The sequence below is a fragment of the Sceloporus occidentalis genome, unplaced genomic scaffold (genome assembly GCF_023333645.1).
Source record: "Sceloporus occidentalis isolate IW3139 unplaced genomic scaffold, rSceOcc1.0.p SCAF_5, whole genome shotgun sequence".
Taxonomy (NCBI): domain Eukaryota; kingdom Metazoa; phylum Chordata; class Lepidosauria; order Squamata; family Phrynosomatidae; genus Sceloporus; species Sceloporus occidentalis.
In genome coordinates this window covers 80,233,573-80,377,751 of record NW_028316985.1, presented here as the reverse complement: position 1 = coordinate 80,377,751, position 144,179 = coordinate 80,233,573, and the positions used below count along the sequence as shown (strand labels likewise).

The 144,179-nt window shown below is 40.9% G+C and overlaps 4 protein-coding genes across 13 annotated transcripts; 3 read left to right on the top strand and 1 right to left on the bottom strand.

Moving 5' to 3' along the window:
- Positions 1-66,646: 66,646 nt before the first annotated feature.
- LOC149312367 (dol-P-Glc:Glc(2)Man(9)GlcNAc(2)-PP-Dol alpha-1,2-glucosyltransferase A-like) lies at positions 66,647-74,640 on the bottom strand. Its single transcript, XM_089524476.1, has 3 exons — positions 74,404-74,640; positions 70,878-71,072; positions 66,647-68,937 (listed from the first exon to the last, which is right to left on the bottom strand). Exons 1-3 carry the CDS (start codon positions 74,566-74,568, stop codon positions 67,882-67,884), a joined length of 1,416 nt encoding a protein of 471 aa, XP_089380602.1. The 5' UTR covers positions 74,569-74,640; the 3' UTR covers positions 66,647-67,881.
- Positions 74,250-83,163, top strand: TPRKB (TP53RK binding protein). Of its 8 annotated transcripts, none has more exons than XM_089524483.1 (5): positions 74,250-74,346; positions 77,750-77,933; positions 79,826-79,948; positions 82,047-82,223; positions 82,827-83,163. In XM_089524483.1, exons 2-5 carry the CDS (start codon positions 77,790-77,792, stop codon positions 82,911-82,913), a joined length of 531 nt encoding a protein of 176 aa, XP_089380609.1. In that variant the 5' UTR covers positions 74,250-74,346; positions 77,750-77,789; the 3' UTR covers positions 82,914-83,163. The 8 variants fall into 8 exon arrangements, with proteins under 8 accessions (XP_089380609.1, XP_089380606.1, XP_089380608.1 ...); XM_089524480.1 differs by lacking the exon at positions 74,250-74,346 and adding an exon at positions 74,357-74,463; XM_089524482.1 differs by lacking the exon at positions 74,250-74,346 and adding an exon at positions 74,464-74,547.
- A 15,948-nt stretch (positions 83,164-99,111) lies between these two features.
- LOC149312365 (G2 and S phase-expressed protein 1-like) lies at positions 99,112-116,886 on the top strand. Its single transcript, XM_089524475.1, has 12 exons — positions 99,112-99,331; positions 103,228-103,310; positions 104,580-104,637; positions 104,717-105,335; positions 105,862-106,026; positions 106,772-106,913; positions 109,339-109,686; positions 109,821-109,893; positions 110,894-111,148; positions 111,425-111,596; positions 114,861-115,004; positions 116,521-116,886. The coding sequence occupies exons 2-12, from the start codon at positions 103,235-103,237 to the stop codon at positions 116,602-116,604; spliced, it is 2,136 nt and encodes a 711-aa protein (XP_089380601.1). The 5' UTR covers positions 99,112-99,331; positions 103,228-103,234; the 3' UTR covers positions 116,605-116,886.
- Positions 116,887-119,498: 2,612 nt separating this feature from the next.
- Positions 119,499-141,857, top strand: LOC149312364 (mitochondrial tRNA-specific 2-thiouridylase 1-like). Of its 3 annotated transcripts, none has more exons than XM_089524471.1 (12): positions 119,499-119,796; positions 122,748-122,913; positions 124,997-125,103; positions 126,333-126,455; positions 126,958-127,130; positions 129,312-129,365; positions 129,516-129,582; positions 133,219-133,319; positions 134,794-134,938; positions 135,135-135,217; positions 137,533-137,644; positions 141,212-141,857. In XM_089524471.1, the coding sequence occupies exons 1-12, from the start codon at positions 119,709-119,711 to the stop codon at positions 141,349-141,351; spliced, it is 1,359 nt and encodes a 452-aa protein (XP_089380597.1). In that variant the 5' UTR covers positions 119,499-119,708; the 3' UTR covers positions 141,352-141,857. The 3 variants fall into 3 exon arrangements, with proteins under 3 accessions (XP_089380597.1, XP_089380598.1, XP_089380599.1); XM_089524472.1 differs by lacking the exon at positions 141,212-141,857 and adding an exon at positions 138,559-140,769 and having other exon boundaries at positions 119,500-119,796; XM_089524473.1 differs by lacking the exon at positions 141,212-141,857 and having other exon boundaries at positions 119,502-119,796; positions 137,533-140,769.
- Positions 141,858-144,179: the final 2,322 nt, after the last annotated feature.

The window sequence follows — 144,179 nt, the reverse complement described above, 5'->3', positions numbered from 1 at the left end:
AGGCAATAATGCTTGGCAGTAGTAAAAGAGGAAGACCACATCACAGATGGAGAGACTCAGTCGAGGAAGCCACTGCCCTGAATATGCATCAAGAGTTGTTGATGATGGGGTGACTTGGAAGTCTCTCATTCATTTGTTTGCCATAAGTTGAAGTGTGTGTAGGATTACAATAAGCCAACTACAGAACATAAGCTGGTATTAGACCTCCTCAACATGATCAATGATCATGCTGGTGGTGGGTGATAGGAATTATAGTCTCACATATCTGGAATGCATCCAGTTAATGCATGAAATTCATCCACTTTGAGAAGATGATGTATGTCATGTTTTGCACAAAATTTGGAGAAGCCCCTCTTCTGGACTACATCTCCCACAACCTCCAGCCACCATGGCCACTGACCATGCCAGATGATGAATTCTATAAGTCTACAAGATCTTTCTTCCAAGCTTGGGTTCAACACACATACTACATACTGAAATATCTGGAACAGAACAAGAGGACAAATAGCAACTCTTTCTAGCTTCCTTTGCAAGGAAAAGACAAGATTTGGAAAGGGGAAAGCCCTTCCTCTCTTATCCCCAGCTTGGGGCCCTTTCACATTGCACTATTACCTTGCTATGGTTCCAGTTTAACTGTCGTGGTTCCATAGCATGAAATCCCATGAAATCCTGGGGTTTGTGGATTCATGAGGTATGCAGAATTCTGAGCCAAAGAGCTCTAGTGCCATCCGAAACTGTAAGTCCCATAGACTCAGCCGTGGCAGTTAAAAGTGGAATTGTGTAATATGAAAGGGATCTTGGTGAACAGGAGTTTTTCCTCAGGGGGTGACATGATGGGGACAGTAGAAGCTCCATGAGTCGGGGAAGGATGGAGTACATAGCAATCAAACTGTAAGCTGGGCCTATAGTAGATGCTACTCCATCTATTCCATTTTTATAATAAATAATATAGATTCCCATGGCCCTATGGGTTGAATTATGCTGCAGCTTTGGAATCCATTTTCCCAAAGGTCATTTAACATGCTGCTGCTGAAATAAATATCTGTAGCAAACTTCAAAGTGCATGAATTTCATGCATTAACAATTGTGCAAATATGAATTAGAGCGTTCGTCAGAGGGAATAGCTATTGAGAAATGATTTGTGCATTTGAAAAGGAGAGTTTATTTCTGCTCTGACTTAATGAAACTCATGGCCCAGTGATACAGAAAATCAGCACTTTCCACACTCACAAATATGGAAATGCACTTAACCAGTCTGATCAGAATGAAGCTGTTTTCAATCTCACTGCTTTCTATGGGCGAGTTAAAGATTAGTTCAGCTCTTCTCCATAATATGTGTGTGTGTGTGTGTGTGTGTGTGTGTGTGTTTGGCTTTTTATTATATTACTGAGATGTTTCACTGTCCAGTTTGTATAGTGCCTAAATAGAATGTCTTCTATACAATGGGTAATAAATTAAGTTGACCAGTTAATGAATTAAAAATGTGAAACTAGAAATACTTAAAGCTGGCTAGACCATGCCCAGATCTTTCTTTGCTTTCATTTTTTTTTCTTGTGTGAGTTTCTTATCATTTATTATTAGGTTAATAGATATTTATCCTTATGAGTACCTGAACAGATTGGTTATAACTAGGGTTTCATTGGCCTAATACCACTGGTCTATTCATGGGCTGGTTGGTTTTGTCATTTAACTGCAGTGGGTTTCTGTTTCTCGTTTTAACCACACACATACACACACCCAGACCTACCTTTCCCACAGGGCAAATCTATTTGGGTCTGACCTTTTTTGAAGAGATCAAAAATCAACAAGAATGAAAATACCATCCGCTTCTTTGTGTCATGAATCGCAGACACCGTCACAGAAATGACATCTGTGCTGTACAGAATTCCAAGCTACTGCCCTGACACATCATTAAAATTCAGATGCTTGCATTGTGTCGTCTTCTAGAAATCGGGGCTGAAAATATCCAATCTTTAAGGCTACATTTGGTGCAAAGTGTTCTGTAATGACTTCATGCTTTTCAAAAAAACCATTTCCCTACTATGTGAAAAGAGGATGGAGAATGTTGTTGTTTGAGCCACAGCTGCTCTGATATTTTGAGAAAAATGAAAAGTACCATTATGATTAAAATGCTGTGTTGTCAGCAATCTCACCCACCACCCCACTCCCACAGCCCTATTGTATGCTTTGTTTCTTATAAGGCCTGTTCTGTTTTCTTGGCAAGCAATTGTATAGGATTTCCAGGGGACTGTGATCTTAATGGGTTTTCCTTTTACCTTTTTCACGGTTGTACTCTTCGTTTTATTTTAAAGTTACAGCTAGAAACCTACAAAACAATAAGAAAGAAAGCATTTTCTGAAAAGGAAAGTTCCTGATTTTGTCTCCATTACATTAATTCTGCCCCCTGCCCAAAGTAGTTGGTTTCAGACAATGTGATATGGAAAGTAAGAAAAGGAAAGTGTAACATTGAAAAAGAGGTTAGGGATGGTTCCATTCACTGTATGCAAAATGAATGCTATTTTGCTGGGTCTGTCACCATCAGAGTTTTAAAAAAGCATCTGTCTCTTCATCATCATCATCATCATCATCATCATCATCATCTTTGAAAAAGCTGCAATCCCATGCAGTTCTATAGATTTTTTTTCTTTTCTTTTTTAATACCAATATTCTTTATTTTAGACAGGGAAGAGGCCATTTTGTAGTCCAGGCCTTTTGCTTGCTGGATAACTGAAGAATCTATTGTCGCATGTAAAATAATAGTGACAGACTATGAAGAATGGTTGAAGGAGTCATGTATATTTAGCCCAGAGAAGGGAAGACTGGGACTGAATCTACATTGCAGAATTAATGCAGTTTGACACTGCTTAAACTGACATGGCTCATTCCTATGAAATTCTGAGATTTGTCATTTTGTGAGCTATTTAGCCTTATCTGTCAGAGAGCTCTGGTGCCACAACAAACTACAAATCCCACAATTCCATACAATGGAGCCATGAGAGTTAAATTCTAATGCATTAATTCTACATTAAAAGGGTGGGTGGCCATTTCTTAGGCACCAAATCACTTTGATTTCTATATGGGCAGAGAATTGGGTTGGGTTGGATGACCCTTGGAAACAGTGGCATCATTAGGGTGGTGTAGGGAAAGGGGCCCAAAACAGGTGACACTCTAAGAGACGATACAACTGCTCAAATATCTGTCTTTTGGCAGAAATAGGTTATGGCATTCACCTGTGTCCCATTAAGATGCTGAAGAGATGGTGTGAGTGGGATGAGGCTCAATGGGAAGAGAAAGGAGAGACCCACTTTTTTTAAATTAACATTTCAAAATTCAAAAAAAAATTTTAACTATTAAAAAAATTAAAATTTTATTTTTAAAAAATTCTTTTAAAACATCACATTTTACCAAATTTTCACTTTAAGCACATAAAACTATGTACAGTGTGCCCATGTCATATATGGGCATGCCATACACGGCTTCCAGCATATGCTGGGTGCACGACGCAGAAACAAGCCCCATTATTCCTAACGGGGCTTGAGTTTACGCATTTTTCCCTTATGTGGCAGGGTCCGGAACTGCTGGGAGGAAATTTGTTCATACTAGGCCTCATTCCCCCTTACAGATAAATCGGTGTGTGATCCGAATCAATGGATCAATTTGGCATCAGATTGTGGTTTACACTACACTTGCCCCGATCGCATTTTCTGTAATTTTTCTGGCACCTAAATAACCCACTTGTGGTTCCCATTCACAGATAAATCAATTCAAAATGAATTGGTTCCAGCTGGCCGAAGGGGAAATTTGAATTGATTCCAATCTGCTTGTGGTTCATACTTGCGCTGAATCGATTTATCGAAGAAGCAGCAGAAAAAATCAGCACCATAAAGACGCAGGTTAAATGGGTCTAGAGCATGGCCCCTCTCTCGGGATCGCTTCAGCATTTCAGATTAAGTGGGAACCAGGGTTGTTTGATGTGGATCAAACTGATTCATGATCTGATTTAAAAGACAGTGGGAACGAGGCCTTAGAAACAGGGGTTATCTGCAGTAGCTTCTGTGTCACAGCATGTTGCTATGCCATATGCATAAGAAAGGTTTTTCTTCTGCCAGGATGCTAAGTGTGTGAGACAGAGTGCAGTGGGGGAAGCCAGTCTGCTCCAGTGCTAAGGGGGGAAAAGGCAGATTGTTTTCTTTTCATCATGAAGGCATCGCCTCAATTATTAAGGTCAAAAGCAGAATCCCAAAGACAACTGCACAATAGCTGTTTCAGCCTCTCAGTACAGCAATGAATTGCTTCAAATTAATTACCCTCAAAGCAAGCCATTTGTTCAAAAAAGCCAACGTGTTTCATGTAGGCAGCATGCCTTGGAGCAGAATAAAAACACGTCATGATTTTTCTCTTTTGTGTTGTCTAATTTTGAAATGCCTGACAAGAGAAACATGTGTGCAGTGACAAGGAGCAGTTTTGCTATTCTACACAGAAGTGTTCCCAAAAGGTGCACATGATGGGTACCTGTGAGAAAGGCAAATGCCTATCATGAATGTCAAGTGGGATCTGCTACAAAATGATGGCAGTGTGAAATGCTTCTGCTCAGGATCCAGTCACTCCATTTACAGTCCCATTTCCCTTCCCAGGCAACAGACAGAAAGCCTTGGTTCCCATCAGAACAGCACCGTTGTTGTCGTAGCAGTGGCAAAAATAGTGATAATGCAAACACTGGCAGCTGGTGGGTTACATGTTAGTGGGCAATGAATCTGTTCTAAGTTTGTGTCTGAAGTCTGAAGGAGACATCCAAGAGGATGGATCTATTTCACAGAAAATGAAGTGACAAAATGCAATTTTGCTTGCATTGATGATGCAGGGAACATACTCAAAGGGGGAGGGAGAAAAAGAGACTGAGGCTGCATCCACACTGTGGAAATAATCCATTTTGACACCACTTTAACTGCCATACCTCAATGCTATAGAATTCTGGGAAGTGTATTTTTGTGAGGCATTTAGCCTTCTCTGTCAGAGTGCTCTGCTGCCACAACAAACTACAGTTCCCAGAATTTCATAGTGTTGAGCCATGGCAGTTAAAGTGGTGTCAAACTGGATATTTCTCTAGTACAGATACAGCCTGAGAAAGACCTCCTCAAGTTCCCTAGAGTGTCTGTAACACGTCCTGGTCTATGCTGACCTTCTTCCCAGTCCTAAACTCATTCTTCTGGGGCCTGCTGATGATGTCAATTCCTTCTCCTCCTTGAGTTGGAAGCTTCCCTCTTTAGAGAATAATGGAGTCACTGAGGGGGTATGGGGAGGTGCAGTCCACACCAGGTGACACCCCAGAAGAAGGGTGACACCCGGTCTGACTCTCCTCCCTCTGCACCTTTCCACCTTTGCTGTGGTGACGGAGGCCTCCTCATAAGGAAACCTTTGCCGGCATGACAGAGAGGGCAAAGCACTTACTTTTGGGTGCTGCTGCCCCCCTCCCACCCACAGTCCCCCCGCACACATACTGGATGACACCAGGGGTGGGATGCTACTGTTAGATATTTATATATATATATATATATATATATATATATATATATATATATATAATTGATGAAGCTGGCGGCAAATAAGTTCCCAACAGAACTGGTGATTTTTATCCTATTTCCTATCACAACAAAATAAATGGTTGATTTCTTATTTTGCAAAGTCCTCTTCCAGATTTATCTAAAGACGTGTGTGTTCTCAAAATATAGATGCTTGGGTTTTGCTGAATTTTGTCAGTTGTTGCTTTTGCAGCCACCCCTTCCATTCTTTCTGGGGGCTGCTTGTAACAGTTTCTTGGATCTGTGTTAGGGCTCTTTAAGGTTTGTTTGTTTGTTGTTGTTGTTTTTAAACTGGAACATGGTTTGGTGAAGTGGTCCTATGGTATGAAGGGCAATTTTTCCCCCCTATAACACTATAAATAAAAAATGAAAATGAAAAAAGAAAGGAGGATTAAAAAATTGTCTCAGATTTAAAAAGAAACTCATTTGAGGGCAGGAACAAAATGTTGCAGTTCATTCAGGGAATCACCAGAAAACAGTCTGGAACAACAGAAATGTCATCTGGATTTAAAAAAAACAAACAAACAAGAACTGCACTTGGTGAAATGTATCTTTCATTTAGCATGCTTTGTTTTATGATTGGTCATTGGAAATAAGTAAATGTAAGCTTAATGTACAAGTCTGATTACTGAGGTGATTATCACACAAGGCTTCTATGGTGCAGCAACTGAGGTTTTGGAGCACATACAAACATACCGGTATAAAAGCATCCTTTGTTGCACCTCTGCTTCAATACCAGTAAGGTGCTGCAGTGTGTGGTGCATGGTTATCTGCACTGCACTGCTTCCTACCCATTATTGCAGATGGCAGGGGCAGCTAGATCAGGAGGTGGGGAGATATGGGGAAGACAGATCAGACAGTGGGGTAGCAAGATCAGGAAACAGAGGCAGGGGGCAAGAGAAGTGAGATCAGGTGGAAGCAGCAGGGGGCACAGGGAAGCAAGATCAGGGATGGGAATGGCATGGGCTTGGGGAAGCAAGATCAGGTGGCAGGAGGCGAGATCAGGTGCGGGCAGCAGTGTGGGGGAAGGCAGATCAGGTTGTGACAGGGTGGGGGGGAAGAAAGAAAAGTGGGAATAAGTGGTCCCTGCTGCCAACCTCTTCCAAACAACAAACAGCAGCAGATTTAGGGAAGATGTTGGCAGACACAATTGCTACAAGGGGGAAGGAGAAGAGGAGCAGAATCACCAACCATTCTCCCCACGTGGCTGCCTGGGCAACAAAACTGCCCCAGAAGGGACCTGCTGCACCAAGACAGTCACAAAGTAGAAGGACAACTGAGGGCCTATTGACAGATTTTTGCCCATCAATGAAAAGATGCACAACAGTAACTAATTGAATGCAAGGCAGCAGCCGGATGGACATGATACTGCATGATAAGTAACGGCAAAAACTTTTTTATCTTGTTAAAATTCTGCTTTTTACCTTCATGTCATAATCAGTATCTCTGAGAAACTCCTCCTCCAAGGAAGAATATGGGTTAATCAAAATGAAAATGCTTTCATGTCATACTTGTTTTGACTTTGAAGAGAGTATCAGATAGGAGCAAAGCAGAAACTCCCATTAATACCAAATGACAGAGTCATTACCCTTTATAGACTGGGGAAGAATGGAATCAGGGCAGGGGTGTGTGATATTCTTCCCCCTGATGGTGCAAATACCACAGGTTAAGGATGGGAGCAATCCACTTTGCTCCTCTGTGTGATAATCCCCTGAGTCTAATCTCTCTGTTTTATTAATCATTCACACTATGGAACTGCTTCTATGCACATCTCTGCATGTTCTGTTGATCATACATGCCAGCACCTGGATAAAGATGGAATCGATGGTGAGAATGTATTCAAAACATGTTCAAGGCATGCAGAGTTTTCTCTTAGTTTATCTCAGGTCTATTTGCATTGATTATTCACACATTTGAGAATGTGAATAATTTATAAAAACTCGGGGGGGGGGGGACTGAAATAAATTATTCCGGGTTAAGTGAGATAATCTTAATTATCTTAATTAAGATAATTTTACTTAACCAAGCTTAATCATATGCTGTTGAAATGCATGTGGACAATAAAAGAGCTTATTCCATTAACAAATAAGCCGTTTTACCTCTCTCCCTTGAATTCAGGATCTGGGATGTCCCCAGATATTATCATACCTAAATCTCCACCTATCTAGGTTCAGAGAACTTCCGACTTCAAAAAGTGGCCAGCTGAGTGAGACTTCAACCTGGGATGGATCCGGGTGGCGGCATCCCGGCTAGATAGGTGGTGATTTAGGTATGATAACATCCAGGGGCATCCCGGATCCTGAATTCAAGCTGGAAGAGGTAATTTGTTACCAGCTTATTTGTTAATGGGATAAGATCCATTGATTCAACCCAGATTCTACCTGGATTGTTTTCACTGTCTGAATAGCCCCAAATCACCCTGTTCTGTATTGCAGCTCCCCCACAGTACAAAACACAGGAGATGTTACACCTGGAGAGGAATTTTATTGTGCATTTTAGGTTTTACCATCATACTCTGCTTCTCTCTTTTGTTTCCCTTACCTCTATCCCTCTTCTGTTTTGACTCTCCTCCATATTTCTGTTTCCTCTGGTCCTTGTTTCTTTTTATCTCATCTCTCTGTGTGTATTTTGGCTCTCTGTGTGTCTTCTCTCCCTTTGTGTCTTAAATCCCAGTATTAGAAAAGAAGTATCACAGATATTTCTGCACCAGCTGCATGAATGTGTGACAAGGGAGACTGGATGAATTTTGTAGCCCCTGAAACACCAGATCTGGGACCACAACACTGGAACCCAAATGTGCCATTGTGCTTAAATATTTTATGCTGTGCCACTGTATATCATGAACAACTAGCTGCTTCCTATTTCTGTTTAATACCATTGTCCTGGCAAGTCAATTTTGACAGTTTTCTTCAGCTTGGAGGAAATATATAGCTCTCGTAGATATTTTTGGAAAGCACCAATTATAGATTGACAAAAGCAGGCAGCTTTCTTTCACCACAGACTGACCACAGAGGTGAAAGGTTCAGAAGCCCAAAGAATATTGAACACTTTAAATTGGTTTCAAAATCTAAGCCTGTGAAATGGCTTTGTGCTGACATGCTGAGGTCAAAAGGTGCTGTAATCCCTCAATAACCCCCTTCAAAGTCTTCTATCTTAGCTCACAGGAACACAATAAATCAGTCAGATAAAAAATAATAATAAACAGAAACAATAACAAGGAGAGCACGGAATCAGCAAACCATCACTTTTGTGAAGAAGAAAATGGAAATACTTTCCTGTTCCTCCTCTTTTGTACATTTAAAGGTGTTTTTTTTTTTTAAAAGAAGAAGTTATGATTAAGCATTTTCACAGTACGCCAACTTTTCTAGCACTGCACAAATATGGAACTATATTCCACTAACTTCTATGGCAACATCCTATGGATTTCTGGGGCATGTAGTTTGGTGAGAGTTCTGTGGCTAAGAATAGCAGTCCTAGGATTCCATGGGATGTTGCGATGGTAGTTAAAATGGAACACAGTGCTATACCTGGGCCTTCTCCTTTCTCCTCCCATTGAGGCTCACCCCACTCACACCATCTCTTTAATGTGTTAAAGGGACACAGGCAAACGCTACAGCTCATTTCTGCCCAAAGGCAGATGTTTGGGGAGAAGTGGTGTCATCCCCTTTTAGAGTTTCACCTGGTGTGGTCCACACACGCTGCACAATAGTAATGTCCCTGCCCTAAACTGCAACTCTTGGGATTCCATTGGATGTACCCATAGCTACTGAAGTGGAATCATAGTGCTGTAATTGAGCAGTGTGAAAGGATCCACAGTCAAACTGTCATGCACTCATCATATTATTCTAACAGTGCCTCCCATACTCACTCTTTCCACCAATCATCATCCTATTGCCTCCAGGCTACCATTTCCTTCTTGACCTCTTGTTGCCATCACAAACCACCATCTGCCAACTTACCAACCCTTTTACTGGTTAGTCAGTACCACCTGTTGTCATTTCCAACCTGCAAGAAAGTCTTGCCTTCCCACCTGTGTGGACCCACTGAAGCAGCTGACTTTCCTTTCAAATTGCTACTTTAGTGACAGGAAACCATAGTGATGGTAATGGATGATGATGGCAACCATTGGAATTTGGCTTGGCCACACTTCAGTTCAAGCCAGAAAAAGACAATGGATTCACGTTCAGACAAACAGGTTCTGCTTACCCCATCTATTTGCATTGCTCTTCATCCTGAAGCTACACATGGAAGTGTAATAATACAGAGTCCTTCGACTTGGTTACCGAAGCCCCAGGCCTGAAAGTTGGCTTCACTATGTTTCAAGTATGCTTACAGAGATCCCTTGTTAGTCTAGCTGGAAAAAGAAGCAAGTAAATATTTGCAATGCAGTCTATATGGAGAGCTAAAAAAAACAACACCAAGAAGTAAAACTTCTGTTAATGCTTTAATTTATAATAGGGGAAGAAGGAATAAGGTTGAATGAATGGCAGACTCCTAGCCCTACTGTAGTGTTTCGACAGTGCAACGCATTTCCTCAGAGTGTAGCTGGATGGCCATCTGTCAAGGATGCTTTGATTGAGAGTTCCTGTATGGCAGAATGGGGTTGGACTGGATGGCCCTTGTGGTCTCTTCCAGCTCTACGATTCTGTGATTCTGGTGTTCACATTAAAATCTTTGCTAGTCTAAAAGACTGTTCTGGACCCAGTACATTCAGGGAAAGAAGGACAGTCTGAGAGAATGAGAGTGCTCCCTAGAGGATGATGTTTGTAAACATTATTTTGATGGTGGCAGAGATGGTTTGCTTATGCAGGTGCTCAGCGTGCCAGCTACCATCCAGCTAGGATGCCTGCCAGCATAAGAGAACAAAGAGCAACATCCCTATGTGTGTTTGAAACTGCAGCCTTCCATGCCTTACAGAAGCCTGAACGAAGGAAGATGTGGGTTAAATAGTGTAGTTGTTGTTCTTGTTGTGTGCCTTCAAGTCGTTTCTGACCTATGGAGACCCTAAGCGAACATGTTTTGGGGTTTTCCTGGCAAGATTTCTTCAGATGAGATTCATCTTTGCCTTTGCCTTCTTCTGAGCCTGAGTGTCTTGCCCAAGGTCTCCCAGTGAGCTTCCATGGCTCTGTGGGGATTTGAAACTTGGGCTTTAGTGTCATAGTCCAACACACAAATCAAAACACCATGTAAGATTCTGCACATTTACTGTCCAGTTCAATATGTGGTTGGGCAGTAAGTAGTAAACCCTACTTGCAGGTAAGAATGTATAGGACTGCAGACAAGGTAATCGAGTATCCAGTAAAATTCCATAACGGAGTAATTGATCGCACAATAAAAAGCCTAAGGATGCTAAGAAGTTTTATAGCAGTGCCATATTAGTTGGAGAATATATTTTGGAGTGTCCTGTGTATAGCATTGGGCACCAGTGAACTATTCATAGAGTAATATGTGCCACTACCTGTATAGTTTATGTCTGTATAAGTGTTTACTATTGTAGCCAAAAATCTATGTAGGGCAATTTTACTTTAGCTCAGAGCGGGTTAGGCTACAAATAACCTTTGAGACCATTTCCCTTTTGTATACGGAGAGAAAGGTGAACCAAAGAAATTGTGCAGAGGCAAACTTCTTATGAATTAAATGTTTCTTTTATTGGAGGAAAATCACACAGCAAGTCACTAACACTCACATTTTCATTCAGAGGCTCAGGGGAAAAAAAGGAGGAAGTTTTAATAGATGGAGGCAGAACTAACGGTGATACTTACACAAGCTGAGACTTGCTTCTGGGTCCAATTGGTTGAGTTCATTCTGTGAGCACTGAGTGAACAACCGGGCCAGATCTAATTCAGAGAGCATAGTGACAAAGTGTCCCCATGAACTCCAAACTAGCACACTAAGCAAGGGTTTCAGGGATCTTATATAGTCCAAATCTAACCTTTGGGCTAATGTGATTCTACATCTATGGGTGAAGTCACAGTCTGGCAGTATTCAAAGTGGGAATGGGTGCTTGATTACGCCCATTAGGCTCATCAGGGAGACATCCTTCTGATAACGGAGGTGATTAATGTCCCATTTAGCAACTCCCAAAATGTCTTAAGGAATAAACCCTGTTCACAAGAGGTGGATCTACACTTACAAGAATATTCTGGCCTCAAATTCCGCATGCCTATTCTCTTTCCTGTGAGTGTTCAGCTCTTGCAGCAAAAAATATGGGTGGCTGCCTTCTTAGGCAGTCCCCATTTGTTGCTGTCTGGGAAAGCTGCCAAGACTGCTGATAACGCCTAGCGGAGGTTTGTAGCCAAAACAAAAGGTCTTTGCAAATACAAGGAACAAAGTATAGTGTCAAAGTACCAATTCAGTGTCCAGTAGAGAAGAGTCAAGCAAGCCAAGAGTCCAGGGTTCCAGAAAGACAAATCAGCTCAATGGTTCCAGATCAATCCGTTGTCCAGGAGGCAAGGTTTCAAGCAACAATGTCCAAGGGAGTCAGAGAAACGTGCTTTTGCCAGAAAACTCAGATAAGTTCTGACAAAGGAACTCAGCGTCCTACACCTGTTTATAATACCCAGTTCCTAACCACAATTGTTTCCTGACTGCTGAGAGTTTCTCATAAAGCCTCCTGGACCAACGGAGGCACGCCTTTTCAGACCTTTGCTGGCTAAAGGTAGGTATCTCATTGTCCTGCTTGTCCATATCTTCTGTGCCTGGAATCTTTGCTGGTGGGAGGCTGGGCTACTGAGTTTCCTAACACAGAACAGGCTCTGCTTGGGCTGGCAGAGCAGAGCTAGGACCTGGCTCAGCTTCAGGTTCCCTCTCCACCTCCCACTTGGATTCAAACCCAGCCTCCTCCTCATCCTCCTCATCCTCAGTCTGGCTGGGCATGACAGTTGTCTTGTGCCACTGCTGAGGTCAGAATGAGGCACCCAGCCATGCTAGTGATGCTAATGTACCCACAGCAGCAGCGCCAGGCAGTCCTTAGGGACTGCGAATGAACAGGCAGCCTCTGTCATCACTGCAAAGACAGCCAAAGACAAACAACAAAAGGTGAATTATTTAAATGTGGGTTAGGGGAAGGAAGCCCTGAATCGGGTATGAGCATTAGGAAGTCAGTCCAGACCCGATTTGAGGTTTTGGCCCTGCATCATGTAAACAGGATGCAGTGAGCTAGGTGGGAATTTGGGATAAATCACCCATGTACAAACCTCAAATGGGGTACATCTATGCAGAAACATTCGGAAGTCAGGTGGGGCATGCAAGAACTATAATGAAAACAGAATGATCCTCTATGCATTATCTTGGTGAGACACAGGCTCAAAACTGTTCATTTCCTTAGTTATGAGGCTCATAAGAATTATGAATTATTAGTGGCTCCTTTGTAGCATAGATTTTTATTGTCAATTACAGCTGGAAAGGAAGCCTATAAACAAAACCATCTGGCCTGTATGAAAATGTGCATTAAATTAAAATGGTGCTGGAAATTGATAGGTTTCCGCTTCTGTGTTCTGACAGCTAATCAGAGCTTCAAACTTGAAAATTGTAATATGTTCATATTACTTTAAGAGGAAGTAATTTGTAACTGTTAAATGTGAAGTTGAAGGCTTTCATGGCTGGCATCCATAGTTTGTGTGTGTGTGGTTTTTTTCGGCCTATGAGTCCATATTCTAGAAGAGTTTATTCCTGACGTTTCTTCAGCATCGGTGGTTGGCATCTTCAGAGAATGCTAGATTCCATTCCGGCATTCTCTGAAGATGCCAGCCACAGCTGCTGGCAAAACATCAGGAATAAACTCTTCTAGAGCACAGGCACATAGCCCAAAAAACCCACAAAAACTATGCTACATGTTACTTCCTTCTTGCAAAGTTAGATATTATATTAGGAATGTGTTACAAACATGTAACTTTTTGTTTTTTCAAAAAATAAATTTTCCCAAAATATTTTTAAAAAGATTTTAAAAAGTTATATGTGGTAGTAAAAAAACAACATCTACTTGTCATTCATATTAATTCAACATTTTAGGGGGTCATTTTTCAAAAGAAAAAAATGAATGGCAAATAAAGACATATGCCAAATCCTATATCACTTATCACTTCATGTAACTTTATGTACACTTAACAAAGTAGCAGAATGATTCTCATGGGACAATGTCCTAAGAGGCCTCATTAACTGCCCAGGAGACATAAATGGCCCGAGGGTAATGAAAAACATGGTAAAAATGATCCTTGCTCCTGCTAGAGAGAATTTTGGGCCAAAAATTGAAAAACATTTATATATGACTTTTTTACCCAAGAGGTCCTTGGAGTCATAAAAATCACTGTGGGCCACAGGACACATTTTGCTTATAGCTGCTCTCAGGATCCCAAGTGATCCCTTGAACCAAGGTTATATGGCAAGACTGGCTTGAAATATTGCTAGTCCCTTTGACTATGTTGGTGTAAAGCATCTGCTTGCTTGAACTTTTCTATATACAATTCTATATACTGCATACTTTATAGGACATACCAGGACCCATCTAATCCATTTCCTGACTGGAAAGTGTGCTCAGTCCACACTTTCAAATCTAGTCTAGTCTATTCCCTTAACAGTAACTAGACAAAGGTAAGAGCGGGTTAAAGTGTTGAGGCCTTGGGGCAGCTCCAAAAAGAACTCCCTCGTTGTGTCACATGGCTGAGCTATTCCAGCAGGGTTTGTGCAGATGAGGAATAAACATACAGCACATATATTGCACAGCACAAGGGGGAGCAGCACAAAAATCTTGAGGCCTGAACCTGTTTTTAGAATTGCAGCTTCAATAGGTTTGACAGAGCCAGAGAGGAGCAGCTTTCTCTGTGCCTTGCTGCATGCTGTTGTAGCACATCTGTTCTCCTTCCATAAGGAAACAATCATAAAACCATGCCTTCTGCCAAATGGATTTTTCCAGTGAGACAAAAGACATGCTTCTACAATCATCTCCCTCAGGAAGGGAATGGAAATGCTATGACAGCATACAGAGAGTCATGGAGAAAGCCACTACTCTCCAGCTCCATTTCAGTTTTCTTTTTTCATGTGATAACGCTCTAAGCCCTATGCATATGTAATTGCATCATTTGCATCATTTCCCGGACATGCCCTACCTTTCAGCCTTCTGTTCACGAGGAATTTCAAAATGTCCTTCACTTTGAGCATGACTAAGAAGCATGAATTTACATCTATATTAGTGCTTTTAGCTTTTCTTTTGCAATGTCCTACACCTTTCTTGAACCTCTTGCATTTTGTGGTGCCTTGTCCTCCTTTGCAATCCCTGGATCACTGATTACATGCTAGTAACCATTTGTTACTCTTATTATAACATTTAATGGGTCTGTATTATGTGAGAGCCACCATGGTACAATGATTTGAGCATTGGACCACAACTCTGGAGATCAGGATTCAATTTCCCACTCAGTCTCAGAAAACCTCATGGTAGATTTGTCTTAGTGTCACCATAAGTCAAACATTACTTGAAAGCACATAACAACAAGAGCAACAATGTGTTGTGCATCATAGCTTGATTAGAAATATGCATGAAAAAAGAAAGAAAAAGAAATGTGTATATATGTATCCTCACAGAAAGCTATACCTGAAAACTGTGGTTAGTTTCAAGACTGAACATTTGTACTGTATTTAGCAAAATTCCTGTAAGAATCAGTCTTTCATCCTTGCTCTCTTTTTATGGATCAGGTAGCCTTTGTTTTTTATTTACATAAAGCAAGTTCTGGTTGCTCAAAGCCCTCACCTCCTACCATGTTGCATTACTCTTCCTGTCTTGGGTTTACTAGGAAGACATTTTAAAGCTGCCCTATAAAGCCGAATTCTCATTATCTGTGCATGTTCTCCTGTCCACAGGGGAAGGATTTAGTGGTGGAATAAAACATTGTATGGAAAACTCACTGATGCAAAAGCTCATGGAGCCAGTTCACACTGTCATCTAATTAGATATGTCGATTTGTAATGACAGGGCACCTTTAAACAGCAACAAGAAAAATTGGATAAAGTTCTTCAGACATGCTATCTTTTAAAGTAGAACTAAGTTGGCAAAGTGGTTTGAGCGTTAGATTATGAATCTACAGTAGGGCTGGATTAACTATTAAGCAAAATAAACATATGCTTAGGGCATCAAGGGAAGGGGGAGCACCACATATATTTTCCATTGCTGGATTTACCATGGACCACATGGTGCAAAACTGCAAATGGTGCAGCTGAAGCGGGTTCCACAAAAAAGGCTCCTACAATAAATGAAAAAAAGAATTACACACACAATAATGTACAAGAATAATAAAATAGCAATAATATATGTCAATGATATACTGTACATTAATCTTGGGAATGCAACAAAATTAGAATCTGGTAATCCATTTTACTGTAGGTTTTGGTTCATTTTGAAAAATAAAATTTAATTTTATGATTTATTATTGTTTATATTTTGAATTAATGTTATATGGGGCACCAAAATCTTTTAAGTGCTTAGAGCCTCTAAAGATCTTAATCCAGATCTGCTCTGGAAACCAAATTCGAATGCCTGCTTGGACATGGAAACTTCACTTGGTGACCTTGGAGAAGGGAAAGGCAAAGGAAAACCCAATCTGAACCAAATTAGCCAAGAAAACCCCATCGTAGGTTTGCCTTAGCATTGCCATAAGTCAAAAACAGCTTGAAGGCACACAGCAGCAACAAATCCTTTAGCATGATGTACCAATGGCATCTTCACAATCTCCACTATATTAATGGACAGGAAAAAATGGGTGGCTACATAGACAGACAGGTTTGTGGGCAGACAAGTTTCACTAAATTTCTTAGAAATCTAATAAATTCTTGCTTAATTTGTTGATATATTTCAATAATTAAGAACATATGTTTTTTTTTTTTAAAAAAATAGAAATTATACAACAATTTTGGGGAGTCAGTCATCACAAACACTGGTGATGTCTGTGCTTTTATGTGCCTTCAGGTTACCTGTTAACATAATAGAAACCAAATGGACTACATTAGATTTTCTTAGGCAATGAATATTTGTAGATGGTTTCTTAGGCAAGGAATACTTAAAGATGGTTTTGCCAGTTCCTTCCACTGAAGTATAGCCTAACAACACCTGGGATTTGTTGGCTGTCTTCCATCCAAGTACTAACCAGGGATGACTCTTCTTAGCTTCCAAGATCAGGTGGGATCTGGTGCCTTTGGAGTATATAGACCCCAGTAAAGGCAATATCACTACTTTATTCTTTGTGTCTAAGGTTTCTTTCTCTTATCTATTTTGCTGTTGCTGCACATTGTGTTGCCAGCCTGGCCACCATTTTGGATTCTCCAGCTACCTTCATTCCAGAGCATTTTGGGGGCAGATAGCATGAGGTGGAAGCCGCTATAAAAATAAAATAAAATAAGGGAAAACTATTCCAATTTTTTTTATTTGCAAAATGTTCTTTTTTGTAATTAAGGAAAGAAAAAGAAACACTTCAGAAAACTGTCTTCTGAGATATATTGATCTCTAGCTAGCCACTGTGTGAAGACATCCAGAGCAGGAGACCCCATCACCTCTCTTGGCAATTGGTTCCATTGCCAAACCATTCTCACTATCAAGAAGTTCCTTCCAATGTTCAATCAAAATCTACCCTTCTGTAACTGAAGAGATCATAAGACTTGGTTCTACCCTCTGAGGCAGCAGAGAACAAGCCTGGACCCTTTTCTTTGTGGCACACCAAGAGTGTGATCCATACAGAGTCAAAAAAGCGGGGTTAGACAGATACTAAAATTGGACAAGATAACAGCCTCCAGTAACTTCCCACTTACCTTGGGCTATCTTTACCAATGGGTGGATGATATTCTGTTTACCCATCAGTAACTGGACAATTGCCCTATGGACTCACAATGTTCAGAATGTCAGAACACATTGTCAACATAGTGACATGGCCAAGATTTCAAAATGCCACTGAAATGTTACTAAAAATGCAGAGTGCTGGCAGCGTACCAATCTCTGCCAGTCTACCTATGCTGCTGGCTGGAGGGCAATGGCAAAAGTTCCTTCCTTGGTCATGAAATGATTTCCTGATGTCTTCCAGGCATGTTCCTCCACTAACTGAACTTTTGGCTATATCTGGGTGTTTTCCGGGTGCCATTGCACACCAGGGAAAGGAAGCACTGCTAATGCCCTTCAGTGTAAAGCTGCTGCTTTGTCCCTGAAACCAGCATCTGGATAGCTCTCAGGCATGACCTTTGACTGATCAGAGGTTAAGGAGAGATGTATCTAGGACCTGCAGAGCTGCTCTTACACGCCTGGATCAAATAGACTGTGGAAAGAGACCTGAGATATCTCCTGCTGCAATGCTTTAAAAAGTATTTCCACTATAATCAGGGAGTTACATTTGTATAAAACACCAAGAGGATCTGATCACAGAATGTCCTTTAGCTATGAAGGGCATCTTTTGCTGAAATAAAGAAGAAAACAACTGAATGTAAAACTCTCTTTATTCTGCTTACTCACTGTTCTCGTGTATAGGGTGCTTTCGGGGGGAAGCAATCACACCTTCATGTATATCAAAGCTAGTAGTAGAGATACCCTATTATTTCTTGAATTTGCAACCTTTTGGCAAAAATTTTCATCATTATTATAATATCATAGAAAAAGGTATTTTGACAGATGGCTGTTGCTGAGCCTTACTGTGATTGATCCCACTTCACCGCAGACACTTCTTCCTTCTACACTCGGTTTTGTGTTGCTCCTATGAGTCAGTGAGGGAAGAAATAGCTTCATTATCCAAGTCATCTTTCAAGTCTCATTCCACAGTGATGGTTTTTTCTTTGTCGCGGTAGCTCTCATTATCTTCTGGAATAGATGTACATGATGCATGGTATTTGGTTGTTTTCTCTTAGCTAAATAATTATTCTGATTTCAATTGTCAGGAGAACAAGACAGCAATGACAAACGGGATGACTTTATAGTTAAGAATGTCTCACTTTCTCCATCAAACATTATTATCTGGCTTCAGAATATGGGATCTTGTGGTCACTTGACAGGGGCACTCCTAAAAGGAAGAGGGAATCTTTTCTTTACTGAGGTTGTGGTAAACTTTTTGGAGAGGGGGACTGGATCATCTCACTGTGTCCCACATGCTAAATGAGATCAGTGTTGTGGTCAAGCCCAATCCTGACTGGTGGCTGTGATACAGTATTAATGGAGTACTAAATTTATGCTGGGTTTGGTCTGGGTTGGGCCTGATATCCTTTCCGGAAAATAAGTTCAAGACCTTGGATAGCTCCTGACATCTAGGATAGGTTTCATTGCCTCACTGACATTGGAACCCCTTAGGTTGCCAGAGTAAAGGCTTCTGTGCCTTTAATGGTTGTACAGGAGAGGAAATGTCCACAGGGGCTCCTTGTTACCTGGTTGCATGACAAGCAACACCTGCTGAAATTCCCTTTTCTGTACAACCATTAAAGATACAAGAGCCCTGTCCAGTTTTCACTCTGGCACCCCTAACATCTCCAGCTCCCATTGGCCACATGCCTGCAATGACCAGATCCCTGTCCAAAGGACTGTCTAGAGCCGTGGTGGTGAACCTATGGCACACTTGCCAGAGATGGCACAGGAAGCCACTTTTCATGGCACTCGGAGGGCGAGGAAGACGAGGAACAGGTGCAAGACTGTTCCTCCATCTTCCTGGCCATCATGGGCCTTCAACTGAAAGCCCAGGAGAGCAGGGAGAAGAAGTCCCTCCCTGGAATCCCCCCCAGAAGTCCTGCCCCCAACACAGGGTAACACCCGGTGCCATAAGGCCTTTTAGTTTGGGCACTCAGTCCCTAAAAGGTTCACCACCATTGGTCTAGAGGCTCTCTAGCTGGCACTTCACTTTCCCTCACTTTCCCCATAGCAAGGGAAGGCAATGGGGAAGCAAAGTGCACATAGCTGGCATTTTCGAAACTGGCTGAACCCCAGGTCAGATATCATATATTACTTGAGGGAATGCAAAAAGGAACTGAATGTCCATCGGAACCCAAAGTAGAAATTGCCTTTCTGGATTTGGTTATAGAGCTGTTCAGGCTCCAAGAATATCAGCTGTGGACGTTCCATATAAATTCATCCTTGAGCAGTTAGTAACTCTGTGTGTGAGAGAGTTTCTGTTGGAGGAATGTCCTTTGCTAATCGAAATAACAAGCTCAAGGAGTTACAAATCACAGATGGTTCCTGAATGTTATTTTTTTAAAACTGCAGTTGGAAAAAAAAAAGCACCAAAGGTTTGTCTCATTTTAATCCTTTGCCTTGCTTTCTTCCCCTCTTTCTTCCTTTCTTTTTCTTATTTTTTTTCACAGAGCTTGGAAGCAAAAAGCTTTTGATTTTTGAGAGGTTCAGGAAAGCAGCAACAATTAATCATATGATCTGAAGAGCATTTGTCAGTATGCCCAGAAGGGAGGACCCAGTCTTTGACCAAAGCTTCAGACTGTGATTGAAAATTAGGCTTATTTTGCAGCTAGCAGGAAGGATTGCCTTGTAACATGACAGTTTAGTACTAAATTAACTTGGACAATACACACTGAGCTAGAAAGTGAGGAATGTGAGCAAGGAAAGCAGGTTGAAAAGCCCATTCTCATTGGTGGCCTGACCCGCATTGGATCCCGGGTCTGCCATGGGGAAAACCCCGATTCCAAAAGGCCCTCCATTCACACTATGAAAAGGGGGCCTGTTTGGTATCGGGGTTTTCCATTGGCACACTTGTCGTTCCCATTGGGGACATTCCCTTTCCTTCTCCCTCTCCCTCTTCCAGCGATCCAGGGTGGCAGAGGCCCCAGAGGGACCCCATCGGTCCCTCTCCACTGCCTTCCTTGGATAGCTGCATCCTCCTCTTCCTCCTCCTCCTCCTTCCCTCCCTTCCTCCCCTGGCCTCCCTGCCTACCTGGGTGCTGGTGGCTGGAGCCTGGCAGTGGTGGTGGCAGCAACAGCAGCCCTCTCCTCTGGTCCTCTTCTTTCTCTTCTTCCTCCTCCTCCTCCTCCTCCATGCTGCTGCCCAGCCTCCTTCTGCTTCTCTGCCCCAGCAGGCCTACATTAGAAGGAGGCCAAGGCAGAAGGAGAGAGGCAGCCGGCCTTGAGGACGTGACTACAGAGGCAGACATATGCGCGCGTCCTCCAGGCCGGCTGCCTCTCTCCTTCTGCCTCCTTCTAATGTAGTCAAAAACATAGTAGAGGGCAGTTAGGAAGAGAGAAATTGATAAGACTTGAATAGGGGTTTGGGAGCCGGGAATGTGGAAAGAGTGAGGGAGTTCGTTTAACTTAACAATAGAAAATCACTGTTTACATTTAAGAATGAAAAGGTAGAACTAGCCAATTTTTTATCACACTCAACTCACTGATCAACATAGCCACATGTCCAGAATATCAGTCACCTGGAAGCTTGAGTACCAGATTCAGAGACAGATCCTGAAAGTAAAAGATCAAAGTGAGTGATAGGAGCCTAAGGGTAGGAACTGCAAGGCCAGCCTGGATGGAGGTTCTGTCTCAAGGAGGATCTCAGAACTTCAGTTGCCCGGAGAACACCTTTGCTCAGTCCTTTTCTTGTTGTTGTTATTGTTTATTTATGTGGCACCATTGATGTACATGGCACTTTATAAGTAAAGCAACCAAAACCAAATAGGTCCTGCCAAAGGCATACAATTTACAAGCACCAAGAAAAAGAAGGAATGATGAAAATGTAAAACAATACAATACAATTGTAAAACAAATTTTCCAGATAGAATACAAAAAATACACTATAAAGCAGCCTGACAAATTGTTGTTATTGTGTTCAAGTCATTTCTGGCTTATAGTGACTATAAGGCAAACCTATCATAGTATTTTCTTGGAAAGATTTGTTCAGAGGAGGTTTGCAATTGCCTTCCCTGGAGACTGAGAGCATGTTATTTGCCTAAGGTACACATAATCAAAATATACATGACTATAGAACAATATTAAACTAAAATTCTAAAAGCTTTGGAAAACAAAAAGGTTTTAATTTGGATTTAAAAATGACTAGGGGAGGAGAAACCCGCAAATGTTCAGGGAGGCAGTTCCAACAGTATGGAGCAGCCACTGAAAAAGGACAAAGCTGAGCCAAGGAGGAAATAAGCCTTGGTTGAGTGAGAAGCATAGTGTTCCTAGAATGCAGATCTCAAGCAGGCTGGTGAAAAGAAATAAAGTCTGAAAGACAGGGGGAACTAGATTGTGTAGGGTTTTTAACATTAAAACAAGAAGCTTGTACTGAATCCTAGAAGGATTGGATAACCAATGACGAGATATCAACAGTGAACTAACATGATAAAAATGATGGATCAAAAGTGTCAGTAGCAGAATGTTCAATGGAAACCAGAAGACTGCAGTGAGATGATGGAAGACAAGTCCAAAGAACATTGCAATAATCAAGGCAGGAAAACACCAAGGCATGAACCAAGGTCTTAGCACAGGAAGCAGAAAGAAAAGGTCTGCTTTTTGGTAACTTATAAAGAGAAATTGACACGACTTTGCTTCAGCCTCAGGAAGAAAAGACAAAGAAAAGTAAAAAATGAAACCATGGCGGGATACAAACTGCCATATAGTACGTATTGTATACGTACTAGGGTTAGGAAGGGGCGGTGCTTCCGCACCCCCCTAACCCTAGTATGTATACAATACGTACAAGATGGCGGCGCCCCTTCCACATGGGCGCCGCCATCTTTACGTACTGGACGCATAGCGTCCAGACGTGTCGCGGCGCTAATGACGTCACAAATGCGCCCTTGGCGCTTCGCGACGTCATCAGTGCGCCGCGGAAAGAAGCTCCGAAATGGAGCTTCTTTTTTGCTCCGCGCAGGAGCCGCACGGTTTGGCTGCTGCAGCTCTCGCGCAGAGGAAATGGTGCCGGCGGGGGAACGGCGCAAAGCGGCGGTTTGTATCCCGCCCAAGACTACCTATTTCCTTCACATGATAAATGGGAACATTGTTAACAGTGATGGAGAATGTAAGTTGGAAAGAAAGTATTGAAGGAAAAATAGGTTCTTCTGTCTTTGTTACACTGGTTGTTTTATGCAACAGTGAAACATCCATGCTGAGGTAGCTGAAAGACATTCTATAATATAGTATTTGAAGTCAAAAAATAGTTCCACAGTGGAGAAATACAGCTGAATATCATCAGCATACAGCCAGAATGGCATAATGGTTTAAGCATTGGACTACAATCTGGAGAGCAGGGTTTGAATCTCTGCTTGGCCAGGAAACCCACTGGGTGATCATGGGCAAGCAACACTCTCTCAGCCTCAGAGGATGGCAATAGTAAACCCCCTCCAAAGAAACCTGCCAAGAAAACAATGCAATAGGTTTGCTTTAGGGTTGCCATAAGTCAGATATGATGTGAGGGCACACAACAGAAACAACAAATCATCACCATAATGCTTGTAGGTGAGGGTGTATCTGCACTGTAGAAATAATGCAGTTTGATACCACTTTAAGTGCTGTAGCTCCATCCACTGGAATTGTGGGATTGTTAGTTTTACAACATCTTTAGCCTTCTCTGCTAAAGAGTGCTGGTGTCTCACAGAACTACAAGTCCCAGTTTCTGTAGGATGGAGCCATCCTACAGAAACATTTTAAAATGTTTATTTTTATTATTATTATTTTAAAAATAAAATTTTATTCTTTTAAAATTTTCTTTAAAAACATCACATTTTACCAAATTGTCACTTTAACCACATGAATCTATGCATATGTAAATACATTTAGACTGTGCCTATGACATTGTCATTTAAAGGTATGATTTTAATTTTGCTAGTTGTTTATGTCACAACTATTGCCATTAGATTCAGTGATATATGGGAAATATGATTTATGAGTAACATTAGAACAAAAAAAATAACTAAGGATTCTGTATGGTGTGGTATGGAAGGAAGTCAATGGGGCAGGCTGACACTCTGAGTTACTACAACAGGTGACATCAACCGTAGGGACTCCACTGCCTCTCCCCAGCCATTTAATAGCTATAGGATCAGCCCCATAGACCTGGCTGCTGCTTGGGGATGAGGGCAGGCAGGCATAGTGCTGTATGCATGGACTGGGTACATCCACATCCGCCATCTAGGATCTTGGTCCATGTGTGTTTGGAGGAGGGAGTGTTACCACTGTGAGAGAAAGAGACAGTGTTTGCATTTTTTAGTGAGAAAAGGATAAAGATATGACAAGGGGTCATCCCTACAGTTCAGTTGCCTCTGGGTCTCCCTCCTCCCCCTCCCTTTCCCCTCCTATTTATAAACCTTTCTTTCATTATCAAAATGTTTCACAAGCGTTAATAATTTGCACAACATTCCTGAAGAGCAAGTCAGTGTTCTTTGCAAGTTCTTGCAAATACCATGCTCAGAGAGTGATTCCTCTTGGAATGAATTCTTGGTTTTTGAACAAAGCATTTCCCAGCTAGCTTCTCATATTTGTATCCACTGCAGCAGAAATTCAGTATTTCCCAACATTCTCCTTCCTTTCTGTATGAGGAGAGTTCTTTATCCAGGGTGCTTCCACACCAGGGCTTGAGTCCCACTACCTTTTAAACCAGATCGCAAATCAGTTTGAATCAGTTCAAATGACCCATTTAACCCCCCTCTTTTTGATGCTGATTTTTTCTGCATCATTTTGGATAAATCAATTCCGCGCAAGTGTGAACCAGATGGGGATCAAAATCGATTTAAATTTGGTCTTCGACCGGCTGGAGAGGGTCCAATTTGAATCAATTCATTCATGCATATGAACCATGAGTGGGTTATTTTACAGGGGAAAAAATGTGATTTGGGCAATGTAGTGTGAACCATGAACTGATCCACTGATTCAAACCGTAAACTGGTTTATTTGTAAGTGGGAATGAGGCCCAGAGTTCTATTCTGTAAGAATCCCAGTTGTTTCATTTAATGGGCCCTATATATGATATCTGCATCTAGCGATATCTAGCCATCTTGTCTGCTCCCTAATTTTCATTTTGTGCTGGCTCCAAATTTAGTCATGCCTAGAGTAGACTCGCTGAAATCAATTGACTACTACCACCCCCTTTTAAGAATTACTAAATATGGATCCAATTCATTATTTACAACAAAAGAGCAATTACAGGGTAGTGCTTGAAACTGCCAGCCTGGAACCAGCTCAGGAAGAAATCTTCAGAAGGCTTCCCATTGGCATTATGAAGTGACTGGAGGGTTGTACGCAAGAGTTGTTATGAGCCATCAGCTGTTAGAGCTGTACAATGTTTCTGAATGCCAGGGTAGCAGGTAGGTGCACTCAGATACTCAAAGCTGACAAGAGAAATGGAAGCTGTTAGTGCAGAAACATCTCCAAGTGAGCTGTAGGTGTCAGAGAAATGCCAAGGTCAGTGGGGCTAATACATGCGGCAGAAGGCGTGAGATGCTGTGGCATGGCAATCTGACATGCCGCTGAGTTAATGGAATCAAATGGGCTGGAAAAGAGGAGAGGTGGGACTGTTAAGTGGGGCATAACAACCAAACCCATCATTTAATAAGCAGCGGAGGAAGTCAAAGAGAGCTAGCCTGATCTCACTTACTCCTAAAAGACTGCATCTAGTGGGTCATGGGAACATACATTTCAAAACAGATAATCTGAGATGGTTCCTGATGGAGAAAAATTCAGATAGAGTGAACCTGGTTCCTCCAGGCCTCCATGTCTTCTGACTCAAATTGTGAGACCTGGTTGAAGATAAGATATCTGATATTAAAGGCATCTATTTACCATCCCGTTCCTAGTATTCCTTGCCTAAGAATATCCTATGAAATTCATGGGGTTGCCATAAATTGAAGGCTGACTTGAAGCCACATATATCACATGCTTGATATCTGACAAAATGGAATACGTAATCTTTTTAGAGCCTGGACAAGGTGCCCCCCCCCCTCTTTTTTTGGAGTAAAAGTCTGTGGGCTGCACTGATCATTTCAGCACTCTAATCCAAAAAAGTCACTTTGCTGAGCTTTGGATGTTTCACTGTTGATAGGAGATAGTGTTTAATATTTGACACTGTTGTGTGGCATTTTAGATCTGCTTCCAGTGTTGTATCTCCTTGCTTTGAAACCTAGTTAAGAAAAGTAGTTGTCTACAATGGAATCCCAGTGAAATGACTCCATGTGAAGAGGACACAACCAGATATCCTACTTTCATAGATCTTCTACATGGGAGCAGTGGTTGGTGTTTTGATGTTCCTTTGCAGATGTAAGAAGAAGGAGGCAGGATGCTGATAGCGGATCAAAAGTGCCTACCTGGGTCTGCTCCAATATGAAAATGCATACATTTGTTATCAGGAGGCCAAAATAAATGCATCTATTTAACACAGAGAAATTATAAATGGCACATGTCCAAGTATCCCAAAGTTTACAGAACACATAAAGAGTATGAGATGGTTCTGTGTTTTTTCTAAATGGAGTATAAATACTGACTGTCAACAAAGGACTATTTAGTGTCTTCTGCATAATGGATTCTTTTAGATATTCATCTTTTCATGCCGGATTAATGCAGAGAGATATTTGCTGGAGAAAAATATTTGACTTCTGTGAGCTCATCTAATTGAAAATTGTTTAGTATTCTCTTTTGATGCTCCTTGGCTCTCCTCCAACCCCCATTGTTTTTGTTCATTTTTCCACTCACTGTTTGACAGGTTGTGTTGTTAATAATTAGCATTTATATAGAGCTTCATCTCCGAAGCATATCATAAATATTGGGCAATTTAATCCAAGGAGCTATTTGTGTGTGTTGTACAGCGAGAAGGATGAGAGTATCCAGATGTCTGACAGTTCTATAATTGGAATCGATAGTAGAGACACCCAGGCACCTTTAAGAAGGGAGTCACCATATTGGATTTAGATTTATAGCTCAGCTCTTTTTTTTCAGGGTGTTTTTATCCAGCTTGTTGTACTACTGGTTCTGCAATTTGAAGCTAAGCTACAAGTGTGGGAAATAATGTGCAGGGTATGGCAAGAGAAATTCACAGGTAGTACAAGAAGTGCAAGGAGTTGCACTGCAGCAGGGGAGGTAACTATGGAGCTTATTGCTTGACATTTTAAATTGGCTCCAGCCTCCAGCTGCAGCCAGGACATGGGATGGAAGCGTGGATTATCTCACATTAAATAGCCACCGAATCACTGGCGCCATCAGCCTGGGTCCCAGCCAGGTCCAAGCAATGCTTCACCAGGACTTTTTAGAAGTTGAAAAACTTTCCGACTTCTAAAAAGTGCTGGCGGAATATGGCTTGGATCTGGGCTGATGGTGGCAGGTGAATCGGCAGCAATTTAGTGTGCGATAGTCCCCACCTCCATCCGACATCCCGGCTCATAAGGCTGGAGCTGATTTAAAACGCCAAGCACTACGCTCCAGGACTAGGGACCATACAACAACAGTAACAACAAGAACATTTATTTGTATCCCACCTTTCTCCCAAACTTGGGACTTAACAGAACAATACAGCTACAGATGTATAAAAAGACAAAATTAAAATGCCATTAAACTAGTCACTATATTAAAAAACATTCAAACTTCATTTACAATTAAGATGAAAAAGCTATTAAAAACCGCTCAGTTTAAAACAATACAGCACCATTCTTTGCCCATTCTTTAAAAACTGTTTTAAAAGACTGTCAGAATTTTTTTTTAAAGGGTTGCTTGCTGACAGAAAGACAGCAAGAAGGGTGCCATGCTGGTTTCCTTGGGAAAGGAGTTCCAGAGTCTAGGGGCAGCCACCAGAAAGGCCCTCTCTCATGTCCCCACCAATGGTACTTGTGATGTTGGTGGGAGAAGAGCCTCTCCCGATGATCTCAAGACTCAGGCATGCATATATAGAGAGATACATTCTTCCAGATATTCTGGACCCAGGCTACACAAGTCCCTAACCAGATCTCACTGGTTCCTCTCCTTCCATTATTTTTTTAACATAGGCCGAGATCCTGCAACAGGAGATTCTGCTGCAATGATGTACCCTCATAGATACATCTGATGCTACCCACAAAACTCTCCCTTTGAAGCCAGATGCTGGAGAGCAGGGCACTGAGCAATGATGTTTCCAGACCACTCCTGGCAGTGAGGTGCAATGTGACAAGCAGTTGCAGCAGGACCCCAAAATAGTGGCAAAGTCCACAAACTGTAGTCCCAGTAACATTGTGATGTGTACAGGGAGCAATACTTGTAATACTCTGGGGGATGCTCAGACTCTGCCATCAGTTGTGCACAGATTCAATCCCTTGTTCATATTCTCTCTTTCTCTCTCTTAATTTGGGTTCCTGATCCACAAAAGTATATGGACCAGGGTATCACCTATGTATATCTGATTGCAAGAGATTGTCACTCCTCATGTCACAGCCACCTAAAACACGTCACTCATGTAATTTGGCAAAAAGAAGGATAAACAGTTTGAGGTAGTGGTTTGATTGCTGGACCAGGACTCTAGGGGTGAAAAAACCAACAGGGTTTGAATCCTTGCTTGGTCCTGGAAACCCATGTGTTGAACTTTAGAAAGTCATACTCAGCCTTAGAGGAAGGCAATAGCAAACCTCCTTTGAATCAATCTTGCCAAGAAATCATATCATACGATAGGATTGGCACAAGTTAAAGTTGATTCAGATTTATCAAATTGTAACAACGTCATAAGAACAACAAGGATAAACTATGGTCCAAAACACACAGCAGAAATAAACCACTTTGAAACCGCTTTAACCACCTTGGCTGAATACCAGGGAGTTCTGGGAACTGTAGTTTTGTGAGAGATTTAGCCTTCTCTGACAGAGAGTGCTTGTGCCACATTAAACTACAATTCCCAGAATTCCCTAGCACTGAGCCTGGGCAGTTAAAGTGGTCTCAAACAGGATTATTTCTGCTGCATGTTTTGGACCTGAGATAATTTATCTCAGGGAAGCTCCCTTTGATGTTCTCATAGAGAAATGTTTGATAAACATCCAAGGAACCACAGTGTACTAGATCAGTTTCTCCTAATGCAGCAGCCTCCCGACCCATTAGACTATAGATCCTGTCATCTGCCAGCCAATAGCTTGTTGGCAGATGGGAATTGTAGTATAACACATCCACAGGATGCTAAACTATGAAGGGTACTCTGGAATGTCAGGGAACTGACTAACCATAATTGGTTTGTTGGTGACACAATTTGAGTTGCTTAGTGACTTCTCTTCCTCCTGCACTTTGGCATTCTTTTCTCTTGCTGTTTTTTTTTTTAAACTCCAGATGTTGTCAAAGAGTCTTTAGGGGATGTGTGTGAAAGATTTTTTTTCCCTTGTGAAATGCCTAAGAGTATTAACAAAGGTGGGTTCATGTGAGCATGAACACCTGCCAGTTGTTGAATTCAAGCAGGTACAGCTGGCGCTGCTCATGTGTAGAGATCACTGAAGCATAAAGGGAGACTTGCTGGGGGATTTTGTTTTGGTTTCTTCTGTTACTTTACACATCACATTAGAGTCATATTTCTGTCTTGGCTCATTTCCCCACCCTCACCATTTCCACTGTTAAAGATCCTTTATTTTAAGGTTGGCAAGGGATCAGGCTCAAGACATTTTGCTGCTTGAAGCACCATAGGAAAAAGTACCACCCATCACACTCACATCACCCTTTTATTTAAGTCAAGGTGCACAGTATCTGCAGACAATGGTGTTATTTTGGCATTTGAGGGGTAAAATTCCACACGGACCTCTTTCCCACCCTACAACAAAAACTGCAGTAATAAAAATTGGTATCCTGCTGGGGGTATATGCATGCTCTTCAGGAGATATCAGAGAAGCATCTGGCTATGTCCCCATAGCAAGATGAAGAATTATGACATCCTCTGCCTATACCTCCAGGAGACCTGGATCGATCTTGGTTCAGAGCTGAGCATTTAAATCCCACCATCCATCTGCCATCTTTCCTATGTCCACATGTACAAATACATGGGAAGTGAGATTGGGCTGAAAACAAGACAGTGACCAAGAGCAGTAGATGAACCTGCCGAAGGTTTCACTCTGTAGTCAACATGTTTGTATAATACGATTTTAATAATAATAATAATAATAATAATAATATAAGATTTATTTATATTCTGTTTTTTCCTTGCGAAATCAAAGCGGATTACAACACAAGGTATCAAAAATACAAAATACACCCCATCAAATACATCACAGCAATATTATACAAAAATAATAATAATAATAATAATAATAATAATAATAATAATATGTTTTATTTATAGACCGCTATTCCGCAATGATCATAGCGGTGTACAGTAAAAATCTTAATGCAATACAAATACAAGGTGACAAAGGAGGGAGAAGTCTCGTCCTTCAGGCAGTCCCTGATGTTGCTGGGTCTGCCTGATGACTCCCTCTGAGGCCGAGATGACAGTTGAGGAGGGAGGGGCCTCTTCCTTCAGGCAGTCCCTGATGTTACTGCGTCTGCCTGATGACTCCCTCTGAGGCCGAGATGACAGTTGAGGAGGGAGGGGCCTCTTCCTTCAGACAGTCCCTGATGTTACTGGGTCTGCCTGATGACTCCCTCTGAGGCCAAGATGACAGTTGAGGAGAGAGGGGCCTCTTCCTTCAGGCAGTCCCTGATGTTGCTGGGTCTGCCTGATCGCTCCCTCTGAGGCCGAGATGACAGTTGAGGAGGGAGGGGCCTCTTCCTTCAGGCAGTCCCCGATGTTGCTGGGTCTGCCTGATTGCTCCCTCTGAGGCCGAGATGACAGTTGAGGAGGGAGGGGCCTCTTCCTTCAGGCAGTCCCTGATGTTACTGCGTCTGCCTGATGACTCCCTCTGAGGCCGAGATGACAGTTGAGGAGGGAGGGGCCTCTTCCTTCAGACAGTCCCTGATGTTACTGGGTCTGCCTGATGACTCCCTCTGAGGCCAAGATGACAGTTGAGGAGAGAGGGGCCTCTTCCTTCAGGCAGTCCCTGATGTTGCTGGGTCTGCCTGATCGCTCCCTCTGAGGCCGAGATGACAGTTGAGGAGGGAGGGGCCTCTTCCTTCAGGCAGTCCCTGATGTTGCTGGGTCTGCCTGATCACTCCCTCTGAGGCCGAGATGACAGTTGAATTTTATACAGAATTTTTAAAAATAAAGAATAGAGTACAAAATCCAAAATACATAGGATAATACATAGCATAATAATGGAAGCATAACATAGCAATATAATTTAAACGGCAGTGCCCAGCACTTCCCTGGCAGCAGAACAACTATCAATATCAAATTACATATGTTAAAATAACATGACATGACATAATAATCAAGCATAACATAATAAGCATGGATTTCATAAGGTTTTCTTAAACAAGGAATACTCAGAGGTGGTTCCTTAGGCAAGGAATACTCAGAGGCTTCTGAAATATAGCCTACAGCACCTGCTATGTATTGGCAGTCTCCCATCCAAGTGCTTATCTTCCAAGATCAGATGGGATCTGGTGCCTTTAGGTTATTTTTTTTTACCAGTATCCAACAATGGTAAGAAATGTGTTCGTTAGTCTGAATTAGAGTAGAGCCATTGATTCAATAGATGAATATTGAGTCAACACATAAGTAAATCTCATTGATTCAATTGGTCTATTGTAGTTGGGGTCTCCATAGTGTTCGTGTGTGTGTGTGTGGTGGGGTCCCATTGCCTTCTTCTGAGGCTGTGAGACAACATGACTTGCCCAAGGTCACTCAGTGGGTTTCCAAGAGTCTTCATCCAATACTGAAACTACTATGACTCACTCTGTTGTATTAGCTGTGTGTGTAATGGCAGGGAGTGCGGATGTCGGCCTCTTGTGTAGAATTAGATGTAGACAAAGAACTAAATCATTATTCCTTTATCTTCCACTAATGAAACAACCAGTTGACAGAGCAAAGTGATAGATATCACAGCAAAGTGTTGAGGAACATGTATATGAAATAGCTCCAGTATTGGTTCCCTGTCCATTCTTCAGATAGGGAACCTCTATACAATAACTGTGGCATGAAAGGGGGATGTTTCTTCCAAAATCAATGCAATTTTACAAGATGATAAACAGAATGCTGTCACAAATAGATCCTTTTCACAGCTCAGAAATACAAGCTGCCACAAGGATGAGATAGCAGGCTGTTTTAGAAGACAAATGGGGGCATTCATGTTTGTGTGTGTGCATGGAATTCAGAAACATAGCTGTGTTAGTCTGGAACATCAGTATGCAAAGGGATCTTGAAGCACCTTTGAAACTACTTATATGAAAGACGTTATAGCATAAGTAGACTTGGGGGCTCTCCAGGACATCCCTTTTCATGCTATGCAGCACTCCTTTGGCACTGCGTTGTATGGATGCAGCGCCAGAGGAACACCATGACGTTGCGCACCATGTGGAGTAGCTTGTGGTGTCATGGCACCCTGGGGCATGTGTCATCTGGATATGACACCTCGACTCTGCCCCCAGGCTAGCCTTAATAGCCAGTCTGAAGAGGGCCATAGTCTACTTCCTTGCATGTCTGTATACTTGCAACAATAGATGTGTGTATATACATTCATACACATATTTGAAATGTACATCTTTAAATCCCAGTGTAAAATAAAAAAACCAGGCATAATTTCTAATGAAATTCATGCCCTCATAATATTTTTAAATGTGGCCTTTTCAGTACAAGCTCTCTTTAATATTTTACCAAATCTTTCTACTATCGGGACAGGAGGAATCCCTTTTTATTGGGATAGATGCTGTTTTTCAAAGGTCATGTTAAGGAGTGTCGGAAAGGAGTGTTGTTGTTTCCTTCCACTTTTTTTCTTAACAGCACTACCATTTGAAGTCAGAAATAAGTGGGGCTGATTTCAGTGGATCTTATACGCTGCTAAGTTCATTGGCATTGTGCCCTTCATCTTGCTGGGTTGTGGCCTTCCTTTTTGTTGCCTGAAGACCCACCTTCATTTCAAACTAAATTTCATGGGAAGAAGAAAAAATGAACTTGCAAAGGACACAATTGCTCTCTCTTGTTGTGACTACCGGGTTACACAGGATTTCTCTCCTGTCTTTTCCTAAATAGTTTGAGGCTTTTCTTCCCTCAGATCTATTTCTCTAACCTTTGGTCCTCCCACTTACTCCAGTTTCTTTATTATTAACTGTTAACTTGGTAGCATGTTTTTGATGTTGCTACATATAAATCACTTCCATCCACTCTTGCAAACAAGAAGAAAATAACTTTTATTTACAGAAAGAGCTTATGATGGTATCTCTTTTGTTAGTTGGTCCTCAAAGCTTGTGGTTACACGAATCCTGCTCAGAAATGGGATTTTAGAAGTAGGAAAAAAACACGCAAATGCGGGATGATTTTCAGACGCGTTTCTCCCAATCAGAAATAACGCGAAAATATAGCGAATGGAAAGTGGACAAAAATGACACCTTTTTACTTTTGGGAAGTGTACATCACTTCACTGGTTACAAACTGACTTTGGTTCAGTTCAATGGCTTCAGTTACACTTCAGCTGTGTTTTAGTTCTTTACACACACCTCCCACTAAAGCTCATTCATTAGGAGTATAAATCCTATGAATCTCTAGCTTTATTCATAAATTATAATTCTACAGATTAATGTGGATCTGAGGCTTACTGTTGAACATGAAGAAAACAAAAATAATGACCACAGAGAATCTACATTAATTCAATCTAGACAATGAAGAAATAGAAATAGTAAAATTGTTCTCATACCTGGGATCAAACATTGGTAGCAATGGGGATTGCAACCCGGAAATTAGAAGAAGATTAAGAATGGGGAGAGTTGCTATGAAAGAGCTAGAAAGATCCTAAAATGCAAAGATATACAATTCAGCACAAAGGTTAGAATCATACAAGCCGTTGTATTCCCCATTACCATGTGTGGATATAAGAGCTAGTCAATTAAGAAACAGGATAGGAAGAAAATCCATTCATTTGAGATGTGGTGCTGGAGAAGAGTGCTGAGGATCCCGTGGACAGCCAACAAGACAAACAAATGGGGTCCTAGAGCAGATCAAGCCAGAAATTGCCCTGAAAGCCAAGATGACAAAACTGAAGCTGTCATACTTCAGGCACATCATGAGAATAATGCTACAAAAGATGGAGGGAAGTAGGAAGATGGATGGACTCTATTAGGGAGGCCACAGGTACGAGTTTGTAGAAACAAAGCGGAACAGTGGAGGACAGGGAGTCTTGGAGATGTCTCATCCAGAGGGTTGTCATGAGTCGGGATTGACTTGAGGGCAGTTTACTGTATTAAAGAGTAGCCCATAATAGAAATGTTGAGCTTAGCTAGAATGTGGTCACCTGTGGCTACAGTTGAGTTCATTTTATCATCCTATAGTAGTACTGCCATTGCCACTATACAGTTTCTTTTATATTGTGCCAATCTTGAGGCATATCCTCCATTTTCCTCACCTCACCCCATCCTCTTTCTGAGCCTTTGAAAGGTTGCAGTCTTTCTCTAACAACCTTTTTCTTTCACAGAAGAAAGTCATTAACACAGTGGCTGTGGAGGACTTTTGAACTTCTGTGCAATGTCTCATAGGTGTAAATTGGAAAATAAATGAGACATTTCCAGGTTTTTGTGGGTTTCTTTTAAGTGGATATGGCAGCTCATCCGTACAAAAAGTTAAAAACAACCCCCAGCCTGTTTCTAATATGTGATCTCCACTTGCCCTGCAGCTAATGTAATTTTGCTAAGCTCTCGGTTTTCAGGGATTAAGCTTCACAGCTTTTGGTTCCATTTTCCAGCCAGGTTTCATTAGTGAGTTGTCATGGTTGTTATGGCTGACAGCCTTCTTGTGGAGATATACAGCAGGAGTGTGATACTGTGATTCTTCAGGATTTCTCAATGGCTTTCCCTACCATTGGCCATGGAGGCACAGTGAGCCCATTGGTAGACTGAGTGAAAAGAAAAGCAGATTCCTGCTCTATTTGATTTGCTTATACTCAAGGATTGGCTTGATCCCCTGGGAATTACACCTTCCTCCGTCTTCAGAGAGTGAAGAAAGACCTGAGATGGCATTCTGCCTAAATCCAGCTGTATGAGTATTATGACCATTATGTATATGACCCTGCTAAAGCTCTAAGATTTTCAAGAGAGGTCCTTCTCCCAGTCCTTATTTTCTTGCTTTGCTTTTGTTCAGTGCTGCCATTTTGGAGGACAAGTAATAAGTACCACAAATAAAAACTGTAGCTATCTGAGGCCATGGAGGAACATTGCATCTACTGTAATTCCAATGCACAGAAATGATACAGTACTATATAATATCATTGGGAAAATAGGTCTGATAAAAGACCTGTGCTCCTGCTCCAGCTTCCCTGACCCATACAATCTCAGGGATAATAAGATAAGAAGGAGGTTCCTCTGAGAATATGTGCTGAGCACTTTCATCCACATTGTGTGATCAGGGCCAGTTCTCATATAATTAACAAAGCCATGGCTCCCAGGTTAGTGGAATGATTTCTAGGCCATGTTACAAAATAAGCACTGGATTATTAACCCATATTATCAGAAGGGTGTTTTTTTACTGCATGCTTGCCATGAAATAATAAACTGGGTCATGTTTGATTTATCAGTTTGACCATCCTGGCAACCACTGCAACTCCACTTTAGCATAGTAAGCAAGTGTGGGATGCACTGTTAGAGATTCCATTTCATGCCCTAGAAACGGGGGGGGGGGGGGGGGGACTCCATAGGATTTTTGGACTATCTTGCTTAGTACTTTTGAAAACATTTTGTTTGGTGTCTTCTCTTCAGCTCCCAAAGTGTCCGCATTGTGCAATCTCAGATGTGCTAAGTAACTGGAAAATTGGCTCACGGATGGATACAGTTCTTGACAACGTGTGGAAAAGTTACTTCTCTGGAATGCAGATTTCTCCAACCAGCATTCCTGCAAAGAAAAGAATAATACTTATTTGGATTACAGTTCCCAGAACTGGGAGATTCTGAGAATAGTAATGCCAAAAAGAAAGAAAGAAAGAAAGAAAGAAAGAAAGAAAGTATTTTTCCTGTAGGGTCAGAGGTACATACAGTGATGTGCATCTAAGAGGACTCCAATAAAAAATTTGTCTTGACTCTCCCTAGGATGGGTTCCAGCCAGTAGATATGAGTGTAGAGTAGGAGAGGAGACCCTTAGGTTTTGTCCACTGGCATCACTACTCATTGACCTGACTCAGTAACCTAGTGAGGGTTTAGCTTGCACTTTTCCCGCCTCTGACTCTGGAAAGCCCCCCCACGCGGCATTGGAGATGAGAACCCTATACACATATGCATGGACACACCAAGCAAAGACACATGAAAAGAGAGTAGAAAAGAAGAGATCTTTTAAGTAAATCTTTTATTCTAAGCAACTAATCTTACATTAGCAAAAGGGTTTCTTGTTCAGGAAGGCACCTTCCTTCACATGTTATTTAGGAGTAGTTACAAAGTTATAAAAACAGCCTTATAAAGTAATGTTATAAAGTAATGGTGAATACACATATCAGTATAGATACATATGTTCTTTCTTTCATTTTCTTTTAAGTGGAGAGCATGCTGGAAGCAAAAGGAAAGGGGCAAGTAGATAGAAGAGGAAGAAGACTAGGAGCCTGGGCCAATCCAGATTTGGAAATGTTGTGAACAGGACACACACCTTGGCAGGGGTGGTACTGATGGGCATTGCCCTCCCAAATCAAAGTTCTGCTCTCCCAAATGCAATTTTCCTTCAGACCTTATAATTCTAGCAATGCAGAGGAAGAGACAATGAAAACTGTACACACCTAAAAAATTCTATTCACTGTGTTTACTTCCCCTTTTCTTTGGATGCCTAAAGTGTATTTCTAAATGCTCGGCTGGAGTTTTAAGTTATTGCAATGCTAGAAATGTAGGGACCAAAGTAAAATTTCATTGGGCAAAATTCTTATTTGGCGGAGTCAGTGCTTTCATGCCCTCCATTGCTACACCCCTGTGCTTTAGGTGAATAATTAACTGGGACTATTCTTAAAATCGTCTGTCTTCCTCTACCAAACTGACTAGTTCTTTATCTTAACCAGAACAATTTTATTTTACCACCTACTTTTACCATTTTAATCTGAATAGGATTGTTGTGATATAAAGGACTGTACCAAGTATTTATCCTTTCCCTCACCTCACATCTCAGAGACCCATAAAATCAACCAAGTGATAACAAGGGCACTTCCTCTCAGCTTTATGGACCATTAAATGGTTGCCCTGCATTTGCCTGGAATTCTAATTGGCTCATTTTCATGCAGCTGCACAGATCCAATTAGCCATGAAGAAGTGCCTTAAGCACTGGGTTTAAGACTGTTGTGTACTATACAGTTTGAGTCTCCCTTATCCAGAATTCCAATCCGAGATACTCCAAAATCCAAAATTGGCAGAGATAGTCTGCTTTCTGGTGGTTTAATGTACAAAAACTTTGTTTCATGCACAAAAATTATTAAAATTATTGTGTATAAAATTATCTTCAGGCTATGTATAAAGTAGATATGAAACATAAATGAATTTCGAGTTTAGACTTGGGTCCCGTCTCCACAATATTTCATTATGTATATGTCTGTACAGTTGTCCCTCCTAACTTGCGGATTCGGGATCCGCTACGTCAAAAATCTGCAGAGGAGCAACCTCCGCTATTTTTAATGGGGCACCCACAAGCATGCACCCCATTCAAGCTTATGGGGCTTGAATATCCGTGAGCCTCCACTTTCATGGGGGGGAGGAGGCCAGAATGGATCCCCCGTGAAAATGGAGGGCCAGCTGTATTTCAAAATCACAAATAAAAAAGGGAGATGTAGAAGATAAGATTAAAAGAAAGAATTCACTACATAATAAAGAATGACTATTAGTTCTGAAGGGATAATTCAATAGTGTATGAATTGCAAATCCAAATCTCCTTTCCTTTTTTTAACACCATATATTTTGCACCTGTTAGACAGAATATATATCTGTAAAATATGTTTTCTTAGGAAGTTAGTGACATTAAAATGGATGAATTTTAACATATTTTAAACATAGTTTAAAATAGGTGTGCAGGTGGTGGGGTGTTTGGTAGTGATTCATAAGCTGTTCAGAAACAGCAGGGACATAATAGTTGCTGTTCTGGAGCACGTATTTTTGGCTTCAAGAAAGCGGGGAAAGTTACTATGTCAGTTAATAGGAATTATCTTGGCTCAAAATAAACACATTGCCTTTTCATTTTTAATTGTGGCATCTGTTTTCCCATTTAGACGTTAGGTTTAATTACAAAACATATCTCACAGAGGCTCTTTGTGTCTCAGAGCATCAGTCAGCAGGCTGTTGTAAGTGAAGGCTACATCCACTGGAAAATTAAGAGTTCAGTCCAAAGTCACCAAGGTGGCTAAGGTTTAGCTGAGATGACACTAGGCCAGCTGAAACCATGTTGAATATAAGAAGCTTTGAACAGGATATGGGCAGCTTGGATCTCAAGGGAAGTTACTTTTCTGTTGCTAATGGAGTTGACATTTTATCACCTGCCTTTTACTGCCCTTTGTCCTAGGTCCCCACATGGCCAAGAAGCGGAGTAACCTCTGCCTGCATCGATATCCCAATAGATCATCTTAAATGACAACAGAAATAACATCTGAGATAAAATGTAGCATCAGCACTTTTCTTCTCATGTATGATTTTCAACATCTTTGCCTGATGAAGAAGCCAGTGAAGCTATGATGTATATTTTGCATTTTGGTTGGCCAATAAAGGCATCACTTTAGGGGTACTTGAAATGATTTAGGACTATCTTGGCCTTGGCCTAACCTCGTGCCAGCATAGTAGCTGTGTCCCTAAACTGGAGGAGGTTTGGATCTGGCATAAACTGGCTTCTCCCTCACTCTGCTCCTTCTTCACCCCTTTGGTGGCTCTTCTGCTGAGTGATCGTAGCTGGCAGAGCAGTTCTGCCATCAGATCCATCTGCCGGTTGATCTCTGAAACCATCCGGCACAAGGGATTATGTCAGCATAAGGGCAGTTAAGCCACCAGAAGGCCATTTCAGCTGGCACAAGAGACTTCTGTTTATTCCTGACTCTCTAGGCATGGTACATTTTTTTAGCTAGAAATGCACTGTGAGGCTGCTACATCAGCCCTAACATTTACTGCTGAATTATTTGGTGGTTTTCTAATAAGGTGACATGGTGACATTTGTAACTGAAAAATACAGTTTTGCCAGTTTCTTGCCAGTTTCTTGATTGATCTGAGGCTGAGCAATTACAGTGAATAAATCTTAGTAAGAATTTTGGACTAGTCTTCATTTGATAACTGAACAAAACAGGGCTGGACGGCCATTTCAAAGGAAGCTCTCTAACTCTGGGGTGTGGAGGGGGGAAGCGTTGGATCTGAAATATAACAGATGCTGTTCGCTTTAACTCTGTTTTTAATCACAACATAATATAACCACTTTAACACATAAATATTATGGGACAACCTAGAAAAACATTGGTCTGGTTCTCACAAACAGCAGATGCAATGATGTGTCTGGAATGTAGTCTGCAATTGGGGGAATATATGACTGAATATGCCTTCATATTAAATGTAAATAAATCCATGTATAGACATTGATACTTGTTGACTTTCCTAATGCCTTTCTCTGTTAAATCCAAGTGTACATTATGGCTATTATCCAGCATAGCATAATAGTTCCCCCTGCAGAACTACACTACAAGTGGCCATTCATCCCCATCTGGACTTGAGCCTCTGCACCACCACCATCACAGCTATTCCATACCTGGTGAAAGTAGTGAGGGATCAGAGAAGCACCAGGCTATGTCTCTGCAGCCAGACATTAAATGTTTACATCCTCTACTGAAGTCTGCTGAGTCTTTCAGAGGTTTCAGTGGGTGATAGAATCATTTTGCATCTAGCTACAGAGTCATAGCCAGACAGTTCTCTGATTTCCTACCAGTCTCCACTAGTCATTGGATGGCTACAGGGTTCCAGTGGCTCAATAATAAATGGGGTGGGTGTCACTGCAGAGGGAGGAAGGGAATACCAACCTCCACAACAACCAAAAACAGAAATATGCAGGTGAAAGATTGAGTTACTCTTTTCTATGCTAGTAACAGGATGCCAGAGAGCCTGGGAAAGCTACCGTTTTGGACAACCATGTCCAGAATCCCCCAGCCAGCAGTGCCAGTGGCCTTGTTGGTTGCTGGATTCTGGAATTTGGAGCCCTGAGCATTGTAGTCCAAATAACTGCTTTTTACTGCTTCTGTTCATGAACTGATATTTAAAATGTGAAAAAATAAAATAAAACCTAAGAGCAAAAATTCCATGATTCACTCTATATTATGATGGGCCCTTAATTTCCCTAAATGCTTCAACAAAGCTATTTTCTGCACTTCTGTATTTTTAACAGGGCAGGGAATATAATCTAGTGATCCACTGCTAAGGAACAACCCCTTCATTCTGTTTGTTTTCCAGATGCATTACATCTGGCAGCAATTTAAATTACCGGTAGTCCTGTCTTACCTTTTGCTCATTATTACAGTTACCTGAGCTTCTCATTTTGATTTACTGTAAACATTGCTTTTTTATTTTATGTATAGTATAGTTTTCTGCTAAAAAAAAAAAGAAAGAAAGCAAGGCATTGACAGTGGATAACCATAACCAAATGTGGATTAAAAATAAAATCTTGATTACAACACAATATGCAAAGAACTAAATTAGCAATACAGGTAAAAGCAAAACAATACAAAATATAGTGTGCTGCCAGACATTTAAAATACAACACTATTTTACAGCAATGCTTTTAAAGCCTATGATTTCTAGAGTCTTATCTTTTCCTGACAGTTATGTTAATGACACCATTTTAAGCAGTTCACTAATTTTGTTTGCAAAGGCACATACTGTAACATCATCTTCCCAGTTTAATATTTTCCAATATTATCATTATGCCGATTTGCTCAATTACGCTCCTTAAGTGCGTTCTTCTTTGGCTTGGCCCTCACATTTCCCTCCACATGCCAAGGAGGAGCCAGCAAATGTTTCTTTTCTTCCTTTTAGAATAATGAAGTCTGGGGGGAATACACTGAGAGTTGTCATCTGAGATACAGCACTGTGGAGTTAATGGCAGAAAATAGAAATATAACAAAGAACCACACGGTGCACAAAAAGAGAGGGGGAAGTGAGATGGTGACGTGCCTTAAATAATTAGTTCCCAGTAGTAACCAAATGACAGTCTAGAAACCTTCTTCTTTGTACTTTAAAGGTAAATGGTTTCAGAGGGTTTGTGTCTCTAGTTAATCCTCCAGGAAGATTCTTTTAATATAGAATATCTCCATTATTTGGCCCTGTGTCCCTTTAAAAGCAACCATTTTGTACCTGTCCAGAGTACTAATCTGTAAATTGATGCTTGTGTTAACTATGATGTCCATATTGTCTATATCAGCACCAAACATTCATGCTAGTTGCAGGCTCTTTGATACCACAAATACTGAGTTGCCATAGATTGTTGTATCTGGGGTACATATGCCTTGCAGAATTAATGCAGTTTGATCCAGCTTTAATAGCCATGGTTCATTGCTATGGAATTCTGAGATAAATAAAACTCCATAAAACTCTGTCAGAGAGCGCTGGCTCCACAACAAACTACAGTTCCCTGAATCCTATAGCATGGAGCCATGGCAGTTAAAGCAGTGCCAAACCAGATTATTTCTGCATTAGGGATGCAGCCCTGGAGGCTTATCTGTAAAAGAGCTAGGTCTTGTCTGCATGGATCAAAACGCTCATCCCCAACACCACCTGCATTCTGGCATTGTCTTGTTCAGACAATATCAATATCAAGCATATAGATACAGATGATACACATATAGATACAGATTATATCAAGCGTACAGATACAGATAATAGATACACTCTAATATCAAGCATACAGAGTTAACTGAAATGGAAAAGTGAAAGAGGATAGTGGAGTTTGAGGGTTGGATTAATCGATAATATTTACTTGTCTTGAAGAATGGTCCATGGAAGGCAGGGAGTGGCTCAGACCAGAGTCTAATGGTAACAAGCATTGGATATAGCAGTGGGGCCGACTGTGGCATGGAGGGTAGGTTTTCCTAGTCTTATTTATACTTTAAAATTAGCCCCAGGCTAAGGTAAGTTCATGGGAAACAAAGACTTGATAGCCCTTTGGAGGGACCAAAAGGGTTCCCAAAGTGGTGGTTTGCTTTGATATCCAAAAGATGAAAAAGAGTAATTTGATTGATTGACTTAACAACACTCTGACAAGATCTGGAGTACTCCAAAATGAGCAGACAGGAAAGATAGTTAGGAACACAATAAGGTATGAAAGCAAATCCGGTCTTGTTTGATCTGTTGGCCAGAATTCATCTTTTGATTTTTGGTTTTCATATGAAATGCAGAGTATGTATGTGTGGGTGAGTGTCCTCTAGCAATGACCTATTGTTTTCAGAATTGCACAGATCCAGGGTCTACATGATATATTCACAATACTATCTTTTCTGGTGTTTCATAGATCATTGCAGCCTCAACAGCCCATGCTGGCATCCAGTAATGTGACATCAAAATATAGTTGGATCATGGGGATATTGAGGCACTTACAAGATTATGTATGACCCAAAGCCAATTCTGGTGTGGGCAGTCCAGACAACATTAACATGAATTTTAAAAACTTACCTGTTGCTCTGGATGTTCCAGGAAGATCTGGAGCCCTCTATTTCCACACTGCCACAGTTGTCTGCATAGGCATCCCACTGAGCCACCCAGCATGTCCACCGTCACTGAATGAGGTGCTCAGCATATGATTGTTGTGCACCTCATTTTGACCTCAGAAGTGAGTAATCTACAGTGATGGTGGATACACCGGGTGGCCCATTGGAACATCCATACAGACAGCCACAGCAGTGGAGACACAAAGGCCACAGTAACAGGGGCAGGTCAAGGCAGCTGTGGGGCCAGGAAACTCTGGGCTGCCTCTAAAGCATCGTGGACAGTGCAGATAAGGCCACAGTTAGGACCAGTCAGATACAGAGTTATGGTTATTAGGGAGCAATGGAAAATGTGTAAAACTGAAGAAGGTTTTAGGAAGCAGAGAATGTGAAAGGTCAGTTTCAGAGAGAAGTGTTAATTTGTTTAGCCATGTTAATCCTCCAGGAAGATTTAGAACTAGCCATGCTTTGCAGCAATGAACCCACTGATCAGTGTAACCACTTGTCTATAATAATACAATAGGCCCTTGTTATCCACAGGGGGTTGGTTCCAGGACCCCCCCACCTCCCCACCCTTGCATATCAAAAACCATGAATGCTCATGTCCCGCTCGTACAGTGGCATAGTAAAATGGTGTCCTTTATATAAAATGGTAAAATCATGTGTGCTTTTTGGAATTTATATCTTTTTGGAATATTTCCAAGCCATGGATGCTTGAATACACGGATAAAAATATCTGTGGATATGGAGGGCCATCTGTAGTCACACTGAGGCCTGAGTACTAAATGCAGGGAGGGTTCCTGGGAGTAAAAGGGCAAGGTAGTATAAGGATTGGAATTGCAGGACAGCCTGGATATGGGTTCTATCTCAAACAGGATATTAAAGAAATAAAACATTGAGATGATTACAAACCTTGATCTCTAACTATAGAAATAGACCCCATATAACTCCAACACCTTCCCAGCAACAAACCAGTTTGTACTGTAAATTAAATTTCTCTCATCTACTGGGACATAAAATTCATTCTGCAGTAGCCAAGAAACTACTTCTCCCGGAGTATTCATATTCTGAGTGTTTTAGAGTGGGCAAATATGTCCAGAAATTATCCAGAGTATATGGTGGTGGGGTGAGCATCTCAAAAGCAAGCATGGTACCTGTGCTGACAGGGAGAAACAAAGAAACTGGACATTCACTGAAGATGCTGCAACCCATTATTAAAAGCTGGTAAGGAAAAGCACAGAAAACAGGCAGGCTTCTTGGGAGGAAAGATGCTTGAAGCTAGGAAGAAGATAAAGCAAGCAGTTGATTCCAAACACATTCCCCAAATTGAAAGCGCAGTACATCATTAATGAAGATAAAAGGCTAATTTCTGGGACTAAATACAAAAATCAATGGCAAGCTGATCCTTATTATCCAATGAAGCTTATCAAGAACAAGGCTTCCTGTGCAAAACCAAAGAGGCTCTGCACTGAAAGTCTTTGCCTAAATGTTCTGTTGCTCAAAGAAAGGAATCAGGCAGCCCTCCAAATGCTGTTGGACTGCAACTCCCAGCATGCCCCCCCCATGGGTATGCTGGCTAGGGAGGATGAAAGCTATTGGTCTGAAACATCTGGAGGGCTGCCCAATTGTCACTCCTGCTATTAGGAGTCCCAACTAACGTAACCAAATGTATCAATGAGATGTAGCTAAGTGTTGACGCACCATTTTCTGCTTCAATGGTCTGGTTGGAACTACCAATAGGATTCAGATCACATTGGTGATCTCCACCATCATTTAAAGACATTTCTGATCGAAATGTATTAGGTATCACAAACTGACCTTTTAATCTTCAGCTCTGCAATGCAGATCACCTTATTTTCAAGTGCCTGGCTGCAATATGAGCTAGTAATAAAATACTATTGGATTACATACCTACGTGGCGGAGCGGTTTGAGTGTTGGACTATGACTCTGGAGACCAGGGGGCAATTCCCAGCTTGGTCATAAAACCCACCTTAGGCAAGTCACATGCTCACAGTCTCAGGGGAAAGCACTGACAATCCTCCACTGAACAACTCTTGCCAAGAAAACCCCATGATAGATTCACCTCAGGACCACCATAAGTCAGAAATGACTCAAAGGTATACAACAACAACAAACCTGTTGAGCCAGAAACAATGTCAGATTTGTTAGGGGATGATTCCTGTATGTCCTGTACGAAATGTATCTCAAAGGTGGTATGATCCAGCCCTGGGCAAAGTATCAGCAGCTACAGAATCCCTAAGGGTCTTTGCTTAAATGCTTTGGTAAAGAGCAGCCTCAACTGCCTCCTGGGTCTGTCATTTACACCATTAAACAGCTCATACCTTCAGGAAATTTAATATTTTAGTTCAGTGGTTCTCAAACCTTTTACCCTATGGCCCCATTCCCACAAATGAAATAACCTGGTGTGAAACCGGGTTATTTCTGTGACATTCTCACTCGCCCTGAATGCACCCAGTGCTGTTTGCATGGGGGACCATGGAAAACCCCACTTTACCCGATGTATTCGACAACGGGTCCATTACCGCATCTTTTGCAAAGGTCATGAGTGATCTGGATCTTTGATAGTATGAATACGCTACCAAATTGATCTGGATCATGCAGGATTGTTTCCAGAAATAGAGGTGCCTCCATTTTGAATTGATCTGGTGCATGTGTGAATATTGACCAGGGTTTAAATGCCATGGAGATATTTGGGCACGTAAACAGTGGTGGGAAAATTGATTTGGAGTTCTGTCACTGCTGAGATCCGGATTTCCTCGGGACAAAAACGTAAGTGTGAATGAGACCTATATCTACATGTGGATGTCATACCTCCCCCTCAACGTAGTATATGAACAAAAAAAAATTTTTTTTGTTTAGTGTGTGTATTTTCATTTGCACATTCACACACACACACACTCACACACACACACACACACACACACACACATATATTTCATATTTTAACATTTTATAAGGAAATATCTTTGTTCAAATGAGAACAGATTTTTTAAAAAATACATTCACGATTTAACTCAATACATGTGTAAATTTTACACACACAAAATGTTTGGAAAGAGGAGGAGGAGGGATCGGGGCCTCCAAGTCTTGCACCCCCTTGATCAACTCTCATGGCAGCTGCTTGGGATGGTAGCCAGCAGACTTCTCTACAGGTTCCACCCCACCATTTGAGAACCACTGTTTTAGTTGAACAACTTTCTTTTGTAATTGGAACCTGTTAGTTCAGTTCCTACTCTTCTGAAACGAAAAGGGGAAATTGCTCCATTGTCTGATGAAACAGCCCTTCAAATATTTCAAGCTGCTGATCATCTTTTCCTAGTCCCTTCTCCAGACTAAAAAGCAGCCAAATATATTTTAGGGTCCACTCCATTTCATGATCAGATGATCAAGATGGCTTCCTTCATCACTTCATGATCAAAAGCTGACTGGACTAGCAGTTGACTGGTGACATAGTAATATCCATTGCCACATGCAAAGCAGCAAAGCAGTTCAGGGGTTATAAACTAAATATGGGGCACACATAACTCTGTCAAAGAAAGGGAAATGGCTTCAGTGCCACGAAGACCGGCGCTGATGCCTCTCTGCTACCTTGAGGCACCTGCTTCACTCTGCCTAGTGATGGGGCCAGCCCTCATAACATGCCCATTTTCTTCAACCTTTCCTCACAGGCCTTGGTCTTTTGATGAAAACCATATGCCTGGAGTGGGCTGTTTTAAGCGACATGCTGGCTTTTATGGGTACAGTAATGTACCATGACCCCCTCCTGCTGTCTTTCTAAGTGCTGGTTAAGGGGGATTTTCATGGTTTGGATATATTACTAAAGCTGCAAAAAGAAAGAGACTTGTTTTGCTGTTATATTTCAGTTGCTCTGCTGCAGGAGGACAGCTCTTTCTTGCTTCAGGAAAAGGAAGGAATGCTTGAAAAGACAGGAGCACACTTGATAACATTTCCAATAAAATTTTCATTTTGAATGACAGTCTGTTGCGATGTATCATATTATAATCTAGCCTACAGGCCTGGGATTGACTGTCACTTTCTTTATGCATTACTGTTCAGGCTGACATTTCTTATGCCTTGTCCTAATCAAAAAGCAAATTGTTTTGGATAGTTTGATAAAGACCTTTCTAGGGATTGCATTCTGTTACCTAAGTGGTGTGGGAATCAATTTTGTCCTGTAAAAGTAAAGATTTCATATCACTTCCCCTCCTTCCCCCCATTAATAAGGCAGAACACCTCTGGCTGAATGGAAATGTTGTAGTAACTCATTTCAAGAGCTTCTGATATAGTTAAAAGCCTAAACAGCAGCATGTTACCCAACTGGCCCTGCAGAGATTTATAACTTATCTCAGTGTTATAGGTGAGAAAAATACGATGTCACATTTACAGACATGGAGGTAGGCTGATCCTTGGATACATGGCAATGGCACATCTCAAAGCACATTGAAGGCCCTAAGAGGGACTCCTGTTTTTCAACCCCACAATTCCAGCTGGCCTAATTTGCATGCTACATAAAGTGCTTATTTATGTATTTATTTAATACAGATATATCCCATCTGTCAAGGTGCACCCTTTTAAAGGGAGTTTGGAATGTTATAAATGGAGCTATTTCCCTAGTTCAAAGAGAATACATTAAAATAGAAAGCAACATTAAAACAGCAGGCACTAAAAGCCAGTTAATTTTCCACTGAAAGACAGAGCAAATGAAAAGCATTTTAAAGTACGCTTGAAAAAAACCAAATAAGAGGCCATGCATAGTTTTAGAGGGAGTGAATTCTACTGCTGAGGAGCTGCTGCTGAAAAGGCCTCATCACTGGTATCAATCAAGTTGGTATCTTCTAATGGAAGACTAGAGGATAGGAGCACTGAGCACTGAGATCAGTGTCGGACCCATTAAAATTCATATGAGCATGACAGAGTAGCCTACAGCTTGAAAAACTTACTTTTGGGATGGATGTCTTCCCCAATGTGGCTGTGCTAGCTGATGGGTTCTTGGATTTTCTAGTCTAAAACATTTTCCAAATTCCAAATAGACCTACATATATGTTGGAGCCAAATTGTTTAGGGTCGGGGTCGGGGGATCAAAACTCTTACTTTAAAATGAACTCAGTAACAACATATCCAGGGGCAGCCATGTTGGCCATATAGCAAAGTACAATAACATCCAAAATCCACAAATGAGTGATACATCTATTGGGCCAACCAAAATGCACAATACACATGTTGCAATCTTTCAAAGCTCCACTAGCTTCTTCATCAGGCAAAGGTACTAAAAATCATACAGGAGGGGGGGAAATGACAACGTCAGTCATAGGCCTGCATATTGTCAAGATGTTGTGGTGGTTGTCCTCAGTTCATATGGTATGGTGGGATTCCTTTCTGGCCATGTGGGTTGTGAGGAATTCTTAAAGCCCAGCAGATAAAATTTAAATTCCATTATCAAACTCCCTTTGAGATCCAGTTTGTCTCCATCCTTTATGAGGCTACAAGCCCCCTTTGTTAGGCAAGCAATAAAAATGGTACCTGACAGGTTGGCCAACTGCATAGCTTGCGCACCAGTTACCTCATGGCTGCATTTTGTACCACATAAAGTTTCTAAAGCAGTCCCATCCTGAGAGTAGCATTACAGTACTCTGGCCTCCATCTAAATGGGATGTTTGTAACTGAAGCCAGTTCCACCTCCCTCAGGGAGTATTGCAATTGATGAACCAGCACTTTTGCCTGTTGAAACAACCAATGCCTATGCAGATAACCAGTGCCAGACACAAAAGACATTCCCGGTGGGTTTAAGCAACCTCTCTTTCACATCCAGACACTGTGTTCCCATTATATATTTTCCCCTTCTGATTCTGCTTTGCAGCAAGGAAAGGGAACAGTACAATTTTCTTAATGTACTTTTGCTGTAATATGTAATTAAATACAGAAAAGCTAAATAAAAACTACACACAGATATACACAGAGATGCACACCAGGGAGAAAGAACAGGAGCTGTCTCCGATACACAGGCACAGTTGGTTAATATGCTCCAATACTGCTATTTAAAAACAACAGCAGCCCTCATTAAGCCATTCAGCTTTATGTGATTGTTTCTTTCACTGTTCCATGAGACATGAAAGCTTTGTTCTTCACATGCTGTGCTTTTGGGCGGCAGAGCAATGGTTTCTGAGATATAGAGGGAAAGCAAGACTCTAGGATTTGGATGTACAGGTTTATACCAAGGTCCTGGAAGGACAAAATCTTGAAACCTGAAATCTCAGGGCATGACATATTTTTCACTGACTTCACTTGGTGTTTAAAATGCAACTGAACTCTACAAACCATCAGTTCATGGACAGATCTCCTCTTCCTGATCCTTGACTGCTGATTAGGTATAATAGGATTTATAGTCCCACACTTCCAGAGAGTGCAAAGCATCCCCGTGTTATATTTGTGGTCTTCATATTGTCATATTTCCATATCTGGAACAAAGCATGTTCTTAAGAGGTTTCAATGACCTTTGGGACCCCAGGTGAATTTCCCATGGGAAGGACACATAGATTCAAAGACATGTGAAGGACCCAGGTAATGCCAAGATAAAGCTGAATGGGTTTGGTGATTGCTCTGTTTCCTTTACCCCAGGTTTTCTGCATATCATAGATAAAGGTGAAAGCAATAAGCCAGTGCTTTCTACCTACCCCTGCCATGTTTCCACCAATTTCCCTATCCATCTATCCTTGGGTTGTCCTAAATCCAATCTAAAGTTAAATCCATCAGTCAATCTGGAATCACATTGTTGATTTCCTAGATCTTTGTTGCACTTAGCACTCTTTGAGGCTAAGACCTCAGATATAAATATCAGCCCCATACCTAGCCTCCTCACATACAGTTAGCCCCAAGTCTGTGCTCCATACACAAAGACAGATTCTTCCATTTACTGTGTCGCTCTTAGACCCTGTCTGAGCCACACCCCGCTTTCCATAGTCCTCTCTCTAGGACAGGTAAATATTAACCTCTCTACACCCCTAAACTCCACTATCCAATTTCCATACCTCTGTTTTGGTTAGCTCTGGATAGTGTGTCTGTTTGAATTACCATTGTGTGTTTGATTGAACTCTTGCATATTTCCATGTAAAAATCATGTTATTCACCCCAAACTTGGAATCTGGTATACATAGGTAGAAACCATCCTCAAGTTACTCAGCCTTCCTCAAGTTTCTTTCTGCTAAGCAAATTCCCCCAACATTTAAAAGAGAAATCGACACAATTTGTGGGGACCCCCAAGTCCCCCTCCCACCTTTTGGGTAACACTAGATAGAGTATACAAATCTGGACAGTTTGGAAACATTCTTTTTGGGACTACAACTCACAGAATCGCACAGCCAGTATGCTTGCTTGCCATGCTGGCTGTGGATTGTAGGAATTGTGGTCCAACAAAGTGACTTTTCTGACCCTTATACATTAGCACAAGACTATTCAAATGCATGGTATAGCGTTTTGAGTGTTGGACTACAACTTTGGAGACATGGGTTTGAATCCCGTCTCAGCCATGGAAACTCATAGGGTGACCTTGAACAAGCCACATTCTCTCGGTCTCAGAGGAAGACAAGGAAAACCCTCAACCCTGAACAAATCTTTCCATGCTCCTGACAGAGTCACCTTGAAGGCACGCAACAGCAATTCAATTGATGCTTCTCCTTAGCAGAGCTCTGATTGACATGTGCAGAGCCACTCTTTTCACGGATGTGGCATTGTAATCCCTTAAGTATCTTTTCCAAGCTCTGACAACAATTAACAACAAAACCTTTTTTTTAAAAAAATGATGGAATTGTTTTAGATGGTTTAAGGTGGCTTTATTGATTGTAGGCTGCTCAGAAATCTGCTGACACATTTTAAAAAATGAACAAACAAGAAAATCAATCAGTAAGCCTCGGAATACGTCACTCTACTTTTAAGAATTGAAAATTAATATTTAATAATGACAGAACAGCAAAAGGCTATGCGGTTAGTATGCATGAATGCTAAAAGAGCTATATGAACAGCCAGTTTCTTCCTACATCTTCCTGTTGTGAATTCATTTCTTAAAAGCCAGATGTATTTAAAAATAGTACTAAGGTAGTTTCTCCCTCCTCCCCCAGACTGTGACAATTCAATACAATGCTACTCTTCCCCGCCTCTCATCTGCCTTTCCAATCCTGCTTTACTTTGAAAGTGGTAAGAATAGAACAATGTGCTATTTGGTATAATTTTAACCTCCTACACTAGGATTGTTTGCGTCTTTTCAACCCACAGAAACAGTAAGTCTTGTTACTAAAAATGTGAATCTGTTGGTGAGCCACCTATACTGGAGTCATTGACAACTTCCAGTCTTCTTCCAGATAATGCAGACTGAAATGCCCTTTCCAGGCATGGGCAGCTGTGGACAAGAAGGCATGATGCCATGCAAATAGAGACTGTAAGTTACTGCAACCCCATGGATAGGACAAACTGAGTAATTCCAGAGCCTGCAAAATGGTTTATCTGGGGGATTCTGGGGATTGTAGTCTTACCCCTTACAAGGAACTTCCCAACCTCTAGAGAGATTGTGATTTCAGGAGAGTGGCTTCGATGTGGGTATATACAAAGGGCACCTGAAAAGTTCCACTGGCACTGCACGATTGACATCCTGAAAGGGATTTTCCCTCCCAGGGGAGAAAATGGGCAGGAAGAACATTTTATTTGAAGATCTAAAGTTTCAGTGACAAATTTTATGTAAATATTATACCGTTGCCAATTATTTTCAGTTCCAAGAACAGCGACTCTTTTCAAAGAGAAGAATGAAACAGAAAAATCACTGCCAGGATTGCATGGTTGTACCCCTGCAATCTGGCAATGTGTAAAATGGGATATCCTGAGAACTGATATGTGTGCTAGGAATATATCCCCATGGGAGCTAAAAACTCTCTCCCTTTCCCTCAAGTGAATGGATTATCTGTTGTTGCTGTGTGCCTTCAAGTCATTTCCGACTTATGGCAACCATAAGGCAACCCTAGCACAGTGTTTTCTTGGCAAGATTTGTTCAGAGAGGGGTTGCCATAGCCTTCTTCTGGGGCCAAGAGTATGTGACTTGCCCAAGCTCACCCAGGGGGCTTCTATGGCCAAGTGGGGATCAAACCCTGGTCTCCAGAGTCTTGTCTTAAATCCTGGCTTATCTATTCCCTTATAAATCTGTGTTATCTCCTAGCCATGCTTCTCATACTCAGCACAGCTTTCACACCTCCATCCATTCAATATTATTTGGAAGCTGTAGCAAACTAGAGAATTCAGGTGCCAGTTCCAGCTCTGAGCAATGCAATTCCCACTTCTTGCCAAAGGGCACTGATTATTGTTCTCTGTAATTAGATTAGAAAATCACAGTTTAACCTTACCAATGGAGTAGTTTGGCCCAGACGTGACTGGGAAAAAAGGTTTTCTTTCTATCTGCCTTTCTTTCTGTAAAATAAACAACACCTTTCAATTGGACCAATCTTGTGCATGCTTACTCAAAAGTAAGTCTCACTGTGTTTGTTGGCAAACATGCTGCATAAGCTAGCTTTAAGTAGAAATCTTATGCACATCCACCCAGAGATAAGACACAAGGGATTAATCAGGCATTGCTGTTGTGTGTATGCAAGTTAACTCATGATATATGGCAACCCTATCCTACAGTTTTCTTAAATAAACAAACAAATAAATGTATTTTGTCTTGATTTGACCTATTGTTCCACCTACTTTAAATAGTTGCTCTTTATCGTTCCCTTTTACAGCTGGATTGGGGCTGCGGCAACCACATGCCGCTGCCCCAATCTAGCCTTTGCAGGGTGCAAAAAGAAGCTGGAAAAAACGGCTCCTTTTTGCGCCCTGCAAAGAGCATGATAGCCACAGCACTGCAGCTTTACGGCGCTCTTTCGGGTCTGTGTTTTGTGGATGCAGTGCCAGAGGAGCGCCGTGACATTGTGACGCCGTGCACTATGTGGTGCGATGCGCAGTGTCACGCCAGCTTGGTGGCACAGCTGGGCCATGCACCATATGGATGCTACGCCCCAACTCTGCCCCCAAGCCAGCTTTTCCTGCCAGTCTCCACAGCCTCATATTCTCAAAGAAGTGACATTGCAAAGTCATTATAAATTAAACTTATTGTTAAATATATTGGCAAGTCATCCAAATGCTGGGTATCCTTTACTAAACAACCTCTCTTCCTAAGTCAAGTTCACGCGGATCCTCATCTATTACGGGGCTCCATGAAACCATGACAAGAAAAGAATAACCTGTATAACTGGATGGCAGTTAACTGCTGAGCATACGAGCTCTCTAGCTGACAGGATACTTTCACTATGGTATAATTTGAAATAATCATTGGCAGCTAAAAGCTGGGCAAGGGCACAGCAGATGGGGTCAAAAGTTACTGCCATGCCCCATTTATTGGGTTAGAAATGCTCTGACACTCAACCACAATTACCTCACATCAGGGCATCTGTAATGATAAGGGACCAACAAAGATCTTTACAATGTCAGGAAAGCTATTCCACTCATTGTAAATAATAATATGCACCCTTTCAGTATAAAGGCAACTTTGAGATATACTCTGTGACAAAATGAAAACATTCTGCCATTTGAGAAAGGAAAAATAAGCAACACCACCCCCAAAAATATAAGTTGTGGGGGAGAGACAATGGAGAGAAAATGTTACCCTTTACAAAATATATATTCTTGAAACCAGTAAGAGAAAGATGCTTTGATTCACAAGCTATTTTACTTTAAACAAGCTGCCTGCTTGTTATTTTCCTGATAAACCTGATGTTCACTTTTCTTCTTGCGGCAAAGAAATAACAGGCCAATATTTTCATTGAACGTGGCATGCACTGTGATAAGTCATAGTTGTTCTACAAGTATCTATGCTGCGTGGTTTAGGCAGTACCCAAAGCAAATGATTAATCAGCCAGAAAGAATGGATTCGAAAGAGTTTGTCTCTGTAAAAGGGCAACAGAACCTCACTGGAATTCCAGTTTTGTCAGCCATGATCCTGCATCTGCCATTGGGAAAACATCATACCATCCAGTTCACCTAATCCACCCCTCTCTTCTCAAACTTTTTTGTGTGTAAAATTTACATGTGTGTTAAATATTGCATTTACTTAAATAAAACAGTTCTAATTTGAATGATGTTACCTCCTTATAAAATGTTAAAATATGAATATACATGAAAGTGCAAATGAAAATATGCACACTAAATAAATAAAATATTCTTATTCATATACTATGTTGGGGTTGGAGGGGCATGGCATCCACACATAGATGTAAAGGAAGGTCCCAAGGATAAAAAGCTTGAGTACCACTGATGTATGCTCTCTTTTTTCTTTTTGAAAATACTGGGGAGGGATAGCATGGCAAGATTATCTGTTCTCCTTTTGTATTTCATGTATGCTCAGTAAGGAATTTTGAGCAGGTACATGTAGCTACAGTAGTAATGACTAGTGTAAAATCCTACCTTTTCTCATCTTAATTTTCATCGCCTAGTTAATGCAGTCAGGCTGCTGCAAACTGATTGAAAATCTGTGTTTCCTCAGCCCTCCTTCACCATGCTCCCTGTGCCTATGCTGTTAAAGAACCTTCTTGCTAGACAGATGAAGAGGAAAAAAGGAGGACTGGGAAGGCATAAAAATAAATTTCTTTAGAGGCTTTGGCCCAACACAGACAGGCAAGAAGTGGCACGCCAGCACCAATTCTAGGGTTCTGGAGCGTGCAGCAACTGCACACTCCGGAACCCTAGTCCGTACAGAAACCAGCATCATGGCAGCCTCCCGTCCACATGGGGCCCGCCATGATGACGACAGCGTGGTGCAGTGTCAGCATGTCCAAGCCCCGTGCTTGCGTTATTGACATGCCACAGTGTGCCAACGATACACTGATGACATCGTGCACGCACACCAAAGAAAATCTGGTTTTTCTGGGTTCTTTTTGGTGCAGAGGGACACCGCGCGGTTTGGCTGCTGTGGTGTCCCTCTGGAGGAAAAACGGACGCCTCCAGCCTGCCCTTTCGGAGTGGTCTGGAGAGCCTCTTTGTTAACTGTGGTATGTTTGTATATACTTCCTCTGATGGCACAGACATGAGGAGATGTTGAAAAGGAAGTTTTTGTTGCCATTTTTCATTGGCTTCATTATGTCATATTGTCCATCCAGTAAATTGTGCTTAATATTGACTCTTTGGAACAAGCCAGCTTTAATCCATGTGTTATGAAACTGACTGGTGCAAGAAATCATAGTAAAGATTAACCACCATTTGGGGAAGCTTTTCCCAATGGGCTGTCCTCCAGATATTTTGGGCTACCACGCTGATGATTCCTTTATTTATTTAATATCCCTCTTTCCTCTGAGCACAGACCCAAGATTTGGGACTAGGGGTTCTGTTTACAACATGAATTAAAATACAAGTTTTTTTTTTAAAAAAACATAATCAGATATAATGCTGAAGAATAATTCAAAAACAATTTAATGTGTTGTCATATTAGAATTGAAAAAAAACTACATCTAAACACTTTTAAAGCATTGTAAAACATAACAAGGAAGGGAGGAAGTAAACCTAAGGTGACCAGATGTCCTAACCACAAAGGAGAACAAGGCATAGCAAACAGTAGGACATTCAAGATAAAAGTAGGGCATTACCAAATAAAAGCTAAAAACACTGATATAAATATAAATTCATGTATCTTAGTACTGCTCAAAATGGGGAATGTTTTGACATCCCTCCTGGACAAAAGGCTGAAATGTAGGATGTGTATTGGAAAAGGAGGATGCCTGGTAATTCCGAGTGCACCTCTTCATTACAAGATCATTCTGCCCCCAGCATATAGTGGGGAAAAGCTTGTCCAAATGAAAAGGTCTTTGCTTCCCAGGGCTAGCCTACCTTCCTATAGAAGGAAGTTCAGTTGGGAGTAGCCACCAAGAAGACCCTCTATTATGTCCTCTTCAAACATGCCTGTGATGGTGATGGGACCAAAAGAAAGTCTTCCCCATAAAATGTCAAAATTCAGGTAGACTCATATGGGGAGATGCAGTTTTTCAGATAGTCTGGACCCATTGGGTTTTATGGATTATAACCAGCATTGAAGTATGCCTGAAAATAGACTGCTTGCCGGTGAAGTTGTTGAAAGCAGGAGTTTTTATTCTTGTAAGTGGCTTTGCTCAACACACTGGCCGCAGAAACTTGCATGCCCTGAATTGTCTGAAGATTTTTCTAAAGAAGGCAGCTCCATGTGGAGCTTGTTATAGTGATCCAAGCAAGATGTAGCCCTGACTGTTGCTCCTTCCAGGTTTGGGGAGGCAGGCCAGGCTGTGGAGATCTGTTTTCTCCAACAGAGGAGGGGTTCACAAGGACAATAGTAGCTGGTGGTTGGTTTAAGCCTGGACTTTAAAGGAGCCACCCAAGGTGCTAAACCTGTTTTGTGGCTTGGATTCACCACCTTGGATGGTTTTTGAAAAATCTGGATTGAAGCCCAAAGTCCATTCATGGTCACACTGACATGGATGTCACCAGCTGTCACTGCATGAGGAACAGTTGAGAGCCTGCCACTGTACATAATGGAAAGCCCTTGCTGTTGTATGTACATCCACCCCCACGTACACTGCTCACAGTTTTGTTTTGAGCACTGCAGAAGGAAAAGCAGTGCTTCTGAGGAAAAACGCACATATAATTTCAGTCAGTCTTAAGGTCAACTTTGTCATCTCAAAGAAAGCAACACCATCAAAGAGAATCCATCACATAGAAGCCATCAAACCAGAGGCAGTCAGAAATCTTTTAAACCTATTTGTGAAAAGAAGAACATTGGCTACAGGAGCCAGCTTTTGATATCCTATTTTCAGAGACAGCTGCAGTCACCACAGATATGACTATAAGGGTTTCAAGTACTGACAGGCATGAGTTTGGCTGGAAATATTACTACTGAAGCATTCTATCTGCTACAGTGGGCTTTCATTTTATGTCTTTTGGACAGAACAGTCTGTGCTGTATAGAGGAACTCCATGTCATTTTTTAAAAACACAATCAATCATCTTTTGATAATACTTCAGATCTAGTTACTCTAACTGTTAGAGAGTTGCATATGATTCTGGAAAAAGAATCATCTCGGTCTATAGGAAGACTTAATCGCAGTGGACCCAGTGAAATTGACTAAAACCCATATACAACTACTCAGACAAAATTGCGTTCCATCCAATAGTCATGCCTTGATGTGTTCATTTCAGCAACCTCCTGTGTTACATATTCCCTATGTAAGAATTTGAATTGAATAACTAACAATATTGTGGTTTTAACTGTGCCTTTGCAAATGCAGAGTAACCTTGCTAAAGAAAGAAATGTATACAGATATGGATATTTGGTGAAACTCTGCTTTTTCCCCCCTTCATCTTTCAAGCCAGGTGTTGAGAAACAGTGGATGACTAGAATGACTAAATGGTAGGCCTGGCCCAGCATCTCACAGTTTGAGGACCATCAGCTAGTGGGAGAGACAGCCAGCATAGTGTAGAGGTTTGAACATGGAACTACAACTCTAGAGAACAGGGTTCAAATCCCCGTTTGGCCATTTAAACCCACTGAGTGGCCTTGACCAAGACATACTCTCTCAGAGTCAGAGGAAAGCAAAGGCAAACCCCCTTGAAACATATCTTGCCAAGAAAATCCAGTGATACATTTGCTTTGTTATTGTTGCTGTTGTGTGCCTTCAAATCATTTCTGGTTTATGGCAATCCTAGGGTGATCTTATCATGGGGCTTTCTTGGCAAGATTTGTTCAGAGGAGGTTTACCACTGCTTTCCCCTGAGGCTGAGAGCATGTGACTTGCCCAAGATCCCTGAGCTGGGAATCAAACCCTGGTGTCCAGAGTCATAGTCAAACACTGTGCCATACTGGCGCCTAGCTTTGCCTTAGGGTGGCCATACATTGGAAGTGACTTGAAGGCAAACAACAACAGCAGCAACAACAATATTAGGAATGAGGAATAAAGGTTCAGGGGGAACATTTATCTCTGCCGGCAATATCAGTTCATACCTAGGGAAGAGAAGGGAATATACTTTCTGAATGAGACAAAAAATAGGGATCACTGGGAGGTCGGACAGGGTTAGGTTGTCCAAAAGAATAGTGCTCTACTGGAATTAATGTTCCACTGATATAATGTATTTGCCTTGAAATAACAATAGAAAGACAATTTCATTTATTCCAGGGTTTACCCCCAGCTGGTTTTCACATAGCCCTGGGCACCTGGATAAGTGGGGGGATAATTTATATATTCTGAAAATAAAAGCAGCCAACAATTCAATGTGCTCTAATTATTCCCATTTTTCAACAGAGCAAAGAAAGATTTTTTTAAACAAAATATTTCTTTCTCCTTTCTTTAAAACGGAAACAGACTATTGTGTTTTTGTTTTGCTTCAGAAAATCGGAGGATGACCAAACTCCCTGCCTCCTTAGAGGCAAAACAATTTAGAGCTGTTTGGAAAGGGACTTTGCAGACAGCAGCAGCACCAGCTAATCAACAACAACACATTTTCTTTTGGCAGAGCTAGGTAGATATTAGTTGGTGAGATAGCTTCCTTTAATATACTAGCTTCCTGGGGAACAACAACAAAAAACCCTAGTATAGTACTTTAATATATTAGCTTTCCAAATGTTTGCCTTTTTATTTTTTGCTGTGCAGAGAGACTTAGGGCTTATTGCAGCCAGCTTCCTGGGACCCTACATGAGAAGGAGAAAGCAGAGATTATACTTTCCCTACATATATATGGGGGGAAAGTATAATCTCCACTTTCGCCTTCTCATGTAGGATGCCAAAACTGTCTGCAGTAAACTCTCTCTGTTTATGGGGTGGGTGGGAGTGGATATGCTCTCCATGTCCTCCATCTCATGTAGGGTCCCAGGAATTTGGATGCAAACAACTCTAGTTCTTTCTGCAAAGCAAAAAATAAAAAAGATGGTCAAATGTTCCCCAGAAGGTTCAAGGTGTCGTCTCTACCTATGACGTCTTCATCAGGCAAAGGTGTTATAAATGATACCTGAGGGAGATGACAATGTTAGTCTTAGCCACATATGGTCAAGATGTTGTAGTTGTCCTCAGTTCAGATGTTATGGAAGAGTATTCATGCAGGTGGGCCCCCACTCCTTCTGGTCATGTGGATGCTGAGAGATTCAGTCCAGGCTACACATTTTACATTCCATTTGCAAAACAAAAAGCTAGTTTGTCTCAAATCCTTTGTGAGGGCACAAACCCCTTTGTTTGGAAGAGAAAAGTGAATTTCTCAGAAAGTGTGGATGCTTTGAATCAGGAAGAGTTTTAGGTGTTGTTAAGGTAAAGTATGCCAATTTAGTCTCAGTTTAAAAGGGGAAAAAAGTTTTACCTTTATTCAAGGTAGAAACCTCAAATAGTGAAGTCCAAGGCCATTGGCTCTCTCTTTAGGATTCTGCCTGTTGCAGAAAAAAACACAGTATCTTCACAAATCCAGGGGTAGATGTGTTGGTCATATACCAAAGTACAGTATCATCTAAAATCCACAAGACAGTAATACTATTATTGGGTCAACAAAAATGCACATTATACATGTCTGTCTGTCTGTCTGTCTGTCTATCTAGCTATTAAATAGAGTCCAGAAGATGTGAGATGCAAATCAGCTCTGGATGTAGGAACAAAAGTTGCATTTACTGGGTTGGAGCCAAATTTAGTCATGCTTAGAGTAGACCCCTTGAACTCAGTGGGACAAGTTAATCTTGACCAACTTCAGTCCTACTGATTCCAGTGGGTTTACTCTAAACATGAATAAGTTAGGATCCAACCCAATAAAACGGTATTTGCATTTGGGAATCAAAATCCAGTCCATTCAGTGAGTGTCAGACATGCACTTCAATGCAAATAATAATAATAATAATAATAATAATATAGTTTATTTGTAACCCACTTTTCCAAAATTTTGATCAAAGCAGCGAACAGTTATATATAAAAACATACCAATAAAATCAATTAAAAACAGCATTAAAATCAATATAGTAATACTAACAACAAAAGGGTCAGATAGAAGGGGAAGTCGATATATACATTCCAGGGTCATCAATGAAAAGGGATAAGGGAAAAAATGATTTTTCACGGTGGGAAGGCTTGGGAAAAGAAATACGTCTTCAAGTTCTTTTAAAAAAGAGCTAAAGATGTGGTGGAGCGGAGCTCATTTGGGAGACTATTCCAAGATCTGGGGGCCACAATAGAGAATGCCCTCTGTGAGATCCTCGCATAGCGTGTCGCTGGGACCTCCAACAATTTCATCACTGTTGACCTGAGTGTGCGGAGCGGATTATATGAGGAGAGCCGGTCCTCCAAGTACCCTGGGCCCAAGCCATTTAGGGCTTTATAGGTCATTACTAACACCTTGTATTGAGCCCGGAAGCGAATAGGCAGCCAATGAAGATCTTTCAAGATGGGTGTTATATGGTCAGACCTGGAACAACCAGCGACCAATCTTGCTGCCATATTCTGCACTAACTATAGCTTCCGGGTTTGGTACAAGGGTTGCCCCATGTAGAGCGCATTGCAGAAATCCAATCGTAGAAAGAAACGTTTTTAAAACATACAGCTATACCAAGTGTTTCTTTCATTATGTACATCCAGATAGCATGCATGTAGCCACAAGACCTATCTTTGCTTATCTTCAGCAGGATAGGTGGAGATGTGGGTACAAATTATACAGAAATAGGAGTAAAAATAACATCTGGAGGAGAGCATGATTTCTGCCTTGGTCTTAAAACGTTCTTCAAAATCCATGCCTAATAGGCCCCACAAAATTTTCTTGCTAGAGCAGTGATTACCAAACTTTGGTATTCCAGGTTTTTGGACTTCAGCTCCCAGAAGCTCCAGCCAACTTGTCCAACATTCAGGAATTCAGAATGTCTGAAAGATATCTGGTGGATCAAAGTTTGGGAACCACTGTGCTAGACAGAAGCCTTCTCATTCTTGAGATTTAGCAAACACTGGTGAAATCTTACCTGTAAGCAAAAACACTTTCAAAAACAGTGACTGGGGTTTGGAACGTTTTCATTTTATCTGTACAGGGGAATAAGACCTCTTCCCTGGCACAGCTTGGAATTTTTACCTTTTGGGGCAAGTGCCAGAATCTCTCATCCTGCTTAGCCCCACTGCCTGTGATGGATGGAGGATTCTAGATGTAATCCAAAACAGTAATGTCTGCATGTGCTGCTCGCAAAATACAGACAGGTTCATTCACTCTCCCCCAGAGGTTGCTTCTGAAGTTCTTACCTCTTATCACTGAATGTGGTCCGTAGTTAATCAAAACTCTTTCGCCTCTACATTGCTTGAAATAAGTTGATCAGATCTCTCATCACTACACTGGAACTACACTACAATGGAAGCATGCTGCACTGGAACCAAAGGAAGAGAGCAGGATACCATCCAACCACACCATAACTTTCATTCTTTTTCTCTTATTTCGTTATCCCTGCAGTGTCAACACTTCTCCAAAGATCTAGGACATGAACAAACATATTATGGCGACTTCAGTTTCTGGCCATTTTTTAAGCATAGGTCAGCCAAGGAAGCCATCGTTCCAAAAAACTCATCTACTTTTTCAGTGACCTTGTGCTACTTGGCTGTGATGTCTCTGCTTTTCCATTAAGGCGATGCCCTGTAATTTTGCCAGTTAGTGCACTTTTGATGAGACAATGTTCTGTTTTTCTTGCTTGGTTATTACTGCACTCCTGGTTCCAAGCAATTTTATTCCTTTGATGTTTTAGAACCAGATATTTAGCAGATCTTCATCTAAATGTGACTTCAGAGTTGCTCACACATAATCTTGCAAACATAGTTAAGGCTGTGTGTTCAAAATTAAATGGAAAAATTAGCATTCATTATCTCTAAAGGAATTCAGGCAAGGCACATCTATTCTGTCTGGCTTTTTGCAGCTGACTGCCTTTGCCTTTTACCTTCCTTGCTTTTCTTTTCCTTCTTGATATATTTTATTGTTTAATTTTGACTGAAAGGGCTTGTTGCTTTTTTGTTTTTTGAACTGATGAGAGCAGCTGCCTATTTTAAATCCTAGGCATCAGTATTTAAAAGAACCCCTTGTTGAATGAGTTGTTGGGAATTTTTTAAACCCATTTGTGTCCCAATGTACTAAGGTTTAGAACTGTGGTTGGTATTTGCAGTAAAGCTTAATATAAACTTGATGGCAATAATCTAAAGCCTTTTCAGATGATCCCAGCTTCAGAGGAGTGTGATGGGGCATGGAAAGAAGATGGGGAAATTTCCATCTGTGAATGTATTAATGTATCTTATCATAGAATCTAAGCCACTGATACCACTGCCACTACTATCACGATCACTGTTGCAATTAAAGGTGCTAGAAACTGTACTATAAAAGCGTGGGGGGGGGGGATAGACACAGGAACCACAACAAATCTTTATTATGGCTCAGAGACCTAGCAGAATCAAATTCACAACATATAAAATAAATTGAGAGCATGGGGAAGTATTGGTGAATTCATACCAACAGAGCTTATTTAAAACATTTACCTCTAGTACAGAAGTTAGATGTTCTCTGATCCTGATTGCTTCAGACAAAAACTTGGCAACTACCAAAGTCACACTCGGAATCTTCTCTTCTAATAAGAATTTGACATAAAATTGGACCAGTTTTCCTGGCAGATTCATCATTAATGGATTAATCATATGTCATTGAGCCTGCCTGTAGAACTCATAAGACAAAAGAATGTGTTTTATGGATTCTACTTCCTGATTATGGCTGGGACATTATCTTCTAGTTTAAAGGACACCAGTGGCATCACTAGGGGGTGCGGGGAGTGTGTTTGGGTGTCACCAGGTGACACCCAAAGGGAAGGTGACACCACTGCTCCTCAACACCTACTTTTTGGCAGAAATGGGCTGTGGCATCCATCTTTTTCCCTTAAAAATGTTTTAAAAGATGGTGGGAATCACTCCCACATGATTCACTCCCACAGTCCCCTTAGTGGGCATCAGCTACTGTGATTTGCTAAGGTCCGTTCCCATTGCTTGGGAAGCAACTCATAGAATCATAGAATAACAGAATTGGCAGAGACCACAAATCCAAATCAAAGCAACTCCTGCATGGCAGGGGGTTGGACTGGATGGCCCTTGTGGTCTCTTCCAACTCTATTATTCTATGATTCTATGAGTTGCTTCCCAAGCAATGGATATAGACCTTAGCAAATCACAGTAGCTGATGCCCACTAAGGGGATTGTGGGAGTGAATCATGTGGATGACATCTCCACTCCCTGCCAGGAGTGATCCTCATTGCAACAGCCAGAAACCAGATCTCTGTCACAATTCCCCCTTACATTGGAGAGCACTTGGACAGCCAGACTGGAGAGACAGATTTTTGGCAAGATCTGTGCAGAGGAGGTTTGCCACTGCCTTTTCCTGAGGCTGAGAGCATGCAACTCGCTCAGGATCACCCAGTGGGTTTCATGGCCAAGCTGGGAATCGAATCCTGGTCTCCAGAGTCTTAGTCTAACGCTCACACCACTACGCCATGCTGGCTCTTCTTATTTTAACTTAGCCAAACTTAAATACCACCATAACAAAGCTAGGGAAATTAATTGTACTTGTTTGGGTTCTGTGTTTTTAATTTATAGATGCACTAAATCCTGGATGTCCATCTTTGGGGTAGTTTGTTTAAAAAATCTAGCAGAGATTATTTCTCTACTTAACCATAATGGGTACCTATGCTAGTGTAATATGTTGGAAAGATAAAACTGTTAAGAGAAAGAAAGTTATGGTGGTTCTGTAGGCATAAGCATTAAAGAGATGTGGCATGGGCATACCTTTTCTGAAGACTAGAACTCCTTAGAACTAAAATTCACCAGGATATAGGTGGCATTTAACATACAAAGTAAAAGTGGCAGATGGCTCAAAGCCCTTTGAGGATACTTTTTTTTAAAATCCAACTACTCTAGCTTTAAAGAATAATTAATATTTTAAAGCGAGACCTTCTGTTCTAGTTCTAAACAGAACAAGATACTTTCTGTGTCAACGGTAGAGAGACTATTGCAGATATGAAGCAAGAGTTTTCCAGAAATTAAGCTAGCTTCCTACTAAATTAAGATTTGAAACACTACATTTTGAACACTGTTCTAAAAATATTAAAAATGAGTATTTAAAATACTGATTTTCAAAACGCAACTAAGATAAACACAAATTATTGAAAATAACTGATAATTGATTTGATAGACATCAAATGTTTTAACTCCAATGAACCTCTGGCACAAAATCTGTTAAAAACCCAACTATGTATGGAAAGATAGCTCAACAGCACCTCCATGTGAAATAAAGTCAACCAGTTTTGCAGGGTTTCTTTTAATAGAATGAATATCTTTAAATTGTTCATTTTCAGTCACTTAGGCCATATAAAAGATAGGGGCATCCGTAATTAGCAAAGATTTCATTTGTCAACAGCTATCAAAGGATTGTGTTATGATATAAACAGAGCTGAAGATAAAAAGCAGTGAAAGGGGAAAATCCAGTTTCTCCTCACATGTATAGCCAGAAGTCCAGCTCTTAGAAACAGCATTCATAGGCAATGAAAAAATAGATATGAATAAATGTGCATCCATATTTTGAAAAACAAAACCCAAGAAACAATTGTATTAATCCCAAGGAACATTTTAATTAGGAGTTGTACAATGGCAGCCTTGTCTCTGATAAGCTTTACATCACACTTCAGTAAAACATCATACCATAGAAGAGCAAAATATCTCCGTGCCAGAAACGAGCACAATTTTGTATTCGTCTTCTGCATCTTGCATGACATAGCTTTCATTTAGGCATTGTCAAATTTAATGTTTAAGCAGACAAGCTTCTACTGAGTAAACCAGCGAGTTACTGTATGCTCTTTTCAGTTTACTTAGGGCAAAATAACTGTGGATTGTAAAGAATCGTCATCAGTCACAAGCCTTCCCAATAATATTTTTTGCTATACACAATTAGAATGAAATTTTTTGAGGGAAAAATGAAACGGTATACATTATCCCAGCATGTCTTTACACAGCTTTTGGCTCAGCCTTCAATAGCTACATGCCAGGCATAAAATAGGTGCAGCTATTTCTGGCATGGAAATTCAAGGTGAGGGCTATTTCATCTCCTGTGTTTCTTATCAAGCAACTGCGAAACACAGTATACAGTTATTATTTAGAATCACATCCCTGTTAAAGATTTATTAGATTTGCATTCTGCATGCCTGCCATGTACAGATAAATCTCTGACCTCTTCACTGAGCCAAATCTAGTATTTTATTGAATTCTATATGACAATTCCTAATTTATCTTGGTCAAGACTAACCCTACTCAATTCTCTATGTGAGGCCCATTAATAGAAGACTAGAACAGGACAGGAACATGGTACTAGCAATACTTGTGGAATAATACAGTGTACAGTAGTTACAGACTGTATCACTACATATACATCCCTTCTGAGTTCCTCAAAAATGGCTGAAACTGGTCTCTCAGCAGATGGAGGCTTATCGCATAGGCAACCCATGAAAGGAACCACAGACATTCAACCTATGCCATAATTTTCCATGCCAGTATTATATATTATACAAAGGCCATTTACACCAGCATGGAAATTCCTAATGGTGGGCAAAAGAAGGATGAAACATCTGCATGTGCTGTAGAAATACAAATCAAAACTTCTGATAAAATATAAATGGCAATTATACTAATGTATAATGTAATGTGGACAAATGATAAATTGGTAAGACTAATGGTAATGAACATGTGGCCTCTGTCATCATTATAAGTTCTGTAATGCATTTCATTCACAATTAGTAAAAAAAAAAAAAAAAAGCAAAAACAGTACCAGCTACCTCGGCCTAGAGTATTTCTTCTCGCATTTCTTAACTCTTTCTTTCCAAAAAGACACTATCCAGTAGGATCTTAAATCTGAAAAAGATTTGTGCTACTAGCGATATTGCTACTTTGCTGTTATTGTTGTGTGCCTTCAAACCATCTCCAACTTATGATAATCTTAAGGTAAATTCATCTTGGCAAGTTTTGTCAGAGGGGGTTTCCCATTGCCACCCTCTGAGACTGGATAGTGTGACTTGCCCAAGGTTACCCAATGGGTTTCCATAGCCAAGACAGGATTTGAATCCTGGTCTTGCACTGCCTTAGTCCATCACTCAAATCACTACACCATGCTGGAACCCTATAAAGCACTAATGAACAGCTCATTATTATTTTGTGTTTCTTTAAGAGACTTGAATAGCGAATTTAATCGTACCCTATTTTTACTTTAATAATGCAGTAAATATCCATGATTTTTTGTCATGTTACCTCAAAACATCAACACTTAGCAGAAGAGGCAGTACCGTGTTTGTCTGTTTTCTAAAACTCTGTACTCTGGACATCAGTCTTTAAATTTAATAGGAATCTTTAATATATATTATTTCTGAAATCTGTATTATTCACTCAAAACCTGTATATTTTGGGATTTGGGGGTATTTAATTTTTTTTAAAAAATGGGATTACATGAAAATAGTGTGGCGATCAAGGCGTTGGATCACAATACATCACCATCTGGTTTCACAAAAGTCTAAAGCCCACTGAATTGCAGCAAGACAAGCAATAATTCTTGCCAAATGGCTTGGAAGATGTGTACTCTGCACTCTTTTTAGGGGTTTACTTGCTCTCCCTTGTAGCAGCAGAAGAGCATGCACAAAATAGTTACATCGTACACTTTATTTTTTCTTTAATCTGACATACTAAGACATTGTAGTTACAGAAAACACTACAAAAAGCTAGGCTATATTCATACATGGCAGCAGCCACTGAGTGTAAGGCATAGGAGAAATGGATGCATCTCCATCCCTAAATTAGCCTTACTAACTGCTCAGCATTTGTTCAGGACCCTGATGCACAGCAACAAGCCCTCTAGTGTCCATGGAAGGATAGAGATACCCAGGAAGTATTAACATGCTGCCTCATTTCTCCTTGCTCAAGGATGCAAACCCTGCATGGCAGTTTCCTGACAGCCACAGAAAAGTTTGCTTTCTAAATAAATGCAAGAAGTGCTTCCAAGCTGTCTCAGGCGATAAAGTAACTACGCCCTTAATTAAGTGGCAGGAGGGATGCAGAGGCATAGTGAAAGAGAAGGAATCAGGAGAGGAAGGCTCTGAGTCAGAGAACAGTCAAAAGAACATAACCATCTAAGGGAAGTCAAATCTATGTGCACTTACATCAGATCTGAATGCTGTTTACATATCAAATTATATCTGTAATTGAGAAACAATCTGATCTCCCCACCAAAAAAAGAGAGAAAACCTTTCTAGTTCCATGATGTTCATCTACTGGAGGAAAACCATCATTCTACTACTATATGGGGATTGGTGGCCTGTAAAAAATGAACTGGAGGACCTTGAAAATTTTTCATTTATTTCTAAGCATTGCTTCCAATTCTTCTCTTAATGGATACCATTTTCCAAGATGGAGAATAGATGTGATGGATGAAACTCTGTAAGAGCTAGTCAAGCGATTGAAACAAGGAGGATTTAACTACTAATCCTTATGCAGAACTCTTATTGAGTTCAGTGGAACAATTTCTAATAAAAAGATATTGTTCAGGAATGTGGCACTGCTGAAAAATCCTATCCAAATAGCCTCAGAAATAAACTAAATTTTACAAGACTGCACAGGACAATGGTCTCAAATAGTTAATGATGTCTCAATAGGTTTTGCAAAGCCACCTTTTATTTAGTATGCCTAATATGCTGAAACATTAGCATAATACATAATACGGATTTCTGGGTTAGGGGTGTTCAGCCTATATACAGTAATACAGCATTTAGTAGGTTAAATGATCTGTGAATCAGGTTAATTATACTTGTTCAAGACATATGAACTATAGTCCTCCAGTATAACAGTTTTATAAAGCAATCCTATACCTGTCTACTCAGAAGAATCTCACTGACTTCAAGATGGCATCCTCCCAAGTTACTAGGTATAAGCTATAATCTTGAGGTGTCCTTCTCAAACTCATTTTAGTAGCAATAACCCTCATTGTGTTGCTTTCAACTGTCATTTTTCCCATGAGGAACACATCCGAGGAACAACTCATCATCTTTTGGTGTCTGAGTCACAACACAAGGCTCGAAAATTTACCCTTTCAAAGGGGTGGGGGGGTGGGGGAAATGTGGGGTTACTCCATGAGCACTGTCATAAAATATTCTAACCAAACAAAAACAGTAGAAAACTACATCACAGTGGCAAAACAATACAAAAATCAAACCTTTTTGCCCTTAATTATACTATTTCTTTCTGGTGTATGTTACGTACAGCTAGAAACACATACAGATACACTGGCATCTCCAACGTAAGACATATTTAAAATGATGATACTGTAAACAGATCCCTTCATTCACAGTAGATCGGATATATGAGCAAAGTCTCCCTGATGTTAAGTTTAATAATTCCCAGCATGTGGTATTTATAAAAATAGTCCAACTGTAAAGATAGTGCATCAGATTTCTCATTCACTCCCAGTCACAAAAAAATCAGAATATTTTGTTTTCCTTGGTAGAGTTTCTAGGTTTGCAGCCTCCCATTTTCTGAAGAAAGTCCTAGAATTTATTCTTCTTGGAAACCTAAAATTACCACATAAACCTCTGTATTTCCTCACTATTTGGCCATTGAAATGGTTTGTTCAAAAATAAATGGAATGTCACTACATTCACCAAAAGATAAAAAACCAACTCAAGGAAAAGTTTCAAAGTTGATGGTACAGGAATGTTGAGTCTATATATTATATATGGCAAAATGAAATAACGAAATTCTAGTAGCTTCTGGGGAACTGTAGCGGCAAATAAACATACATAATATACTAAGTGCCAGAAGACAGATTTTGACTTGAGTGCATCTGTGAAACTCCAGCCAGCGAATATATAGACTGGAACTAATATGTACTTCACAAGTTCATGTCTCTGAAAGATTTTTCTCCACACATAGAATGTGTAATGTCTGTTATCTGCAAGCAAATATTTATGAGCGAATGTAAACTTCCAGACAAAGAACAAAGAGACAATGGTGAGGATGGCATACTGCAACAAGTGTGTTTTCACAGAACGAAAAAAATTCACAATCTTGGTGGGGGTCAGTAGGTGAGGAAAGGAAAAAAAGAGAGTAAAAGAAAGAAAGTAGAAGAGCTGGGGAAAATGAAGACAGGCTTCATGGCTGCTCCTGTCACCTACCACAATGCCACCATTCAGGACCACAAAAATAAAAAACACCATCACTATACTGATGTATGGCCAAGTCAGAAGAATAAGAGTGCTTAGGTTTTTAAATGAAATGAGGTATTCAAGGAGAAATCTGATGACCTTCATTAGCTCTCCAAAGGATCCCTTTGCAGTTAAGCTCTTTTGGTCTTTGTTTTTTAATAGTTCTGCCTTCCAGGCTTCACTTAGTTTTTGTGCCACAACGCTTCCAGCACAGAACACAGTCCATACGATGTTCGTCTGACGAAACATAAAGCCACAGAATCCAAGAAGGGCAGAAGTTTTATGATTGCCATAAAGGCACATTAAATATGCAAAAAGAGTAAAAAATACTGACCCTGTATCAGTATAATAAAGGAATGTAAAAAAATAAAGAGTTGGAAATATTGCTATGGTCAAGGTTGATAGGATTCTTTGGACCCCGGAAGCAGCCTAGAGAGGGTAAGGAGAGAAAAAAGAAACAAATCAGGACAATTACTTCCACTGATGATTAAAAACAAAACAGGCAAAATTTTGTGTTCCATCAAGAACTTGTTTTCCACCAATTATTCATGCAAATATCAATAAAATGGAAGTTAACATAAAGACATAAATTTCTAACATCCTGTGACACAGCATTTTAATCAGAAGTTCATATCTTGCAGGCAGGGAGTGTTCTGTGTCTTCAAATCACCTGCCATATATGGGGACTCCATGAATTTCATAGGGTTTTTAAAGGCAAGGAATACTCAGAAGTGCTTTGCCATTTTTCCCCTCTGATTTTTTCCCTAGCTTAGAGTGCTAAGTATTTAAAATGGGATAAAACCTGTTCAAAAAAAGATGATCAGGTCAAATCATACACATTTTATTTCCTCAAACAGTTAATTTATTGATTAAATTTGTATATAGTTTGAAAAATGGGCTTAATTCCATGTTAGTTTTCCCTAGAGTAGATGTATTAAAATGACTGGGATTTTAGTTACAACTGATGTCTCCTTGAAAGGATCTACTTCAGGGAGGACTAATATCGGATTTAGCCAGTATTTTCAAGAAGCACTGTTTTTAGATTACGCAAGTATGTGTTACAGCAGACTTCAAAATTTAATAGGCATTTTCTGTCCTCCCTCAGATGAAGAGAGCCTTTTCTAACTTGGTGCTTTCTACTGTCAGTTTTTGTAAGCAGCTGTACTAAACCATTCTGGCTATACAAAATAAAATTCTCTTCATCCTTGCCCAGCACAGAAATGCAGCAAGCTATTAGTGTATGTGTGTGTACATATGGCAATGTGTGAAAGAGAATAACTGTTCAAACTGAGAAGGAGAATATAGAGAGGGAAGAGACTAGAATGGTATGAAGAGAAGCTAAATGTGTGTGTTCGTGTGTGAGAGCAGAAAGAGATGGAGAAAATTAAATATGAAAAAAATCCAAGATGGGAATAAAATGATCAGGTGTATGTAAATGTGAAGGAAAGAGAAACAGCAAGATGTGGCTAACTAAAAAAGAGATGAAAAGGGGATGCCCCTGCCACTTTGGATATTAACTTCATACGTCCCCAACAGTAGGCAACACCCACTGCAGTACATGCCCTACAACCACTTTCCCATCAATGAAGCTGTCCTTGATTTTAAAATGCCCCACTCTCTAACATAAAGTTAGAAAAGAGCATTTCTGACTAAAAGACCCCCAGATTAAATGTGTTATGGCCTAAGTTTTATTACTCCTATAAGACTGGTAAAAGTATTTAGCTCCTCCCAGAAAGTTAGGCCAACCAATATCATTATGGCTGTAGTAGTAATAAAAACATACAAGCTTGCTGAATCACGTACTCACAGGAGCTGTTTAAGGTTGTTTGCAAAATATTTTCTTCTAGTTTTAAATGAACAGGAAGGCAACATAATCGGGGGTGCTAGGAAAGGTAATACTGTGGTCCCTTCAGATTCGTGGTGGATACGTTTCATCCCCCCCCCCCCCCCACGAATCCGAAATCATTGTCCCCAATGATGCTATCCATTCCAGCATCTGATGCAAAACGTCAATTGGCTGCAGCAAAGGGATGGGGTAGTGCCAAGGCCGTGAATCTGGAGGGACCATTGGGGATCTGTGTAAGGGGATTTCACATATGCTCAAGCCCCATTTGAATGAATGGGGCTCTTGCACACGGCGGTGCCAGGGTGCACACGCCATTATCCCTTCCAAGGCACGCTCGCTCTTCTTCCAGAGCAGCTTTCAGTGTATGCTGAAAGCTGCGTAAGGTGCACCCACGTATAACGCAGGTGCACTGTATTGCAGAATCAGAACAGAATGCAAATGTAAAGGAAGAGTTCAGAATTTTGTCAAAACATTGACACACTGATGGGAATGCTATTTTAAATATAGTACATTTGTAGAGTACCTTTTTATGGTGCATCCTGCAAAAGAGCAAATATAGTAAATAGAAGTTCCCGACACTGAAGAGAAGATTAATGAATCTGAGCATTCCTGTAGAGCAGACTATGCTTCCAGACCACCCAAAGAGCCAGGCTGCAGGCTTCACAATTCCGACTGACACCAGGTATAAACCAGGCAGTGTTGTTATCATTGGGTCCCACTAGCAAAAAAGAAAAGGTGAAGCAAAAAGACAATGACTTAAGGAAATGTATTTTTATAATGAGACAAAGAGAAGGCAATTTTAATGAATTCAATTAAACTTCTAAACAGCCCCAGCTCCCTAAGGCGTTCCTCGTAGGGCATGGTTTCCAGGCCCTTCACCATTTTAGTCGCCCTCCTTTGGACACGCTCCAGTTTCTCAACATCCTTTTTAAACTGTGGTGCCCAAAACTGGACACAGTATTCCAGGTGGGACCTGACCAGAGCAGAATAGAGTGGCACTATTACTTCCCTTGATCTAGACACTATACTTTTATTGATGCAACCTAAAATTGCATTGGCCTTTTTAGCTGCTGCATCGCACTGTTGACTCCTGTTCAGCTTGTGGTCTACTTGGACTCCTAGATCCCTTTCACATGTTGTCTCCTTAAGCCAGGTGTCCCCCATCCTATATCTGTGCATTTCATTTTTCCGCCCTAAGTGCAGTACCTTACATTTCTCTGTGTTGAAGTTCATTTTGTTAGCTTTGGCCCAGCTTTCTAGTCTATTCAGGTCATTTTGAATTTTGATCTGTCCTCTGGGGTATTTGCTACTCCTCCTAATTTGGTGTCATCTGCAAATTTGTTAAGTATGCCCCCAATTCTGTTATCCAAGTCATTGATAAAGATGTTGAATAGCACTGGGCCCAGGACAGAGCCTTATGAGGCCCCACTGGTCACTTCTTTCCAGGATGAAAAGAAGCCATTGTTGAGCACCCTTTGCGTTCGGCCATAACAGTTACCTTCTCTAGCCCACATTTTACAAGCTTGTTTGCAAGAATGTCATTGGGAATCCTGTCAAAGGCCTTACTGAAATCAAGATATACGATATCCACAGCATTCCCTTCATCTAACAAGCTGGTAATTTTATCAAAGAAAGAGATAAGGTTTGTCTGGCATGACTTCTTTCTCTGAAACCCGTGTTGACTTTTTGTGATTATGGAATTGCCTTCTAGATGTTCACAGACTCTCTGTTTAATGATCTGCTCCAGAATCTTTCCTGGTATTGATGTCAGCCACTCTTACTCAGTTAAAATGGCTGAGTACCAGGGAAATAGAAATGTACATGGGAATAGTAGGTGGCTTTCTGTGAAATGCCACATTCCTTTTAAAAGAAGTGCATAGCCCACCTTCTCTTTGACATTTGGGAATGCATGCATATTACTGAAATAATTACTGAAACAAATTACTGAAATGAAGAAATTATTTCTAAATGACTCATAGTGGATTCTATATAATGTTTGAGTGGAGCTTACTCTGAAGCACGGATAAGATTTTAACTTTGGGTTATAATCCTATGATCTAAGAGTATCAGTGAATCTCACTGTAGTCAATGGGGTTTACTTCAGAACAAAAATTCAAAGGGCCACACAGTTAATGTGCTTTTCCTTGAACTACATGTGAAATGCATGCATAAGGACACTGCCATGTGTTAGCAAATAAATAGGATAGACAAGGAGAAATGGGAATGGGGAAAGAGATAGTTTAGAGCAGGAGTTCAACATTTGATCCTCCAGCCGTTTTATACTTCAGTTCCCAGAAACTTCCAACAGCATGGTCAATGGTTATAGCATCTAAAAGTTGAAGTCCAAAGCTTCTGGAAGACTAAAGGTTGAGAACCATTGGTTTAGAGAGACTAGGACTGCAATTCTTTGGGGAGGCTATGTAATGCAGGAGTAAGGGGAATGTCTGGGAAAGTATAATTTTGTACAGATTGAGTTCCAGGCTCTTTTTTCAGCACCAGGGCTCAAACTGAACATGTCAGACTCTGAACCTATGCAGAATTCAGTATATTCACAGTCAATTAGCTGGTATTATATGGCAGGGTTTCATGGCAGAGGTAAGCTCCAACAGTTCTTCAAGAAACAAGAATAACTGGAAATTCAGCTCAGTGTTATTAGGTAGCGCAGGACCTATTTCACTGTGGTGTGGCAGCAAGTGTGTGTGTATGTGCCTTCAAGTCGCCTGTTGATTTATGGCGACCCCACAAATTTCTCAGGATTTTCTTAAGCAAGGAATGCTCAGAGGAGATTTTTCCAGTTCCTTCCTCTGAAATATAGGCGCAGTACAGAGTGCCAGAAAGAGGTGGCCGGGAGCCGCCTCTCTTTCTCCCATAGCTGTGCCGCAGCAACCAAATTGCGCAGCGCGGCTACACTAAAGAAAAAGGAGTGCTAAAACATGGCTCCTTTTTGCACCACTGCAAATAGGTGGCGGTGGCGCGAGCATGTCGCTGCTGCGTGGCTCCATCTGGACGCTGCGCAGCAGTGACATCATCGCTACACGTGCCATGTATACGGCGTCACACAGCGATGATGTCCTGGTGATGTGCTAAGGTCTGGACTGGGCCATAGTCAACTGCACCTGGTATTTGTTAGCAGTCTCCCATACTTAACCAGGCCTCCAAGAAGGAGGATCGCACAATCCTCGAGGGCTGCGGCCACACTGCAGAATTATTGCTGTTTGACAGTGATTTCACTGTCATGGCTTAAACATATGGATTCCTGAGATTTGTAGCTTGTTGTGGCACCAGAGCTCTCTGAGAAAGAAGGCAAAACGTCTCACAAAATTCCAGAAATCCATAGCATTGAGCCAGTTTAAAGCGGTGTCAAACTGTATTAGTTCTGCAGTGTAGATGCTTTACCATGGCATCTCTTAGCAATTCTCACCATTAGCTACACTGGCGGCTAGAGCTGCTGGGACTTGTAGTCTAACACTATAAGAAGACTGCTGTCTCAATATTGTAGTGTAGTGCAATTTAGCACCAAGGGGCAGTCCATACACATTCATTTCCCCCTTTTTGCCAGTTTGAAAAGTCTAATTACGATCAAGGGCTGCATTCACACTGCAGAAATAACCCAGGTTGGCACCATTTTAACTGGCATCATGGCCCAATGCTATGGAATTCTGGGAAGTGTAGTCTGTTGTGGCAGCAGAGCTCTCTGACAGAGGAGGCTGAACCTCTCACAAAACTACAGGTCCCAGAACTCTGTAACACTGAGCCACAGCGATCAAAGTAGTGCCAACCTGGATTGTTTCTGCAGTAACAATCCATTTTGAGACTGCTTTAGCTGCCCTGAGAGGACTCAATGCCTGGGGATTCTGGGAATTGTAGTTTTGTGAGGCAGTGAGCCTTCTCTGTCGGAGAGAGCTCTGGTGCCACCATAAACTACAGTTCCCATGATTCGCTAGCACTGAGCCAGGGCAGTTAAAGCGGCCTCAAGATGGATTATTTCCGCAGTGCGTTGACCGAGTGTGCTCTTGTCCGTGCTAATGGCCATCCAGATCCAGGCCTACCTTCCCGAAGCGCCCCCGGCAGTAGTCCTGGGCCTGGGGGACGTGGAAGGCCTCGTCCATGTAAGGCAGGCGCTGCTGCCGGTTGAGGGCCGAGAAGAGCAGGCAGGAGGCCAGGAAGGCGCAGCTGAAGGCCGCCGAGAAGGAGTAGGCCTCGGAGCGCTCCATGCTCAGCAGCGAAGCAGGAGGAGAAGGAGGGAAGGAGAGGAAACAAGGCCGGGGCCCTCTTGGGCCTCACGGTGGGCCTTCTTTCGCCAAGGAGGAGCAGGAAGGAAGGAAGGAGGAGGCCGAGAGGAAAGCGGTGCCAGGGCTAGGCCTCGGCCTCCCTCTCCGCCCCTTTCGCAACAAGCCTCCCTTCCTTCCTCCTTCTTCAATCACGGGGTACTCTCTCTCGCCATGGTCTCTCACCCCATCCAGGCCTCGGCTTTATGGAGGGACATTCATTCTTTGGTTGAGATGAGTTTTTAAAACCTTGTATGTTTTAGATTGTGTATCTTGTAGTGTTTCCATTGGACTGTTTGAATTGGAGTGAGTGTTGTTTTAATGTGTGTGTGTGTATATATATATATATATATAGTGTATATGTGTGTGTGTGTATATATATATATATATAGTGTGTGTGTGTGTGTAAATATAGAGAGTATGTGTTTTAATGTGTGTGTGTGTATATATATATATATATATAGTGTATATGTGTGTGTGTGTATATATATATATATATAGTGTGTGTGTGTGTGTAAATATAGAGAGTATGTGTGTGTGTATATATATTGTGTGTATATATATATATATATATTGTATATGTGTGGGTATGTATATATATATAGTGTATATGTGTGTAAATATAGAGAGAGAGTGTGTGTGTATATATATATAGTGTATATGTGTGTATATATATATATATATAGTTTGTGTGTGTGTGTAAATATAGAGAGTATGTGTGTGTGTATTTATATATTGTGTGTATATATATATATTGTATATGTGTGTGTATATATATATATAGTGTATATGTGTGTAAATATAGAGTGTGTGTATATATATAGTGTATATGTGTGTGTGTATATATATAGTGTGTGTGTGTAAATATAGAGAGAATGTGTGTGTGTGTGTATATATATTGTGTGTGTATATATAGAGAGACAGTATGTGTGTATATATTTATAGAGAGAGAGAGTGTGTGTGTATGTTCTATACACACACACATATATATATACACAATATATATATATACACACACACACACACACACACACACACACACATATATATATATATATAGTGTGTGTGTATGTGTCTATATATACACACACACATTAAAACAACACATAAAAACAAAATATGTGTGTATGTATGTATGTCTTGTGAGCCGCCATGGGTCCCAACCTGGGAGAAATGTGGGATAAAAAATAAAATAAATAATAAATATTATTAATATTATTATTATTATTATTATTATTCAAAGACATAGCCATGTTAGTCTGTGGAATCAGTACATGGAGAGCTCTTCTAGCACCTTTGAGACTCACTGAAAGAAAAAAATTGGCAGCATGAGCTTTCCTAGACTCCAGTCCACTTCCTCAGATGCATTTGGTGAGGTGGAAGCCAGGGACAGAAATATATATGCCATTGGTATGTGCAGATGTCAGTACAAATTCAAAATCCTTTGTGTGTGGATGTGAGGTAGCACATGCCAATGGCATATATATGTCTCTCCCTGGTTTCCACTCCACTTAGCGTGACCAAAATGGTAGAATTCAAAGGTGTGTTTTGGCGCTGCACTTGACAGTGCTTGAACTGCTGTGGCTCTATGTTATGGAAGTCTGGTGACACAACGAAATACCATTCCCAGAATTCCATAGCATAGAGCCATGGCAGTTAAAGTGGTGCCAAACCAGATTGTTTCTGCACTGCAGATGCAGACTTCAAAATCTTGCAATGTGTATTTTAGGCGATTTGCGTGATTACTGCACTACTCTCTTATAGTGCTGCTCTGGCTGCCTCCTGTTGCATTCTGGGATTTGCAGTTTAGGGAGGGGCATTTAGAATTCTCAGCCAGAGACTTCTTAGGCCTCAATGGACTACAAACCCCAGAATGCAACAGGAAGCAGCCAGAGCAGTAAAAGTGGAGTAGTTGGCCCACTAAAAGGATCCCTGTTTTTTGGATTTGGGTTTTACAATACTTCCTCTTCAGCAAGCTATAGGACTTGGGTGACCAGATATCCTCCCCACAAAAGAGAACAGAGCACCTTAAAATGGAGGCTGGACATGACCCTAAAGCAGTGGTTCTCAACCTTCCTAATGCTGTGACCCTTTAATACAGTTCCCCATGTCATGGTGACCCCCAACCATAAAATTGTTTTCATTGCTACATGCAACTATGTCTTTTCCGATGGTCTTAGGCGACCCCTGTGAAAGGGTCGTTCGACCCCCAAAGGGGTCCCGACCCACAGGTTGGGAACCACTGCTCTAAAGAAACTCATCTAATTGTAAATTCATGTGTTTTTTAGTAATGCTCAAAATGGAGGCCATTTTGGAATTCCTCCTGGACAAAAGGTTGAAATGGAGGACATGTCCTGGGAAAAGGAGGGTGTCTGGTCACCCTGGTGGAGTGGTAAATGTTGCTGTGTGCCTTCAAGTCATTTCAGATTTATGACGATCCTAGGGCGAATCTTATCAGCAGGGGGCTGAGAGAGTATGATTCAAGTTCACCCATGGCTAGCAGAGATTCAAACACTTGTCTGTCACAAATACTTGGGGCTTTTGAGGTGAGAAGAGCCCTCTGTTTCCTTGTGCAATCTGACATATACAGGGGACTCGGATAATGAGTTAGTGGCAAACACACATAATTGCTGTCTGCTGAGCCAAGCCAAACTGCGGCACTCATTCTGAAATATTTGTAATCTTAATGATAATTTTTCTTCCTAAACAGTTATTTAGAGCTGCCATTTTTTGCACAACTGTAAAGAGCAAGAGACAAGGTGGAAAGTTCAGTATAGCTACCAGAATTACAATAGTTCTGGACCTCTGTGAGATGAATTGCCAAAGTTGTTGCATGCCTTGCGTTTGCACATTGTGTCTTATCAGAAAGCATCTAATGTTTACAAGACCACTTTGCTTATGCCAGAATAAATGTGCAACTTCTCTAAACTACTTCAGTTTTTCCATTTGCTGACGTGGGCTAGACAGCAGACCAGACTTTAAAGTTCATACTCAGTCTGACTCTTTTCAAAACATCTCCATGGAAGGTACCTTTTCAGCTTCATTAAGTGAAACTTCTGTCTAAGTGGCAAATATAAAATATCAACAATACCCATCAGTAATTTATAAATGTTTATAAATGTTCCAGGTTTGCCTGATTTGAAAGGAGCTTACTGTTCTGTTACGAGATGCAGTGTTTAACACACCGATTGGAACTGTTTCCTGACTGCCTTGTTACCCTGATCCTGTTTAATGATGTGAAAAATGCCGCCACTTTAAGGAAAAAAGCAATGGAAGGTGCTATTGATGGAGCATTAATTAATCCTGCAATGGTGAGCAAACTTTTTAGTTTCTGCATGTGGGTTGACTCAAAGTAGCACAGGGCCTGCAAGACTTGCAGTGGTTATAATCTTGCTTAACTATGGCCCCTTACAGACTGGCCAAAATAAAGCTGCTTTGAGTCACTTTGGAGGTATGCTCTTTCAATGATGCATGTGTCCTAAGAGGCTGGAAGCCACGCCAAAGCCATGCTCCAGTCCTAAGGACTAGAGCACAGATTTCACACAGCTTCTGGACCCTTAGGACGCATGCATCATTGAAACAGCATACCTCCAAATTGACCCGGAGCAGCTTTATTTTGGTCTGTCTGTATGGGACCTTTGATTCTGTTACAAAAATAATTTCCTGGAGTCAACATCCTATAATTTGGATATTACCAATAGACACGTAGACTCACAAAGTACAAATCCAAGATATGAAATCCTTATTTCTTTGAATGGGAGTTATTTCTTTCTTTATGCCTCTTTCTTCATGCCTTCAATGCAGCAGTTAAGTTTCTGTCTTTTGGAGGTAAAGTCAATGTCTTTTAGACAAATGCAGAACATTAACTGTACCCCGTGGAGCAAAGGTACAGTTTTCTCAGGAAAATTATGGGAACTTTCTTTGAAAGTTGTAAAAGAGACGTGTATGTGTCCAAGACAACATTTTCAGAGCTCTCCCACAGTTACTTTCCCTTGAAAGTAGCTAACGTGAAATATATCCAGGGTAGCTGTGCTGGCCATGCAGCAAAATACAACAACATCCAAAATCCACATAACGCCAACTGGAAATGCACAAAATACTGTATATACTCAACTATAAGTCAACCTCATGTATAAATTGAGGGCAGGTTTGGGGGCCAAAATTATGGATTTTTGTATGACCTGTAGATAGGTCGAGGGTAAAACCTAGGGCCACGTAGCAAAGATGCAATGTAACAATGCCGAAGAACCTACACAATTTTGGCTGGCATAATTGTTTGTGTTCGCCATAAAAGCTGGATGGATGAGGAGGGAACTACAGTAAGCGATAAGTGAGGGAGGTGACCAGGTACGGTGTGTGGCAGGGGGGTGGTACATAGGTCAAAAAGGATGAAAAGACAAAGCAAATAAAATGGCAACCCATGGATAAGTCAACCCAGGTTTTTGGGGTCAATTTTTTAAAATTTCTAGACTTATACATATATATATATATGCAATATATCATGCAAGATAAGATGGTCTGCAGAGATAGGCAAAAGTCACTCTGCTCTTTTGCCATGTGGGCACTGAGAGACAAAGTTATAAAATCCAGGCAATAAAATTTGAACTCCATTAGCAACAGAAAAATTAACTTCCCTTCAGATCCACACTGTTTCTGTCCTATGTGATATTCTTCCAGACCCTCTTAATTGACAACAAAAACAACGGCTTGACAAAATGTAGGCCTGTGGCTCCAACATTGTCATTTTTGTTTTTCTCCTGTATGATTTTTAACACTTTTGCCTGATAAAGAAGCAAGTGGAGCGCCAAAAGTTGGCATAATGTATTTTGTGCATTTTTGTTTGGCCCAATGAAGACAGCACGAAATGTCATGCCTGGTTTAAGCAGATTAGTAGAAAAGGAGGACATGCAGGTCATGAAGTTCTCTGGCACACTTAAAGTTTCCCAAAATCGATGAGAGACATGAAGATAGAGGAGAGAGACTGCACCCCTTAAAAGAAATAAGGAATTCATATTTTGGAGTAGACTCCCCCTTACTCATCTATAGTCTCATATTCTTTGTTGTAACATCTGATAGGTGAAACATTGGTATTTAGTTATTCTTAAAACATGATTTTAAAAATCTCACGATTGGGCTTCAGAAAAATTGTCTCTTTTGAGGCCTGCTGTTTAGTGACTAAACTCTCTTTTGTTCTCTGTGGCAGGTTGTTGATCCATTTCAGGTACTTGTGGCAACAAATAAAGCTGTTCATCTACACAAGATTGGTAAAATGAAGACAAGAACACTTAATGCAGAAATAATATTCAATCTTTCGCCAAATAATAATGTAAGTTTCTACTTATAGTTAGGGTGGGGAACCTAGTATCATATAGCCCTTGAAATTACACAGCTCTTCAAATGCTGCAGGTCCACTTTTGCTCTCTGAATCACCAAGCTGGGAAATGCTTTGCCTGACATTTCATTCATGCTTGTGTGAGAGAGACTTAAAGGAATGTGGTGGCAGAGAGTGGAAGCTATGCAGTCATGCAGTGCTCTATGATCTACCTTCTGGGCCTGCCCTTCCCCAGTTTACTTTATTAATAGGCCAACGGCCTTTCAGATGAAAAAGTTCCCCACTCTGTGGTTTACTATATGCTTTAAATTGGTTTTTGCAACAAAACAAAATTCATCTAATATCTGCTTTCTGCTGAAACAGATAATGGATTGAAAGAAACTGAAAATACTTGTTGTAGGGGTTGTCTGCATGGACCAACAGGCCCAACTAATATCATCTAGTTTAGATGACGCAGGCCAAAAACCCCAGGGCATGATCGAGCCCAATCCTGCCTATCCAAACATGGATCCAGAGGGTCCAGTCTGATTTACCCTGGGGTAAAATACCCCTGGTTTTACACGAGGTTTCTAACAATGGCAAAAGCAGGCTGTTCAGACAGCCCTGCTCCCCCATGCTCCTTACCTTGCTGGTGGTTAGTCCAACTGAGAAGACCTCCAGTTGCTGCATCTGACAAGGAAACAGGACTCCAGGCCATGGGGATGCAGCCGGGTGCCCTGTTTCCACATCAGAAGGGGTGACTGGGGGGCTTCTCAGTTGGATCGACAACTGGCAAGGTAAGGAGTGGCATGCCAGTCCTAGGTCCTGGTTCAGCATGGGGATGGGTCTGTGAACACCTGCCCGTCCCTGTGCTGATCCAGGGACCAACCCAGGTGAGCAACCCAGGCTTAGCCTGTGCTTTTCTGGCCCATCTACTCAGGCCCATAGTGTGCCTTCAAGTCATTTCCCACTTATGACGACTCTAAGGTGAACCTATTACAGGTTTTTCTGGGTCTGAGAGAGTGTGAATCACCCAGTGGGTTTCCATAGCTGAGTGAGCCCCCGGTCTCCAGAGTCATAGTCCAAGGCTCAATCCACTACACCACTTTGGCTCAACGTAGCATACTGCTCACCACAGTAAATATTTTCCCTAGCATCATAAAATTATAGAGCTGGAAGAGACCACAAGGGCCATCCAGTCCAACCCCTACCATACAGGAACCCACAATCAAAACACCCCATCAGTTTGAGGTTTCCTTCAGACTCCATATTCATTACTAAACTGCTTTCATTTCTGCAAGACAGAAGCTGGGTACTAACTTTATACTAGATCTTATGCCTAACAGTCCTATCCTCATGCTGAATATCTAATTTATATGATGATATTACAAGAGAATTGGGTTTTGCAGGGGGGTTAGTTCTAAAACAAACACTACAATATTGGGAAAACTGCTGGATCCTGTAGCTGTTGGTTCTGAGATTATCTCAGCAGTCATATCCTCTTGCATGCACTGAACACTTATGTGCCCCATCACACTAGACACAGTCTACCACCCACTCATTGGGTGATTACCTGAGGTATAATATATTCGTACCTTCCTCCAAACCCCTTGCAGTATTATTAGAACACAAACAACTCAAGAGTGCTTAAAGTAGAACTCGTTTCTGTTTTGCTCTCTGCCTTCTTGCCCCAACTCTTGTGTCATTTTAAAAAATGTACACTAGTTAAACAGAAAACAATACAAGGATCTGCATGTGGGTTAATCATTTTGGAGGTTGCATCATTGTGTAATATCTGTTCTCTCATTGCTGTTCTTTAAAGATCAGTGTTTAAATAAAATCTTCTACTCATTTTTAATCCAGTGGCTTTAAAACATGTGAAAACCTTAAACTTTGTGTGATAAAGATGCCAATATTTTCTGCGGGTAAATGATGTAGAAAATCACATTAATATTTAACATTTTGAATAGTTGATCTCACTAGCAAACCAAGGTTTGTTTGTTTTTTCTTTTCAGAGTGTTTACTCTTAAAGGGGAAAATATGAAAGAGGGAAATATTTGTGATAAGTTGGTTCACATTCATGATAGAATCCTATATTGTTCTTTTATGTTAGATTTCAGATGCCTTCAAAAAGTTTGGCATTTCAGACAGTGACACTGCAGTTCTCATTGTCCTGGTTGAAGAGGAAAAGAAAACTGAGAACTTGGAAGATCTAATATGTCAAGTGGAAGGTCGGCAAGTTCCTCTAGCAGATCTTCCCAAAATAACAGATCTACAGAAAGTTAAAAAGGTTTGTTTGTGTGTTTCCAGGCAGAGTGGAAGTGAACCTAGAGGGAGAATTTTGTTTGGTTTTTAACTACTAAGTAGATGGACTAGCACAATCCTAAGCATGTTTACTTAGAGCTAAGTTTCCACAAATTTAAGGTAAGTGAGCAAAGAAGGGGCCTAAATACCCTAAAAGCACCAGATCCCATCTGATCATGGAAGTTAAGCAGGGTCAGGCCTGGTTAGCACTTTGATGGAAGAGCACCAACAAATACTATGTGCTGTAGGCTATATTTCATTGGAAGGAACTGACAAAACCACCTGTCAGTATACCTTGCCTAGGAAGATCCTATGAAAAATTAATGAGGTTGCCATAAGTCATCAGGCAACTTGGAGGCACACGTGTGCATAGAACTACATCCATATGTAGGCCCTTGCTTTGTCCTCCTGCGTCTTCTGATTATTTCTTAATCCATACTGAATGCAATTAACTTGTTTTTAAAAAAATCTAAATGTATCTGGTAAAGATAGTAAATGTCTCAATGTAACTTGTAAGGCATTGTGGACATTTTTTTAATTTTTCAGAACTATGCTATTCTTCAAAGTCACCATTCCATTTTCTTTGCAGATGTATAAGCTTACTCCACAAGAAGAAAAAATTGGTACCCTACTGGATGGCATCATTTGTAGAATGGCAACCAAAGATGTTTCATGAGAAGATACAACTACATCAGAACAATTGTAGACTGTTTTTGATGCAAATGTTTATTTTAATTTTTTTGTTTGTCTGAATTTCTATGTTGTATTTAAAAACAGAATTTGGCATTGTTTTATTACATGGATGGCATGCTCCTTTAGATAATGTTTTTATTCACTTTCTTTGTATATAATATGATTATGCCATCATACTCAAAGTGGCCTGTAATTTAAAATATTAAAAATATACAATTCAGCATTCCCTTAAATTACTCTAACTGCTTGTTGTTTTGATTCTCCTCTGGGTATGCAGGTACCCCCTTAGAACATGATGGAGTAATTGTCCCAGCTGGACTCTCTTAAAGCAGTTCCTGAATCTACTGGACTGCTAGGTTAAATATAAGTTGCATATATACTGGACTGATTGGTTACATACACAGAGAACAAGTATGAAGCTGCAGATGAATTTGTAGGGAACAGTTGTGCTGAAAATGTGCAACATGATTCCCATGATACTGCAGTCCCATACAGCCATGACTTAAAGCACAATCTAATCTTATGCATATCTACTCAGAGGTAAGTCCTTTAACTTCATTAAGATTTTATTCCATGTACATGGATCAAAGTCATGGGATTCACCTCCTAGTAGATATGCATAGGATTAGATTGTGCTTTAAGTGATGGCTGCAATATGGTTCTGCTGATGTCTCTTCCTTTCCACTATATCATGACCTTAAATTGGTGATCCTTGTACTGAATATTAAAATTTTACTTCTGGTCCTAGATCAATTATTGGGCTTTCTTCTTTAATGTTATGTAGATGGATATTTGAAAATTTTGACTCTAGATCAAATGAGAAAACGCAAAAGGAGTTTACTAACCACTTGAATCTCATCCCTGTATGTTGATTTCAGATCTCTCTTTTGACTGAGAAGGCAAACCAGTACAGGGCTGTCACAAAAAGGCAAAAGAATGGTGAACACATACTCCAGGTTTCTTCTTTTGGCATAGGCAAAAGAAGTGACTCCATCTTCTGCTCCGCAGGCAAGGCTCCTCTGGGAAATGCTAACATCATACCTCCAATCTGTATCCATCCGATTGATGCTTTTCAGAATCCATAAGAAGTAAATGACACTGCAGGAAAAACTGTTGCTACTAAAAAGGGGGAAGGGGGGAATCAAAGTGAATCTTTTGCAATCTGAAAGGCATCTGTGTGGTAGCAAAAGCCAAGTGCTCATGCAAATCCTAACAAAAACAGAAAACTCCAGATGCCTTTTCTCTGAAAGTATCTGAAAGCTAGTATAGGCCAAAAGGACCACCTGGTCAAAGCCATATGCTTGCAGCCAAGCCTCTTTCATCCTTCAAGCCCTCCGTCATTGCTGATCAGGACATATGCAGTTGCAAACATGCTGTCTGATGTGAAGGGAGGGGTGACGTGTGATGCAAAATGTTGTCTGTAGTGTAAATAATTGAGGAAGACATGTAAAATATGTTAAGCCAAATGCTGAGGAGAAACCCTCAAATATGCTCCGACCACCTAAAAAATGGCAAGCAACACCCTTGAATTCCAAAAGAAATGTTTCATGTCTTACCTGAATTGCCCCTGCTTCTGATGTCCAGAAAAACTGGAGGTGGGAGAAACAGTAGTTTCAGTAAATGGCATTCATTATATTGGAGCGCCTCTTTATAGGGATAAACCCAGCATATAGTTTAAGCATGGTTTATAAGGAAAATATAAACCATAGCTTACAAATTGGGCATGTATTGGCAAACCGATTTGGCATTATATGTAAACCAATCCATTGTCTAATATTTTAAATGTTCTTTTCATAAAAGGTCAGTATGACCATACTTTCCTTAGGCTGTGCTACAAGTTTGGGGTTTTTTGTTTTATTTTATTGTAATGCCAGATGAAAGATAGAAGGCAAAGAAATATGATTTGCATGTTTCCAGTTTGCATCTTGATCAGTATTTTGCATTTAGTACCAATGTGCTAATCCAAATTTAAGGGCAGAACTTTAAAGAGCTGACTTGGGTTTGGGTTTGTTTGTTTTTTACATGTGTACCTTAATTAGCAAATGCATAGTACTCAGATTTAAAATAAACCCACCAAGTTACTTATTTGGGAAGCCTATTAGGCTTCTTGGGTTTGACAGATTTCATCTTGGTAAGTAAGAAGAGATAAAGTAAGAAGAGATTTGCGTAATGAGATAAAGTATTCTTGCAGATAGAACAGTGCCAAAAGTTGTAATGTTGCAATATTTTTCTGTGAAAAAACTAGGAAAACATGGTAGCTCAATACCTGGGTTGTTTTTCAGCACAATTTGTCTTTTAAAAAGTAAGTTCGGTTAGAACTGTAAGATAACATCTAGAGCTGCTACAGAGAAGAGTCAAATGCTTCTGAAACTGAACAGCCCTAGGAGCATAATCATGGAAAATTAAAAGCTTGTTTTCATTGCCTGACAAAGCCAATGGCACATGGAATATATCATCCAACTTGCTGGCTGAAATGCAGATGCTATTTTTGGTAGTTTGGACTCAAGGCAAGCAGGTACGTTTAAGTCATATCCTTTTTTGAACATGTGTGAAAAATCACTCGAGTCCAGTTCACATAAACAACAGGGCTCATAAAATCATCACTACCCAAGAGTGATGCGCAAGAGTTCAACTTGCACTTTCTCACTTTCGTCAGTTGTGCCCCTAGAGGTGACATGCATAAATAGTATTGCACGATTTGTGTGAATGTTTTTTTTTATTTGCTTGCACAGTAATGTTCGATCTATGCTCCTTCACATACCCTCTACATTTGGAAGTACATTCTGTGATTCCTTTTAGGGGGAAGAAAAGAGAGCGAGAGAGAGAGATGGAGAGAGAGATAATGGACATAGTAGCATCTGTTGCAGTAGTTTTCATCTTGTCCGTATGTCTTCGTTTCTCTGACCAATATATTTAGGCCTTTACGAAATATAGATCATAATACGGTCTATTATCCTTAGCACTGTCCTTCTTGGTTGCAGTGTGGTATAGTGGTTAGAGCACTGGGCTGGAACCTGGGGTATACAGAATGTTCAAGTCCTCACTGAGCTGTGAAACTCATTTGGTGACCAAGGGCCCATCATTCTCAAAGGGTTGCGGTGAGGAGAAAGGGTGAGAAATACAGCTAGGAATGCTGCCTTGTGCTCACTGGAAGAAAGAAAGGATATAAATATTAACCCCAAGGAGAATTAGAAAGTACCTGACTATCCATATAGCAGAGAAAGGCTGATATACCTGGAGTAGCTAGCCAGGAAAACTCATCTACAGGAACAGCTGTTCCATTAGTTGGAGTGAGGCAGAAACCTAAAGCTGTAGGTGCTGGATGGCAGCAGAAGCACCTTCCGCCCATTCCAGGTGACCAGAGGAATGCATTCTATGTTACCATTTTTAGATGTTGATGTCCTTCCTGTGTCCACAGTGAACTGGTCTAAGGATGGTGCAGCCCACCCAACATAGCCATTTCTGTATTGTCAGAGAGCAGAGAATCATCAGGGATGCATCCAGCTATTTTCCTGTCGTTGGATATACATACTTCATCCACAGAGAACTCATAAGGATTCCCAGAGGCCTCCGCCTGTGGCAGGAAAATAGCTGACCACATCCCTGCTCTGCTCATCACCCCACTTTTTGGCAACATGAAAATGGCTGTACAGTGGGGAGGCTGCTGTGTTTACAAGGGTGACAGTATACTGTAGACCCAACGTTGAGCAGAGGTTGGAAAACTTATAGTACTTTTCTAGACTACAACTCCCAGAATCTCATAGTTAGAAGGTCTTATTTTTGTTGCTGTGTACCTTCATGTTGTTTCTGACTTATGGAGACCCTAAGGCAAACCTATCACAGGGTTTTCTTGGCATGTTTCTTCAGAGGGGATTTGCCATCGTCCTACTCTGAGGCTGAGAGAGTGCGACTTTCCCAGAATCACCCAGTAGGTTTCATGGCTGGGGTCACCAGCATCATAGTCCACCACTTAAAGCACTACAGTGAGATTATCTGTTGGCTATATTTGCTGCACCACATTCTAAATTCAGTGGTAGATGTCTTTGGATGCATCTGCACTGCAGAAATAATCCAGGTTGACAACTGCCAAGGCTCAATGTTATGGAATTCTGGGGACTCTAGTTTGTGAGACATTTAGCCTTCTCTGTCAGAGAGCTCCCATGTCACAACAAACTACAAATCCCAGGATTCCATAGTATTGAGCCATGGCATATAAACTGGTGTCAAACTGGATTATTTCTGCAGTGCAGATGCAACCTAGGAGTTGTAGTCTCAAATATTTTCCCAGGCTCTTAAGGACAGTGAAGCTTCTTTTGCAGACTGGATGACTAGCCTGAAAAGAACATTCTTCTTGGGAATAGTGATATTCTGCAACATTTTGTTGCAGGTCCCAACTGTGCCAGAATTAATCAGATCCCCATTTTTATGTTCCTTATATTTATTTGCTTAGGTGTACAAGGTGCCGTCAGCCCCTTAGGCAATAAATGAAATTTGGCCCCCTAGGAAAGAAGAAACATTACACAGCAAGAGTATGTTTAAACATAACCTTTACCACAAGATCTGCGGTAAAGCATGCAGAGTCTTTGTTAATGTTAACTAATGCGCCTTTGCAACCCACCAGTGATATGGACAAGTATTACACTGTCATTATAGATAAAGCAGTGTGGCCAAGACCTTCCTGAATACCAACTAGCAAGGCACCAATAGATTATTATTATTATTATTATTATTATTATTAAACTTTATTTCTAAAGTGCTGTAATTATACACAGCGCTGTACAAAGTTGGTAAACTTAAAGAGTATATAAAAGCCTGCCTAAGGTGTACACTCTAAGATAGTAACAATTAAAAAGAGGAATAGATAAAATTACCATATAGAAAAGAAAAAACAAATTAAAAACATCAAATATAAAAACAAATCACATCACATCAAATAGAACGGATAAACTGTTATTGAACTGTTTCAGTTTCAGTAATGTTATTGAAACCTTTTCTCCTTTCTCATAGAATCATGTAATTGTAGATTTGGAAGAGACCACAAGGGCCATCCAGTCCAACCCCCTGCCATGCAGGAAATCACAATCAAAGCATCCCTGACAGATGGCCGTCCAGCCTCTATTTCAAACCTCCAAGGAAGGAGACTCTCACCACTCTCCGAGGGAGTGTGTTACACTGTCGAACAGCCCTCACTGTCAGAAAGTTCCTCCTAATGTTGAGATGGAATCTCTGTTCCTGGAGCTTGCATCCATTGTTCCGTATTCTAGTCTTTGGAGCAGCAGAAAACGAACTCGTTCCATCCTCATTGTGACACCCCTTTGAATCCTTAAAGAGGGCTATCATATCACCTCTTAACTGTCCCTTCTCTAAACTACACATATCCAGCTCCCTAAGTCATTCCTCATAAGGCACAGTTTCCAGACCCTTCACCATTTTAATCGCCTTCTTCTGGACACGCTCCAAATTGTCAACATCCTTTTTGAATTGTGGTGCCCAGAACTGGACTTCTAGGTGAGGCCTGACCAAGGCAGAATAGAGTGGCACTATTACTTCCCTTGATCTAGACACTATACTTATATTGATGCAGCCTAGAATCGCATTGGCCTTTTTAGCTGCTGCATCACACTATTGATTCATGTTTAACTTGTGGTCTACTAGGACTCCTAGATCTCTTTCACATGTAGTCGCCTTAAGCCAGGTGTCACCCTAAGTGCAGTACCTTACATTTCTCAGTGTTGACATTCATTTTGTTAGCTTTGGCCCAGCTTTCTAATCTATTAAGGTCTTTTTGAATTCTGATCCTGTCCTCTGGGGTATTTGCTACTCCTCCTAATTTGGTGTCATCTGAAAATTTGATAAGCACACCCCCTATTCTTTCATCCAAGTCATTGATAAAGATGTTGAATAGCACTGGGCCCAGGACAGAACCCTGTGGGACTCCACTGGTCATTTCTCTCCTGGATGAAGAGGAGCCATTGCTGAGCACCCTTTGGGTTCGGCCGGTCAGCCAATTACAAATCCATTTAACAGTTGCTTTGTCTAACCCACATTGTACTAGCTTGTTTGCAAGAATGTAATGGGGAATTTTGTCAAAGGTACCAGTGGTTTAACAACAGACCAACCAAATTACTTCCCTCTTGCCCTTGTGCTACTGACATGAAGAATAACCACATCATAATCAGTATAATCAGAAATAGATTGTTGTGCCAAAGGATGATGAGTGGTAGTAGGTCTAGTACACAAAACAAATTTCTAGTTTCAGAATTGATTATAAGTATATGACTTTTGCACCAGGCTGTAATTTGTAAATCTAGTCAAAAACACAGGCAGATACACAAACCCAAGATCTACCCACGCCTGTACTCCTCCTAGACATGGAAAAGGTCACAGCATAGAATATTTTACCTTTTGGATCACAACTGGAGATTATGTAACTCTTCCAAGCTATTCAAGGGTGCGCCGTTATGCATTTGCACACCCACTTGCATCATGCACCAGTCCCCTGAGACATTTGGCTACACTGAATCACCTGACACTATCAATCCAGATACGTGTAGTTAGTTTTGCTAACCAAATTGATTGACCAGGAAGAAGAGGATCATTTCCCTGTTCTGAACTGATGGAAGTGTTCTACAAAAATAGCGAATTTCATGGTCTGCACTATAACAATAATGCCTTTTTTCTTGTGCAGTTTGCACCAAAATGGGTCACACCATGTTTACATAGCAACAACATCACTCTTCTATCACCTTACACAGCAAGGAGGATGATCGCATCATTATTGCCAGTGGCTTATTTGGTGGATTTAATATTTATTCATGCATGTCTAATACATGTCAAGCAGTAAGGTCCATTGAGTTCATTGACACTTAATCCCAGCTAAAAAGGATTGTATTTTAAGCAGTGCACAGGGTATTGAACCAGAGTTTTTGAGATCCAACTGTATGATCAACCACACCACCTCCACTTTTTTTAAATGAGTCTCTGAACCAAAACACACTTCAGAAATAATCCAGTTTGAAACCACGTTAACTGCCCTGGCTCAATGCTAGGGAATTCTGGGGGCTGTAGTTTTGTGAGACATTTAGTCTTCTCTGTCAGAGACCTCTGGTGCCACAATGCACTCCAATTTCCAGGATTCCCTAGCACTTCTGCAGTGTGTTTTGGACCTCTGTCTACAGTTTGGAGCTATGAAACCTAAAGTCCAAATCAATTATCAGTGTTCAAAAAGAAATAATGACCAGGTATTGTTTTTGACACAGAGTTTTGGAAATATGCATATTTATTATACTTCTATTTTAAATACTTTACATTTGACTTTAGAGCATTGCATTGTTATAATATAAAATGATATAAAACAGCAATATTTTACATTCTTGTTGCATTCCACATATTTTAAAAAAAATTGGTTTGTATCAATCAATAATCATAATTCCATTTTCAAATTCAAGAAGAGCTCCAGTGTGTATAGGTTAAAGGCTTTGTATTTTTTTGTCCTCAGAGGGTCTTTGGGTGTGAACTCTTGAGTTGCAGGTGCAGAAAAATGTTCTTCAGCATGCTTAAGCATCTTTCCTTGCCCATACTCCCCAAATTGCAATAAGGATGACCATAGCAATCAGTGTATAAAGAGTCTGTATTGTCGTTCGCTCGTTCCCACACCATTCTTTACATCCACAAGAATTCTGTACATTCTCTCCAGTATATGGATATGGTTTGGGTCTGTGAGCTCGAAGACAATGTATTCTGGCAAAACAAGGAAAAAAACACATATTTAGCAAATTTCTTCTCCTGTCCATTGCCCCAACAGGATCTGGCGTACATCTTCCTGACTCTGTCAGCCACTCCTCAAATTGAATAGGCACAGCCAGGGAATCTCTTTAACGAAAATGTGAAATGAGCCATAAATATGGTTCATATTTAATCCAACAATTTACAATGCTGAGTTGCTTTTATTGATTTCTTTGCATACTTAAATCAGTTGTTCTCTTTTTCTACTCTACACAGAATTCCACTGTTGAAGAAAGTGGCAGTCTGTCAGAATGGAAATTTGTCACCCAATTCTAAATTTATCCACATGGAAGTACTTTAAATTTAACTGAATTCAGTGAGATTTAAAGCAAGGGAAGCATGTATAGGATTGCAGTACAGATGGAAAAAACACAGCCCTCTAGATGTCAGACTGCAAGTCCCAGCGTTCCTCAACACTGACTATGCTGACTAGGATTGCTGGGAGTTGTAATCTTGCATTATCTGGAAAACTGCATGATTCCCATCCTAATCTACTAGAAAAGAAAATATTTATTATTATTATTATTATTATTATTATTAATAAAATAAAATATTTATTATTATTATTATTATTATTATTATTATTATTATTAAAGCATTGTGAATAATCTACAGTAATTATCCAAATTCCTGATAGAATCTTATTAGTAACCCAAAACTGATGCAAATATCCCTTCACTTTCTTTCTCCATATATCTTAACAGAGGCTTTGGACATTCCATTTTACCCTGAAAAGCATTTTCCTCGGACAAATACAACCATCACGTCTTCAGTTCTGTTTGACCATTTTATGGTCCTGTGAAGCTGCAGCTGCACAATACCTCTTGCACAATATTCATACTTTTAAGAAGATTGGCTCACATCTCAAGGTCTGCCAATCTTAAGCTTCTTTGAAGTCATTAGGACAAAGCAGTTGTGACTAACTGATGTCGCATTATTTTCAGTGGGACTTTAGTATCATTAACATTCTTTAGATCTGGGCACAGATTCAACAGCAGTTTTCTTGACTGAGTGGTCATCCTTAGCCCTGGAGGTGGATTAATTACTGTGTACAATGGAGCTGCATTAATTTATGTGGGTACTAAATCGTGTCCTGCCAACATTGTCTAATCTGACCAATTTTAGCAATAAACTGGACTGATTTTAGTTTTGCATGCTATTTAAAAATGCTTTGTTTAAAAGCAAGATGTTTTGGTGACTACACTGCAAGGGCTACTCTGATCTGGAGAACCCATCAAAGGGTGTAATCCTACATCAGTGTTCCTAACACTGGCTCACTGAACTCAGTGGGACAGTCCTCTGAGTAGAGAGATACTAGAACTTTCCTTTGTACCATTCTCTGGTTGGACTGCTACTTAACTGTGGAACAGAGCATTTTCATAAGCAGTATAGAAGAAAATTTTAGTATTTGTTGCATTAATGCGGATATCAACATTGTCCAGGAAATATTTCAGCTTTAAAACACGTTGTCCCACTTTGCATCTGCATTATCAGCATTTATACCTACTGCAATGTAAGGGTCATTATCTACATGTAACATTTCCTTATGGGGGAATAGAAATTTTAGGGTACCTGCTTTCTTTTATACAGTTGGTAATGGAGAGAAGGATAAACTCCCCTATTTTAGGGTTTGGTATACATCCATATCTGGCTGTTGAGTAGGTGCTGTTTACTAAAAGGTAAGCACAGGTGGAAAACCTTGAGCTCTTCAGATATCTTGAATTACATCTCCCAATAGTTTTAGCCAATAGTCAGGGATTAGGGAAAGTGGAGTTCAGAAATTCTGGAGGTCACCAGATTAGCAACTTGATTTAAATTGACAGAAGATGTGGTGATGGATCTCTCCAAAGTCTGGTTTCCTTTAGGATCATAGCACTCTGTGTGAAGATTGCTTTTCTTCCTTCTGCATTAGCAACACAACTATTCATCTACCCCTTGCTAGGTATCTCAGTACACCATCATGCTTTCCTTCTGATTTTATTTTTCAGTTTTGTTTGACTTACCTCCTGGAGACATTCATTTTTTCTTGTGATTTGCTCTTGCACCTCTTCACCCAAAGCCAACGACCTGTCAGTCGGTGACCAGAAAATTCTTGTTCAATGGCAACAATCCTATTTTGCAGTGCTAAAAGAGAAGCAGACAATTTAGAACCCTAGGGAAGGCTCTAGAAGTAACAAACAAACTCAGTTGCATCTCTTTTTTTCCTTGCGGGCTGCTCAGACCTTTATAAACAGAAGTAGCTAAACCTCTGCCAAATGTGGAGCAGTAAAAGAAGTCCTCCCCATTTGAAGCATATGTGTTTACAAAAGGGAGGGACACAAGAACTGGGAAGCATGTTGAGTTTGAACTACAACCGCCAGCATAACCCCTTCAATTTAAATTCAACACTTAGGGAGAACAGAAACATTTTTGGATGATTGCTTAACTGGGATAGGCATCAGACAGAAAGAGAAAGGCCTGTTATGCAAAATGACGCAGCAGCCTCTGGCAGCAGATACTGGAGGGCAGCAATGGCTGTGTTTGAAAACAGAGCTGTATACTTCATGCCTGCTGCCTCACATTTATCCAGTTTGGGCCTGAGCAGAGGGGCTCAGCCTGTGCTATCCTGTTCCCAGTGCTCACCTGGGTTAGTCCCAGGGCGGCACCGGGAAGGGATAGCGTTCACACAGCCATCTCCTTGAAAACCCAGGACCTGGGACTGTCATTCCGTTCTTTACCTTTCCAGCCATCAATCTGAGAAGCCCCCACAGTCATCCCATCTGATGTAGAAATGGGGCACTTAGATGCATCCATGTGGCCAAGCTCCCCTATTCCACATCAAGCAGGGCAACTGGGGGGCTTCTTAGATGGGTTGACTGCTGGAAAGGAAAGGTAAAAGAGGGGGAAGTAGGGCATGTGCACAGCCTGGTTTTGTAACAGAGTTTCCTATAAACTCAGTGGAAAACCAGGGCGAAATAACTCCAGGGTAAAGAATCCACATATAAACAGGCAGAATCAGGGTCAGTCCTGCCCCAGGGGTTTTGGCCTGTGTCGTCTGCACTAGAAGATATGAAGCCAGGGGGAACCCAGGTCATTTGGCTCATGCGGACAATGGCACTTTAACGGTCATGGATCCCTCCTATTGAATCCTTTGATTTGTAGGTTGTGGTGGTTCTCTGACAGAGAAGGCTAAAAATCTGACAAAACTGCACATCCCCGAATTCTGCAGCATTGAGCCAAGGCACTTAAAGTGGTGCCAAAGTGCATTGGTTCTCCTTTACCTTCTACACATTTTCACTGATGTGGCATTGGTGTGAGGTGTGAAGGCAACGGACAGGTATGTGTCACTGAACACAGTTGACACTCCACATTGGTGGCTTTGAATTTGCAGGTTTGATTATTTGCGGTTTTGAGAAATATGTTCTCTCTAAGAATCTCTAAGGCCCTTTTCATACTGGCGTTGTATCCACCCCCAAGGTGCCCTGAAGCCATGTGCCACTCCACATGGCGTGTGGCATCATAGTGCTCCTCTGGCACTGCGTCCATATGATGCAGTGCCAAAGGTGTGCCATATAGCCATGGCAATGCACCTATGGTGCCCTTTTGAGGGTACAAAAAGGTCAGATCAGGACCACGGTGTGAGGTTGCTGTGGCCCTGATCCGGCTAGGAAAGGAGTGGTATCCTACCATCCCTCAGGGGCTGTATGTACAGTCCCTAAGTCTTCCAATACAATTCTGCTGGAAGTTGACCATAGAGTTGTGCTGGAAAACCTAGAAGTTCCTAGAGAAAACACTTCTTTGGGCATTTGTAGGTCCTCCATCATGATTGTATTATCAGTCTCGGCAGATGTTGACCACGGAGTTGCACTGGAGGACCTGGATATTCCTAGAGATGCGCTCTCTTAGGTAAAAAGAATAGTGGTTTTTTATTTGTGCTTTTTCCACATTCATGAGGGTCCTTTGCTCCTAACCCCAGTGAATGTGGAGGGACAACTGTAGACAGGTATTACAAGACCTCAGCTTTTCCTGAAACACATACCAACACCAATACATTTTCCACTATAAAGTTGTATTTATACCAAGGTGGAATAAAAACGATCAAGCCTTCCCCATACTTAACAATCCCAAACAGGAGGGAGGAAAGGAAGTGGGGTTTATGTATGTTTATTTCACAGTGGGCCACCATAAATTGTTAGTTGGTTGTTTTTGGTTTTGAGATCCTGAACAGATTTATTTGAAAGGCATGGGACAGTAATGGGAAGAGAAGGTTAATTCCACCCCCCACCCCTATGAGAGCTTTCTTGGTGGCTGCTCCCAAGGCACAATCTAAAGAGAGGAGGTAGTCTGACATATTCTCCTTTTGCTACCAGGTAGACATTTTTTAAAATCAGGTAAGCTGTTGGCAGTTCTCATAAAGGCAGGGCTTTTTACTTCCCAGGGATGTACTTTTCTTAGTAAAGTGTTTTTAAAGAAGGGTTTTAATTGTGCTTTTCATTAAAGCACAGCTATCCCCAAACCCAATTGCATTCTGAGCTAAAACAGACCCACTGAATAAATGGAACATACATAAATGTTGATATAACAAGTTCCCATTAATTGAATGGATTTATTTTACTTGGGACTAATAGTTAGATTTGTGCCTCTGATATTGTAATAATAGCTTTGTGTTTTAATTGTAGTTTTTATCTTTTTTAAGCTGCTTCCCAAGGCACAATCTAAAACTCTCTACCAAGAGTGGAGAGAGGAAGTAGTCAACTGTCTACATATTCTCCTTTTGCTACCAGGTAAACATTAAAAAAAAAATCAGGTAAGCTGTTGGCAGTTCACATAAAGGCAGGGCTTTTTACCTCCTAGGGATGTACTTTTCATGAGCCACCTACTTTTGAGAGGAAAGCAAGATAGAAATCCACCCTGCCAAATTATAACTGTAATTAATTTCAAGAAAAATACTTCCATGTCATGTAAAGAACCAGGATACTAGTAGCTCAGTTGGTTTGTTGTTTTATTACTGTAATTCAGAATAAAAGTTGCAGTATTTGCAGTGAGTCCCTAAAGCTGCAGTACACTATATTTTATATTACACTTTGCCTTTAGGAATAACAAGTGCAGGGATGCTTTCGTGAATAGCATATCGGTTTCATTTTGGGATCTCTTGGCTCCATTTCAAATCATCTTCGGCAGTTCCTTTTTGCAATTAAAACAACTCCTTTTGCACTCAGGACTGTCAGGGGAGAGGCACAGAGAAGATGAATTGCTTTAATGAAAGTTTTCCATGGCTACTTCCACTTTGAGTTTAAAACCGCAGTGCTTTTATGGCTTTTGTTACCAATTTACCGTTTTCTCTCCAAATTTCAAGTCTTTTCTGCCCACAGGTTTTCTTTTATACTTAGGCTGTCTTCTTCGTTCTTACCAATAGCTGAACAATGTTCTCTTCCCCAGAATGAGTGTTATATTGCTTTTTAAAATATGTCAGGCCTGTTGCTTCAGGTCTGCGTGAGCCAAGGAGAGCTGGTCCTGACTAGGGCCTACATCTGCACTGCAGAAATAATAAAGTTTGACACCCCTTTAATGGGTGTGGCTCAGTGCTATGGAATTCTGGGAACTCTACTTTGTTGTGGCACCAGAGCTCTGCAGTTCCCAGAATCCCATAGCATTGACCTATGCCCGTTAAAGTGGTGTCAAACTGGATTATTTCTGCAGTGCAGATGCAGCCTTGGAGACCCTGTGGGGCTGGGTTGTTTTTTTAAGTCCCTATGTTCCAGCCACAACGAGACTCTTTCCTTGACCAACTAGATATTACCAGAACCTGGACATAACTAGTAACAAATAGCTATTTACTCATAAGCATATCCATATGCATAGGAGAAAGTAGACTTTACAACAGCTCATGCTGCCAACTTCTTTCTTTCAGTTAGTCTCAAAGGTGCTACAAGATCTCTCTACATCTCTGATTCTATAGACTAACATGGCTATATCTTTGAATTCTGTTTACTTATAATTTGTTTCTTTCTTTAGCCAGAAAGGTAAATTACCACACAGTTGTAAATTAACAAGGAGAAATTTCATTTCTTTTGCGGAGTAACAGGTACATTTCATTTACTTATATAGTAGCAGGGTGTGACCTCATTAAATGATGGGGAAAGAATGTCACATAGTTCCAGTATTGGGTTAGGGTTAGGGTCATTTAATTTTTATTATATTTTATTTTATTATCATATTTTCAAGCTGTGGATTGTTGAATCTATAGATGCAGAATCTATGGATATGGAGGGCCAACTGTACTTTTTGAAAGTTATTTTTCAAGGTCCGGGTCTGCTTCCTGGGTATACCCAAAATGCTAGGTTTCATGAAATAAACATTGGGAAAATTTATGGAAAAGCATGGAATAAAATGTTTTGAAGCTTCATAAGAGTAGGGCTTGTACACTAAATGCAGTCTGATAGCACTTTAACTGCCTTGGCACAATGCTATGGAACTCTGGAATTTGTAGTTCTGTGATATGTTTAGCCTTCTTTGTCAGAGCACTCTGGTGCCGCAACAAACTATAAATCCCAGAATTCTATAGGATGGAGCCATGGCAGTTAAAGTGTTGTCAAACTGCATTATTTCTGCAGTGTAGCAGCAACCTAGATGTAAAATAACTACATCCTGATTTTGTTATTTTTGAATAAGCCATAGAATGGGAGTGTTGCACACACACACACACACACACACACACACACACAACATTCCCACACTTAATGTTTGGCTCTATTTGGATATTGTTAAGAGAAGTTGGTTAAATTGACTTTTGAAGACTAGGGTTGTTGCTGCACTGCAGAATTAATGCAGTTTGACAGTGCTTTAACTGTCATGGCTCCATCTTGTGGAAGACTGGGATTTGTAGTTTGTTGTGGCACCAGTGCTTTGACAGAGAAGGCTAAATAGCTCATAAAACTACAAATCCCAGAATTCCATAGCTTTTCTGCCATGTTATTTAAAGTGGTGTCAAACTGCATTGTGAAGCTTCGAAACATTTTATTTCATGCTTTCCCACAAGTTTCCCCAGTTTTTTTTCATGAATCCTAGGAGGCAGAACAGGACCCTGAAAACCGAGTTCAGAAAAGTAATTGTTGGTGATGGTGATGTGTCTTCAAGTCATTTCTAATTTATAGTGACCCTAAGGCAGATCTATCATGGGTTTTATTGGCAATTTTTTTCAGAGGGGGTTTGTCATTGCCATTCTCTGAGGCCGAGTGTGATTTGTCCAAGGTTATCCAGTGGGTTTCCATGCTCAAGCCGGGTTTCAAACCCTGGTCTCCAGAGTCCTAGTCCAATACTCAAGCCACTACACTGGCTCCTACAAAGTAATTAGTTACGATTATTGTTACAATTTTTAAAATAGCTGTGTTTCTCTTTCTTGGAAGTAAATAGATACTGCAGTATTGGTCAACAGGGCTCTGAATTCAGTTATTACAGTCAGCTCTCTACATTTATGGCTTTGACTTTTGTGGATTTGGTTATTCACAGATTTGATTAATATGTTCTCTCTCAGTTTGATTCACCGCTCAGCCGTGAAACCCATTGACCTTGGGCAAGTAACACACTCTCAGCCTCAGGGGAAGGCAAAGGTAAACCTCCTCTGAACAAATCTTGCCAAGAAAACCCCATGGTAGGTTTGTCTTAGGGTTGACATAAGTTGGCAACAACTTGAAGGCACACAAGAACAGCAACAAAGGAATCGCTAGATCCTTCAGTGTGACTTTGTGGTCAACATCTGCTGGAGGACCTAGAGATTCCTAGAGAGAACACTTCTGTAGGCAATTGTAGGCCCTCCAGTGCAATTCTATGATCAATGTCTGACAGATGTTGACCATAGAGTTGCACTCTAGGACATAGAGATTCCTAGAGACGTGTTCTCTGAGGTAAATAGGCAGTTTTTTCACATTTGTGGGGTCCTGCGCCCCTATAAGCAAATGTGGAGAACCCACATTTGACAGGGTTTCCTGAGGCCTTGGGTTGCAATTTCAGTTATTTCTTGACACACTGTGTGATTTGTTGACGTGACACACAACAAGCCAATAGGGTCAGACTTTGCCCCAGAGTGATCCCCAAACTTTCATCTTCTAGTGGTCCCCAAACTGTGCCCTTCAAGAGATTTTGGACTTCAGCTCCCAGAAGCCTCAGCCATGTTGGCCAATGGTCAGGGATTCTGGGAGCTGAAGACCAAAATCCCTTAAAGAGCACAGTTTGGGGACCACTGGGCTAGAACCTGGGCCCGTCGACAGAGGGCGCCCGAGAGAAACTCTTTCCAGAGCTATCTATTGCAGCAGGGCCATAGCTTCCCAAGCCTCTCTGGGCCATAATAAGTAGTTTCATCTCTATGGTTCTTCTCTGTGACAGGGAAGGGGAGGAACGTCTTCAAACTACAACTCCCACAATGCTCTAGAGGAGGGTGGAGCGACCGTTCAGCGCGGGCGGTGATAGGCCGCGAGAGTGGTTTGAATCCGCCAATGAGGAGGCGAGGGGCGGTTTGAAGGACGGGGCGGCCATTTCAAGCTCTGGTGGCGCGGTGGATAGCCTTGAAGCTTTTCTTTCTCAGGACAGACCAGAAGGGAGTCGCTTTGGAACTGGATCCCGGCGCTTGGAGGCGGAAGGGTAACACTGCAGCACTTGTTTTTGCCTAGGGCTGCGTCTACACTGTAGAAATAACCCAGTTTGACACCGCTTTAACCTCCTCTGGACCAACCTTGCCCCATGATAGCTTTGCCTTAGGGTTGAATTCAAGGCACACAACAACAAACATGAACCTATCATGGGGTTTTCTTGGCAAGGTTTGTTCAGAGGTTTGCCCTTCTTCCCCTGAGGCTGAGAGTATGTGACTTGCCCAGTGTCACCCAGTGGGTTTCATGGCCGAGATGGGAATCGAATCCTAGTCTCCAGAGTCGTACTACAACTCTCAAACCAAGGCCCTGCGAAACTATAAATCCCAGGGTGGAGCTACAGCACTTAAAGTGGTGCCAGGCTGCATTGTTTCTGCAGCATAGAAATGTGGGGAGGCTGTATTTGGTGTTGTCTATCTGCTTGAAAGAGACGTTTAACTAGAATCCAAAGATATAGCCATGTTCGTCTCTGGAATCAGTTTGTCTGAAGAAACCTGCCGAGAAAACTCCATGACAAGTTCGCCTTAAGGTTGCCGTAAGTTGGAAATGACACAAAGGCACAACAACAACGCAACAACATGCAGAGAGCTCTTGTAGCACCTTTGAGACTCACTGAAAGAAAGACATTGGCAGCATGAGTTTTCCTAGACTTCAGTCTGCTTCCAGAAGCATCTGAGGAAGTAGACTGAAGTCTATGGAAGCTCATGCTGCCAATTTCTTTCCTTCAGTTAGTGTCAAAGGTGCTACAAGATATTTAACTAGGCCTTGACAAAGGAGATTTTCTTAGACCTTATCCCTCTCAGCCAGCGTTTGAACAAGGAAGAGACTCTGCGTATGCTCAGAGGAGCTCTTGCTTCAGAGTTTCCTGAAAGTCAAGCTCTTAATTATTGGTGGACTGGATAAAAGCCAGACTGCACTTCATTTTGGTTATCTCAGACCCCTGCGGAGATCTAAGAAAAAGGAATGCAACACCAGAACTTGGGACTGGGAAAAAGCTGGGATGGATAGAGCTATTTGTAGTGGTTTAAATGTTGGACTATGACTCTGAAGACTAGAGTTTGATTCCCAGCTTGGCCATGAAACCCACTGGGTGACTTTGGGCAAGTCACCACTCTCTCAGCCTCAGAGACGCAATGGCAAACTTCCTCTGAACAAACCTTGTCAGTTTCACCTCAGGCCTAAGTAGGTTGGAAACAATTTGAAGGCACATGGCAACTTACTGCTAAAAGCATTGGGATACAATAGGCGCAGATGAGTACAATATTTCAGAATGTAAACATAACAAATGTTATGCTTTTATTAGCATGACAATATCATAGAATTGTAGAGTTGGAAGAGACCGCAAGGGCCATCCAGTCCAACCCCATTCTGCCATGCAGGAAATCACAATCAAAGCATCCCCAACATGGCCATCCAGCCTCTGTTTGAAGACCTCTAAGGAAGGAGACTCCACTATACTCCGAGGGAGTTTGTTCCACTGTCGAACAGCACTTACTGTCTTGGAACACCACTTTTCAGATGGGTCACATCCATCAAATTCGCCAGCAACACAAGACTAGGTGGGAGTGATGCAGCCAGCTGCAAAACCTTCACAGGATACTGACTTTCTTTAAAGAAAAATGGCCCTATCCATCCCAGCTTTTTCCCAGTCCCAGGTTCTGGTGTTGTATTCCTTTTAGATCTCCGCAGGGGTCTGAGATAACCAAGATGAAGTACAGTGCACCAGCCCCAAGTGTGGGCTTGCCATCTGCAGATTTGAGCATCTGTGGATGGTCTTGCCCTATTGTCCCTAATGGCAGCACATGCATGCAGTGGCACATGGTACCCTGCCATTAAAAACCATGGGGACTTGAGGTCCTGCGGTTTTTGCCATCCATGGGGGGGGGGGGAGGCTAGAACAGAGGCTCCACGGATATGAAGGGCAGACTATAACGCCACTTTTGAACGGGGGGGGGGAATAGGTTATGCGTTATTGTTGTTATTTATATCCCGCTTTCTCCCCAAAATTGGGACTCGGAGCTGCTTACAGTTTAAAAGAGCAGTAAGATTAAAAAAATACAGATGTGAGCATTAAAATGGAATTAAACTGTTACAGTATTAAAACAGATCACTCGTTAAAAGAATGAAATACAGGTTTAAAAAGATAAAAACGCTTCAAAACAGTACATTTTAAAACAACACATCCCAGCCCGTTATTTAAAGACTTACTGTTTTAAAAGCCTGTATAAATAAAAATGTCTTAGCCTGCTGGCAGAAGGACAAGGAGGGGGCCATTGTGGCCCCTCTGAAAAGGGAGTTCTAGGGGCAGCCACCAAGAAGGCCCTCTCTCGCTTCCTCATCAACTGTGCTTGCGATGGTGGTGGGACTGAGAGAAGGGTCTCTCCTGTAGACCTGAGAGCCCAGGCCATGTCATGCAAGGAGATACAGTCTGCAAGCCAAATTAATTAATTAATTAATATTATTATTATTTATACCCCACTCTTCAGCCAAAAGGCTATTAGAGCAGCTTACAAATTGTTAATTAGACATTTCCCTGCCCTCAGGCTTACAGTCTAAAAAGACAAGGCACAAAAGGAGAATGGAATGCCAGTGGGGAAGGGGAAAAGTCCAGCAGATCTACTCTCCTCGGAGGCCTAGACCATGGCAGATGGTCTGAAGAGTAGGCCCTTCTTACTATGATTAGGCCTTTTGCAGCTGGTTTGCCTTTCTCTCCCTCTGGATGGTGGATGGAGGGAGGGCATTCTTCTTTTCGGACAAGACCAAATGGAGCTGAACAGATTGGAAAAGACTGAACAGATTGGAAAATAATATATCAAAGCAACAAACAATGCTATATATTAAACTCAGCTGAAGTTTAGTTATTTCCAGCGATGGCAGGGCTCTTGTGGATCAGATTTCAAGTATTCGGAGACTTGTTTGAGAAACCACATTGCTCAATCCCTTTGAAGGGGTGTGTGAACACTCCCTCCCCATTGCTAAACATACTCCAATGAAACGAGAGAAAAGACCACAACCACGAAATAGAAAGGCACCTGCCCAGAGAAATTATTTTTCTCTAATGCTATTGCAAAGGACCATGAATGAAAAACAGTGACTTGAAAACCAGCATCCATCCAAATAGTGATTGAAGGAGAAATGTAAAATGTTGCTTTTACCTAAATAATCTTTACAAATTACATGATATAAAATTAATTTCAGTTGTTGAATAGGAGTGGTTGTGTTACCCCCTTAGATCTAAAAATCATTTTAATGCAAATATGTATATATTTTTACTGCACTGTATCTCTTATGCCTTGCAAAGTGTTTCTGCAGTGGAAGGAAGAACACATAACAACAGAGTGCCACCTAAAGTTTGTACAGCATTATATAGTGAGATTTTAATAGTCTTAGAGTAGCTCCATTCTGGCTTTGTGCCTGACCTTCATGCTTTATATTGTGTTACAGCTGATTTATGTGTGGCAAAGACCCATGTAATAAAACCAGAGTTTATTGATATTTATTGGATTTTATTCTCTACCCAACAGTAGGGCCATCTGCAGTGCATTTCTTCTTGTTATAAAAATTTGTAGAATTATGTTTGCCACAAGTAGAGATGAGGGGTAAAGGATGATATAAAATGCCAGATACAATCCTTGCCATGTTCATGTTATGCAGCTGAATCTCAGAGAATGTCTTTCCCATTGCAATAGATACACAGAAAAGATGTATTATTGAGATCTGCTCAGAGTGTACTCTTGAACAGTTTGGTGTGGACATATAAAAATAATATCGGTATCAGTAACTGGCAAGAAATATAAGTGGTGCTGGTTTGGATTTCTTGATAGTATATTGGGCTGATAAGTGATTCCTGGAACTATGAGCTGTCTTTAATACATCAGAATTGTTTTGCAGTTATACCATGGAAGACTTGAAAGCAGTCTCGCATTCAGAATGTAAGACGATAGAAGCAAACTCCAGTGAGTGCATGAATAATGGTAAGTGGCTTTTTTTTTTAAGGAACAGTGAATGGGATAAGTCATAAAACATTGATGGACTTGTAAAGTGCTTTGTAATTACTTTGCAATGCTTGTCATGGGATATATCTGAAATCAAGCTCAGTCCACTTGATGATGGCAAGAGTGGTTCAAGTGATGAATCACTGATGGCTGTTCCCTCAAGTAGTTTTCCTCTGTGTCCAGAACTTCACTACACCCAGCTATGAGTAGCCCACCAGTGTACAGTCTTCCAGAGGCAGAAAGGAAGCAACTGGCAAACAAATTGAAATCAGTAGTAGCAAATGGGCCAGATATGCTGCATTGTAATGACTATGCTAGAACACTTTCCCTGCTTTCCTCATTGCTTATCTTCCTATTGTCTTTAACAATCCAGCAACTGTACTCTTTGGCATTATTTTATTTTTGATATGCAGTGCTAATAAAATATGATTACAAAAAGTAAAGGAGGTAATAAAATGCTTAAAATAATGCCTGGCTGGTTCTAGAAGCAAAAGTAGCTTGAAATCCTTTGACTTAAAGGATTATAATGATGTCTGGTCTGTTAACAGTTGATTATTGAAAGGACTCTTTGACAGAATTTTTAAAAATAATGAATTCCTCATTCTGGATTAATTGCAGTTGATTACTGGGAACAATGAACAACTGTTCTCAGGTTGCTTTTTTTTTTACACCTTTGCAATCCTATTGTTGATATCACTGGTTTACACTGAGTTGCCCATTATAAATAACTGTGTGTACTCCCTCTGGAAACCCATGGAAGACTAGCTTAATTCAAGTGCTTGTAGAATTTCATTCTGGTGTTATGGATGAATCCAGAGACTGTTTGGGGCAGCAGTAATTGACCCATGTGAATTTATGGTCATTGTTAACAGGTCTGACAGGGCCAATTATCTGTTCTTTGAGGAAATAGAGAGAATGTGGATTTAGTACACCCACACCCCTTGGTATTTTATATGGCAATCAAATAGTTATACCTACACACACAGCAGCTGATCCAGAATAACAAATGTACAGTGTATAGAAAATTTTGCCTGTGCACAAGACATCCTTTTCGGATTGGGTATATGCTCCAGGTTACATTAGAAATTGATTCTGTGCTTTCTTGTGGAACAATAAAATCTTGTTACAGTGGATTCTAGCACTGTAATTTCAGTGTGGCAAAGAGGAATATCCTAACATATTATTGATAGAATGATGTCAATCTTGATCAATGATATAGCAATAAATGATGTACCCTTGTAATTGCAGATGTTCCCTTCCTGACAGATGAAAAATTTGACTTTGACTTTTTGCTGTCTCCTGTAAGGTAAACTAAAGCAAAAGTGCATTATTAAAAAACAAAAGGTTTTCCTTTCAGACGTCTAATTTGCTGTCTTGTCTTTTAGTGAAAATGAAGATGAAGTTTTTATTGGACCAATAGGCCATAAAGAAAAATGTATTGCTGTATCACTTGAGTCTCAAGAAGGGTCTGCAGATAAAATCTCACCATCCCTTTTGGATAAAGCAACATGGAGTCCGCTTGCTGCAGAAAAATTTGTAGAAATTTTTAAAGAAGCTCATCTGATAGCAGTGCAGTTACAAAGTGCAAGCAAAACAAAAAGAAACAATACTGACCAGCAGGAAGAACGGAAAACAGAGACTGTAGAAAAGTTTGTGCAAGAATCAAAGTCAAAACTGAAAATACTTGAGAGAGGAATAGTAATGGATAAAAGCCCAAAGTCAATTAAGAGAGACACATACTCTGTGGGGGAAAGCCCAATTTCCCAACGGCCACCTTCATTTCAGAAATGTTCATGGCACCCTGTTAGACCAACAGAGGATTCCCATTGTCCACAAAGGCTTCTGAATGCATCTAGTCCTAGGCAGCTGGATAAATTATCCAAAGCATCAATCATGTATTTGTCTCAGTCAAGGAGTGACAAAAACATTAAAAAACCAAGCACATTTCAGAATGCAAAAAAACCATCTAATTCTGAAAGCAGCAATAACCTAATAGTGGGACAGGTAGGTTTTTTTCTTCTAAATAACTGAAAGCTTAGGGAGTACAGTCAGTCCTCCTTATCCACGGATTTTTTTATCCATGGATTTTTTGTCCATGTATTCAAGCATCCATGGCTTGAAAATATTCAAAAAACATACATTCCTAATAGCAAACGTTGATTTTCTATTTTATATAAGAGACACCATTTTGTGATGCCATTGGATTGAATGGGACTTGAGCATCCACAGGTTTTGTTATCCACCGTGTGTGTGTGTGTGTGTGTGTGTGTGTGTGTGTGTGTGTGTGTTTGTGTGTCCTGGAACCAAACCCCAGTGGATGATAACAAGTGCCCACTGTACTAACAAGCTTGTCTCATAAGATCTACCTTTCCATGCTGTCTCTTACTTAATTATTTAATGGGACCTTAGTTGTTTTTCTCCTTCCCTTCTTGGAGTTTTTTTTTGGGGGGGGGGGTTAAGAAAGAGAACAAATGAGCATGAAAGATTTTATATTTGTCTGTTTCTAAAAAATAAATTTTAAATCTTTCAGCCCAAACAAGGGAAATTGTCAAGTTCTTCCAGCAGGAATAATCAGAACAGTATGGGATCATCTGAAGATTTGCTCTCTGATAAATCAAGTGTTGCTTCAGATGGAGAGTTATTCTGTAACAGTTCCTCAACACAAGAGAACCAGACTCTTACTACTCCCAGCAAGGTGAATAATCTTAATTAGTGTAACTTCTAACTCAATATCTAGCTGATTTCAGATATTGCTGGTCTCTTATAGTTACTGTATAAAAGAATCTAGTGATGTATGACTGGGCTGAGCAGATGGGATCAGTCCTCAGGCTGACATGGGGATGGGCTGATGTTTACATGCCTGCCTGTTGTTCATGCAACAGACCCAGTATCTCCACATGCCTCTACTCTGCCATTATTGCTTCTGAAAGACCCCATCGTCATGGCTGACATGGAAATGGGGCACCTGGCTGTACCAACAGAGGTATTTCCAGTAGCGGCAATGGGAGTGTAAGGTAAGGGGTGCACGAGAACTTTGTGGCAGACTATCTTTTACCCTGGGGTCAGGCCAGATCCATGCATCCCAGTTCGATTTCTTACCATTGCCAGAATGGTTGGGAGATGCAGTCCAGCGTATGGAGGGCAGCACTATGCCTACCTCTGTCTTAGAGAAACAGACTGCTATATGATTTGGCTTAATCTCTCTTCTGAACCCAGGAGGCTCTGTATGTTACAGTAGAGTGGGGTGAGTGATCAAGTACAAAGATTTGTGAGAGTGCATTCAAAACTATGAACTACAGAGAGATGCAGTAACTTTAATTTTCAGAAATACATGTATTCATTTGTGTGGCAACATAGTTAGATGTCCTTGGCTTTGCAACAGTATTGCAGCAGCATTAGATGTTCTTACCATACATAAATATCTACTATTGCCTTTATAGCTGATGGTTAAGACAAGGCAACTAAAACCTTCAGGCAGTATCCGTATGAGAAGGATCACTTCATCTTCATCGTCATCCTCTGTTTCCAGCATGAACTCGAGTTTTAATTCAAGTATATCCCTCTCACCTAAAAAAGGAAAAGGTAACAATTAACTCATGGATTGATCCTGGTTAGTTTTAGTAAACTGCTTAAAACAAGCCATGGTTCATTGATTTCATATGTAATGGGAAATTGTAGTTTAATAAAAAGTGAAGGTGGGGAACTTTTGTTTGTGGGAAAGAAAGGCAGAACATGTGAGCCCAAGAATTGCCATGATCATCTACAGCGGTGTTACATTTAACATTGGTAGAACAGAGAAATAGTTTAGATGGGAGACAAGATTTTTATAAAAACAAAATTATGGAATTAGTCATAGTAATAAAATGTATTGCCAATAATGCTGTTATGTTATTATCTTTGTGGCTGATGGTATCATAGCAAGAAAATATCTACCCAGCAGTATCAGTTTTCAACTAATTTATTCTTGTTTGTGCATATGAACAACAACACTGCTACATTCCCTCCCCCCTTAAAACTTTCCACAAGTAGTAAATATAAAAAACAGAACACTTGTAAACATGCAAGTGTCTTTCTCAGGAAAAAAATAGCTTTCTTCTTGTATCATGCTGGGACACAAGCTTTTTGATAAAGGGGTTGGTAGGATAAAAGATGTGAAAAATTGAAAGTTGTTGTCTGTGAATTAACATCTGAAGGACAGGGTAGTTTATAAAAGGAACTAAAGTGATGACATTGAAAAGAGGCAAGAACCAACAAAATGGTAAATTATGGAAACAGAACTTAACACTGAAAAGCAACAATAATATTGAAGATCTTAAATTACAACTCTGAGCATGAATTATAATTGGAAATCTGACTCTATTTAGCTCTTCAAAGCTGATAATTTGTAGACAGAAGTCTAGATGTAGCCCGTTGTTGCCTCAATGTGGAGAGCTGCTTTGCTTCTGAGAGCATTTTTATGTAGTTTGTTCTAGCCCCATGCATTATAAATAAAGTCCTAAAGTGCATGCATAGGATGTAAACAGACACATCAATAGAAGTAAAAATGCCTCCAACATGTAAATTGTTCACATGCATAATTTAGCAAAATGGCTGGTCACAGATTTACATTGTAATACATAGCTTGTATGCTAAATATTTTCCATACTTGGTGGTTATGCAAAGGCAATATTTCTAAGACATCAAACCCTTGGTGACTGACTGCAGTTACATGTATTTCTGGATTATGAAAATTAGTATGTAAAATAAACAAACAGTTCATCATAATTACTATTTTGAATATGTTCTGCATAGAAATGACCACTCAGTAATGGAGAGTCAATGTGGTGTAGCAATGTGAGTGTTGGACTAGGATTCTGAAGACCACGGTTTGAATCTCCACTCAGCCATGGAAACACACTGGGTGACTTTGAGCAAGTCACTTCCTCCCTGTCAGGGGAAGGCAAAGGCAAACCTCATCTGAATAAATCTTGCCAAGAAAACATCATGATAGTTTGCCTTAGAGTTACCAGAGTCTGAAACAACATGAAGGCACGCAACTCTGAGGGAGAAAGTAGGCTGGCCCAGTACCATCAAGGGCTGGCCTGAAGAAAGAGGCTCCTCCCTCCCTAACTGTCATCTTTTGGCCTCTGAGGGAGAGAGTAGACTGGCCCAGTTCCATCAGGGCTAGCCTGAAAAAGCAGAGCCCTCCCTCCGGTCCATCTGCCTTGGTCCAGGCCTCAGAGGGAGAGAAGAATGCTGGACCTGATTCCCTCCCCCCTCACCATTCCCTTCTCCTTTTGTGTCGTGTCTTTTAGATTGTAAGCCTGTGGGCAGGGAACTGTCTGTTATCTCCTCTATTGTAAACCGCTCGGATTCCCAGTGATTGGGCGGTATATAAATAAAACCTATTATTATTATTATTATTATTATTATTATTATTATTATTATTATTATAAATGTAGACAAGGAATGGGGCACTTTGATTTCTCTTTGGGCATGCATTTGTGGGAGGGGGTGGAACTACTTCTTTTTTTTAAATCTTTTTTCATCCTCATTCAGCAGAATGCCAGAGAGGGTTACCTCTTTCTAGATCAATTGCAGAGCACTTGACATTGAAATGTTTGTAATCAGGTACTCCTATGGCCGCATGCTTTCTGGCCCAGATGTAGACAGTTCCTTTTATATAGTTCCATCTGTATTCCCTTCTTGCTACTTGCACCTGTTAATCTTCCCAAGCATTTTTATGGTCAAACTTTTCTCAGACTTTGTCTTTGGCATAGTCCTGATCATGTACTCATTCTACAGTCTATCTATATGCAGTGGCATCTGTATATCCTTTGTGTGTCTTAGATCTACTTCCGTTTCTCTTAATATGGTGTTGACATGCGAACAACATGTTCCTAGCAGCAGAGGCCTTTCTTTGCTTTTATGACACTGAAAGCACTAGGTGCACTGATGTTGATAATTTTATTCGTGTACATCTATGTATCTATTGAGTAACAAATAGGAATTTTCCTTTTTTTCTTAGTGCAAACCAGTGGAGTTGTGTCAAAAGCTTTTGCAAACCGATCCAGTCTCTCGATTGCTCCAAGCAAGATTTCTGGGGTAAGGCCTGCGAAAATGGCAGTGGTAAAGACTTCCCATATTGATACATCTGGAAATCCACAAAAAGCTGCAAGTGATAATAAAGGAAAGCCTTCTGTCAGTGCACCCAAATGTAAAGCTGCCGTTACATGTGACTCTTCAGGCAGTGGGATTCAGAAAGGTGTTTCAGATCCTAATCAGACACTGGTACGGAAAAGTATGTTGGGAAACATAAGAGCGAGTTCGAGTCCTAAACTCAAAACTAAAACAGCGTCTTCAGTCTCAACGGAAGGTAAGAACAGTGATCTTACCAAAGTGATAAATTACAGTATTCTAACATTTTGGAACATGTCTGTGATATTACTATGTTTATAATGTTGGGAAATGTTGATCTAACTGCTGGATTTGTCATTTTCTTTCATGTAGAGATGTCTTCAAAAAATGTAGCTGCCAGAGCATTGCAACCAGTCAGGTTATTATCCTGTGGAAGTATTGGAAGGTAATGCTCTCTATATGATCCATTCTTAACTATCTGCTTAAGTCACTGTTCATCTTCTCTTGAACTGCTTTGAAGGTAGAAAAAGAAGGAATATCAAGGTGGTTTAGGAGGTGTATTTGAGAGACATAAAGATCTTCCACTTAAGGAAATGTCTCAAAATACCTTTAGAATCCATAGTGAAGAAATGTCCTGGAGGATGACTTTGAGACACCAGCCATCTCAGATTGATTTTCTTCCCTGCCTGCATCTACATAATTGAGACATTGAGGCAAGAGCAGGCTGGGCCACATTGAAGACTCCTGTACGTAGTGAGCAATCTACATGTTTCATGGCCTTATGTCTTTTTAGTATGCCTGTAGAACTATATTTGCACATCAGTTGTAAACTTGTCAATTTAGACATCAAATCAAAGCATGGTTTAGGCTTCCAAATGTATAGATTATATTGTAAGGCTTCTTTTCATTTCTTTCTGTACAGCAGTCCAGTGCTAAGGGACAGCGGCCTCTGACAGAAGTACAACTATTTGAGAGTTCAGTTACTACCATAGCTTCCTAGCTGAATTTACTCAAAGAGTAGTACAGCATTTAGAGCTAAGCATATCTATAGTATTCCTCTTAAGTTATGCTTTTCTTTTCTGCTGCTGCAATGTTCCTTTTAATTTGAAAATTATGTCTACAATTTCTGATATTGATTTGAGTTTTAGTCAACAATTTTGAATAAAATAACTGTCTGGTTAAAAAATAATAAATGTAAGCCGCCATTAGGGCTGAAGGGCGGGATATAAATACCTAAATAAATAAATAAATAAATAAATAAAGTTAAATAGTTCATCTGTTTTAATAGTATGAAGACTGCCCAATAAACTAACACTTTGGGTTTAAAACTGTCCACAGTAAACTTAAATTGGGCTGCTGCTTGATTGCGTTAGAGACATGTTCTGGATGTCTTAAATGGAAAGTCATGTTTCATTTGTGATTTTAAGTTTCTAGTATTTTTGTAGCAATGTTGCAGTTACTCCTCCTCTCAAATCATCAGAAGAAGGGATAGTGTTAAAGACCTGTTCTGCTGCAAAGTCTGGTTTGCGAACTCCTGCCAGTAGTATAAGACTTTCTTCACTGCCTACACCTGCTGGTCGACGTATCTCAGGAATTCCAACACTGACCCCCCAAACCATTCCCAGATCAGTGTCTTCTCCCAATCTTGGACCTCTTCGTCAAGTCTCCAGTGTGTCTTCCAAAAAACCACTAGCCACTAGGTAAACCCATGCTTGGTATAACCCAACAATATTTGTTGTTTGTTCTAATTGGTGTAGACTTCAACATATGCACAGATTGCCCTCTGTATAGTTGGCTGGTCTGTGATTTCAAGGGAGATCAATATAGGCAAGAGCCTCTTTGTGAGCTTAGTTCTAAAATAAATTGCAGGTTGGATTATCAAACATCAAAATATCACATGCTCAGGTAAATTTAGAATATTTTAGAATTATCATGAAAGTCTAACATAAAACCTGCATGACTCTATTCCTGTCTAGTTCTAAATGGGCAAAAGACAGCAAGACAAGAATGACAACCTCTAGCTCGTCCTCAACAGAGGGAGACTCATCTCCATCACAGATTATACCTATTGCGCTTGATTTTTCACCAGAGAAATCTTCCGAAGAAATGGAACAGAATGTGACTAAAGCAGAGGAACCAGCTAAAGAGGTAGGCTGCATTTTATCTCAAGTACATGAAGTGCAATGTAGCAGTTCAAGTGGAATATCATTGATCCTGGTGATTTCCCAATTTCTCTTATTGCAGCTTCCACTCTGCTTTTTAGGATTTGGGGTTCATCTTCATATGGTTCTTCACTCCATTTATCATTCATTTTTTGTCTTTTTCATATAATTCTACTGTGTGTTGCCTCCAGCATCCTTTTATTTCTTCTTAATCGTGTAGTATGTCCCTTTTTTTTTTTTGTCATAGAGCATCCCAGCCCTTGGTTTGAACTTCCCTTTCAGATCCTGGATTTTGTGGAAGAGGGGTCTTGTCTTTTCTATTTTATTGTTGTCTTCTATTTCTCTGCATTGATATTATCATTTTCTTTATCATTCTGCCCTAGGCATTGTACAGTTGTATTCATGGTTCTGATTTTGTTCCTATCTTCCTTTTTTCTTTCCTTTACTGCATGGAGTGTTTCATTTATCATCCATTGCTTCTTCTTTTTCCTTTTGGCCATTGTTAGCATCTTCCTGCATTCTTCCTTATTTATGTCCTTGATTTCTTCCCATAGCTCATGGGAGTACCAATACATTGGATAGTGCTGATGAGAAATCTGTACTACTTTTAGAACAAAATTTGGAGAAACAGAACGGTTCCCAGTTGGCAAAGGGATCAAGCAAGGATGCATTCTGTCACCCTATTCGGTCAACTTGTGTGCACAAAATATCCTAAAAATAGCAGGTTTACACTCAGAAGAAGGAGTGAAGATAGGAGGAAGGAACACCAACAATCTAAGATATGTGGATGGCACCATACCACTAGTGGAAAACATCACAGACTTAAAACAATTACAGTCACCTCTCTTTTCACGGACTTGAGATCCCATGCATACAGCTGGCCTGCCCCTTACGTGGGCTTGCCTTACACAGACTTGAGTTCATGCAGAAGGCAAGCCCCAATCAAAAAAATGGGGCACACGCACAATGGCGCGCTGTGGGAATGCGCCCCATTGTTTTGAATGGGATTTGAGCATAGCATACGCTCGATTCCCCTTACGCGGGAGAGTCCGGAACGGATTTCCTGCGTAAGGGGTGCACCTACTGTATAAGCGAGCGGGAAATGGAGAAACAATGGGGTGCGTGACTGTAGTTGCCTGTGGGAAGGTGCCCCCATTCAAGCCACTGGGGCTTGAATATATGCTTATTTCCGTTTTTGCGCGCGGGAGGGGGACAGAACAGATGGCCCACGCAAATGGAGAGGCAACTGTATTAAGGAAGGCCAAAGTGCAAAGGCAAGCTTGCTGAACATAAAGAAAACAAAAATAATGACCACAGAAGAAATACACAATTTCAACCTAGACAATGAAGAAATCAAAATAGCTAAAGTGTTCTCGGACCTAGGATCAAACATTGATCAGAATAGTGACTGCAGTCAAGAAATAAGAAGACGAGGAATGGGATGGGCAGCTATGAAAGAACTAGACAAGATCCCAACGAATAAAGACATACAACCGAGCACTAAAGTCAGAATCTTCCAAGCCACAATACAGTTGGTCCTTCATATCCATGGGGGTTCCATTCCAGACCCACGTGCAGATGCCAAAAACAACAGGACCTCAAGTCCTATTGGTTTTAATGGTGACACATTGTGCAAGTGGCTGCGGCAGTGCAGCCATGTGCACATGCTGCCATTGGGGTCAGTGGGGTAGGGCCATCCGTGGGTGGCAAGCCCATAGTTGGGGTGGGCTGACCGTATTCCCCATCATTATGTATGGATATGAGAGCTTGACAGTGAAAAAAGTGGGTAAGAAGAAAATCAGTTGAGATGTGCTGGAGAAGAGTGCTGAGGATACTGTGGACAGCCAAAAAGACAAACCAATGGGTCCTAGAACAAATCAAGCCAGAACTCTCCCTAGAAGCCAAGATGACTAAATTGAGGGTGTCACACTTTAGCCACATTGTGAGAAGGCATGACTCATTAGGAAAAAAAACAATGCTAGGAAAGGTGAAGAGCGGTATAAAGAGAGGAAGACGACACACCATATGGATCGACTCCATTAGGGAAGTCAGGACATGAATCTACAGACTTAAACAGAGCAGTGGAGGCCAGGGGTCTTGGAGATGTCCCATCCACAGGGTCACCATGAGTTGGGGCCCACTCAGAAGCAGTTAACAACATGGGAAATGGGAAGCATTTCTGCTTCAGAAATCACTGCTGCAAACTCAGTGTTTTACACTGCTAACACAGAAACAAGTTTCAAGTAGAATTGTAAGGTGCTAGCACTCCCTGGTGTCCCCTGTGTTCTCATTAAGTTTCAGTATGCAGGAGATTAGTTGCCTTTATTTTAAATTATGCTTTGTTGGAGATTTGTAAAGCTTGAAAATTTAAACCAAATGCAGTTATGTTAACAGTTACCAGTGTCTGCCTCAAAGTAGTATGAAGCAATTATGGATCCTAGCTGAAAGGTTGTTTTTCTATAAATGTCTCAGTTCTAAAAATACAGGCTTATCCATGCTCGCATATGGGTGTGTTCTCTATCTCATTAAAAAGCTACTTACTTTGGTTGTATCTAAGATGGCTAGTCATTATAGGTCTTGTTTACTGAGCTGGATTTATCAGTTGTTCTTCTGGTCAAGTTTTCTTCACCTCTGTTACATTTTTGCTCCTTTTTATGTCGTAGCTTGTGTGTCTTCAAACCATTTCCAACTTCTGGCAACTCTTATCACAAGGTTTTCTTGGCAGAGTTTAACTGGAGGGTCTTTTCCCTCTTCTGAGGCTGAGAGAGTGTGACTTGCCCAGTCACCCAGTGGTTTTCTATGGCTGAATGGGGATTCAAATCCTGGTATCCCTGTATCCTAGTCCAATTCAATCACTATACCATGCTGGCTCTCATGTTGTAGCTTAATAACATGTCTTTTTACAAGTTTCTATTTCATATCCATATTTTGATTTTACCAGTTATATATATAATTCTTTAATATATCCTCAGAGCATATATACATGCCTATAGGATAAATATTTTGTTATTTTGACTTGTAGTCTATTTGGGACATTTCCTGCTGTTTATACTTTCTGTTCTGGCTTCATTAAAAGACTGACCAGAACTATCTCTTGCTGAGTAGAAACAACCTAGATAACATTGCTTTTCAAGATTATGAGTGTTGTTATTGTAGTACTGTTCTTATTCATGTTCTCTAGTTCAACATGATTTCATAAAATTGCAGGTAGGAGCTAGTATGTTTAAACAGTTTCTCTTTATTTTTCTAGAGCCTGCTGGTAGACATTGGGTTGGATAAAACACCAATTGGAGTAGATAAAATTGTCATCCAGAGGTGTGAAAACAAACCTCTCATTGATCTTTTTAACACTCCTGAAATTATTAAGGCTGCTCCAGTTAAACCTACAGGACAGGTAAAATATACTTGTATACACACAAATATACTGGTTTCATTTAATGAGGGCTTGGATGTCATTCCTTCAGATATGCTGGTGTCAGTGTTAGGTATTCTTTCATCTGTATAGCTTTTGTTATAGGTGCTAAATGCAAGTGTTAAAGTACAATAAAGTATCAGACAGGAATATCCTTACAGTGTATGCAACTAGACAAACTACAGTGCAAATATTTAGGAATTTGGGTACTGACAAGGGCCTAGAATTAGCTAGCTATTACAATATAAACATTTAAATTTAATAACTTTGTGTGTGGAATCTACAAAAACATCACACTTAGGGGCGAAACAGACCACCACCCCTTTGCTCCAGCTTCTGAACGGCTACAGAGTGTGGCGTTTTGACACTGTACACACTGAAGCTGCCCGGAAGCCAGCGTCACACCACCCACTCACCCGGCCACATGTGGGGCAACTTCATGGCGTTCTGACAGTGTGGTGTTTACACATCGCAGGCTAGTGGAGTGCCATAAAGCCACAGCGGTGTGGGAAAAGCCAGCTTTTTGCCAGCTGAAAAAGGAGTGGCATTTTGCAGTTGCTTTTTGGGCTGGCAAAAAAACAGATTGGGAGCCTGGCTTTCACAGGAGTGGCTTGAAACTGTCCATTTGGGGCAGTCTGTTTCCACCCATCTATACAAAAATGTATATATCACTCCCTTTTAGTGTTTGTACATCATGCAGGCCAATAAATGAAATCGATAATAGCACACAAAACAACTATGAAATATCATGATGAAAGCAGACAGGTGCAGCAGATAAAATACTGAGTAGAACTCGGAATAAACGCTTGTCTACAGATGTGGCTAAATACAACCCAAATGGGTGCTAGCCTAGCCTCTCAGGTCAGCATTTCCATAATTCAGGTACAAAGTCCCCAACTCCTTCCAATATAGTGTGACCAGTTAGGACACAGAGAAGGGCCATTTCATCAGAGTTTAGAATTCAGGTAATAATTATGGGCTTTAAAGGTCTTCATCAACATTTTGAATTGTGACTGTGTATAAACTGGTAACTAGTGCAGATATTACAGGATGTTTGTAATATGATCCCACAGGCAAGCACCTATGGCAGCGATGGCAAGCCTTTTACAGACCGAGTGCCCAAACTGCAACCCAAAAGCCACTTATTTATCACAAAGTGCCACGTTCCTCTGGCTTTCTAGTAACAAACTCTGGTGAACTCTGTGGTGGTGTGACAGAGCGTGTGCCCACAGAGAGGGCTCTGAGTGCCACCTCTGGCACCCGTGCCATAGGTTCACCACTACTGACCTATAGCACTGTTACCTCTTTGCTCTGGATTAATTGCAGTTTTAGAAAAGTCTTTGAAGGTAGCGCTACATAAAGACTGTCAGTAATAATCTAGTCACAATGTAGCTAAAGCATGTACCATCATGGCAAGGAACATGTTATGTCCCTTGGTATTCAAGGATGCAATGATTGTATTTAGTCAATGTCTTAATAGTATGTTTTCTGTTTCTAGCTAATAGATCTGAGCTCTCCTCTTATCCAACTTGGTCCGGAAGGAAATAAAGAGAATGTAGATTCTCCTCTTCTGAAGTTCTAATCCTCTGAACTACCTTTGAGACTGGAAGTGTTTCTGTGTGTTCAGCAGATGGCTTGTTTTCATCAGGCAATGGATGTAGTAGACAGTAAAAATAGACTTGAAAATACTTTAAATTTTAAACTATGAACACTTGATAAATACTGTATGCTGCAGCTAGGAAGATTGAGAGAACAGTTTAAATATCAACTTCTTAGTAATTGCTCTACATGTTAAAATAAGCTTATTGCTACATATGACTTGTAAAATTGTGCAAAACATTTTAGATGTTTGTTAAATACTACAATAAAGTAATAAATTGATCTGCCGTGAGTTTTCCTAAAATTGTATAAGACCCAAACTCTAGGTGAACGAAAACATTCAGAATCCCAAGCACTTGCTAGGCCTTATAATGAGAACACTACTATTAAACATTTTGGACCCAAGCATGGGTGAAATATACATGGAACTAAGCATGCAGCTTGTCAACTGGCAGAGGTTTACAGTAATGATCACTTAAATCAGAATGGATTTGTTATTGTGATGTTTTGTTTATGCTATCATGGGATTTTCTTGGCAAGTTTCTCCAGAGAGGTTTTGTCATTGGCATCCTCTGAGCTGAATGACTTGCCCAAGGGTTGCCCAGTGAATTTACATGACCGAGCCAGGATTCACACCCTGGTCTCCAGAGTCATCATAGTCCATCATACAGATCACTACACAACACTGGCTCTTGCATTTTGAGATTAGCATGGGGCTTTCTTGTCTATTGCTGTGTACATTGGGACATAAAAGTACTGCACTGGCAAAATGCAATTGATTTGTTGGGACATTTTTGTCCAAGCTGTTTTTGGTTCATTTAAACAACCTACATAGCAGGTCACTGAAACTGGGGATGTTGTATGATACACCTGAGGTAACACTGAAATAAGATGCTTTGGTTGTTATGCCTTCAAGTCAACTCTGACTTCTTTTGAACCTATCATTAGGTTTTGGTAAGATTTGTTCAGAGGATGGCAATGGGAAACCACCTCTGAAGAAACTTGCCCCCCCCCCCAAAAAAAAAAAAAAAACCCCATGATAAGTTTGCTTTAGGGTCACCATAAGCTGGAAATGACTTGGAGGCACACAACAACAACATTCCTCTGAAGCTGAGGGAGTAACTTCTCCATAGTCAACCCATAGGTTTCTGTGTCTGGGGATTTGAACCCTGGTCTCTCAGAGTCATGGTCATACTCAAATCACTGCACTTCACGGTTCAGTGATACTGTATATAGAGGTCTTTGCATTTCAACAAAGTGTAACTCCTGTGATCAAAAAGGTGCGCCTACACTAGAAAAAATGTGGGTTGACACCACTAGCTGCCATGACTCCATTCTACAGAATCATGGGCTTTGTAGTTTTGTGAGGCACCAGCATTCTGGCAGAGAAAGCTAAAAGACCTTGTAAAACTACAAATCCCAGGATTCCATAGGATGGAATGGTATCATTTGCATTATTTCTACAGTGTAGATCTGTCCAGAGTAGGTGTCACATTTGGTAAAATGAGGGTTAAGATTTAGTTTACAGAAAATAAATTCTACTTAGCCATTGGGAGAAGCTGTTCATAAGAGCTGTTCAACAGGAATAGATTTAAGTGACTGGAAGTCATAACAACAAAGGAGGACACAGCACTGCAAAATGTAGGACATTCAAGGAAAATGTGGGGCATGACAAAGTAAAAGCTGTAAACTCATACGAATATAAATGTTGTGCTGCTTAGTCATATTCAAAATGGAGGACATTTTGGAATTGCTCCTGGACAGAAGGCTGATGTGTAGGACGTCTGATCACTGCTCAAACCACTAGGCCAGGCTGGCTCTCAGCATTAGCACCACACAAAAGGCATATTTCTCAGGCCTTTCCTTCTCTGTGGCCACCTGGCACTGCAGAAATAACCCAGTTTGACACCACTTTAATTGCTATGGCATTCTGGGGACTAGTTTGTTGTGGCACCAGAGCTTCACTTTTTTCAATGTCTGGGTGGAAAAATGGCAGTGCTGGCAACTTTTTGGCCCTTCCCCTCAAAGAAGTACTGAGAGGAACTGGGCTTTGGAGGATATGGATGAAACTTCTGTATATGTTTGGCAGCTTTTTTGGGGTGGGGTTGGGTTTTAAAATCAGGCATTGTGACCATAGGACCAAAACTTAGGTCTTCCAGATGTTTCGGACTTCCATTCCCAGAATTCCTGACCATTGGCCAAGCCGGGTGGGGCTTCTGGGAGCTGAAGTCTTAAAAAAACAAGCTATAGAGGACCAAAGTTTGGGAACCACATTAAAGGCTACATAATCAGTGCTGACCTAGGCTGCCTCTGCTGCACTGTAGAAATAAAGTGTTCCCCAAACTGTGCCCTTTAAGAGACTTTGAACTTCATCTCCCAGAAGCCTCAGCCATGTTGGCCAGTGGCTTGGGATTCTGGGAGCTGAAGTCCAAAAACCCTTAAAGGGCAGAGTTTGGGGACCGCTGCCCGAGGCTAGGGAATGTGAGGCGTTCCTACTTCTCTCTCATGAGGGGGCCACAAACTACAGTCCCTAGAACAGTGGTACCCAAACTCTGCCCTTCAAGAGATGTTGGACTTCATCTCCCAGAAGCCTCAGCCATGTTGGCCAATGGCTTGGGATTCTGGGAGCTGAAGTCCAAAAACCCTTAAAGGGCAGAGTTTGGGGACCGCTGCCCGAGGCTAGGGAATGTGAGGCGTTCCTACTTCTCTCTCATGAGGGGGCCACAAACTACAGTCCCTAGAACAGTGGTACCCAAACTCTGCCCTTCAAGAGATGTTGGACTTCATCTCCCAGAAGCCTCAGCCATGTTGGCCAATGGCTTGGGACTCTGGGAGCTGAAGTCCAAAAAACCCTTAAAGGAGGAACATATTATAGCCTTGAGCCGCCATGGCAGTTAAAGCGGAGTGCCCTTCCTTCAAGCTCAGGGAAGGCGAGGCAGGCTTCCAGGGGCCGTCCTGTTCCCGCCCTTTGTGAGCTCAGCTGGGCTCCGCCCGAGTAGGCCTCACTCCTTCCTTCCTTCCTTCCCTCCCTCTTGGCTGCGGCCTAGTCACCAAAAGAGGCGCAACAAGGGAAGGAAGGAGGCCGGGATGCTGGGGGCTGCGCGGCGGCATGTAGTCTGCGCCTTGTCCGGCGGGGTGGACAGCGCGGTGGCGGCCCTCCTGCTCCGGCGGAGAGGTGAGCTCGACCCCGCTCCCTCCCTCCCGCCTTCCCTTCCCCTCAAGTATGTTCTCCACAAGCGTCCATCTTGTCCTCCAGCTTCCTAAAAAGAGAGGAGGCGCCCCAGCTTCCCCTCCTCATCATGGACACAGCATCTCTCTCTTCCTCTCCTCTCCAGGAATGCAGTACCTGGGAGTTATAGTATCACACACACACATCTCTGCCAACAACAACAATAACCCTATGATAGCTTCGCCTTAGAATAGTAGCCATAAGTCAAAACAATTTAGGTCTAAAACACACTGCAGAAATAATCCATTTGAGACCACTTTAGCTGCCTAGGGAATCCTGGGAATTGTAGTTTTGCGAGACCTTTACCCTTCTCTGTTAGAGAGCTCTGGTGCCACAATGAACTACATTTCCCAGGATTCCCTAGCACTGAGCCAGGGCAGTTAAAGGGGTCTCAAACTGGGTTATTTCTGCAGTGTGTTTTGGAACCTCTGAGGCACATAACAGCAACACAAAGTACATCATGTGCTGATACAGGTTGAGTCCCTCTTCTTATACGAAATGCTTCAGCCCAGAAATGTTTTGGGTTCTGGAATATTTGCATACGTCATATACATCTTGGAGATGGGACCCCATCAGTCTAAACATGAGACCCTCATGGAGTCATGGACTTGTAGTTCTGTAAGGGACATGTGCTGATACAGATTGAGTCCCCCTCACCAGAAATGTTTGGGCCCAGAATTGTTGGATTTTTAGCTGTGAGGTTTTGGAATATTTGCATATATAAGTCATGATGTACCTTGGAGAGGATCTAAACATGGAGTTAATGTTTCATATACATCTTATACATGTTGTTGTGTTAGGATTCAAAGATATAGCCGTGTTCATCTGTAATCATATGCAGAGAGCTCTTGTAGCACCTTCGAGACTCACTGAAAGAAAGAAGTTGGCAGCATGTGCTTTCCTAGACTACAGTCTACTTCCTCAGATGCTCCACTCCACTAAATGCATCTGAGGAAGTAGACCCAAGTCTATGAAAGCTCATGCTGCCAACTTCTTTCTTTCAGAACTCTCTGCATGTTGTTGTTGTGCTTTTGAGTCATTTCCAACTTATGGCAACCCTAAGGCATGAACCTATCATAGAATTTTCTTGACAAGTTTCTTCAGAGCAGGTTTTGCCATTGCCATCCTCTGAAGCTGAGAGAGTGTGACATGCCCAAGGCCACCAGTGGGGTTTCATGGCTGAGCAGGGATTCAAACCATGGCCTCTAGAGTCATAGTCCAAAGCTGAAACCACTATACCACACTTGCTCTATACACAGACCCCAAAGGTAACTTTATATGGACTATTTTAAAATAAATTTGTGCATGAAACAAAGTTTGTGCACACTGAACCATCAGAAAGTAAAGGTGTCACTGTCTCAGCCACCCATGTGGGCAGAGAAGGCTAAATGTCTAACAAAACTACAGTTCCCAGAATTCCCTAGCATTGAGCCAGGGCAATTAAAACTGGGTTATTTCTACAGTGTGTTTTGGACCATAATCGTTAGTACTTATCTTAGCAGCGTGAGAATAATACAGCCCTCCAGATGTTAGACTACAACTCCCAACATTATTTGTGAACCAGCGTGGCATAATGGTTTGAGCATTGGGCTATGATTCTGCAGACCAGAGTTCAATTCCCAGCTTGGCCATGAAACCCACTGGGTGACACTGGGCAAGTCACATACTCTCAGCCTCAGGGGAAGAAGGGCAAACCTCTGAACAACTTGCCAAGAAAACCCCATGATAGGTTCACCTTAGAGTTGCCATTAGTCGGAAACACCTTGAAGACACACAACCACAACCCTGATCCTATCATTTCCAATGCTCTCTGGTTTTAGGATTGAAATACCTTAATGTTTAGGATTGTATTGTGAATTAGTAGCCTGAGGTTTACCAAATCTTATGCTATCAACTTCTTTCTTTCACTTAATCTCAAAGGTGCTACAATACTCCTTCACAGCTCAGTTTTGTGTTCATGCTTTGTTTTGATAGAGATTTACGTAGATTATATTCAGTACTGTGTATATTGGAGTTGATGGAGATTTTGAAAGTAATTATTTGCAATTATAGTTCCAAGGCACGCACTCCTGTGGTTAATAGTTTGTAAAAGTTAACCTTTCCTTGAAAGTAACAAACTTAGATGCTTTAAACACACATATACCTATACATACAAGCTGTCAGCTTGTGGTATGAAATGCAATCTCCATCCATGCACTTCTTTAGTTCAGCAGTAACATAAGTCAGCATCTAAACTATGTTAATATTCTACTATTTAGGAAGGCTACACCCTTCCTGAGCTATAAAAGTGACTAAAATGTTACAATTAAGCCATAAAAAGAGTGAACATTTCAGGAGTAGCCCTGTTGACCATTAAGTGAAATAAAAAGTACTCCCATTCAATGAGTGAAAGTATCCCTTCTTAGGTTGCTATTGTAATACAGTTGGCCCTTCACCATTTGCAGATTTGATTGTTTGTGGATTAAACCGTTTTATTTAGCTTGTTTCAGGTTTTAAGGGTGGACGCAAGTGTCAGACTTGTATTTGTTTCTGAGATATTGTTTTTTCATAGTGACAAACTAATGAATCATTTAATTTGTAAGGATTTTCCAAAGTAATTGTACATGGAGCCCTGGTGGCGCAGTGGTTAAATGCCTGTACTGCAGCCATTCACTCAAGACCACAAGGTTGCGAGTTCAAGACCAGCAAAAGGGCCCAAGCTCAACTCAGGCTTGCATCCTTCCGAGGTCGCTAAAATGAGTACCCAGACTGTTGGGGGCAAATTAGCTTACTTGCTAATTAGCTTACTTGCTGTTCACCGCTATGATCTTTGGAATAGCGGTATATAAATAAAATATATTATTATTATTATTATTAATTCTTCATTTAATTTCTTTCTCTCTGCTTTTCTTCCATAGGATATGAAGTGACAGGAGTTTTTATGAAGAACTGGGACATGGTGGATGAAAAAGACGTTTGCTCTGCTGACAAAGACTGTGAAGATGCTTACAGGGTTTGTCAGACACTTGGCATTCCATTTCATCAGGTTTCCTATATAAAAGAGTATTGGAATGATGTGTTTAGGTAAGGGGATTGGTATTCACTATTTGTTTTTAAAAAGGCTTTGCATCTCAGTAAATGCTAGTGTTGAGGCCCACACAAACTCTTCTGTGTACACTTTGAGGTTCCACTGGTCAGCTGTCCTGTTCTCCATCCAATTCCTTATTCCATATCAAAGCGTCAAGGCTCTCATTTTGTGGGTGCAGGTTTTAAGTTGTGCTGGGAAGAGAGGGGAATGCAGCCAACTTTAGAAACCCTACAAAACCTGGGGAAATTTCCTTGCCGTAGTAAGCACAAGACAGAGTCCATCAAAACAGTGTTAACCAGAAAGCTATATTTTGTTTGTTATAAATTTGTATAGAAGCAAAATATAAACCAAAAACTGCTGTTCTATGGGGCTTAGAATGGTATATACAGCGCGCTCGCGTTATATGCAGGTGTGCTATACACGGCTTTGAGCATACGGGGCGCAAGGGGCGGCGCGTCCCATTCGTATGAATGGGGCGCGCTCCTGTGGCGTGTGCCCCATGTGCTGCCACCGCACCGCTGCGGGCACAAGTCCCATTCATTTGAATGGGGCTTGAGCATCCACGTTTTTTCTCTTATGCCAGAGGGGGGGGGGGGGGTCCGGAACGAATCCCCTGTGTAAGAGAAGGGCAGACTGTACAGTATAAGATTCCCTGGTTGTCTCTCAACCAGATAATAGACTGGATGCAGGCTGGCTTGGCTTCAGCAAGTCTGTTAAATCGTGTTCACTCAAGACCATCCCCTGGAACAGGAAATATCGAAAAACGATAATGAGAATTAAATGTCACCATAATTTAAGTTTTTTTTTTACTTATTGTTGTAGATGAGAACATATTCATGAATGAAATGTTCCACTCCAATATTTCTAATTTTCATATTTGACTTAAGGGAAGGTACTGTTTTATTGCTCCCACCACAAGTCTTCATGTTTCTGTGCCTTCAATATATTTCCTATAGTAGTTCATATTAACCCAAAATGATTCCCTCCTCCTCCTGCCGAAGTTGTTGGCAGCAATTTTTGTTTCTTTAAGGCACTGTGGCAATGTAACAAAAAGCATGATGACTGTCATGCACTTGCATCCTCTTAAAATTTCCTTAGGCTATGTTCTTACAGATGACAGTGTATAGGGTAAGGAAAACAGATTGACCACCTTTCTGAGCAGAGCAGTCTTAAACCCTTTGGATGGCTCTTGAGTATTTTAGAATGTGGTTGAAGTGTCCCCTCCAGTTATGTTGTCCTTTTTTCCTCCTGCCCAACAACCTCAATTATGTTTCTGAAATGTTCTGTAGTCTGAATTGACTACTAGGTGCCTTCCCACCAGTTGATTATAATAAACACCAAACTATGCAGTAAGTGGGTAAATATCAGAAAAATTGGCATATTGTCGTGGCTTTGGGATGAGTGGTCCAAGCACAAGCAAAAACAATGTGAGCAAAATCAAGTCAGGGAAAATAGCTTACTCTATATACTCGACTATAAGTCCACCTCATGTATATGCTGAGGACAGGTTTTAGGTCCAAAATTATGGATTTTTATATGACCCATGGATAAGTTTAGGTTAAAACTTAGGGATATGAAACAAGGATCTAAAGAAATTTCAGCAGGCATAACTGTGCTCACACTAAAGCCTGGATAGATGAGAGAACAGAGGGGAGTCAGTGCTTCCAGGATAGATTACCTTCTTGCCTTTCACCAGGGGATGGTTCCTTTTTTAAAATAAGAATTAAAGTGTAGTACTTATATTAACCTGTGGATAAGTTGACTTAGCTTTTCTGGGTTAATGTTTTGACTAAAATTTCTAGACTTACACATGAATATATACAATACTTAGTTTTTGCCATGTTGCTTAGGTGAAAATCATTAGACATTTGTTTTTACACACAATAGGTTACAACCTTGTCCCTATTTCCTTGGCAATAAAGTCCAATGAGTGTACTAAAATTTATTTCTCATTAGACACGCATGAGATTGTGTTGTAAAAAGATTATTGGTGAGCCCATATAGTAAGAGTTCCCTTAAATATCACCACACATAATACTAACTTTCAAAAATACAATGGTTCTAAATTATGTTTTGCAGCTACCTCTTAAATGAATATGAATTAGGGAGGACTCCAAATCCTGATATTTTATGCAACAAGTACATCAAATTCAATTATTTCTTACATTATGCTGTGGATAAACTTGGTAAGTTATTTTTCACTCGCTACATATGAAAAATTAATAAGAAAATTGCAACTTTATGAGGAGTAAATAAGTACAAATAATGGATACAATAAGCTTGTTTGTGTCCTATGATGAACTTCCTCAGGATTTTAATCCTCATTCATATGGATTAAAAAACAAATCAAATTCTTACATTGATTTTCTGGAGTATTTTCTGATCCCAGGAATAAAATGCTCCATGTTAACAAGTGTTTGTTGAGTCTAGAATGGAGGGGTATTACTTAATATTCAAGCGACCAGAGGCAAAAAAGGAGTCTTCACATGGGGTAGAACATTTGTTTGATGAGCCGAACTTGACCTCTTTTTCTGCCCTCAAAATAGAACCAATATAATTTTATGCCCTAAAAATACTACCAATTGTGGGATACAGACCACCCAAAAAGGGCAGTCTGCCAGTGCCTTGTTTTGCTGCGCGAGGGAGCCACAGCAGACAAACTGCACAGCTCCTTCGCGCAGCAAAAAGAACCCACAATGATGCTGGGATATGCAGATTCTAAGCGTTTGTCACGTCAAAATGGCGGTGCCTGTGTGTACAGGGTGCCGCCATTTTGATGCCCTCATCACATGCTAGGGGTGAGGTACATATGGGCGGTGCGCCCTCGGCCAACCCCTAGCACGTGACGAGGGCGCACTTTAGGCCCGTCTGGAGAGGACCAATGTTATTTTAACTGGGAGATTAAAAAAACCCTCCTTGTCAACCTTACAAATTAAGAAATGGGCATAAACCCTGAAGGAAAACACCTGTTTTTATTTATGTGAAGGAAGACATAGCATTGATGTTGTCATGTACTTTTTTACTCCAGTCACGTAATAATGTCTGGTGAAGTAAACATTCCCCATTGAAGGGCTGGGTGGGCATCTTTTAGGAATGCTCTAATTGTTTATTCCTGCAGGGCAGGGGGTTGAACTTTGTGGTCCTTTCCTGATCTAAGATTCTCTGATTCTAAGATTGGCTTATTGTCTTTCAAGATTTAAATCTGTAATCCTATACCTACTTATTTAGGAGTAAGTCTCACATAATTCAATAGGGCTTTTCTTATGTGTAGAGTCTGTAGACTTATATATGATTAAATTGTACATTTGTCATAGTAACAAAACACAATTCTGTTGTATGTAGAATCTGTTTTCCACGATATTTGAAGTATATCTCTTTCAAGTCTGTACTAGTGTGCATTTTTCAAACATTGCAGGAGCAGATGCAATGGCGACTGGTCATTATGCCAGGACTTCCCTGGATGATAATGAAGTATTTCAGCAAAAATACATTCAAAGACCACAAGGACTCTTCAGAAATAGATTTGAAAAAAGAAATAGTAAGTGCCTCTCTTGTTTATATTTGCATTTCATATCATATAGTAAAGAACAAGGAGTATGTGGCTCTCCAGCTGATGTTATGACATGGCTCCCTCATCTCTTGAGCCACAGTACAGAAATCTGAAGTATCTGTTTGGGAAATACCTGAAGTAACTGATAAATGGGGTCCAAAACCTTACTGCAATTTTTATTTTGATCCCACTGTGTAACATTCTATGATCAAACAAAGGAATTTGTATAGCATGACATACAGACTCCTTATGTTATAGTTTAGATTTTGTTTTGTTTTACCCTCCAGATTATTAGTATTTTAGATCCCAGAAACCTCACTTGACGTGGACAGTGGTAAATGATTTCAGGAACTGTAGATCAAAACATTTGCAAGGCAAAAGGTTCCCCAGTCCTGCTTTAAGTTATAGGCAAAAGTATAATGAATTATAAATGTAACACTGTTTCATCTCTCCTCTTTTCATCCCCCCTCTCCCCCCCCCCCCCATGCAGCTGTAAAGCTTCTTCAGGCAGCTGATCACAATAAGGACCAGACGTTCTTTCTCAGCCAGATTTCACAGGAAGCCTTGAGGAGAACAATTTTTCCTCTAGGAGATCTAACAAAAGACTTTGTAAAGAAGATTGCTGCGGAGCATCACCTCCACCATGTACTTCAGAGGAAAGAGGCATGGTAACACTTAACTGCCCAGTCCTCAGAGTGCTCAATGGGGCAGTGCTCACTAAAGGGATTTTGAAAAGCATCCCATGGTCCAAATCTGTTGCACTGTTTGTAAACCATTTCTGGTAGTTATTGTTCAGTGGAGAGACTAGCTTCTGTAACATGTTCCTCATGAGTATTTAATTGACCACATGACACCCATATACATATACACATGCAATCCCTTTATAGTATTTATCATATGCTGATGTATAATGTGTAATCAAAGCACTCAAAACTTCAATAGACTATCGTTTTGTGCCCAGCATGGTGCTGCTAATTTGCAGCAGTAGTTTAAATATATCTTCACTCTGTAGGTGCATCAGAGGGTGCTTCCCATTTCTGGTTCAATTGACCTGCTGAGCCTACATCTACATCTAATATAATATGCCACCTGAAATTGTTGCATGGTAGAATCATGGATATTTTCTTGGCTCTTGCCATAGCAGCCTTTATGGATGGCATGTGTCTTGGAAAAGATGGTCACAAGAAGTGTGGTTCTTCTTGTTTAAGATGACACTGTTTGTGAAGGAGAGGTTGTAACTGAGATCAGCCTGTTATTCTAATGGCTATAATTTTGTGCAGTTATTTTCTGGATGTAGTACTCCATTGTTTTGGAGTTTTACTGTTATACAGCTCAGTAGGAATTGAGCAAGAATTAGTTATTCTAACTCCCACAGCAGGCATATGTAAGAGTCCTCTGTTTAACAATTTTTATATGACCTGAATAGCATTTGCTGTCTTTCTGAAACTCTTTATTACTACACTTGTATTTTGCGCATTAGGGTGAAATTATTCTTTTTTTGCTTCCAGTATATTTGTAGATAGAGAATCATGGAGTTGGAAGGACCCTATGGGCCATGAGGCCCAACCTCTTGCTCAATGCAGGATCTCCAGCTACAGCAGTGATCCCCGAACTCTGGCTTTCCAGGTGTTTTGGACTTGAGCTTCCAGAAGCCTCAGCCGTATTGGCCAGTGGTCTGGGATTCTTGGACTTGAAGTCCCAAACTCCTGGAAGGCCAGAGTTTGGGAATCACTGTGCTAGAGCATCCCCAGCAGGTAGCTATCCAGCCTCTTTTTGAAGATGTCAAGAGAAGGAGATGTCACCACTTCTCTAGGCAATTGGTGTCATTGCTGATTTGCTCTCACTGTCAAGCAATTCCTTTTAAAGTTCTGTTGAAATGTACCCTCCTGTCACTTAAAACCATTAGACCTAGTTCTAACCTCTGAGACTGCAGAAAACAAGTCTCTGTGTGGCAGTCCTTGAGGTATTTAAAGAGTGTGGTCATGTTACCCATAAGTCTTCTCTTTACGAAGCTGAACATGCCCAGGTCCTTCAATCTCTCCTTGTATGTTTTGTTCTCTATCTTACCATTCTTATTTTCTTGCTCTCAACTTGCTTCAACTTGTCTATGGCCTTCTTAAAATGAGGGACCCAGAACTGAATGCAGTTCTCCAGAGGAGGCCTGGCCTGACCAGAATATAGTGGGACTATTACTTCCATAGATTTGGAAACCATGCTTCTATTAATTCAGGCTAAAATATTATTTGCCTTCTTTGCTGCAGACATGTTGGCTCATGTTCAACTTATGATTAACAGTACTCCCAAGGTCCTTTTCACATGCAGCACTGCTGAGCCATGTATCTCCCATCCTATACCTGTGTATTTGCTTTTTGTGGCCTAAATGTAGAATCTTGCATTTGCATCTATTGAATTTCATTTTTTTAAATTTCAGCCCAGTGTTTTAGTTTATCAAGATCTTTTAAAATTCTTTCCTTATCTTCCAATATATTAGCTACCCCTCCCAGTTTTGTAACATCTTAAATTTGATAAGGATTTCCTGCACCCCATCATCTGAATCACCAATAAGAAAATATTGAACACTGTTGATCCCAGGACATAATCCTGCAACAGTCCACTTGAGACCTTCCAGTTTGAAGCTTGGCCACTGATGACAACTCTTTGAGCATGGATTTCCAATCAATTATGGATCCATCTGATGGTGTTTTCATCTATTCCATGTTGAGTCAGTTTGTTAATCAGAATATCATGGACAAATAAGTCTCCCATGCCACTAACTTACGGTTTTCAAAAAGTCTATACTTTTGAAATGTTGATCAGAGATCCCTTTCTTGTGTTTCATTTTAGAGCATGGGAATCTGTTTCATCGGTGAAAGGAATTTTGAAAAGTTCATTCTTGAGGTGAGAAATTATAGATTTACAACATCTATAAAATAATATGCATTAGGTTTGTGTTTTCAAAATGCAGTTTTATGTTGGTGCTTTTGCTTTGTTTGAATTTTCTGGTTGTGCCCCAGCAATAGGTTTTACATCGAGTTATTTTTCTTGTAGTATTTAGAGCCACGTCCAGGCAACTTTGTTTCCATTGAAGACAATACAATCATTGGAACACACAAAGGTAGGCATGAATTTTGTCATTCAGCTGATGCTGTCATAGTAAGCATTGAGGTGCTGGTGCTCAACAAAGGGAAAAGTGATGTCTGAGGAAGTTGTGGATGATATCCTCTCTGCCTTGATCTTTTGATTTTGAGACCCTTGGTTCTGCTATTCGTTATTGTTGTATATACCTTCAAGTCTTTTCAGACTATCCTGAGATATCATGGGGTTTTCTTGGCAGAATTTGTTCAGGAGGGGTTTGCCATCATTTTTTTTCTGAGACTGAGAGAGTATGACTTACCCAAGGTAATCCAGTGGTTTTCCATGGCTGAGTAGGGATTTGAACCCAGAGTCACTCAGTCCACTATACCATGCTGGCTCTCTAATTGGCTTTGCTGAGCATTAGGATTTCACTAATATTAAATATCCTTTGTGTTTGGAAAAATGAATGAATGAATGAATGAATCTTTATTTATATACCGCTATTCCAATGATCACAGCGGTTTACAATCAGTTAAAAATACGAAAACAGCAAAATCCAATAAAAGAAATCCCCCCACATTAAACGATAAAATACAAGCGATAAAAATATCCATCATTCAATCACCTTTTAAAACCATTAAAACCAATAACACCAATAACACCAAGGACACCCATTACATTACAACAGCATAAAAGGAGAAGAGTGGAATTAAGGGACATGGGGGAAAGCAAGGCGGAAAAAGTGAGTCTTTAGGTTTTCACTCTTTTTGTCTTTTAAAAACCACGCTATGTAATGTTAAGATTTTGTCTGCCTATCTTTTCTGGCTCTGATTTTGAACAGGAAGCAGGTTTCCCAATGAACAGTAGCATGTGGTGCCTCTTCTGAGTTGTCCCATCTAACAATGGATTAGAGTCCTTGAGCCCTAAGGCTTGCAGAATGCCTCTCCCATCCCTACGGTCACACACATCTGGCTATCAAAGCTTCAAATCGGGTAGTGAAGTATGCTCTCGTGTTATGGTTTTATGGTTGGAAAATGGGACTTTCTAAAGTTAACCAAAGTTTGATCCTTTAATCCTTTAATAGTTAAACAGTACAGCAGTATAAATATAAACATGCTTAAGGAGGCATCTGTTAATGCTGGAAATTAGACCAGACATGTAAGGAAGAAGAAGGATTTTCAGAAAGAAAGGGAGTGTAATAATTGCCGGGCTTGGCCTTGGCCTTCAGCTGTGTGTGAGGCTTTCTGTGGAAGGGTGGATTCAGTAGCTTTGCCTTGTTTTTCTCATTCCCTATGGATGTTCTGGCTTAATTCCACATGGCTAAGAGTCTGGATGGTGCTCCTTTAAGGGGTGGCTGGAATTCTGCACCTGGAATCTTCTTTAGCTGAAGATCCTTAATGCAAGAAGTGTGGTGTGTGTACTTCATGTTGCATTTCTTTTTGGTAGTTAAAATGTTTGGATATATAGGCCTAGAAGTTTTAATAAAGAAGCAGAGGCCTATCTGTCCTTTGTCAAAATTATTTTGTATTCTTATTACTGTTATAGTTCAAAGTGGTGTGGCAGAGTAGTTTAAGTATTGGGGGAGGGAAATCCTTTCTTCAGAAGTTCTGTTATTCAAGAGTAACAAAATTGGCTATCTTTTCATTTCTTAAAAACACACACACATCAAAATGAATACAAGCTGTTGGCCTGTGGTTTAAAATGCATCTAAGTACTAAGGCCAGAAAAGCCCAGTAACTATGAAAGGGACTAAGGCGTGGTACAGATGGCAGAACAGCGCCATGCTGGCGCCGTACTAGGGTTACAGGACTGCACAGCAACCACAAGGTCCCTAACCCTAGCATGTACTGGCTGCGCCATAATGGTGGTGCCCTATGTACACAGGCACTGCCATTATGACGTAATGGATGTATAGCGTCTGCATGTTGCACCGCACCAGTTATGTCACGAGTGCTTTTTCCTCTGGAGTGAAGCTGCGCAGTTTGGTGCTGTGCCTTCCCTCCGGAGGAAAAAAAGCCGCCAGCAGGCCACCTTTTTCGGGCGGTCTGTCCCAGGCCTTAATGTTACAGAGAAGAAGCAGTGCAGTTATCCCTTCTTATTTTAACATATTAATCTAATTTAGTTGTGGGATAGTCAGTGCAAAAAGAAATAACCATTAACATTTTGTAACAGGTTACTTTAAAATTCTGCCTGAAACTTAGAAGCTTACAAGTTTTAGCATTATGGAAATGTGGACTTCTGTTGCTGTCAGCAGGATGTGTACATAATATTATCTATAAGTTTGGCTGCAAATGTAAGCAGTGGTGGACAGCAACTCCATTACAGTGAATCCATTCCAGGTTTCAGTCAGAACTATAAAGAAGCTATCCAAAATGCTGAATCTGTTTGAGGAATGGTCACGATATCTACTTTGTTTGTTTATTAGACCACCGAGATCTAGCAGCCAGAGCCTCATACAAAAGATATACACTGAACATTAAATATTGTACATAACACATACATCTAGAAATTTTAGTCAAAAATTGACTCCCAAAACCTGGGTTGACTTACCCATGGGTCAATATAAATACTGTACTTTAATCCTGAGATCCAGCATGCTGTAGTGGTTTGAGTGTTGAACTACAACTCTGGAGAAGAAGAGGCTTCGATTCCCAGTTTGGCCATGAAACCCGCAAGGTGCCCTTGGGCAAGTCACATGCTCTCAGCTAAAATCAGGCAAAGTTATCACATTAACGTTAAGTTATCACATTAACGTTAAAGGCTGTAATAACTGGTAATGTAGTTTTCTTTGCTTTGCCTTTTCATCCTTATTGACATGTGTGCATTTTCCTAGCCCCACCCGTGACTGATTGCTTCTCCAACTTATCACACATTGTAGTTCCCTTCTCATTCATCCACTTTATGGCGACTATAAGGTGACCCTGTCTTAGGGTTTTCTGGGGCTGAGAGTATGTGACACACCCAAGGTCCCCCAGTGCATTTCCATGGCCCAGTGGGAAGTCCATCCCTGATCTCCAGAGACGTAATCCAGTGCTCAAACCAGTACACCACACTTGTTCACTGGGATCTAAGAGAGAACCTGCTTAACACTGCAAAGTTGACTTTAAATGGATGCTTCATAATATATTTACTATTGATCCCTCTGTGTAGTTTTGTAGAGAAATGAAACAAAACTCACATTTACTACTAAACACTAGCTTCTAGTTTACTTCATTCTCTACATCCTGGTGGGTTTATCATCTGATAAAGAGTTTATAATCCAAAACAAAATGTTGGCAGGATTCCTTTTTCCCAAATAGTTGAAATAACTTTTATAACAACTTCCCTTGTGAGATTACTGTGAAATCCTCATACACTTATAGTATTTTCATAGAATAAGATTGGATTGCCTCTGCCATCTCCTCTAATGCTTGCTAATTTGTGGTTTCATTTTCAGGTGCTTTTCTTGACAAATACTGTTCCAAAAACCTAGAAAAGAAAAATGTAATCATTGATAGTTACCTTCTTAATATTCACAAAGTTCAACCCTCAGTATCTTCGTAACGTTGTTTTAATATGTAGAAGGCTCTTCTGAAAAAGGTGCAAATAGACGATTGTGGTATTGGCTGGAACAAGGCTTAAGCAATATTGACAGAATGGTTTTTGAATTCTTATTATGTTTTTCCTTTTTTAAAAGGTTGGTTCTTGTATACATTTGGACAGAGAGCCAGGATAGGAGGCCTCAAAGAAGCTTGGTTTGTTGTAGATAAAAATGTAGCCTCTGGGGATGTCTTTGTGGTAAGTCTGCTTACACTTGTACTGTTTGTGATTTCTGCCCTAAAGAATGTGGTTATTACTGGCCTAAGATTCTTGGATTTTGCTTACAAAGGGGAAAGAAAAGCTGTTAAGTGGGGTGGTATCAACATGTTACATTACATCCTGTTCTAACGGGCTCTTGGTTAACAGAATATGGAAAAAGATGTTGGCGCTCAGTAACAAAATGGCAAACAGTGAAAGAAATTATCAGGCAGTTCTGTTTCAAAGTAGTTTCACTCCATCTTAGAGCTAAGTTAGGCTAGTTGCACCAAACTGTTGTAGTTCATCTTTGATCTATTGCATTATAATTACAATTACTACTCATATTAAGTGCTATTAATTTCATACCCAGAACGACAACATTAGTCCAGTCTGGACTGCAAGTTCACAGAATCCCCTAGCCTGCATAGCCACTGACCATGCTAGCTGCTGGATTCAGAGAGTTGTAGTCCAAGAAGTTAATTTTCTACATAATTTTCTAATTATGATTAATGGTACAATCCCTTGAGTCCCTATGTTGCAAGAAAGGCGGGATATAAGAAAATAAAATTCTACTACTACTACTACTACTACTACTACTAATAGTCCTATTTACATGTTACTAATAATAATAATGATGGAACAAAAGTATAAGAGCCTTCCCCTTCAAATGTTATGTTCACCACTGTGAGCTGATTCTTAACCATACCGTAGGTGTTGTTCAGTTGTGGCTAAGGTGAGCAAACAATGGTTTAAGCTTTTTTTCCTATAGTGCCAGGGCTTTCTTGTTTTAGAAAGCAACATAATTAAAATGTCAGACAAGTCTAATATCGCAGTTTTCGGTGTCTCCTTAATTTTCTGTGATAAACCCCACATGCACATTTAGCAAGATTGATGGGTTTGAAAATGTACTGTTTCTTTACACTAAAAAGGGGCTGTGAATCCACATTTCTTCAACACAATCATTGGACTCATTTATTTAGAACTTTAAGGTCAGAATCTAAAACAATCCTGTAATGAATATCTGCAAAATTGTTAACTTATAGAAATGTTTAGATTTCCACTAACTCACATGAGAACTTTGTGTTCCTCCAGATGTAGTTGGATTACAGCCCCATCACCTTTCGCTATTTGTTATTTGTTATGTTGGCTAGGTTTGATGGGAATTACAATCCCAGCAACATCAGAAGTGGCACATATTTCCCATCCCGGCATTACGTCAAGGTTACACAGTCCCCCATTTGTAAAATGGGATTATGAATAAGCTATTTCACAAGATAGTGATTACAAAGCAATGTAGAAATGATAGAAATTAGAAGTAGATATTGTTGTGTGGCTAATGACTTGAATGCAAAACACCTTTCCTGTTTTCACTTTTGATCCTTTATACTGATTTTCCAGTTTGCCTTTTGCTAACGTTTTCTGTAATGGCATGGCATGCTGAGTTGTATCTTGAATCTGTTATACCTGTCTTAAGGCACCTTCTAGAGAGCACCCTGCACTTTACAGAGATCTCTTGCGGACTAACCGAGTGCACTGGATTGCAGAAGAACCGCCAGCAGAGCTGATTCGGGACAAAATGATGGAATGTAATTTCCGCTTCCAACACCAGATGGCACTAGGTGACCAGCCTTTACTAATTTAACCAAACTTTCAATGTAAATTCTCAGTGGTCAGTGCATTTCATTTTTTAAAAAGGAGGCAAATATTATTGCGCACTGACATTTATTCAGATTAGCATCTAACAGCATCTGATACCATTGAAGGAGAATGCAAATGCCATTGGTTTAACTCTATATTCTTCAATTTCACTTTTAGTGCCATGCACATTAACTCTGAATCAGGATGGGACAGTATGGGTAACACTGGTCAAACCAATATGGGCTCTTACACCAGGGCAGGTATGTACTCACCTTGCTGCCTGTGTTTTTAACTCTGTCTGTATTTGCTCTGACTAGTAATATCAGTGGTGATATTTTTGTTTCTAATATTTGAACTTTGAAAATGATCTAAATTGCAGTTCATAATTCATTACTTTTTAATTTAGTCTGCTACCCTGCTATGGATTCTTTCAGTAAGTGTTTCTTAGTATGTTGATAGGACTGGGTGGCTAATAACTGACTGAGACAGCATCACATTTGGGACTGTGTGTGTGGGGGAGGACTGACAGTCTGATCTGGTAGATCTTTACTTGGAAGTGATTTCCACTGAGTTCAGTGAGATATACTCTCAAGTAATTATAAACAATGATGGAAGAGTAAGCTTACCTCAAGAGCACATGTGTTTTGTGTAGGCCTCAAGTTCAGCTCATGGATTCGCTAGTGGATTTAGGGTAGCACAATTGGAAAAGGATCTCTGTTTGAGACTGCCTGTCACTAAGAGCAGGTAGTGCGTGGGCAATATGGGCCAATGGTTCATTTGTAAGGGGCTTTGAAAAGGTGTGTCTGTTTGAATGGATGGATGGATTATCTGGAACTGCAGCCTTTGTCTGCTTGGTTATGCATTTTCAGCCCACACTATTGCACCATGTCAGAACTGCACTGTGGAAAGTAGCACAATAGCTTTCGGTAACTGACAGGTCCTTGCTCAGAGTGTTTGTTTAGCTGCAGGCTCTGTCAAGGTGGAGTGTTAATACCCAATTACTCATCTGGGTCTTGTGGAATTTTTCAGAGGGATGTGCAAATACTCAGGCTCTAGATTGCAACCGTAGGACACACATTCCCTTGAAACCTGTAGGTTATAAGTACATCTATGTTTTCTCAGGCACAACTGAACTATTTGTGGCTATTTAGATCCATGGCTTGTGTGAGCAGCCAACTTTCAGCACTGCAAGATGAATTTGAAACTGCAAGCTTAAAAAAATAGTTTATAATGCATCATGAAAACATGAGTTTCTTGCAGTACTCATTAAATTGTGGGGTCTACATTTGATCTAATTTCCAATGTGGTTTCTTCACTGAATTGTAACAGTCAGTCATCTGCTTCCCGGTGCAGGAATTGTGAATACAAACCAGTCACGAATGTGTAATTCTAGATTATGCTTTTGTGCCTTGGTAAATTCTGGCCAATTTATATAATTATAAATGCCCCAGTTGCTTTGCGCAGAGGGGTGGGATAATAATAATAATAATAATAATAATAATAATAATAATAATTTAGTATAGGATAACCAGTGTGGTTTTGCGATTTGAGTGCCAGAGTAGGACTCGGGAAACCAAGGACTGAATCCCTACTGGACCATGGACACCCGCTGTGTGACCTTGGGCAAGTCATATGCTCTCAGCCTCAGAGGCAGACAGTGTAAAGTCCCCTCAGAACAAATGTTGCCTAGAAAACCCTGTGACAGGATTGTTGCCTGAATATTCTCTGTCAAAAACAACTCGATGGCACAACTTAGTGTATCTGCCTTTACAGACACCATTAAATTTACATACCCATTTTTCCCCAGATGACACCATTCTAGAGAGTGGGCACACTAAGGGTCTGAGCAGATGGGCAAGGATAGCACAGGCTGAACCTGTGCTATCTTGGCCCCAGGGCTCACCTGAATTAGTCCCTGGGCTGGTATAGAGATGGGTGGGTGTTCACTCACCCGTCCCAGTATTGACCCGCGATCAGCACGGTGCTTCTTAACTTTCTGGTGAATGAAGCCCCCCCCCCCCCCCGCTGCCCCATCTAATATGGAAGCAGGGTATCTGGCTGTTTCCACATCAGACAGGGTGACGGGGGGGGGGGCTTCTCAGATGGATCGCCCACCAGAAAAGTATGAAGTGGTGGTGGGGCATATCTAAACTGCCTGGTTTGCCAGTGGTTAGAAACACCACTGAAAACCAGGGCTATTTTACCCCAGGGTAAAGGCTCTTTACCTTGGGGTCAGACCAGATCCTCTGGATCTGTGTCTGCAAAGAGAGGATTGGTCTCGATCCTGCCATGGGTGTTTTGGCCCAAGTCATCTAAGGGGGGGGGGATGCAGACAACCCCTAAGAGTGGTAAAGTGCTGATTCCTTGAATTTGAGAAGTCAGTTTTTTGGAGTTCAGCTCCCAGAATCCCCACTCAGTATGGTTATTGGTTGTGTTGGCTGGAAGAATTTGGTAACTGTCATTCAAAATGTTATCTTTCTAAGCTCTAACTTCATTAACTTTACTTGTTTCTTGTTCTTTTTAGTACATATGTCTTCTTTGTGTCTTGTAAAGATGGTCATTGTTTGTCTTTCAGTTTGCCGTTTTCTACAAGGGTGATGAATGCCTTGGCAGTGGAAAGATTTTGAGATTGGGTCCATCAGTGTATACTTTGCAACAGGGCAAAAACAGAGAAAAGACAGCAGGAGGTATGCACACCAATGAGGCCAAGGTAGAACCAGCCACATGACAGATTGCTTTCTTAACCAAGCAAAGACTTTGTTAAATGAAAGACTTTGAATTAAAAATAATATTGGTTCAAATAGCCATACAGTCATAAAAGGATTCATGGATGAACATACTGACATGTTGTTCTAAATATCTTCCCAGGGTAAATTAAGGACATGCTTTTAGTGTTGTTGGGTTTTTTTTTAAATAAAATATTTTGGATACAATGATTGATTTACATTGGTAAGAAACAGAAACAACCTCCTTCCTTTGGGAAAGCAATGTCATGTTGTGTCCACTCAGAAATAAGAGCCACTGACAGCTGCAGTCCCACAAATCTATGTGGGAATGTCTCCATAATTTAATGAACAAGGAGTTCAACCCTTTCCTATTTTAAATGCAGGACTACAAAATACAGACATCCCTTAGGCCTGTTACAGACTGCCAAAATAAAGCTGCTTCGGCTCTCTTTGGAAGTATGCTATTTAAATGATGCATGGGTCCTAAGAGTCCAGAGGTCGTGCCAAAGCCAATCCAGAGCACTGGAGTGCAGCTTTGGTGCAACTTCCAGATTCTTAGGACACATGCATCATTTAAACAGCATACCTCCAAAGAGACCTGAAGCAGCTTTATTTTGGCAGTAGCTCCTGACAAAGAAGCTCCTTTTTACAACATCTTTTTACTCCAATCCAGTTCTCCTTTTTTTTTCTCCTCCTCATCTGTCCAGCTGAACATTTCTTTGAGAGGATAGTGAAGGAGGGCTGGAAAACAACTTTTGGTGTTGAGCTGTAGCAGCAGGTCTTCAAAAAACAATGCAATAAACAAAGCTTGAACTGGGAAGAATTGTCCACTAGCAGCCAATCCCACTGTAACCGTGTGTCTCTATCTACAATAGGCAAAGTAAACAGCAGCTGCCTGAAGAATCCCTTTTTTGATCATTTGTAAAACAGGAAGAAAGGTGGAAAGCAGACAAGCCTACCTCAGCAGCTTTCCTTAAGCATGTTAAAAAACGAACACATCTTTTTGGGATTGCTAAAAATGGAACTCATAAGAAATATGGAGGCCGATAAAGGGAAAAATTATAATCCTTGGAAGAATCTTTTCAAGCAAAAAATGAGAATAAGTTAAATACACATTACACCTCCCTCTCAAAATGTTTTTATTTACTTACACAGTTCTTACCTGACTTGATTGTTTCATTTCACAGTCTGTATTGTTAGTTTTGCAGAAACTTGGTGATCTGCTCTTTTTTGGTGGTGTGGGAACATTTCCCTATTTTTTTCAACATTATTTCAGCCTCTACCACGTTTTCTGTTAAAGAGGGACTGTATCTGCTTTGTTTGTTGAAATATACATGTACAAAAATCTAAAAATACAAATTGCAGGAATATAATAATGTAAAAATCTAAAAATTATTCTAAGTAAGGACTTGATATTGAACATAGTTTTCTTTGCATATGTTCTTTGAATAGCCAATTCTCTGTGCCACATCACAAATTACTATTGAAAAGCTTTCCTTTTCAAAAACAGCCATTTGTATTCAAAGATGGCATACTGCCTGAGGTCAAAGTCCCCATGGTTTCATAGATTGTTGTCTTCTGGCCACAACAGTGTATATCCTGTTGGGTGTATTATGTGTATAAACAACACACATCTTCATTTCTCTCCACTCTGTCCCCTGTACCAACTACACACCGTGAGTTTCTATTTATGGTAAATGCAGGGGTTTTTGATCCCCATTTGTGATCTAAGGAGGAAGGGAGACTACAGTTCAAAGGTACAGAAAAGCAAGAGAGTGAAGTCCAATTGTGTATGTATACTGTTGGGTTTTTTGGCTAGATCTTTGTTCTTAAAAAAAATTGGAATCCTCAAACAGTGAATCTTCTTTTGGTGAATCTCCACTGAGCCTGAAAGAGCAGCTTTTCTGTATCTTCTTAGCTCTATTTAGATGTTCGTAGCCTTCACACAGTATCATGGGAGAAAGAGGGGATGAACACACTAGCTCATCCCCTTCCATTTGCAGTATTGTCCCTGCCACTCTCTGCAAGATGGAGTCATTGGTTATGGCAGGAAGTCTGCTGTACTCATAAAAGCTCCCTGTGTTACATAGGGCTGGAGTACATGGGCAGGAAAAAGCATCTCAATCCTGGGTTTTCTGAAAGCAGGTCGAAACTCTTCTGTCCACATGGCCTATCCCCAAGGCAGGCAGAACACCTATAGGCTGTCTGCAGCATGTGGCGTCAAGTCGCGCTGCATGTTTTTTCCCTGCCTCCCTCCTCCCAAACACACTTCCAGTTACCTCCCTCTTCCCGCCCAGATGGCATTCCATTGGACATCCGCCCGTTTGATTGGTCATACAGGCGCATGTGCTATGCACTGCCCGTACAGTGCTTTGGTGTTCACAGTGAGACATTGGCAAAGCACAGTCATGGAGGCCTCCCATATATGCCCCTTTTGCCCTATGTCCTGTTGTAGTGTCTGGTTTGTGTATGTTGTAATTACATCCATTACATTCTTTTTGCTTTGTCACAGTCCCATACTAGCACTGCACTGTCTATATGCCAGCCTGATGATGTACATTTTCCACCTTGAGTCAGAGTATCACAACTTTTTTGCTCCCATTTTTAGCCCTGGAGCGTGGCTTCATTTTGCTTTCCATCTGGTTTTCCCTCGTGCATCATCTATAAATATCCAGGCTTCAGATCGGTTTGAAGCTGCTTTATTTGGCCAGTGCAGATGCCCCCTTAGCAATCAAGAAGTATGTAATTCTTAAGTATATGGAAGGCATATATGGCCCCTTGCTGCAGGCATTCTCCTACCTCATGGAGGGAGGAGAGCTAGTCTTTTCATCACTACTCTCCTTTACACAAATAATACAGGTTTTAGTGTTTAAAGTGCCATAAGAGTCATTGCTGCTCTTAAACTCTTGTAACACATATGCTTATGAAGTTTGTATAGAAGAGTCTCCTCAGATCCTCCCAAAAGTCTGAAACTGTAAACTATATTACATTTTTCATCATGTGTTTCTTCTGTAGTTAAAAAATAGTGCCTCTGTGGGGGATAATGGATTTTATATTGTAGAACAGTACTGTATTTATTTTCCACCCCTCTGAAATAAATTATTTTCAAGTTAATATACTAACATTGTCATGAGCCTAAGTATATGATTGAGTCATGTTTTATTTAGAAACTTACTTTAAATCTTTTGATATGTGTTGACAATAAACCAACCACCAACCACTTATGAATTACATGTTGAGCGGGTTTCCACTACAGTTTTATGTGTACCTGGAGCACTGTGGATCTTGTTGGGGCTTATACAACAGCACCTGAATCAATATACTTTATCCATTTTATGTACATTAGGTGTACATACAGTTTATGCCTATGTTTGAAGAGAGGAGTTTATAGTCACTGTTGGAACATCAAGTCGGAACAAGCTGTTCCAGTATGAAGACCACCTAAGATGATTTTATAGAAATGAGTTTCTACTGTAAATAAGGCCTTTAGTCAAGATTACAGTAAAAGCACCTGCTATGGATTTACAGGTATGGCAGCACAAGGCTTACGAGGCAAGGGCGAAGATCCTATGTGGGGGAAATGTTCCACAAGTGGAGTTGTCCTTACCACTCCAAGAACTCAGCATTTTGCAGCAAATAGCACCCCTCCATATCTATTCAGCGGCTGATGGAGTGTGGCAAGCGCAGGAAGCAAGTCAAAGAAGCCAAATACAGACTGATGACTTCCTCTGCCGAGATCTGCTATGGTTTTCTTGAGGTCTTGGTAGATGATAATCATTCTTCTGCATCTGGCTACAGGGGCATAGCCAAACTCTTCTGGGATCCCTGGCTATTACAGTGAAATGGTGAGTCCTGGGGAGGGGACCTAGGTGATTGTGGAGGAAGGAAGAGTACCAACCTCTGCAACAACCAAAATAAGACATAGGAATGTGTACATTGGACTTATGCATGTGTGTGTTATGCAACTTTGCCTGCATTTTTATTCATTTAAATATGTTTATCCTTGCCTTTTATCATGAGATCTCAGGGCAGCAAACAGATAAGCACATTTGGATTGGTTTGGTTTTAAACCCAGAATGAGCTAAATTCCTCAAGTAGAACGCCTTTAAACAGTAATGGATGGTTGGCAATCTTGGTGTTCCAGTGTGGTCTGTTCACATTTGATGTTTTTATGATGTGCAAATTACTGAGCATAGTCTTTTAACTGCCATTATAAGCAAGATGTTTGCCAATGTATTGCTTTGCTTTCTGGTTGATCCCTTAATTAATGAATTAAGCAAAGAGTCTAGCAAGTTAATACATGTGAAAGTTATGAGAATATGGTCATTGATCACTATAATACATATTTCTACATTTTACATGAAGACTAGAAATCAAGGAGTTCAAATAAATTCAAAAATTTATTTTCTCTCCTGTTGATAGGCTATGGAATTATGTACAGAGTATAGTTGGCCCTCCACGTTCGTGGGACTGACATTCACAGTTTTGACTATTCACGGGTTTGACGCTGCTCCTTAACTAACTTAAACCCCTCCCTCTCTTCCCCCCACTTCTTAATCTCTTATCCTCTTATCTTAGCCAGCCAGGAGATTGATGGGCTGGAAAGAGGTTTAAAACCTGGTTGGCTCTTTTGAAAGGATTTGGGGAGGGGGGGGTTGGGATGAGGTGAATTGGAAAGAACGGGAATAGGGTGTAATATCAAAAGGGTTGAAAGGGAACTGATAGCTGTCTGGGTGCCTTGGAAGGATGGGAGGTTGAGAGGAGGTGGCTTGGGAAGAACAGGAATGGGGTGCAATATCATTAGGGTTGAAAGGGGTTTAAAATCTGGCTGGCATGCTTGGAAGGATAGGAGATTGAGAGGAGGTGCATTGGGAAGAATGGAAATGGGATGTGATATCAATAGGGTTGACAAGATTGAAAGCTGTCTGACTCTTGGAAGGGAAGGAGGTGGAGAGGTGGATTGGGAAGAACGGGAATGGGTTGCAATATCAATTGGGTGGAAAGGGGTTTAAAACCTGACTAGCATGCTTGGAGGGATGGTAGGTTGTGAGAATTTAAAATCTAGCTGAGGCATGCTGCTGGCCAGATGGGAAATGGCGCGACAGGCTGGCACTGTTGATAGGAGTCTGTAGCATGCTTGTGTGGGTCTCTAGAAATATTCATGGTTTTTCCACTTTCGTGGGGATCTGCAACCCTAACCCCCACAAATGTGGATGAGTGACTATACCTGAATCTATAAAATAAGAGGTGTGTGTGTCTGTCTCTCCATCATACCTTAAAGATCATGAAGGATAAAGACTTGAAACTCGGTGGATGTACTAAGATGTCTGTAAGGTATGTATTTGGGTTTTAAAAAACACATAATAAATAATAATAATTTGTTTTATTTATATACCGCTATTCCAAAGATCATAGCGGTGAACAGCAAGTAAGCTAATTAGCAAGTAAGCTAATTTGCCCCCAACAGTCTGGGTACTCATTTTAGCGACCTCGGAAGGATGCAAGCCTGAGTCGAGCTTGGGCCCTTTTGCTGGTCTTGAACTCGCAACCTTGTGGTTTCAAGTGAATGGCTGCAGTACAGGCATTTAACCACTGCGCCACCAGGGCTTTAATTAATCACATTAATCAGTGTTAACAGAGATGCTGAGCAGATGGGCCAGGATCAGTCCCGGGGCTGGTGCAGGGATGGGTAGGTGTTTACACGCACGCTGCCGCACCATGGACCCCCTACCTCCATGTACCCCTTCCTCTGCCATCACCTCTACTGAGAAGACCCCTGTTGCTGCCTTTGATGTGGAAAGGGGGCTCCTGGCTACACCAATGTGGCCAGGTCCCTCCTTTCCATGTCAGAGGTCATGGCGAGAGTCTTCACAGTAGAGGTGATGGCAGAGGATGGTAAGGGAGGCCATTTGGTCTGCTGGCTGTTGCTGCAGTTTCCTAGAAATTCCACAGCAAACAGTGGGTGTTATTGTTCTGTGCTAAGAACCCCTTGAGCTGGGATCAGATTGGGACCCCTTGACTGACATCCGGTTTGCCCAAACCCAGCCCAGGTCTATTGGCTTGCGTTGTTCAAACAAAATGACACAAGGCTAGGGGAACATGGGCCTTTTGGCCTGTGCATACAGCCCCACACTTAAATCAATCTGTAGCCCATAGTACCATCTTTACCCACTACGTGGCAAACTTCCTCAACCATGACACAGTTATTATTCTGGTCCCTAGTTTAAAAAAGAAAGAAAGAAAGAAAGAAAGAAAGAAAGAAAGAAAGAAAGAAATTCTGTAAGAAGCCGGTTTGCAAATACAACAAAAGCAATAGCAACAACAACAATAAGCAAAAGATGCAGCTAGTGTAACTGAGACTGCAGAGAAATCTGCAATTTCTGTTTTTTTTAACCTGCTGGTGTAGGGGTAAGCAGAAAGATGACAACAAAGCTGTTTGAAAAGATCAGTTTCACTTGAACAGATGGATTTTGGAAGTCTCAGATGTGCTTACAAT

Bases quoted from the DNA above. Each gene is read 5' to 3' on its own strand.
- LOC149312367 (XM_089524476.1), bottom strand. From the start codon at position 74,568: ATGGAGCGCTCCGAGGCCTACTCCTTCTCGGCGGCCTTCAGCTGCGCC. The intron at 71,073-74,403 runs GTAGGCCTGGAT...CTTTTTTGCTAG, and splicing joins GCCGGGGGCGCTTCGGGAAG to TGGGACCCAATGATAACAAC. The intron at 68,938-70,877 runs GTACTCTACAAA...TACCCTCTCTAG, and splicing joins GCAGGATGCACCATAAAAAG to GCTGCTTCCGGGGTCCAAAG.
- TPRKB (XM_089524483.1), top strand. From the start codon at position 77,790: ATGCAGTGTTTAACACACCGATTGGAACTGTTTCCTGACTGCCTTGTT. The intron at 77,934-79,825 runs GTGAGCAAACTT...TCTCTGTGGCAG, and splicing joins CATTAATTAATCCTGCAATG to GTTGTTGATCCATTTCAGGT. The intron at 79,949-82,046 runs GTAAGTTTCTAC...CTTTTATGTTAG, and splicing joins ATCTTTCGCCAAATAATAAT to ATTTCAGATGCCTTCAAAAA.
- LOC149312365 (XM_089524475.1), top strand. From the start codon at position 103,235: ATGGAAGACTTGAAAGCAGTCTCGCATTCAGAATGTAAGACGATAGAA. The intron at 103,311-104,579 runs GTAAGTGGCTTT...TTGTAATTGCAG, and splicing joins CAGTGAGTGCATGAATAATG to ATGTTCCCTTCCTGACAGAT. The intron at 109,687-109,820 runs GTAAGAACAGTG...TCTTTCATGTAG, and splicing joins GTCTTCAGTCTCAACGGAAG to AGATGTCTTCAAAAAATGTA.
- LOC149312364 (XM_089524471.1), top strand. From the start codon at position 119,709: ATGCTGGGGGCTGCGCGGCGGCATGTAGTCTGCGCCTTGTCCGGCGGG. The intron at 129,583-133,218 runs GTAGGCATGAAT...CTTTTTTAAAAG, and splicing joins AATCATTGGAACACACAAAG to GTTGGTTCTTGTATACATTT. The intron at 137,645-141,211 runs GTATGCACACCA...ATGGATTTACAG, and splicing joins CAGAGAAAAGACAGCAGGAG to GTATGGCAGCACAAGGCTTA.